Source organism: Tasmannia lanceolata, unplaced genomic scaffold (assembly GCF_043159265.1).
Source record: "Tasmannia lanceolata isolate RefF3 unplaced genomic scaffold, GAP_Taslan_0.1 ptg000044l, whole genome shotgun sequence".
Classification (NCBI taxonomy): domain Eukaryota; kingdom Viridiplantae; phylum Streptophyta; class Magnoliopsida; order Canellales; family Winteraceae; genus Tasmannia; species Tasmannia lanceolata.
In genome coordinates, this window is record NW_027518721.1 from 24,103,173 (window position 1) to 24,222,732 (window position 119,560).

The 119,560-nt window shown below is 39.1% G+C and overlaps 3 protein-coding genes across 12 annotated transcripts; 1 reads left to right on the forward strand and 2 right to left on the reverse strand.

The window, feature by feature from the left end:
- Window positions 1-18,847: 18,847 nt before the first annotated feature.
- LOC143863979 (uncharacterized) lies at window positions 18,848-25,423 on the forward strand. Of its 3 annotated transcripts, XM_077374789.1 has the most exons (5): window positions 18,848-18,943; window positions 23,934-24,065; window positions 24,204-24,533; window positions 24,727-24,747; window positions 24,863-25,423. In XM_077374789.1, exons 2-4 carry the CDS (start codon window positions 23,981-23,983, stop codon window positions 24,732-24,734), a joined length of 423 nt encoding a protein of 140 aa, XP_077230904.1. In that variant the 5' UTR covers window positions 18,848-18,943; window positions 23,934-23,980; the 3' UTR covers window positions 24,735-24,747; window positions 24,863-25,423. The 3 variants fall into 3 exon arrangements, 2 of the variants coding, with proteins under 2 accessions (XP_077230904.1, XP_077230903.1); XR_013241050.1 differs by having other exon boundaries at window positions 24,212-24,533; window positions 24,727-25,423; XM_077374788.1 differs by having other exon boundaries at window positions 24,727-25,423.
- Window positions 25,424-27,972: 2,549 nt separating this feature from the next.
- On the reverse strand, window positions 27,973-31,785 carry LOC143863527 (growth-regulating factor 6-like). 2 transcript variants are annotated; one of them, XM_077374218.1, is made up of 4 exons: window positions 31,546-31,785; window positions 28,907-29,261; window positions 28,385-28,821; window positions 27,973-28,154 (listed from the first exon to the last, which is right to left on the reverse strand). In XM_077374218.1, the coding sequence occupies exons 1-4, from the start codon at window positions 31,712-31,714 to the stop codon at window positions 28,057-28,059; spliced, it is 1,059 nt and encodes a 352-aa protein (XP_077230333.1). In that variant the 5' UTR covers window positions 31,715-31,785; the 3' UTR covers window positions 27,973-28,056. The 2 variants fall into 2 exon arrangements, with proteins under 2 accessions (XP_077230333.1, XP_077230334.1); XM_077374219.1 differs by having other exon boundaries at window positions 27,973-28,189.
- An 18,318-nt stretch (window positions 31,786-50,103) lies between these two features.
- On the reverse strand, window positions 50,104-104,050 carry LOC143863526 (uncharacterized). Of its 7 annotated transcripts, none has more exons than XM_077374213.1 (22): window positions 103,903-104,049; window positions 103,742-103,806; window positions 99,821-99,917; window positions 99,075-99,411; window positions 92,909-93,097; window positions 90,485-90,568; window positions 88,676-88,735; window positions 88,399-88,443; window positions 80,223-80,422; window positions 78,320-78,799; window positions 77,142-77,268; window positions 76,072-76,269; window positions 75,789-75,878; window positions 72,945-73,007; window positions 71,140-71,214; window positions 70,932-70,982; window positions 70,035-70,112; window positions 68,818-68,952; window positions 61,166-61,273; window positions 60,469-60,534; window positions 55,722-55,818; window positions 50,104-50,282 (listed from the first exon to the last, which is right to left on the reverse strand). In XM_077374213.1, the coding sequence occupies exons 4-21, from the start codon at window positions 99,375-99,377 to the stop codon at window positions 55,750-55,752; spliced, it is 2,421 nt and encodes an 806-aa protein (XP_077230328.1). In that variant the 5' UTR covers window positions 99,378-99,411; window positions 99,821-99,917; window positions 103,742-103,806; window positions 103,903-104,049; the 3' UTR covers window positions 50,104-50,282; window positions 55,722-55,749. The 7 variants fall into 7 exon arrangements, with proteins under 7 accessions (XP_077230328.1, XP_077230327.1, XP_077230329.1 ...); XM_077374212.1 differs by lacking the exon at window positions 50,104-50,282 and adding an exon at window positions 55,054-55,421; XM_077374214.1 differs by lacking the exon at window positions 50,104-50,282 and having other exon boundaries at window positions 55,498-55,818; window positions 99,075-99,393.
- Between the last annotated feature and the right edge of the window lie 15,510 nt (window positions 104,051-119,560).

Consider the following 119,560-nt stretch of genomic DNA (forward strand, 5'->3'; position numbering starts at 1 on the left):
GTTTATGTCGTGATGATGCCGGCAAGGTTCTTTGGACTTTTTGGGGCCCTTTAGGTGTGACTGACACTACGGAGGCGGAAGTTCAAGCGGCTTTCAATGGCATAAAAAAGGTGAGTAGGGACCATCTGAAGAGTGTAATTGTTAAAGGGGACTCGTTTAATGTTATCTGGTGGCTGAGGGGTGGGGTGGCTCCGCCTTGGAGGTTTTTGGATCTTTTTGACGAAATGGAAGATATACTGGCGGAATCAGATATTGAGTTGATCCATGTTAGAAGGTCTGCTAACAAGAAGGAGGATGTGTTGGCTAGAAGAGGGCTGGTATGCAACTCGATGAATTGGTCTGATCAATTTCCTATTTGATGTTCTATTCATTGTGTAATTAGTTTTTTATTTTTTGTTCTGTAACTTCAGGAATTCCCTTTCGGGTGTCCCTTCTGATTCTTTTATAATATTTGCCATTTCAAAAAAAAAAAAAAAAAACCTCGGTTTCTAAAACCTGGTTCTCTTACTTAAAATCCAAGAAGCACTGCTAGTACAGCATACAACAGCCAGATCATGAACCCTCTTTTACATTGTTTTCAAACTAAAAACTTGAATTCTATAATTCGTGCTTCCGAACGGCCCCTAAAACATGTTTGTGCAGATATCATTTCCCTTTTTTTTTTTTTTTGTTTTCTTCTGTATTTTTATTTTTTTCGCTTTTTGATGCCCCAGTCACTTGAACACAACAGTTCAGGCCGGTTTCTGTGAGCATCCGAAAGTGAGTAGGGTCTTAGCATTAAACTACAAAGCCTCTTTTTGATCTGGGAACGACTAAAATAATACACTTTCTATATTATAAGAACCATGCTGGTTTTAGACATATACACTAAAACTTGGTCTATCCCAAGGAAGCAGGATTCTTCCCTGGGAGCCTTCGATTCCCGCTCTGGCAACCTTGAGCAGGATTCTTCCCTAGGAGCCTTCGATTCCCGCTTTCGATTCCCGTTTCAATTCCCGCTTTTGATTCTCGCTCTAGCAACCTTGGTCTATTCACTGTTTCATGTGTCCAATTGGTCTTTAGACCATTCAATTGATGGGCCATGAACAAAAAAACAGCAATGCTAGCTGTTGATACATCATATGATTGTCATTGTTTTCCATTGAAGACATCCTTAAAACACACATGGTGCATTTGGATTGCTAGAATCAAGAATCGGAATCAACACACCTACTCTAATTATGCTGAATCATAATACCACCTCTTGCGGACAAGATTGACTTCTAGGGGCTTATCTGGCTCCTTTGGGATCCAAATGAGCTTGAAATCTGTTACTTCACCAGCGGTTTGCTAATAGGTCACTAGTATTTTTGGATCATTCAAGTCCTTTGTTATACCCTATCTAATATATCTCAAGGATAGCGACGATGGTTATCATACTTAAATGCATCATCTTTCGTTTTGCTTAATAAACTGGTAGGGGTCCCCGCAAACCCCAGCTTACCTTCTCCCAAAAAGGTTCGATTGTAACAAAAGATACCCATTTTTGGAAAAGATTAATTGAATCACTTTGATCATGACACCTCTCAAAGATTAAAACTCTTGATCATAGGAGGAATAATGTCACCATTTTTGTTCAAAAGATTTCAAACATATCACAAATTTCGAAACTATTTGTTATCTATTAAAGACCTAAGATTCCTAATTAAGTTTGGAGTGCAAATATCAAAACACGAAGTCTTGCCTGAGGAATGCGGGACAAAGCGCTGCCAAAAATAATTTAAGAGCACCACCCTAACATTCCATAGAATTTTTTTCATGGTCACCAAACATGCCCTGAATGTGAAATGTTGACTCTGCAATTTTAGGCTGTCCATGTTAAAAAAAGAACGCAAAAAATAAATAATAAACACAAGTTATTACTTGTTGGGTCATAGAAGATTCAAAGCAAGACCCATCAGCTGGGAGGTCCAAATCATTCAAGAGTAACCACTATGTCTTGATGTCACATTTTATGACAATGAGGTTGCGCCCTACTGAAGCAATTCTCTAATTTTCCTTAGGGCTCCGTTTCTTTTGACAAAAAAATGGATGTAAAATTTGTTTTATGTTCATTTTTATGAAATAAAACAAAATTTGCGTCCATTTTTAAGTCAAAAGTGGCATGGGCTCCAAGGCAATCAAATTTGGAAATTTGCCCATGTCTTCTTTTGTGTATGAGGAAAGGAAACGTTGCTGCATCTTTAGCAAGTAAAGTTATTTTTGTTAAATATTATTTTTGTTATGTGATTGGACTTCCTATGTTGAGGAGGAATTTAAGCTTATGGCAATCAAGAGAAGGAAACCCCTCACTTGCCTTCTATTTTGGTTGGGTTTGAGTCGTGTTAGAGAGTTAGTAATAGAAGTTATGTTAAATCAATGGTCTAGATTAATTGAAGAAGAAGTTGGGTTTTCTTTTTCTTTTTTAATATAAGCCTAAGTGCAAGGGCTGTTGCACGTTCACTCTTGTTTTGGGTAAATAAAACTATTTTACAATCTCTCTTAGAGACTTGTAATATTTTCCATTCTTTGTGGATTCAATGGACAACCCTTCGTGGATTCGAAGGTTTATTCGATCCGACGGCAATCAACCCCCAACTCGTTCTTTGTGCTTCCGGCTACGCCAAAAAGGTGCTTCCGGCTACGCCAAAAAGGGACGGAGCCTACACGTAAACTTGGAAATATGCCTAAAATTTGTTTTAGAGGGAAAGATGGAGAGTTTAATGAGCAGGCAATATATATTTTGAGCAGTAGCCAACCATATTGGACCCAACCAGGTTATGATGAATATTAGGGCAGGTTACCAAATTTGGTATCCAGGGATTATCTTTTCTTTCCCTTTTTTCTTCTCTAATGAGTGACAATAGGGAAGTACGAGGTGAACAAAATTACAAAAGAAGGTGGAATTGATTGTTGTTGTGTAGCAATTATATCTTCCTACTCCAAAGGGTAGAAGGTGTTATGAGAGAAGTGTAGTTTTCCAGTGTCACTCTGTCACACACACATGCACTCACTACATGACTTTCTTCTCTACAGGCCTCCCTCCACTCATCTCTTCTTCTGCCCACATCCCTCTATTTCATTTCAAATTTTCCTATTTTTGGTTAGGTGTGTGAAGTGCATCAGCTACTTTCATGCTTAGTCTTGTTCTCTGTTGACTCATTGGGAGCGACTCGGAATGTTACCAAGTATGTAATATTATAATAGCCTCTCTACAAAGTAGGGGTAAGGCTGCGTACATCTAGCCCTCCCCAGACCCCGCAATGGTGGGAGCCTCGTGCACTGGGCCGTCCATATCGGTGATCCTAATTGTTCGTCCATATCGGTGATCCTAATTGATTATGTAGGGACTCAAAGTAGAACTCACCCTTAAAAGCTAGCGTAAAGGGGAGGATGCCCAAACCCTTAAACGCTGATCCACATCCTCTCATTTTTCCGATGTGACAGTTTCAATTGCATGGAAATGGATTATTAACAACAATAATAGGTCTATATTTTACGGAAAAAGTTGCAAGGCCGTACAAGCAAAATGTACATCGGGCCTAAATCAATGGATGATCTAAAACATTCATTTGTTGGATTGAGATCATCATATGGCCATCATTTTTTAGGAAAGGGCCAAAAAATGAACATTTACATGCACGGTAACCAATCCCAAGGGGTTATTCAAGGTAAAATTATCAAAGCAGTACATGGGTCTTTTACTAAAAATGTAAACCCTAGAGTTACAAGACAATCGATGAAATAAATCGTAGGCTCCACCTTGGGACTTGATGAAGTTGTGAGATTGAACAGTTCATAGCATGGACAAAACTTTGTACAAAAGTAGGGCACTTCATTAAGACACACTTGTAAGGAATGATGTAGTGGGCCCCATCTCCACCATAAGATAGTAATACGGGTGTATGGATACACTTCGATTGGTTACGATCTGTTCAGATCCCGTATTGGTTGGATCTTTTTTTGGGGTGATTTCGGATCCTACTTCCTGAGTCATTTGGGTCACTCTCCATTTTGAATTAGAGCATTTATCAGAGCGTCCTTGATCCTACTGACATTGTACGTGGGGAGGGGGAGAGAGAGAGAGAGACTGTGAAGGGTTTAGTGTTGGAGAAAATTGACGGTGGAGACGATGGAAATTGAAAGATGACATGCTTCAATGCTTATTGTCGCTTTCCTTAGGTGATATTTGTCCCCACCAATTATGTGCGAGGGGAACCACGAATTGACCCCCACCTCTTTTTGTTTTTGAAAATAAACATTTACATCATATGTAAAACTTTCATAAATGTATATATTGAGAGATAGTGAGGCCTATGTATGAATGGTTTAGACTTTAGATCATCATATGAAAAACTCAATTTCAGAAAAGTGAGAGACAGAGGCCTATCTAAGAACGGTTGGTTTAGATCATCATACAAAGAATTCACTTTCAGAAATGTGTGTGTGTGTGTGTGTGTGTGTGTTGGCAGGGGGGTGGGGGGGCGCGGCGCGGGGGAAGACTGCTCTTAAGTTAACTAATAGAACCCGCACTTTATAGAAGAAAAAGTCAGCCAGAGTTACCGATGACACCATTCTGCATATTTCTGCCCCTTTTTCACCGTGAAGACAGGACGGTGAAATGACATGTCTAGCAGTAACTGTTTAGGAAACGTTTAATCTTTCTGTCAAAAAAGAACGAAATCTATGGAACAACTCTTGAAAGCTGTCTAATACTCTGTACTCACTTTTTGTCAGATAACAGATGGGTTATGTCCTTTCTTTCGTTTTTACCTCTCTCTTTCCAGCCTAATTCTGCTCAATCTTTCTGTCAACCTTATGGGATACATATAGTGGCCGTATAAGATGCTTGAATGACAGTAACTGTTTGGCTCCTATCTAACAGACAATTTTTGGGGATGCTGTGAATACCTTTATCTGATGACTCTATACCATTCATCAATCAAAAATTGTTTACTAATCTTGTTTACTGTTCTTCCAAGAAAAGCTAAGCCTTTGATTTGTAGTCTATTATCTTAAGCATAACATGCCCTTTTCACATGGGCTCAAAACCAAGTGGGTTGTCTCAAGGTATTCTTCTACAAGATCAACAGTTTCAATAAAGTGAGTTATTTTGAGTTGCCATCCACCCTTTGACACCTTAGGTGGGGCCACTTGTTCGACGATCCAAACCATAAATCAGGTAGGCCCCTAGGCCTTGCTATGAATAGGCCATACCAGAAACTGTTGGATTATTGATATAAATCACTTGGGTTAACTTCCTTTTCAAAAAAAAAATAATCACTTGGGTTAAGTTCTTTAAGTGGGTGCATTCTTGGAATGTGGTTTATAAGCCCACTAAAGAGGGGTTTATCTTTAGTTGGGACTTATTCTAAAGAAGTGAGGTTAATAGCTTTTCTCTACAAGAAAGGGGTTTTTCTTTCTCAAAGGGTTTCTTCTTCTTCTTCTCTTGCAAGGGCTTTGATCCAAGGTTATTGGGGTTCCTTTTATGGTGTTTTTGGGTTTGTGAAGACATTGTAAAGAGGGAGTCGGATTTTTGCTTGAGTTGTAAGAAGAGGGTGTTGGTGGGCTTTTCAACATTGTTGAAGAGGCAAGGGTTTTAACCCTTGTTTGTAGTTTCTCATCATTGATAGTGAAGTTTACTTGCTGGATTGCCCGTGGAGTAGGCCAAAGTGCCGAACCACGTAAATCTCTTGTGTCTCTTGCTCTCTTGTGTTCTTTCTTTATTTCACTACACTTTTGATTTGTTGCACTCACTCGTTTGAGTTGGTGATACAAAATCACCAGATCTATTTCATTCTTGGAGTGGGTCCCACTCGGCCCTTTTAAGTGGGATGTATGTTCTCTCTATATGTAGGGTTATTATATGAAAGAGACGAATACAAGAAGAAGAGAAAATGTAGGGAGGAGAGGAGAAAAGGTTAGGGCATGGCAAGAGGGTTTTCTCTTGGGGGCCCTAGGAGGGCTTTTGGGGGGGGGGCGCTCTAAGAGGGTTTTTGTAGTCAAGCAAAAACAAGGTTCTTCTATTCAAGGTTGAGGAGAAACTAAGGGCAAGAAGAGAGTTTTCTCTTGCGGCTCTTGTAAGGCTTTTTGTGGTGAAGCAAAGAGGGTTTCTCTCCTCTGCTTGTTTACTCAAGGTGCATTCTTCTTCTTCTATCTTCTTCTCCATTGGATTTTGTCTTTTGTAGCACAAGTATTTTGTTGGAGGATTTTCCAACTACTTCTCGAAGAAGGGTTTTCCATGTACTTGGTGTAGAGTCTTGGAGGTTATTTTGTAGCTAGATACATGGTTGGAGAGAAGGGTTTTATCGGTGGATTTTACCGGTGGTGGTAACATTGTACTATTTTGGTTCTAAATAGTGGATTGAGTGTTGCCTAGTCCGTAGAGTAGCCCATTGTGGTGAACCACGTATATTCTTGTCTTCTTGTGGTTGCTTGTGATTTGCTCCCTTTGGTGGTTGTGGTTTGTTGGCATAATTGTCTCCATCTTGTAGTGCAAGATCTTAGGTATTTCCATGTCCGTGTGTTCACCGGTGGTAGATCGGTGGATGTTATTGGCGGTGGGGTTTTGCCGTCAACGGAAACTCTCCACATTCTATGATTCTAAGGCCTTCAATTTGTAAATGAATGGTTAGAAGTGAGAAAAGAAGTAGAAGAAGAAAAAGAACAAATAGTCAAAATTCATGAAGAAAACCTTAGGGATTCGAATAGTCTGATGGGAAGGGGATTATGGTGGATATCCAGTCTAGGGTAATTTGGGGTGCAACTTGGGTCTTCTATCCGATGCCCAACATATATACCATAGCCTCACCATCAGTCCTTTGTCGATCCGAACCATTACCCATTCCTTATATATCTTTCAAGATATTCCAGCCACAGAACCCTCTTAAGTTAAACTATTAATAGTCCCTTTAAACCCAACAAACCTCTTTGTTCCCAGACTTCCCCTTCTTTAACTGCACAAGCCACGCACTAATAACCAATCACCACAGCCCTTTCAACGACCTTGGTTTCTAGCCTCCAAGCTCTTCTCAGCCACGCCCATATACCATTAGTTTAGTAGATTAAAACGCAACCCTAAAAAACCCAACAGCAATACAACCTTCCTAATTTCACAACCTCTTGATTTAATTCTTAATACCCTTAACCCTTAAACCATTATCTTTAATTCAGCCTAACCTTCCCATATTCCTAACTTTTACATCAAATTGTTTTAAAGCTTCTGCTATCCGGCATCTCGTCACACCCCAACTCGAGACAGTAAGATCTTTCAATTACTAACAAGCACTTTTGTATCTTGTAGAATTCCACAAACAATACACTACCCACGCATTTGTCTTCTGTGATAGGCCCGTGAATGCCTGAGTGATCGTCGTTACCTTCCGTGGCACCAGCGAAAAGGCTAATTGGGGAACATACATTGAATTTTCTTGTCTCTCCATGGGAAACAAGGTAAAAATACATTTGGGTTTCTTGAAAGCTTTGGGCCTTCAAAACGAGAAGGAATTCCAAAAAGGGTGGCAAAAGGATTACGAAGGAACTAAGCCATTGGCGTATTATTCCATAAGAGAGACACTCAAGGCAGTGATAGAATAACACAAGGATGTTAGGATTATAATAGCAGGGCACAGCTTAGGTGGTGCATTAGCTTCTCTTTACCCTTTTATTCTTGCATATAATGAGCAAAATGCCATCTTAGATAGCTTGTGGGGTGTTGTTACTGTTGGAGAACCTAGAGTTGGAGATGAAGATTTTCGTAATTACATGGAGAAACTGCGGAATTCCAAGTACAAGAGATACTGTAGGGTGGTGTATAAGCATGACATAGTCCCCAGAGTTCCCTTGGATCATCCACTCGGCACTATCTGCCCATTCAAGCACTTTGGAGATTGCATCTACTTCAGCTGCTGATTTAAAGCTGAGGTAAGTGAATTTACCTACACTTCGTGCGTGTGTGTGTGTGCGCGCGTGTGTGTTGTGCGTGTGTTACAATCCTGAATATGGGCCTGCCTAACCAATATGCCAGAAGCTTCATAGCTGATGGAACGAGTTAGGCTAAGCCTTTTAAACCTGTACCATACCGGTATGGGTCCCACCTAGTCCCATACCTAAATAGGACCCCCACTCAAGACCGTAACAGTGTGTGGGGTTCTTAGGCTCTGTTTGGATGCCACAAGCAAGGCATCCTCAGGCAATTTCCAAGCAAACAAAAAAAATACCTTTCTTCAACTTTATAGTGCTTGGTTGCCAATGTAGCATTGAAAGCCCTAAAAGCTACCAAACAAGAAACAAGGAGTGTCTTCCTAACTATACTAACTAGTCAGCCCTAGACACCCCATCAGTACTTGTACTTTTTCTTTATTTTAATTTTTTTTACACACTTCCATCACCATCCAACCTATTATTTAAGTTACCTCTTGCTGCGATCATCTTTAGCGCTTTGCTAAGGTTTTGTTTTCCCCTTTTTTTAATTTCGTGGCTAATAGGCTTGTCCTTCGCTTGTGTGTCCCTATACTCAACTCAACTCAACTAAGCCTTTGTCCCGAACTAGTTGGGGTCGGCTAATGGATCCTTTAGAAAATTTTCATGAAGAAGGTGAAAGAATCTACCCGGCTCAAATTGACTAAGTCTAAGCCTGACACTAGTTGGGTTTGTCTACATTTATCATTTTCTTCTATTCTCTCCTATCCAAGGTCATGTTCTCTATTATGTTCCTATAGACACCCCATTTTGTGAGATCCCACATCGGAAAGGGAGGAAAAGTTACTGGGCTATATATGTGGATTTCTCCTCTCCCTATGTAGACGCGTTTTTAGCATCTCCAAGGGTCGGGCCCCGCATAGTGGGTCGGGCACTGTTAGTGCTGCTGGAAAACAAACCGGGGAGGGATGCGACCCAGAACCGGACAATATCTACACGGTGTGGGGCCGGGGCGTGACATAATGGTATCAGAGCGGGACCTCCCGTCCAGTACGGTGTGCCAGTGAGGACGATGGGCCCTAAGGGGGGTGGATTGTGAGATCCCACATCAGAAAGGGAGGAAAAGATACTAGGCTATATATGTGGATTTCTCCTCTCCCTATGTAGACGCGTTTTCAGCATCTCCAAGGGGAGGGCTCCGCAGAGTTGGTCGGGCACGGTTAGTGCTGCTGGAAAACAAAATCGGGGAGGGCTACGGCCCAGAACCGTACAATATATACACGGTGTGGGGCTGGGGCGTTACACATTTTGTCAAGGTCGTCCTAAAGATAGGTTGTCACGAGGACGTTTCCTATGATGAGTTCCGGAGCTTCTCTACTCTCTTTCTCTCTCTCTCTCTAGTTTTCAGAGCAAAAATAAATCATTAAAATGAATTTCTGTTTCAAAAAAGTTGTTTAAACTAAAGCCTGTCCTTGCACGGCACCCGCCTTTTACGGCATCACCAAAAAGCCCGTATTTACACAGCACTATACCAAAAACTAACTTTTGGAATAAAGAAACTACTGTTCGGAGACCGAGAATCTCTCTTGGAAACCGATAATCACTCTAGAAAACCGAGAACCCCTATCGAGAACCAAAAATCACTCCCGAGAACCAAAAACCTAGTTTTTATATTAAAATAAACCCCTGTGATTTTCCCAAGTCGCAGGTTGCGATTTGGGAATCGCAACCTAGGATTTTGATTGCCGACTTGACGTTGTGTCGGCGCAAAATCGCAGGCTGCGATACGATTTCCCCTAAGAAAATCTATATATAGGGGGGTTTTCAATTTAAAAAAGATCAGAATCAATTTGGATTATGATCAGATCTTCTAGGTTTTTGTTTTTAGTTTTCTACTTTTCTTCGAAGTTAGTTTCTTTCAAAGTTTCCAGAGAGAGAAATACCAGAGAAACTTCCCTAATTTTGCTAGAAATTGGCACTGCACCCAATTTCTCCTGAAATTCCTTATAAACCTAGGGCGTCGGCATTCTGCCGAAATTATGAGGATTCAGGGCGACACCCCTCTACTACAAGCTTAAGGACGCTGACACTCTACCGAAATCCCGAAAACTCACTCTACTACGAGCTTGACTACGCTGGACACTCTGTCGAAATCCCGGAGGCCATACTATTCCTTTGCTAGGTATATTTAGCATCTTTTTGTATTTCGTTTATGTAGACACCCCATTTTGACAAGGCCCTAAACCCGCATATTCGAATAAAATCCCGAGGTTGAATAAGGTCTCGAAGTGCGAAATAAACCCGAAAAATCTGAAAAATACTGTTGTTACCAAGCCCTTTGATCGATGTTCGTAACCCAAGAAATCCCCTTTAATTTGAAGCCCTGATCCCCACTCATGTCCCCAGGATTGGTAAAATTCCCGAAGTAACCTCCACCTCTGATATTGGTACCCCTTTATTTGAACCCTGAATTGTTGGTGTTGATATTTTGCGCTTAAGTCTATAGATTGGATCGGGTCAGGCCAAGGTTTCGCGGAAAATGAATGGAATAGATTTCAAGTTGAAAATCCCAACCCGAGCTTCATAAATCGACCCAAGCCCCCCCTATCGAAGAAAATAGTAGTTAAAATACATTAGGTGGTGGTTGCCCATGGAGGATGGGGGGGGGGGGAGAAAATTCACCATTTCCCCCTATATATCATCGAACTAGGGTTTAGAGAAGGGGAGGCCTCATTCCAAAAAAAAAAAAAAAAATAAAACAGAGAGAGGGAGAAGAAGCCACAGCCACCACCTAGCCTCTTCCCCAAAACCCATTCTGCCCGAACCCACCACAACCAGCCACCATCGAACCCTCCTCCACCGGCCATTCCATCTCCTCCACCTAGCCTCCATCAGCAAAACCAATTTTTTTTAAAAAAAAGAAGGGGGCAGCCAACACCATCTTCTCCGGCAAGCTTGCCGGAATCCGGCAAGCCTACCGTCGGCCCCCACCTTCCTCTTCTTACCCTCTTCTCAACACCTAAAAAAACAAAAAAAACCACAGCCAACACCATCTTCTCCGGTAAGCTTGCCGGAATCCGGCAAGCCTACCGTCGGCACCCACCTTCTTCTGTCTCCTCCCTACTCCGGCCACCCTCCACCTCCTCCCTACTCCGGCTCCTCTCCACCTCCAGCCGCCCACCGATTCTAGCCACCTCCACCTCTGCAAACCCGAGCCACCACCAAAACCCATTTAAACAAAAAACAAAAAAAAAACAGTAGCCCATCTTCTTCCACCTCCAGCCGAGCCTCCTCCACAGCCACCCACTTTCTTCCCTAACCCTCCACCTTCTTCTCCTTCTCCAACCCCTAACCTCCATTACATCCCTCACAAAACCCGAAACCCATTTTCGAAAAACCAACAACCCAAACCCATTTCGGAAAAAAAACCGACAACCGCCACCACCCACACCACCAATAGCCACCCAAACCCTTCGAAAATCCTCCACCATGCCCAACCTCCATTAAACCACCACCCCCACCAAGCTTCTCCACCGCCACCCCCTCTTTTACCCAAAACCCAAAAAAAAAAACCGAGAAACAGAGGAGAAAAAAAAAAAGGAAGAAGAAGAAGAAGACCCACTCCGGCCGTGCCTCCCCCCTTTGTCTCCATCAGCCACCACCGCAACCCTCCCCGTTTCTTCTCTTCCACCACCCTCGGCACCACCACCACCATTTTTATTTTCTTTATTTTTTAAAAAAAAACCCCAAACCCAAGAATCCGACCCACCGGCCCTCCTCTCCTCCCTCATCCCCATCGGCCGCCGTCACCACCGGCCACCCTCTGCCCTTTTCCCCAACCCATTTCAAAAACCCAAATTTCTTCTACCTCCCCCACAGCCGCCGCACCTCCCTCTCTGTTGTTGGCGACAAAATAAAAAAAAAAGAGAGAGAGAAAGAAAGAGAGAGAGAGAAAGAGAGAGAAAGAGAGAGAGAAAGAGAGAGAAAGAAAGAGAGAGAGAGAGGGAGCTCTCCAAACCCTTTTTTTTTCCAAGTCTTCTCCGCACCTCCCTCTCGGATTTTGCGATATCTGTCGCGAAAGGAAAAGAAAAAGAGAGAGAGAGAGAGAGAGAGAGAGAGAGAGAGGAGGGGGAGCTCGACCCCCAACTTCGTCTCCTCCAGCCGGCCTCTGCCCGTCCGCCAATCGCACCCATTTCCACCGATCATCCCGTTTTGGCATCCCGCCATCAGACCTGGGTTCGTAGCGATCTTCAGGTATGTCATTCCTCCTCCTCTAACAGCTCGGGTAACATTTCCATTTATTGCTAATATTGATCGCACTAGATGTTTATCCTTGCTTCGTTTCTTTCGATTGAATGGTGTCTATTGCATCTAGTTTGGCCCTGAGCATCGGGTAATGATTGTGATCGTCGGTCCTCTTTAGTTGTGGCTTTGATATATGTATTTGAATGCCCTGAAATTGCAGATGGAATGGGCTATGATTGGGGTTTGCAAATAAACTTCAGTTGTATTATACTTTGATTACAAACTAATTTGGGACTGCTCGGTCCTCGCAAGTTGGTCTGGGTTTTTTAATGCACTCTGCAATTCTAACTTGTTTTTTTGGATACCTCTGTGCTTACAAATCGAATTTAGTTGTATTACTTTTGATTACCCTTGCCACCTGTTAATGATATCAGGCTTGTGATTCCCAATAGATTCGGCCATCCAGTTGGCCTATGGGGTATTCTTCCCTTCAGATGCTCTTGGCCAATATTGATATATTCACTCAGGGCATCGGTAATTCTTGGTCATTTTGTCTGACTAGCCGGTTGTGTGGTGAGGCCCTAAGACCATTTTTCTTCTCCCTGCTAATTGGGCTTTCTTTGTGTACTTCTAATTGAATCGTAGGAATCTCGGAGCCTGCCCTTCCCTTTTCACTCATTCTTTTGGGGTTTGTGTTGATGCTTGGGTTTCGTCTTCTAGAGTTTTCTTTCGTTTTTAGAGTCTTCGCAGGTTAAGGGATTCCTTTCTCTATAGAGTCAGTCGTAGAGAGTTTAGAGGTCTGTCCTACCGTCCTAGGGTTTAGGAGCCTGTCCTACCCTTGTAGAGTTTAGGATTCTGTCCTATCCCTTCATAAAGTTTGGGATTCCGCCTTTCCATCTTCCAGAGTCCGTTTTCAGCGTAGGAGTCAGTCCTTCAGTCTTTCAGGAGTCTGTCCTATCATCATAGGGGTTAGGATTCTGTCCATCCTCTCATCAAGTCGCGTAAATTTTTATCCGCTCCTGCAAGGTATAGGATGATGTCCAACCCTTGCAGAGTTGTTATTCTGTTCATCCCCCCCCCGCAAAGCATAGGATGCTGTCCAACCTTTGCGGGATATCAGGAGTCTGTCCTCCCCTTGTGATGATAGGATTCCGTCCTCTTGTGTCAAAAAAACATCAAAAACATCTAAACATCAAAAATCTCAAAAATCCCGAGTCATTAGAGTGTAGTTAGGAAAATCTGTTCCGAACTACGGATGGCTTGATCCCTAGCTGAGGGGTACGTAGGCAGCTCAGGCGTGCTGCTGGCATCCTGAGTCCAGTCACCCTTTCACCTTTTTTTTTAAATCACCATCTTTGTAAATATTTCTCACAACTTTCACAATTTTCACAACTTCAAAACCTTCCAAAACTACAAAATTTCTTCAAAATGACATTGCAAATCGGTTTCAAAAGATCCTCCCATAGAGTTAGGAGTCAGTCCTAGACTTTTTGGGTGTCTTAGAGTTAGGAGTCTGTCCTGATCTTGTGGATTTGTCATGTCTGGTCGTGTGAGTGTCCCTAGAGTTAGGAGGCCTCAGGTTGTGGTCGGTTAGACACTTAGTTGAGCCGATGGCTAGACTAGAACGCGCTTAGAGAGCCCATAGTTTTCCTTAGGACGCACAACCTAGTCACACATAGGGTGTAGGGTTCACTGGCATTAGTTAGGGCATACAGGGAGTCCTAAAAATCACCATTCACTTGAACTTAAGTAATGTCGCAAGAAGCTTTAAAAACTAGTCGGGTCTAGTTAATCGAGTCTAGGATAGCGGTTCTAGAGGGTTAGGCATTGTAGTTTAGCATAGGTCGCCGAACTACGTTGGCTCTGATTCTTCCCGAGGCCGGGATACGTAGTGCAGCTAAGATGGATGGCCATCTTGGTCCGAGTCAATTATCACCTTAGAGTTTAGGGTGTGTCGTGTCGAGTCATTGGTTGTGCTGTATGTTTTGCTGTATTTTCTTACTTTCATGTACAGATCCTATACCTTTAGATGTAGCATGCGTGTGTGTGCCCACCAGAACTTAGACACCAATTAGGCATGGCACTCATAATCTAGCTATTCTTAGGTGACATCTTTCATTTCTTTTTTGTGCTTCTTATTCATCTCCGAGACATGCATGATTAGATAGACGTTATCTCGGAGATCTTCGTTCCCATTTCGCGTGATTTTCGCCCAAAATTCTTCAAAATTAATAATAAATGGCATAAGAGACCAGGTGCTCGCACTTTGGCGAATTGGGGGCGCCTAACCCCTTCCCCATTCGTCATCAGGCACGGACCTTTTATATATCTCTGGTTATCTGTTGCGACAGAGCACAGCATGGGATCCAGGGCCTACTTCCTTGGATGGCGACTCTTTCTTCGTTTAAGGTGCGTCTCGAATCCGGGCTAGTCCCCGAATCGAGAGGTATCTCACTTCACATCGCCGCTCATGCTGTGAGGGGCACTCTTTCGAGAGTTCCTTGGCGGAGCTCTCCTTCACGTGGATGATCCTGAGACTCGCGTGGGGGCACGTCCCCCCGCCCCGTCTCGGATCGGGGTCCACAGTTTATAAAATTCAGGAATGGGTAGTTATAGGGTTTGGGGATCCTCTGGCCCCAAACCCTTAACATAAATCCCCTTCTTTTCTCTTTCTTTATAAAAAGGATGCCATTTCCATAAATCTAGTTATTTATACGCAACCAACAACATGATTAAAGATGGGCCATTCTTCTCGGCATTTGTAAGCAACAACGAGGAAATATGGGCCTCGACCCCCCTCCCCATGTCTGGAATCCGTGGGGAAGTCTATTTCAATCATTTTAGCATTGTTGTTCAAAGAGGGCTTACGCCTAAGAAGTAGATCTAGGGGTACTTTCAATCTTGTGAGCATTATCCTTCGCCGAAGATATAATCAAAGAATGCCCTTTACTTTGTTTTATGTGTTCAATAAACAACCGAAAGACCTAAATTCTTTATTTTCACCCTTTCCTTCCGTTTAAAATCCAATTAGAGAATAAGCTAAATCATGATAAAGGTTTGAAACTAATTTATAGTAAGTTTTCCCAAAACCGCCAAGTCAGGTCAAGAGACTTGGTTTACCTGGGCATGAGGGTTGCCTAATACCTTCCCCGAATGTAACTATATCTCTTACCAAGATTTCTGTCCAGACCATTTCTAAAAACAGAGTTAATTACATGTTCTAGGCCCTGACCTAGACGGTAACTTTTGTCACTGCCCTTCTTATGAAATTCGGATCATTATCCCTAGTTCATAAGAAAGGCAGTCACGGGTCCTAGGCCCTAACCTACGTGGCGACTCTGAGAATTTCTTTTCTGTGAAATTCGGATCTTTATCCCAAGTTCGTAAGAAACGCGGACATTTACAAACACTCCCTGACCAAAGAAAACAAAAAAGGGACAACCAAAACAACATAGCGAGTAAAATACACACCACCGAGTGTGGGGAGGTAGCGGGGAGAGCACGCTGCACTCGGTGCCCCCCCCCCCCTAACTATCCAGGATCCACAGTTCCTAGCCATTAAGTCTTTCTTCACTGTTTCTACCCAATTTGTTTTTGGTCTACTCCTACCTCTTTTTACTCCATCAACTTGGCGCGAGTCACTTCTTCTCACTGGAGCATCCTAGGCCTGCGTTGGATATGCCCAAACCATCTTAAGAGATGCTCTCTCATCTTCTCCTCAATTGATGCCAGCCCCACCTTGTATGTCCCTATAAAAAATAAAATTGAGGTTCACTCTGGGCCACATTCCTTTCAAGGTTAGTTAAAAACCTATTAATAAACAACCATTAGCTTTTATTGTACTATCGTATGTTCACTATTTGACTTCCTTGGATTTACATTTGTTTCTATGCAACAGGTACTGAAAGACATGCCCAATAAGAACTACTTTGGTCTTCTGTACATTCCTGACAAGTTTTTCAATGCTTGGTTAGACCTGATCACAGACCCATTCCTATGGATTCGCAACGGGAAAGACTTCACAGAGACTTGGCCTTCTTGGCTTTATAGAATCTCAGGGCTTTTCATTCCAGGCATTGCCTTCCATAGCGTCAGGGACTATCTCAATTCTTCGAGCCTAGCGAAATTAGCCACAAAAGTGGAGAAAATGGAATGAGGACTGAGGAAGATTTTTCAATGGTAGTAGGTCTTGGAAGCCAGGATTAGAGCCGGGTAGATTCCTCTTCATGAATTTTTTCTAAAGGATTCATTTAGCCGACCCCAACTAGTTTGGGACAAAGGCTTTGTTGAGTTGAGTTGAGTTGAGTAGGTCTTGGAAGCCACTTGTTGTTTACTTTTTCATGTTTCCTTGTTCCTTAGAAATGAGAGAAGTTTTGTAGTAAATTTTCTTTAGTAATGTTAGAAGTATCCTTATTTAGATGTGCTATGTTTGCTATTTTTATTGGGTTGTTCTCAATGGGGATAGCAAGCCCAAGTGTATTTTATCTTTGGATAGGCTATCAGTATTCAATTCACATCTAGAACAGCCCCAATGGGTAGGATGTGAAATATTTTTCCTTTCCAAACTTTTGGTGAAAATGCTTGCAATAGGAAAAAATTTCATAGTTTCCAAACACATCCTGAGTGTCAAATCGAAAATCTAGGACCTTAAGGCCACAGACGTGAAGCTTGGTGATCCAAAATTACATTTTTGGATTTTAAAATTGTTTTGCAAAATTTATATGTCCGATTTTGCCGACAAGACTTTCAATCACACCTTATATGCATGCATGTACTATCTAAATAGGGAGGAATCAACACCAAATATATTAGAGTGTGCAAATAACCCCTACTCACAAATCTATCATTCGATTCCTAAAAATATAAAATAAAAGAATTACTTCCTCTGTTTATCATTTATAGAAGAGAAAAAGAAACAAAACTGAAAACGAATGGTACTTACAATTCTATAACCCTATAAATGATTTCTCTTTTTCAAACAAATGAGATCTTCTTCTTCTTCTACTTCTTCTTCAAATCCTCAAGATATGTGTTTCCGAGTGCCTTCTTCAATTCTTTCTTCTTCTTTTTTCATTTTTTTCCTTTGATTGATATGCATGCTCCCTATATATAATAGTACAGGTTTCATTCAATTCCACACTTACTATACATAGTAGGTTTCATACTTATTGAAAATTGCAAATTGTGTACTCACTATATATATATATATATATATATATATATATATATATATATATATATATATATATAATTGCGGAATTGCAAAAAGAATAAGTTTACTACTAATTCTCTCTCCTTTCGTAGAGGTATTTTCTCTTGGAGATATTTTTCTTCAAAGGGAAACTCTTTCCAATAAAATAGAAGAGAGACATATCACCTTATCATTCTTTTCATGCTTACTTCATTCATGTGAAATATTATCTTACATGTAAGACGCCATGATATGGGTCCACATATCTCTGAGATGACCTGGATCGTGGCTCCCCTTGTTGGGAATTTTAGCACATGTGAAATCAGACTGGGTTGGGAATATATCGTCTATACTCTACCCGCTGCCCCAATAGATCTAACATAGGTCATCATCCACAATGCTCTCGCTGGTAGGCTAGGTCCTTCTTCTCAATCTCAAATGGCTTATCTGCAATGGTCCTGAGAGGTAGATGGTTTCTAAGTTTGATACTATAGCTACGTTACCATGCATTTGTCTCCACGGTCTGATGCTTCATCGAGTTAGTCTGCCTTCAAAAACCTTAGCTCTCTATTTGTCTAGGCTCTTCTGATTGTCGATGTTGCATGGGCATTGAATCCATACCACGGTTATCAAAGGTGTTGTCACATCATGACGCTAATACTATATGATCAAAAATTATATTTCTGGATTTTGAAATTGTTTGCGAATTTTATATGGCCAATAATCCGGTCTAGTTGATGAAGCTTTCAATCACACCTTCTATGCATGCACATAATTTCTAAACAGAGGAATCGATGCACTATAGGTCCTGTCCTTTCTTTCTACCCTATTGGATGTCTAGGAGAGGTGCTAGAATGACGGTAGTTGTTTGGCTCCAATCTAACATACACTTTTTGGGACTGCCTATAAATCACATATGTGATCTGATCCATTGATCATACAAACAATCACAAGTCTAGCCAAATATTGTTAAGAATACATTTATCTAATTATGTATACTCTTCATCAATCAAACCTTGTGTGTTTGGTTGCACAAAAGCCAGGATGTTTAGGGGTTTTGCTTGGCATTTAGGAACCACATTAGAGAAATCCCTTGTTTGGTTGCCAATAGAGCAGTCTCTTGGCTAATTGCATGTCTGGTGATGTGTCACCTTTGTCCCCTCCCTATGATATCCAAGCCAAACAAGGGAAGGGAAGTTCCATGTTAAATTCCTGTTGTTGCTCTTCGACACGATCATGTTTTTATAATGGGACAATTTCACCTTCTTTTACAGTGTTTAAGCTACTGTTAAATGCTTTTACAATTTCCAAGATTGAAACACCCAACTCCTAGGGGTGTTTTCGTCCATTAGCCCTATTTGGGCAAAATTGGAAAATTAGAATATTTTAGGGGTAAGTTTGTAAAAATCACTAAAAACTAGATTTTTAAGTATAAATACACTTTAGGGCACCGAATCCATCACTTCTTCTCCAGAGAAAACCGTAGAGAGATATATGTAGAAAAAACCCTAAAGGGAGGAGAGAAGGCTGTGGAAGCAGATTTCTAGCAAAGAAAGTCTAGTTTTTAAGGTAAGATTTTCATTTTGATAATTAATAACAACTTTTGTTGGTAGATTTATTAAAGATCTATAAAAGTCTGCAACATCAAGATGATTGATCCTTCTTTCATGGTTAGATTCGATTAGGATGGATTTTCAACGATTTTCTTGATTTGTGGGGATCTTTGATTACAAAGATTTTCATGAAAGATCGTCCAAGGGTCATCTCGATTAAAGAATATCATTAGTATTAGATATAGGGGTTATAAGATGGTTTATCATGAAAGAAAATTAAAGTTTGGGGAAGAAAATTAAGGTTTTCCAAATCAACCGTGAGAGCTTCTAGTCGTTTTGGGGGATTCGATTCCTCGGGCGATTTTTAGGGTTATTTTTTATTTTGATTGACCCTATAAGGCATATTAAATATTGATTTAATATTAATAAGTTTGATAGATGTTGGATCGGCATAGTTTTGTGGATCTCGCGTATTAGAGAAGATTAATCGAATTTTTTTTGTAAGTACCTTATTTCTATACCAGGGTTTATGAAATCGGTTAATCGTGAGAGCTTCTGGCCGTTTTGGGGGATTCGATTCCCGGGGCGATTTTAAGGGTTATTTTTTGTACTTATTGACCCTATAAGGCATATTAAATACTGATTTAATATTAATAACTTTGATAGGTGTTGGATCGATACAGTTTTGTGGATCTCGCGTAGTATAGAAGGATAATTGAAATTTTTTTGCTAAGTACCTTATCTCTATACCAGGGTTTTTGAAATAATGATGTTTTATATCTCATGTTGTTGTGTTTTCATGATTACATTCATTGTTGTTTTTTATATGTATTCATGAGAACATGTTTTAAAAAGGAATCATATTTCTTGGCATATTGTTTTATGAAAATTGAATCAAGCATGTGTTCATGTTTCTATGTGGGAAAGTTGTTGCTTTGGTTATACTTGAATATACCATTGGTTCTATAGAATTGATTTGGCCTTTGGGTCGTGGTTGACCATGCATATTATTAGGCTAGCTAAGTGTTTGAGAAAGTTGTCGTGGTATCTTTGGTATCATTACCTACCAGTGGGACTGGACACTGGTACGTGGTCATGTAGAAGCGGTCGAATTGTGCAATCTTGGGATAGTTCTTGTGGTTCCTTGAGCCTCATTACAAGCCAATTGGGGATGTGGCACTTCCCGTGACCATGTTAGACCTATCAACAATTGTTTAGTGGTGTTGTGGCACTGGTCGTAGTGAAGCCTTGAGTGATACAATTGGTTGACATATGTTTTGGTGCCTATTAACTTGCCCTTTAGAAAACTAGTTCTATTTATCTTTCCATGATAAATATTTTGGGATTTGTTTATACTGGAAATGTCTAGTTTTATATCATGTTATAATCATGTTTTACTTGCATGCTTTGATCCACCTATTATAGAGAATTGGTTACATGCTGGGTGTTCACTCAATCCAATAAATATATATATGTGTGTGTGTGTGTGTGTGTGTGTGTTTTTCAGATAACAAGGAATAGATCAAGGTAAATAACACGGTATTGGGGCGAGCATGGCACAGATAGAGGATTAAATTAGATTCATTGCTTGGAATTTTTAGCTTGAACAATTTATTAATAGAGATTTCAACTTGAACAAGTTATTAGTTATTTCATTTATAGTTGGAACTAGATAATTAGAATTATTTATTAATCCAAAACAATGTTTGGATGTTGTAAAGTCTAGTGACTTCGATGTCACTTGATCTGTAAATTTCTACGGACTAGATTCACGTCAACAATCACAGTACGTTAAGTACAAAATAAGCAACACCAAAACTATAGAAGGAAAAAGAATAGTGGTAATTCTTTTGGGAAGTAGCAGGTCATCTCCTTCTATCTCTTTTTTATTAACTTTTTTTGAACTGAAGTCCCCCTTTTACTTATTTACTTAGATATTCTTTTAACAGTAGAAAAAGCTAACTCCTAATTCTACTCTATCAGTAACTATTATTCTCTTCTTAACACTTGAGATAAGATAAAGCCTAAAAGCTATACGTGTCTTCTTTGGAGTCTCTACTATTGGAGACCTTTTTCCTTGCTTCCTTCTTTGCTACGCCTTCCATGTGAGATAATGTTTATCTCCCATTAATGCTTTGCATCTCATCCCAACCGAACTGGTCGGAGAGTCCATCCAAATTAAAATACTACTTGCTAACTTGCCATGTCATCTCTCCATCATGACAAAACATGCCACATCCTCCAATGGCCAAAAGGACACGTGGGACCCATGTTGCACTTTTTCCTTTGCATGTGGTACCTCCTATTGGGCCCACTCATGGCCACGACCCCTTTGGGGAATTTTGCTCCTGCAAAATCAACAATCAAGATGGGGGAGGGATTTTGCACCCCACCTTTACATGTCCACTCAGGCTGGTTTGGCCTGAGTCTGCCCCTTCTAATTGAATAATGCTCAATCCGGCCCATCTTGGAATTTTTCACGGCTAGTTCACGGATTTTGCCTCGTCTTGACTGACGAGCCTTCCGAGTGCGTCTCTACCTTTTCTGCTTAGGACCCCCTTTTGGTCGGATGGGTCCAATCTTTGGCGTGTCCGTCATTTATGAATTGTTCTTTGTCCCTATCATGAGCATCACAAATTTACCGCTGGCATTCACCAATTGTTTGGCCTGAGTGGCAGAGATGATAGATTTGGCACCTTCTATCAGTTGATTCGCCTTAATGGTATAGTCCTTCCCATCTTTCATGAATCGGTACTTTTTCTCCCTTCTGTAGAAAACCACATCTCTATCCCACAAATACGGGCTACCAAGGATCACTTGGCAGACATCCAATGATACAACCTCGCATGTGACCTCGTCCACGTTTCGCTCACTGATAGCGAACTTGAACGTACATTGATGTGTGATCTTCCTTTCCACATCTTTTTGAATCCATCCAAGTGGATAGGTCCGTGGATGTGGAGTGTTCGTCAAACCCATCTTGGTGATTAGTCCTTCTATGATCAGATTCTTTTGGATTCCTGGATCGATGATAACCCCCGCCAAGTTTTGCTTTACTTGGATCCGAACATTGAAAAGCTCCTCACGTTCGTCTTGAACTGAAGGTGCTTCATCAAATTTGGTCATGAGTGTCAGTTTCTCACCAACGGCAGTCATGTCTTGGAGTTCCTTGGCTTGGACGGGATGAAGGGTAGCCTTAGATTCTTCCTCCGTGTTTGTGTTTTGGGATCTCATCGGGCATAGCTCAGGGTGTAATATCCAACACTCCTCGTTTGTGTGTACTAGCCATTTGTTATGATTACACCACGCCTTACGAACTGGGTTGATATACTTGCTCGGTTTTGGATCATACTTGGATTTGTCTCTTGCCTGATCATCTTTCTTCTTGGGTCTCCGATCTCGTTTCTCGATCGCCATGGCTTTGATGCTTGCCTCCTCAACATTGGCGATGTGAAAGAGATTTAACTCTTCCATAATGTACTCATGCAATCCTCCTTCATATTTCATAAAGATTTCTCACTCCTTTAGGGAGGTCCCAAGCATTATGGCTTGTTTGTGAAACTTTGTGGTGTACTCTTGCACTGTTTGCTCGAACCGTTGTCTTAGGTATTGCCATCATACCCATCGCTCTTTCTTGTATCTGAGTGGGTAAAACTGCTTTCAAATCATTGTCTAGAACTACTGCCAGATCACTATCTCTAATCCCTTACTCCTCGTATAAGAATTCCACAATATGAGAGCGTGACTAGTGAGCTTCAGGTTAGCAAAATTTACCTTTTGAGTATCTGAATACTGGTCGATAAAGAAATACGTCTCGAGCCGGTCGATCCAATCGTCGAGTGTCTCTGCATCGACTTTGCCATCGTACATCGATAAGTAAATTCTTGCCTCTAGCTTGAAGGGCTAAACCGGAATGCTCTCTCTGGAGTCGGATGCATACTACACTATGTCTCCTTTTACCCCCTCATGGCCACTATCACCCTCCACCTATTTTACATGGTTGGCGGGTTAGGATTCGGCTGCGAGGTCCATGTCTCCTTGGCAGACATTAGTTGTGCCATCATCGAGATGATGGTATCCATTTGACTCTTGATCTGTAAAATTATCTGATCGACTCCATGATCTTCCACCGTACCTCTTTGCTCAATGGTTACAGATACTAAGCTTCCTTCTTCGTGTGCTTGTTGGCATGAAACATGATTTTTACAATTGTTTGCAGTCCCAAGACGATGGCGGAACCGGAGCCCTGATACCACTTGATCCAAAACTATGTTTGGGTGTTGTAAAGTCTAATGACTTTGATGCCACTTGATCCATAAATTTCTACGGACTAGATTCACATCAAAACAATCACAGTACAAAATGAGCAACAGCAAAACAATAGAAGGAAAAAGAATATTAGTAATTCTTTTGGGAAGTAGCAGGTCGACTCCTTCTGTCTCTTTTTTATTAACTTTTTTTGACCTGGAGTCCCCCTTTTTACATATGTACTTAGATATTCTTTTAAAAGTAGGAAAGCTAACTCCTAATTTTACTCTATCAATAACTATTCTCTTCTTATCACTTGAGATAAGATAAAGCTTAAAAGCTATACATGTCTCTTTTGGAGTCTCTACTATAGGAAACGTTCTCTTTGCTTCCTTTTGCTTCCTTCTTTGCTAAGCCTTCCATGTGAGATATTGTTTATCTCACATTAATGTTTTGCATCTCATCCCGGCCAACCGAACTGGTTGGAGAGTCCATCCAAGCTGAATTGAATTACTACTTGCCATGTCACTTGCCATGTCACCTCTCCATCATGCCAAAACATGCCACATCCTCCAATGGGCAAAAAGACATGTGGGACCCATGTTGCACTTTTCGCGTTGAATGTAGTACATCCGATTGGGCCACTCTTGGCCACAATCCACCTGGATCATTTATGATGGATGGGAAAAGACTTTTGGCCGGTATAAATTTGAATAAAGTACTTTTAGTTTATTTTGTGTATCTGTTTTATAATACAGGTGATGATGTGGAACTATATAGCCTTGCATACCCTTGTGGGTAGGTCATGGGTGCACGACGCTCTCATAGGGACTCTGGTCCGTGGGGTGACAAAGATGCTATCAACAACAAATTGAAAAATGAAAAACAAGGTAAGATTGCCCCATTAGCAAAACAGATATAGTTGCCTTTTCTTTCATATATATATATATATATATATATATATCTCTCTCTCTCAATGGTTACTTTCATATCTCCTTCTACATCTTATTGGGGTTTTGTTGGTGGAGATTTTAAGATGATGAATGGAAGAAATAGGCTTCCTCATTTTACTGCATCACAATGGGAGGAATTGGGACATCAAGCTCTCATCTTCAAATACATGATGTGTGAAATGACTGTTCCTCCTGTACTTGTGTACCAAATCAAGAGTAGCTTGGAACCTCAACAGCCACTTTGCTATTTCTTTGACGAATGCCCGCTGAACAGAGAGCCAACGATGCATTTGGAGGAAGAACCATCAAACGGTGCCTTATTCTCGAGGACCCAGCACTCCATTTCCACTCCAAAGGCTCGTTTGGATTCCTCTGTATTCAATTACCAAACAAGCAATCGCAAGGGTAATTCAACTATCTTTGATCATCATCTATTCTGTGAAACAACCAATTACTCCAAAAGCTTAAGCTATTAGAGTTGGTGTTATTTAATCCTTTATACTTCAACATATTCTAAACAATTTCAGTTATGTTGTTTTGTTATTGGCTCTCACTTATATTTTCTCCTCTCCTTACTGTATTTAATTTAATTGTGCAGATGATTGAATTGTCAAGATGGGTATTTTGGATCAGACGACAGAACCCAATCCACTTTCACCTCTTTTCTGATTGGATTCACTTCATTTCTCTTTCTTGGGTCTATTTAATTTAGTGTCTAGGAACTGCTTTTGAAGGTAGCTTTGGAGTGGAAATGGAGAGCTGGTTCCTGGAGAATAAGGTGTCATTTGATGGTTCTTCCTCCAAAGGCATCGTTGGCTCTCTGTTCGGCGGGCATTCGTCAAAGAAATGGTGAAGTGGCTGTTGAGGTTCCAAGTTACTCCTAATTTGGTACACAAGTTCAGGAGGAACAGTCATTTCACACATCATGTATTAGAAGATGAGAGCTTGATGTCCCAACTCCTCCCATTGTGATGCAGTAAAATGAGGAAGCCTATTTCTTCCATTCATCATCTTAAAATCTCCACCAACTAAACCCCAATAAGATGTAGAAGGAGATATGAAAGTAACCATTCCGAGAGAGAGAGAGAGAGGGAGGGAGAGAGAGAGAGATGTAATTATGCTATGAAAGAGGGTTTTTTGGCTGTGGAATCTTCTTTGCATGAAAAAACTAACTAAGGGCTGCGACATGAGCCTGCTCTCATTCTGACTCTGTACCAGAGCTGATGTTCTATTGCTCTTTATGACACTTGTCTCTTTTTTGTTTACGAAACCTGTTAAAGTACAAAATATAAATAACGCCTTTCTCCAAAAGCGCTTTTGGAGAAGTTAGTAAGTTAACATGGTATCAGAGCAAATGCCTGGGTTCAAACCTCCTTAGTAGCAAAATCCACATGCAATGGCAAAACTCAAAAGAGGAGCCACATGTGACACGTGTAGGCCAACCCTAAAAAAGGGGGGCCACAGGTGAGGAGTGTTAAAGTATAAAAGATTAAATACTGCCTTCTCCAACAGCTTAAACTTTTGAAGAACTTGGTAAGTTAACAAAACCCATAAACTGAAAAGAACTGAAAAAATTAAGAGGAATTAAATAGAGTCCTAAAGGTGTACGGTTTGTTTCTGCATTTTCTTAGCTGTTTTTTCTTTTCCATTTTCTCTTCTTGATTTGATTTTTTTTGTTGTTTTCTTCTGTTTTGTTTTTTTATGACCCACTCACTTGAACACAACGGTCAGCGACTAAAATGATACCTTTTCTATATTAGAAAACCCTGCTGGTTTTAGAAATATACCCTAAAACTGGGTGTATTACTGTTTCTTATGTTTAATTGGCCTTTGACCATTCAATTGATGGGCCATGAACAAAAAAACAGCAATGCTAGCTGTTGATACATCATATGATTGTCATTGTTTTCCATTGAAGAAATCCTTAAAACACACTTGGTGCATTTGGATTGCTGGAATCGGGAATCAGAATCGACACCCGTAATCTAATTATGCTAAATTCCAATACCACCTCTTGGGCAGGAAACAGATAGCGCCATAAACCCTCCTATCTATTCCGCTCTAAGTTCAATTCTGCCCATTTATTCTGTTCATTTATTTGAACCAAATGTCAGAATCATGCAGAATCGGATTAGGTCGTTGGTATCGATTCTTTATTCCGGTAATCCAAGCCATAGTTGCTAGAAACTTCTTAGTTGGATGGGAAACTGGCTTCCCTGAAAACTCGCTTTGGAAGCTGAGTTCTTCTTGAGAAATTCATTTTCTAAAATTAGCAAGATACCCTATACTACTCAATTTAAGACAAAATTCATGTCGATCTTCTTTCAATATCTTATCGGGCTTCTTGTCTGTTAAAGTGTAAAAAGATTAAAGAACGCCTTCTCCAACAGCTTAAGCTTTAGAGTAACTGGTAGTTTCACATGGTATCAGAGAATATGCCTGGATTCAAACCTCCTTGATAGCAACAAAATCCACATGCAATGGTCGAACCCAAAAAGTGGGGGTCACTTGTGCCACGTGTAGGCTAACCCAAAGAAAGAGCGGCCACACATGAGGGAGAGTGTTAAAGTGTAAAAAGATTAAAGAACGCCTTCTCCAACAACTTAAACTTTTAGAGTAACTCGTAGTTTCACATTGTCCAACAACAACAATAATTATTATTTAAAATCATTTTAGCATGCATGCTAGTATTATTGTTATAAGAAATAATACTAGCATATATCAGGTAGGCACGTAGGCCTTGCTTTGAATAGGGTTGTTCGTTCAGTTATAACCGAACCGAATAGACAGAAATTTGTTAACCGAAATAATTTTGGTTATCAAATTTCGATAACGGAATCCGAACCGAAATTTCTAAAAACCAAACCGAAACCGAACTGATTAAAAATTCGGTTATAACCGAATAACCGAATAGTGGGAGAAAAAGAGGGAAAAAGCAAAATCTCAGTTTGGATCGGAGGGCTAGGATCATCCTATCGATATGATTTTTTGAACACAACCTAATTAAGTTGTGATCAATCAAATGGACAGTTTTGATCATCCTACGAAGTGCCCATATAGCACTTGTTTTTGAAAAAATAATGGTTTTTATCATAATTTCGGTTATTCGGTTAACAGAATTTATTTTTTTTGAGATAACCGAAACCGAATAACCAAATTTCCAAAAAAAAAAAAAAAAAAAAAAAAAAAAACACTGAAACCGAATCGAACAGACCAAACCAATTCAGTTCAGTTCAGTTCGGTTACCAGAAACTCTCCCTATTCTATGATTCTAAGGCCTTCAATTTGTAAATGAATGGTTAGAAGTGAGAGAAGTAGAAGAAGAAAGAGAACAAATAGTCAAAATTATTAAAAAGGGAGTGAAGATATCAATTCCATATTTTATTCTCCCCAGAGATTTTCTAGGGATATCAAAAATTGTACAGCCTAAAACCAATTTTATCAAACGAGGTGGGCCCTTTTTTATGGCATGCAAAATAATAAATGATACGAGCAGGCTAAATGGCTTAATATAGTCATAAATATGCGTTACAGATCTTTGATAACGTAGGCGTGCTTTGAAAATCTTCCACCCACTATTTGCAAAAAGAGGGTGCAAAGATTCCTCTTCGAGCAAGTGAGAGAAGACAATGGAGCCAGACTCTCTGCTGTTGCTGCTGAGTCCAATAACTCAGCGGGTCCCTTGGGTTTTGATTCGTTTGTGTCAGACATAGACACTCATGGTGGTTGCAAAAAGATGCTTGAAGAAATGCTCAGTTAAAGTAGAAAGAACGAAAGATGTGAAGGTATATATCAGTAAAAGACACCCTCCAAATTCCAAAAAGATTGTTATTTGGGAAAGAATAAAATCAAACAAAGAAAAGATAGGAATCCTTCTATAAGACAACATTATTCAAGCTGCCTTCAAATGCAGTTCTTAGACACTAAATTAAATAAACCAAAGAAAGAGAAATGAAGTGAATCCAATAAGAAAAGAGCAGCATTGTTTGGTGATAGACCACAGCCTTGAAGATTGGGTTCTGTCATCTGATCCAAAAAACCCATCTTGATAATTCAATCATCTACACAATTAAATTAAAATACAATAAAGAGAGGAGAAAATATAAGTGAGAGCCGATAAGAAAACAACATAACTGAAATTTGTTTAGAATATGTTAAAGTATAAATGATTAAATAACACCAACTCTAATAGCATAAGCTTTTGGAGTAATTGGTTGTTTCACAGATTAGATGATGATCAAAGATAGTTGAATTACCCTTGCGATTGCCTGTTTGGTAATTGAACGCAGAGGAATCCAAAAGAGCCATTGGAGTTGAAATGGAGAGCTGGGTCCTTGAGAATGAGGCGTCGTTTGATGGGTCTTCCTTCAAATGCATCCATGGCTTTCTGTTCGATGGGCATTCGTCAAAGAAATGGAGAAGTGGCTGTTGAGGTTCCTCTTCAATCTCCATTTTCACAGGCCTTTCCATATTAAAATCAGTCCCCATAACAAAACAATGCTGCTTTTGCTGAGAGTAATTGCTTGGTACAGCAGGGCAATTCTCATGTTTCATTTCATCCAAAGAGTTCATTGCCATTGGCATAAATGACCATGAATTATCCAAAGGCATATCAGAGTTATTCCTCATTGTCCCTGAGGCTTCTGAGAAGAAAGCATGCTCATCAACACACTCCTTTATTCCATGTAAATACCTATTTTTTTTAATTGAATAAGGTATCATCAGTACCACAGAAAGACATAACATGAATAGTATAATAGGAGGTTTTCTTTTTCTACCTGCAATCCTCATCATCTGAATGGGGACGCTTTTTTTGGGATGAAAACCCAATACTAGTATGTGTTGAAAAGGAGGCGTGGGGATGAAAGAAGTTGTCGTTTTGAGGTGGAACAAAACAGTTGGAAGAATTGGAAGAATTTAGTGGGGTGGGTGGTGAGATTGGTGAGGGGTTATTTGTCTCTTCCAAAGGCTTTCTTGAACGATTTTTGCCTCTATGCATGTGTCTCTCACAGTACTTGGATTCTGGAATTGCTTCTTTAGCGCACCTCCATTTCTTCCCATCTGTTCTTCTGCATCTACCTGGCTCTAGGTCTTCTTTCCTGCCAAAACCCATCTGAAAAGAAGGGCAGGGGACTGAAATAGGCAGAACCCAGAGCACATATAAATCAGATAAGAATGAAATAAAAAATAAATAAAATCAAATAGATTTCAGGACCAGTCAAAGCCCAAGATGCTTCAGAAGACAAATTATTGACAGACCACAAAGAAGAAATACCCCCACACTCTACTAAAGACACTCCCAAAGATCCAATATGCACACATCAAGCTAGCCCATTATGTAACTCAGCACTCATCATTGACTATCGAGCTACATATTGAATAATTGGGAATCCAATGTTTTCCCTCTTTCCCCTAGTTATTGTCTCAAGGGTTAGTTTGAAGAATTTGGATTCCTTGAGATCCTTCAACCCCCCCCCCCCCCCCCCCCCCCCCCCCCCGCCTCATCAAATCTAATCTCACAAATCTAACCTACAACAGTCAACGACTAAAATGATACCTTTTCTACATTAGAAAACCCTGCTGGTTTTAGAAATATACCCTAAAACTGGGTATATTCACTGTTTCTTATGTTTAATTGGCCTTTGACCATTCAATTGATGGGCCATGCACAAGAAAACAGAAATGCTAGCTGTAGATACATCATATGATTGTCATTGTTTTCCATTGAAGACATCCCTAAAACACACATGGTGCATTTGGATTGCTGGAATCAGAAATCGGAATCGGCACCCCTACTCTAATTATGGTCGATTATAATACCACCTCTTGGGTGGGAAACAGATAGAGCCATAAATCCTCCCATCTATTCCGCTCTGAGTTCAATTCTGCCCATTTATTCTGTTCATTTATTGGAACCAAATGTCAGAATGATGCAGATTCGGATTAGGTCGTTGGTATCGATCCTTTATTGCGGTAATCCAAGCCATAGTTGCTAGAAACTTCTTAGTTGGATGGGAAACTAGCTTCCCCGAAAACTCGCTTTGGAAGCTGATTTCTTCTTGAGAAATTCATTTTCTAAATTAGCAAGATACCCTATACTAAATATAAGACAAAATTCATGTCGATCTTCTTCCGATATCTTATCGGACTTCTTGTCCAACAACAACAATAATTATTATTTAAAATTATTTTAGCATGCATGTTATTATTATTTTTATAAGAAATAATAATTTAATTATGATTCTTACAGGACTTGATTTTTCTAATTTCTCTTATTTTAGAAAACAATTATGACCAGCTTTAGTAAAAAAAAATCAATTTTTTCAGATGGATTTATTTTGATAGTATTTTGTAATATTTCACAGTTTTCTTTTAGGCCTTATTAAAATGTCCTTTGAAACCCAAAGTTGCGGGTGCACTTCCCCCACACTGTTTCCACGGTACCGTTCCCAATATCTTTCATTGGATTTGCTAGGGACATCGCAGAAGGCATTTTTCGGGTGGGCTGTTGCATGGGACAGCAGCCACCTAAGATTAATTAAATGAATAAGACAAAATCTGAGCATGCATGGCTGCTCTCACATGCAACAGCCCAGCCGTAAATTGTCCCTAGCAAATCCCGTATCTCTAATTCATTTGTGAAGGTATTACTAACGGGTTGAAGACTATATCAATCGGTGTTCCATCTTGCAAATGAGACATATCTTGTGTAGGCAGAAGCACATAATAATAAAGGTAATCAAGTCATAAAGGAAGAGATCAGAAGCCTTGAGAACAAATTAAGAAGCCTTTCTTGCTTGCGGACAAGATTGACTTCTAGGGGTGTATCTGGCTCCTTTGGGATCCAAATGAGTTTGAAATCTGTTACTTCACCGTCGGTTTGCTCATAGGTCACTAGTATTTTTTGATCATTTGAGTCCTTTTTAATACCCTATCTAACATGTCTCAAGGCCAAGAATGATGGTTATCATACCTAAATGTATCATCTTTCTTTTTCAGATAATAAACAGGTAGGGGTCCCCGCAAACCCAGCTTACCTACCATAAAACCATATTAATCACCTAATAAGAATGAATTAAAGAAAAAGCGAATAGATTCTTAGCAAGACAAGGAAAGCCCAAGATGCCTCATAAGACGAAAGCCATGGCATAAGGTTTCAAAGAAGAAATACCCACACAGTCCTGATGGAAGAAGGTCCCAAAGATCCTAATATGTACCCATCTAGCTAGCCCATTATTTAACTCAGTACTCATCTATTGAGGTTTGAGCTACATCAACAGATATATTAGATCATTGAGAATCCATTGTTTCCCCCTTTCCACATAAGGAAGATAGGGATGGTGGTTCTTGATTATAATGAAAAAATAGAAAGCTCAAAAGCACAAGTAAATGAAATGAGAAAACATTCATAACTTACTAGGTTTGTGCCTTGGAGTGATGGATTCCCGGCTTCTCCAGATTTTATACACAAGATCAGGTGGAACATCCATTTCACACTGCATGTATTTGTAGACGAGACATTGATTTCCCAGTTCCTCCCATTGTGATGCAGTAAAAAGAGGAAGCCCATTTCTACCGATCGTCATCTTAAAATGAAAAACAAAAACAAACCCAATAAGATGGAGAAGGAGATATCAGAGGTACCATTCCAAGAGAAAGAAGGGGGTATTTATGCTTTGAAAGAGGAAGGTTTTATGGCTATGAAATCTTTTTTGCATGGATAAAATAATGGCTCTGACCATACTAGTGCTGCCACCTAAGCCTTTTCTATTATGACTCCTGCTGCTCTGCTGCTCTGCTGCTCTGCTGTTCTGCTGTTCTGCTGCTCTTTCTGCCACTTGTCTATACTTTCTTTTCTTAGCTTAAACTTAAAAGAAGTAAAAACATTAAATGTGTACCGTTTTCTTCTTCCTTTTCTTAGCTGTTTTTTCTGTATTTTTCAAAATGCACTGTACAGCCATCACCATAGGATGATCCAAACCGTCCATTTGATGGGCCACAACCTAAGTAGGTTGTGTCCCAAAAATCATTGTCATAGGATGATTCTAACGCTCCGATCTAATGAGTGACTCACATTGTGGAAAGTTCTATAGATCTAACGGCTGGGATCATCCTATGGTAATGATTGGAAGTTAGAATCTGGCGGGACGCACATTGATGGACACTCCCTTTTCAGCAAGAGACTCTCCTCTATACTTTTTTGGCCCTGTCCGCCCTTACCCGCTCTGAGCCCGAATAGGGTCAGGACTGGATTTTCTAACCCTGAGGGCGCGTCAGGGTTCTTTTTTTTTTACTCTGACTCAGGTCGGGCGGGTTTTGGGTTAATGCCTCGAGTACCTGACCAGGCCCGACCCTGAGTTTTCTATTATAGAATTGTCTCTGTTGCCCGCATGTTGTTGAATTCATATTGTCTTATTTTGTTCCCTTTCTCTATTTATTGATCATTTTGTTCCATATAATAAGTGGTTGCTTTATTTTTTGCACTCTTAACAGGTATTTGCACTAGGGTCAATTAAGGCCGGCCCGGCCCGGCCCTGCCCAATCAAGGCGGGCCAGGGCCAGCACAATACCTTATAGGGCGGGTAATGGGTTGAGGTTTTCCGGCCTTGACTCAGGGTCAGGGCGGGTCAGGGCCGAGATAATGGGATCCAAGGTTGGGCTAGGGTTTTGAAAAACCCGACCCTGTTGCAGCCCTACTTTATATCGTTCCTAATTTCTTTTATGGGATTTGCTAGGGATATGGCAGAAGGCATTTTGGGGGTGGGCTGTTGCATGTGAGAGCAGCCACCGCTAGGGCTGCAAACAAGCCGAGCCGAACCGAACTTTGGGGTGTTCATGCTCCGCTCGCTTAATTTGAACGTCGGCTTGTGTTCGGCTCGTGTTCGGCTCGCTAAAATTTAACAAAGCTCAAGCGCTCATCTCGACTCTGCTGGGCTCGTTTAGTAAATGAACGAGCCAAGCTTTTAGTGAGCCGAACCGAGCCGAGCTTGTTGGAAATTAATCTTGACCACTAGATCTTGAACATCTATCAACTTGACTTTCTTGGGACTTAAGTTACTTACTTTCTTGGAAGCTTGGAAGACAAGTCTTGACCACTTTAGAATTATGTAATGCATTTATTTTTCATGTGATAGTGTGTTATTAGTGCTTAGGAAAGCTAATAGTAATTAAGAAAAGTTAATCCCGGATTTGGAATGTAGGCCATATTTTAGACCATGTATCTTCTTCATATGTAAGTGTTTTTACTGAAACTTAAAGGGTTTTGAGTAGTCCAACAACTTGGGTTACTTTCTTTGTATGTTGGGCATCAAGAGAACAATCTTCTTCTCTTGAAACTCATCTTCTCCCTCCAACCTCATTGGTTTCATTCCAACAAGCTCGAGCTTGGTTGGGTTCGGATTCAACTCGTTTAGTAAACACATCAAATAAAACCATTAAGTAATATATATATATATATATATATATATAGAGAGAGAGAGAGAGAAAACGGTTCTTACACATATGTGTAGAGAGTTCTCTACACACTAGCTTAAAAATACAGTGGGGCCCACATTGTTTGGGTGATCCAAGCCATCCATTTTAAAGGCCCTCACATAGATAGGGTGTCTACAAAAAATCAAGTCTATAGAATCATCCCAACCCTACGATTTGTGGAGGTAAAATGGATGTCTTTAAACCTTCACAAATTAGTCCATTTTTTGTCTCCACAGTTCGAATGGTTAGGATGATCCTATAGATCTTATTTTTTGTGGACACCCTATCTATGTGAGGGCCTTAAAAATGAATGGTTTGGATCACCCAAATAATGTGGCCCCCACTGTATTTTAAGCTAGTATGTAGATAACTTATCTACACATATGTGTAGGAACCGTTTTCTCATATATATATATATATATATATATATATATATATATATATATATATATGAGAAAAGTGTTGGTGCGCTTAAGTGGTTATAACGCCTCCCATTGGTTCCTGTATGTGGGACCCAAACAATTAAACGAATGGGAGGCGTTATAACCACTTAAGCGCACCAAAAAAATGGTGCGCTTAAGCACACCAACAGTTCTCTCTCTCTCTCTCTCTCTCTCTCTCTCTCTCTCTCCATTTTTTTGGTGTGCTTAAGCACACCAAAAAAAATGGTGCACTTAAGCGCACCAAGACTTTTCTCATATATATATATATATATATATATATATATATATATATATATATATATATATGAGGAAAGTGTTCCTAAGCTATAGCTTAGATAAATTTATGTGGCCCCTGCCATCTGTTGAGGGAAAAAATTGGCAGAAACATGGACACACAGTGTGTCCATTTTCCACTCCACATTTGATTGGGTTAGGATGATCCTATAGGGCTAATTTTTGGTACACACCCTATCCATGGAAGGGCCTTCCAAATGAATGCTTTGGATCCCCCAAAAAATGTGGGGCCACATGTGTTTTTGAGCTATAGCTTAGATAAGCTATAACTTAGGAACACTTTCCTCTCTCTCTCTCTCTCTCTCTCAATATATATATATATATATATATATATATATATATATATATATATATATATATATACTTAGGAACACTTTCCTCTCTCTCTCTCTCTCTCTCTCTCTCTCTCTCTCTCTCTCTCTCTCTCTCTCAATATATATATATATATATATATATATAAGGGAAAAGGTTGGATGAATCAAACTACATGGAGATGGTGTATTTATAGTGGCTTGCTCAGGCTGTGCGATACCTCAGAAACCTCGCCCTCATATATATATATATATATATATATATATAACGAACATAATCCGAGCTTTAAAGCTTGGCTCGGCTTTATGAACCGAGCCTAAAAAGTTCACGAGCTTGTCCAAGCCGAACTATACAAAGCTCGAGTTCGACTTGTTTATTTGACGAGCTTAATTTTTGGGCTCGGGTTCAGCTCGTTTACTAAACGAACGAGCCTGAGCCGAGCTTTTAATTAGCCGAACCCGAACATGTTCGTGATCCGGCTCGGCTCATTAGCAGCCCTAGCCACCGATGAATTAAACAAAATCAGAGCCTGTGTGGCTACTTTCATTTGCAACAGCCCAGTTGTAAAATGCCTTCTGGAATGGTCCCTAGCAAATCCCATATCTCTTATTCATCTGGGAAAGTATTACTAACGGGTTCAAGACTATATCAATCGGTGCTCCATCTTGCAAATGTGGCATATGCAAAAATTTTGAAACTATGTACATATAAACCCAAATCATTTCTTCATAACGGCTTATCTTCATAAAGGCGGTACCACGCCAAAAGCTCATATTAATAAGGGTGATCAAGTCAGAAAGAAAGAGATCAGAACTGTTGAGAACAAAGTAGACTTTCTTCAGGACAAGATTGACTTCTAGGGGCGTATCTGGCTCCTTTGGGATCCAAAGACAATCTGATGAACTTGAAATCTGTTACTTTGCTATTGGTTTGCTCATGGGTATTTAGTATTTTTGGATCATTTGAGTCCTTTGTTTTCCCTATCTAGCATGTCTCAAGGATAGGGATGATGGTTATCATACTTAAATGTATAATCTGTCTTTTTACTTAATAAACTGGTAGGGGTCCCAGCAAACCCCAGCTTACCTACGCAATAAAAAAAAAGATTGAGTAAGTTCGATTGTGACTAAAGATTCCTTTTTTTGGAAAAAATTAATTGAAACACTTTGATCGTGAAACTTCTAAAAGATTAAAACTCTTGATCATAGGAGGATCAATGTCATCATATTTATTCAAAAGATTTCAAGCATATCACAAATTTTGAAATTACTTGTTATCTAATAAAGACCTAAGATTCCTAATTGTGCAGTGCAAATATCAAAACACTAAGTCTTGCCTGAGGAATGTGCGACAAAGCACTGCCAAAAATAATTTAAGAGCACAACCCTAACATTTCATTGAATTTTTTTATTGTTGTAAAACATGCCCAGAATGTGAATTGTTGACTGCAATTTTAGGCCGTCCATGTTTAATAAAAAAAAAGTAAAAAAAAAAAAAACACAAGTAATTACTTTTTGGGTCAGAGAAGATTCAAAGCAAGACCCATCGGCTGGCCGGTCCAAGTCATTCAAGAGTAACTACTATGTCTTGGTGGGCATGTCACATTTTATGACAATGAGGTCTACCCCAATCCTCTAATTTTCCTTAGGGCTCCGTTTCTTTTGACAAAAAAATGGATGTAAAATTTGTTTTATGATCATTTTTACGACATAAAACAATTTTTGCATCCATTTTTACGTCAAAAGGAACAAGCCTACTCGTAAACTTGGCGTGGAACCAAATTTTACGCCCATTTGAAGTGAAAATATGCCTAAAATTTGTTTTAGAGGGAAAGACAGGGAGTTTAATGCTTGGTCTCGGATCATGGTGACTCAGTCCTGTTCAACTCGCTGAGTTGTTCATTGTTGACTCATTGGGAGCGACTCAAAATGTTGCCAAGTATGTCATATTATAAAACTCACATCGATTATCTTAATTGTTTCTGTAGGGACTCAGTAGAATTCACACTTAAAAGCTAGCCGTTAAGGGGAAGATGCCCCAACCCTTAAACACCCATCCACATCGTCTCTTTTTTCCGATGTGGGATCTTTGCTTTTGCGTGGAAACCCCAAGAGTTGGGGTTTCGATTGCATGGAAATGGATTATTAACAACAAAATTAATAATAGGTCTACAGAGGAATGATAGATACAAGGGAGCCCTTGCATAAAGAGCCAAAAAAGGGCTTTTGATTGGATCTACCTCATCTAACTGATTTTACTTTTTCAACCAATTTTAAAATGTAACTGAAAATGACGTAAATCCAATTAAGAGACCTTTTGTGGCTCTTTATGCAAGCTCCCTTGTATCTATCATTAATTTACGGAAAAAGGTGCAAGGCCATACAGGCAAAATGTACATCAGACCTAAACCAATGAATGATCTAAACCATTAATTTGTTGGATTGAGATCATCATATGGCCATCATTTTTTAGGAAAGGACCGACAAATGAACATATACATGCACGGTAGCCAATCCCAAGGGTTTTTTCAAGGTAAAATTATTAAAGCAGTACATGGGTCCTTTACTAAAAATGTAAACCCTACAGTTACAAGACAATCGACGTAATGAATCGCTCCACCTTGATCCATGATGACGTTGTGAGATTGAACAATTCATAGCATGGACAAAACTTTGCTACAAAAATAGGGCACTTCATTAAGACACACTTGCAGGGAATGAGGTAGTGGGCCCCCATCTCCACCATAAGATAGTAATACGGGTGTCAATAGATACACTTCAACTGGTTACGATCTGTTCAAACCCCTTATTGGTTGGATCTTTTTCGGGGTGATTTCGGATCCTCCTTTCTGATTCATTTGGGTTATTCTCCATTCTGAATTAGAGCATTTATCAGAGCGTCTCTGATCCTACTTACATTGTACCTAGTTAGAGAGAGAGGAGGCCTATCTGTGAAGGGTTTAGTGTGTGTGTGTGTGTGGGGGGGGGGGGGGTGGGGGGGGAATTGACGGTGAAGATGATGGAATTTGAAAGATGAGATGACTCAATACGCGTTGTCGCTTTCCTCAAGACGATATTAGATAGGGACGCCTATGTATGAATGGTTTAGATCAAGCATACGAAAAACTCAGTTTCAGAAAAAAGTGAGACACAGAGGGCTATCTAAGAATGGTTGGTTTATATCAGCCAAGGAAAAACATGCTTTCAGAAAAGTGGAGAGAGTCTGCTCTTAACTGACAGAACCCTCACTTTTTAGAAAAAACAGTCAGTCAGAGTTACCGATGACACCACTCTCTGCATATTTCTACCCCTTCTTTCACCGTTAAGACTTGAGAGATGCTTTTTGGACAGGACGGTGAAATGACATCTCTAGCAGAAACAGTTTAGATAGGAAGCGTTTAATCTTTCTTTCAAAAAGGAACGAAATCCATGGAACAACTCTATAAAGCTGTCTAATACTCTCTACACACTTTTCTCCATTATTGAATCATTCACAGTCCATATCATTAATCTTACACTTACAAAGTCTTCTTTTTGAAGATCCAAGAATTTTAGTCAGATAACATATGTGGGTTCTGTCTTTTCTTTCGTTTTTGCCTCTCTTTGTTGCCTTATTCCGTTCAATCCTTGTGTCTTTCTTATCGGATATATATAGTGGCAGTATACATGAAAGATGCTTGCTGTGAGGAAGGTTTTTCGATGGTAGTATGTCTTGGGATGTTGGAATTCTAATCTTGACCACTTGACCACCTATTTACTTGGCTCTTGGATTTGCTATGGTTTGGAACTCTACTATTTTGGAAGCTTGCAAGTTACAACTTTGATTTGACTTACGACATTGGAAATCTCCTTTATGGGAGTTAATGGCCTAGGGACTTAGTTTCTTTGTTTTGGAATTATGTAATACAGTTACTTTTCCTATAGTATGTTAGTGGTACTTAGAGAAGCTAAGATTAGTTAAGTCTTGTTAATCTCGGATTTGGAATGTAGGCTATATTTTGCGTCATGTGTCTTCTTCGTATGTAAGCCATTTTAGTGAAATTTGAAGGGTTTTGAGTAGTATAACAACTTGGGCTACTTTGTTTGTGCGTTTGGCAACATGAGAACAATATTCTTCTCTTGAAACTCATCTTCTTCCTCCAACGTAGTTGGTTTCATTCCAACAAGGAAGCCACTTGTTGTTTACTTTTTCGTGTTTCCTTATTCCTTTGAAATGAGAGGTTATGTAGTAAATTTACTCCAATAATGTTAGAAGTATCCTCGTTTAGCTGTCTATGTTTGCTATTTGTATTGGGTTGTTCTCAATGGGAATACCAAGCCGAAGTGTATTTTATCTTTGGATAGGCTATCCATTCTCTATTCACATCGATCTAGAACAGCCTCAATGGGTAGGGTGTGGAATATTTTTCCTTTCCAAACTTTTGTTGAAAATTCTTGCGATTGGAAAAAAAAATTTGTGCTTTCCAAACATGGCCTAAGTGTAAAATCCAAAATCTAAGATCTTAGGGCCTTAGGTGGTGGAGCTTGGTGATCCAAAATTATATTTCTGGATCTTAAAATTGTTTTGCAAAATTTATGTGGCCTATAATCCGATCTACCGAGAAGGCTTTTAATCACACATTCTATGCATACATGTAATATCTAAAAAGAGAGGAATCAACACCAAATATATTAGAGTGGGCAAATAACCCTACTCACAAATCTATCCTTTGATTCTTAGAAATATAAAATAAAAGAATTACTTCCTCTATTTATCATCTATAGGGAAGGAACAATGATCTATGAAGAAGAGAAAAAGAAACAAAAGTGAAAACGAGTGGGACTTTTGGCACATGTGAAATCAGATTGGGTAGGGAATACATCTTCCCGTTTATACTCTACCCGTTGCCCCAGTAGATCTAACCTAGCTCATCATACTCAATCCTCTAGATGCTAGGCTAGGACTTCCTTCTCAATCTCAAATGGCTGATATGTAATGGCCCTGAGAGGTAGATGGTTTCTAAGTTTGATTATAGCTAGGATACCAAGCATTTATCTCCACGTTCTGATGCTTCATCGGGTTAGTCTTCCTTCAGAAATCTTACATCTCTAATTGTCTGGGCTCTTCTGATTGTCGATGTTGCATGGGCATTGAATCCATAGCACGGTTGTCCAAGGTGTTGTCTCATCACGACGCTAATACTACATGGTCCAAAACTATATTTTTGGTTTTTAAAATTGTTTGTGAAATTTATATGGCCAATAATCTGGTCCGGTTTGATGAAGCTTTCAATCACACCTTCTATGCATGCATATGATTTCTAAATGGTGGATTCAACACAATACACATATATTATAGAGGGGTTTCCAAGGGAGGGGATAGTAATTGGAAGAAATCTTGAAAGCTCTGTAACACTCTGCACACTTTTAGATAGCATATGGGTTTTGTCCTTTCGTGCCTAATTATGTTCGATCTTTCTTTCTACCCTATAGGATATATGTAAGAAAGGAGCTAGAATGACAGTAGTTGTTTGGTCCAATCTAACATACACTTTTTGGGACTGCATCTAAATCACATAAGTGATCTAATCCATTGATCGGACAAGCAATAAGAAGTCTGGCCAAATATTTTTATGAATACCTTTATCTAATGACTTTATACCCTTCATCAATCAGACCTAGTGTGTTTGGTTTCACAAAATCCGGGATGGGTTAGGGGTTTTGCTTGGCATTTAGGAACCACATTAGAAAAATCCCTTGTTTGGTTGTCAATATAGCAGTTTCCTTGCTAATAATTGCATGTCTGGTGTTGTGTCACCTTTATCCCCTCCCTTTGTCCCTTCCCTATGATATCCAAGCCAAACAAGGAAGGGGAAGTTCCATGTTAAATTCCTATTGTTTCGCTTCGGCATGACCATGTTTTGATAATGGGACAAACTCAACTTCTTTTACCATGTTTAACCCAAAGTCAAATGCTTTTACAATTCCCAAGATTGACACAGCCAACTCCAAGGAGCGTTTTCGTCTGCTAGCCTTATTTGGGAAAAATTGAAAAATTAGAATATTTTAGGGGTAAATTAGTAAAATCACAAAAAACCCTAAATTTTTAAGTATAAATACACTTTAGGTCTCCTAATCAATCACTTTTTCTCTAGAGAAAATCCTAAAGAGAGATATTTGAAGAACAAACCCTAAAGGCAGGAGAGAAGGCCGTGGAAGGAGATTTCTAGCAAAGAAACTCTAGTTTTTAAGGTAAGATGTTTATTTTGATAATTAATAACAAGTATTGTTGGTAGATTTATTAAACATCTGTAAAAGTCCGAAACATCAAGATGAGATCTTGGATGTGTGATCCTTCTTTCATCGTTGGATTCGATTAGGATGGATCTTCGACGATTTTCTTGATTTGTGGGGATCTTTGATTACAAAGATTTTCATGAACGATCGTCTAAGGGTCATCTCGATTAAAGAATATGATTAGTATTAGATATATGGGTTGTAAGATGGTTTACAATGAAAGAAAATTAAGGTTTTGGGAAGAAAATTAAGGTTTTTAGATCGACCATGAGAGCTTCTGGTCATTTTTGGGGATTCGATTCCCACGGCGATTTTGAGGGTTATTTTTTGTTATGATTTACCCTATAAGGCATATTAAATATTGTTTTAAGATTAACAACTTTGATAGGTGTTGGATCGACACGGTTTTGTGGATCTTGTGTAGTAGAGAAGATTAATTGATTTTTTTTGTAAGTACATTATCTCTGCACCAGGGTTTTTTAAATTGGTCGATCGTGAGAGCTTTTGCCGTTTTTGGGATTCGATTCTCGTGGCAATTTTGAGGGTTATTTTTTGTTCTGATTGACCCTATAAGGGATATTAAATACTGACTTAATATTAACAACTTTGATAGGTGTTCGATCGACATAGTTTTGTGGATCTCACGTAGTAGAGAGGATTAATTGAAATTTTCTTAGTAAGTACCTTATATCAATACTAGGGTTTTTGAAATCGTGATGTTTTATATCTCTGCTGTGTTTTTATGATTACATTCATTGTTGTATTTGATATGTATTCATGAAAGCATGTTTTAAAAAGGAATCGTATTTCTTGGCATATTATTTTATGAAAATTTGATCAACCATGTGTTCATGTTTCTATGATGGAAAGTTGTTGCCTTGGTTATATTTGAATATGCCGTTGGTTCTGTGGGATTGATTTAGCCTTTGGGTCATGGTTGACCATGCATATTATTAGGCTAGCTAAGTGCTTGAGAAAGTTCCCGTGGTACATTTAGTATCTTTATCTGCCAGTGAGGCTGGACACTGGTACGTGGTCATGTAGAAGCCGTCGAACTGCTCAATCTTGGGATAATTCTTGTGGTGCCTTGAGCATCATTACATGCCAGTTGGGGCTATGGCACTGGCCATGACCATGTTAGACCTATCAACAATTGTTTAGTGGTGTTGTGGCACTGGTCGTAGTGAAGCCTAAGTGGTACAATTAGTTGACATATGTTTTGGTGCCTGTTGCATTGTGGTCTAACTTGCCGTTTAGAAAAGTTGTTCTGTTAATATTTCCATGATAAATATTTTGGGATTTTTTTATGGTGAAAATGTCCGGTTTTATATCATGTTATAATCATGTTTTATTTGCATGCTTTGATCTACCTATTATAGCGAATTGGTTACTTGCTAGGTGTTCACTCAATCCAATGTGTGTGTGTGTGTGTGTTTCAAATAACAAGGAATAGATCATGGCGAATAACGAGAGATTTGGGCGAGCGTCACACAGAGAGAGGATTAGCTTAGATTCATTACTTAGAGATTTTAGCTTGAACAATTTATTAGTTATTTCAATTATATTTGGAGCTAGATAATTAGAATTATTTATTCATTTAAAACTATGTTTGGATGTTGTAAAGTCCAGTGACTTCGATGCCACTTGATCCGTAAATTTCTAAGGACTAGATTCACGTCAAAACAATCATAAGTACAAAATGAGCAACACCAAAACAATAGAAGAAAAAAAAATAGCAGTAATTCTTTTGGAAAGTAGCAGCTCGCCTCCTTCTATCTAGGGGCGGAGGCACATAGAGCATGAGGGGGGCCATGCCCCCCCCCCCCCCCCAATGACTTGGAAAACCTCTTTTGTGATTTTTGGCAGTACAAGCATTATAAGCTAGTTTAGTGGCCATGGCCCCCCCAAATGACCAATGCAGGCAAGTATAAATTAGTTTGGCCCCCCAAGTGTAAATTCCTGGCTCCGCCCCTGCTTCTATCTCTTTTTTATTAACTTTTTTTGAACTGAAGTCCCCCTTTTTACATATGTACTTGGATATTCTTTTAAAAGCAGACAAAGTTAATTAACTCATAATTCTACTCTATCAGTAACTATTCTCTTCTTAACACTTGAGTTAAGATAAATCTTAAAAGATATACGTGTCTTCCTTGGAGTCTCTACTATTGGAGACCTTTCTCTTTGTGTCCTTCTTTGCTAAGCCTCCCATGTGAGATAATGTTTATCTCACATTAATGCTTTGCATCTCATCCCAACCGAACTGGTTGGAGAGTCCATCCAAATTGGAATAGTACTTGCTGCTGTGCTATGTCATGTCTCCGTCATGCTAAACCACACCACATCCTCCAATGGCCAAAAGAAACGTGGTACCCATGTTGCACTTTTTCCGTTGCATGTAGTACGTCTGATTGGGCCCACTCTTGGCCACGATATATCCACCTGGATCATCGCTCCCCCCACCCACTCTGGGAATTTTGCTCCTACAAAATCAACAATCAAGATAGGGGAAGGCTTTGCCCCCTGCCCCCCCCCCCCCCCCCCCCCCCCCCCTCCACCTTTACATGTCCACTCGGGTTGGGTTGGCCTGGGTCTGCCCCTTCCAATTGAATACTGCTCAATCTGCCCCTTCCAATTGAATACTGCTCAATCCAGCCCATCTTAGATTTTGTCAAGCATAGTTCACAGCTTTTGCCTCGTCTTGACCAACGAGCCTTCCGAGTGCGTCTCCGTTTTTTCTGCTTAGGACCTCCTTTTGGTCGGATGGGTTCGATCTTTAGCATTTCTGTCGTTTCTGAACAACTGTTCTTTGTCCCTATCATGAGCATCATGAATTTACCGCTTGCATTCACCAATCGTTTGGCCTGAGTGGAAGAGATGAGTGATTTGGAACCTTCTGTCGGTTCATTAGCCTTGATGATGTAGCTCTTAACATATTTCATGAAACAATACCTTTTCTCTCTTCTGTTGAAGACCACATCTCTATCCCACAAATACTGGCTACCGAGGATCACTTGGAAAACATCCAAAGGTGCCACCTCGGATGTGATCTCATCCACGTATCGTTCAGTGATGGCGAACTTGAACATACATTAACGGGTGATCTTCCTTTCCACGCCTTTTTGAATCCATCCAAGTATATACGTCCGTGGATATGGAATGGTCGGCAATCCCAACTTAGTGATTAGTCCTTCAGAGATCAGATTCTCTTGTCTTCCTTGATCGATGATAGCCCCCTCCAAGTTTTGCTTGACTTGGATCCAAACATGAAAAAGCTCCTCACATTCATCTTGAACTGAAGGTGCTTCATTAGATCTGGTCATAAGTGTCAGTTTCTCATCTACGATAGTCATCTCCTGCAATTTCACAGCTTCTAAGGGATGAAGGGTAGCCTTAGATTCTTCCTCCCTGTTTGTGTTGTGGGATCTCGTCGGGCGTAGTTCAAGGTGTAGTATTCAACCCTCCTTGTTTGTGTACCCTAGCCGGTTGCAATGATCACACCACGCCTTACGAACTGTGTTGGTATACTTGCTTGGTATTGGATCGGACTTGGATTTGTCTCTTGTCCGATCATCTTTCCTCTTGTGCCTCTGATCTCGTTCTCGATCGTCGTGGCTTTGATGCTTGCTTCCTCAATATTGGCGATGTGGAAGAGATTTAACTCTTTCCGGATGTAGTCATGCAGTCCGTCTTGGTATTTCATAAAGGTTTCTCGCTCCTTTAGGGAGATCCCAAGCACTATGGCTTGTTTGTGGAACTCTGTGGTGTACTCTTGCACCGTTTGCTCGAACCGTTGTCGTAGGTATTGCCATCGTACCCATCGGTCTTTCTTGTATCCGAGTGGGTAAAACTGATTTTGAATCATTGTCTGGAACTACTATAAAGTCACAGCCGCTAATTCCTTACTCCTCGTGTAAGAATTCCACCATGTGAGAGCGTGACTAGTGAGCTTCAGTCTAGAAAAATTTACCTTTCGAGTATCTGAATACTGGTATATCGAGAAATACGTCTCGAGTCGTTCGATCCAATCGTCAAGTGTGTCTGCATCGACTTTGCTTAGAAATTAAATCCTTCTTTTGCGAGTGGAAGGCTAGTTCGGTAAGGTAAAACAGAGGGGACATCGTACACCGGCATGTCAATTTTTGCCTCCACCTTGAAGGACTGAACCAAAATGGGCTCTCCGAAGTCGGATGCATGCTGCACTGGTTCTCCTTCCTCCCCCTCATGGCCACTATCAACCTCCACCTTTTGCGCGTTCGAAAAGTTCAAGATTCGGCTGCGAGGTCGATGTCTCCTTCGAAGACATTAGTTGCGACATCATCGACATGATGGTCGCCATCTAACTCTAGATTTGTAAAAGTCTCTGATCTACTCCATGATCTTCCACCATACCTCTTTGCTCAATGGGTAGAGATACTAGGCTTCCTTCCTCATGTGCTTGTTGGCATGAAACACGATTGTTCAACATTGTTTGCAGTCCCAAGATGATGGCAGAATTGGAGTCTTGATACCACTTGATCCAAAACAATGTCTGGATGTTGTATAGTCCAGTGAATTTGATTATACTTGATTCGTAAATTTCTACGGACTGGATTCACGTCAAAACAATCACAGTACGTTAAGTACAAAATGAGCAGCAACAAAACAATAGAAGGAAAAAGAATAGTAGTATCTTTTGGGAAGTAGCAGGTCGACTCCTTCTGTCTCTTTTGTATTAACTTTTTTTGAACTAAAGTCCCCCTTTTTACATATGTACTTAGAAATTCTTTTAAAAGTGGAAAAAGCTTACTCCTAATTTTACTCTATCAGTTACTATTCTCTTCTTATCACTTGAGATAAGATAAATCTTAAAAGCTATATGTGTCTTCTTTGGAGTCTCTACTATTGGAAACCTTCTCTTTGCTTCCTTCTTTGCTAAGCCTTCCATCTCACATTAATGCTTTGCATCCCATCCCATCCGAACTGGTTGGAGAGTCCATCCAAATTGGATTACTACTTTCTAACTTGCCATGTCACTTGCCATGTCATCTCTCCATCATGCCAAATTATGCCACATCCTCCAATGGCCCAAAAAGACACATGGGGCCGATGTTGCACTTTTCCCACTACATGTGGTACCTCCGATTGGCCCCACTCTTGGCCATGATCCACCTGGATCATTTATGATGGACGGTGAAAGACTTTTGGTATAAATTTGAATAAAGTACTTTTAGTTTGTTCTGTGTGTCTGTTTTATAATACATGTGATGATGTGGAACTACTTAGCCTTGTGAACAAGTGTGTGTGTGTGGGGCGGGGGGGGGGGGGGGGGCGGGTCGGGGGTGCACAACGCAATCATAAGACCCCCGCCCGTGGCGTGACAAAGATGCTCTCAACGACCAATTAAAACGTGTAAAACAAGGGAAAGTGGTAAACTGATATAGTAGCCTTTTCTTTCATATCTCTCTCTCTCTCTCGTTGTTATCTCTCTCTCTCTCTCGTTGTTTTTTCTTAAGCTCCATTTCTTTCGACGTAAAATTGGACGTGAACATAAAACAAATTTTACGTCCAAGTTTACGTCAAAAGAAACAGAGTCCAAGTGTAAAACACAAATTTTATGCCCATTTTTTTAACTTTAAAATGAGCTATAGCTTCTATGTATCTATTTATTAGACCATCGAGTTCAGTCCCTGATATCTACTATGGTGTTATTATGGGGATTATATCAACACTCTCTCGTTTTAAACTTTTAATAATGACATTCCTCATTTTATTAAACACTTTTTTCGTACTTTTGAAGGGAATAGTGCTATTATTAAAAAAAGGGAGTCAAGATATCAATTCCATATTTTATTCTCCCTAGAAAATCTCCAGAGATTTTTTTAGTGATGTCACAAATACAAGAGCCTAAACCCAATTTTATCCAACGAGGTGGGCCCTTTTTTATGGCATGCAAAATGATAAATGATACAAGCAGGCTAAATGGCTTTATATAGTCATAAATGTGGGTTTTACAGATATTTTATAATGTAGGCGTGCTTTGAAAATCTTCCAGCAAAAAGTGGGTGAAAAGATTCCTCTTCGAGCAAGTGAGAGACAATGGAGCTAGACACTCTAGTGTTGCTACTGAGTCCAATGACTCAGCGGGTCCCTTGGGTTTTGACTCATTTGAGTCAGACATAGACACTCATGCTGTCTGCAAAAAGATGCTTGAAGAAATGCTCAGTTAAGTTAGAAAGAGCCAAAGATGTCAAGGTATCAGTCAAAAACACCCTCCAAATCCCAAAAAGATTGCTTTCCACACAAAACAGATACTATTATTCAAGATAGGGATCCTTCTGTAAGACAACATTATTCAAGATACCTTCAAAAGCAGTTCTTAGACACGATAAATTAAATAAACCCAAGAAAGATAAATGAATTGAATCCAATCAGAAAAGAGCAGCATTGTTTGGTGATAGACCACAGCGTTGAAGATTGGGTTCTGTCGTCTGATCCAAAATACCCATCTTGACAATTCAATCATCTGCACAATTAAATTAACATACACTAAGGAGAGGAGAACATATAAGTGAGAGCCGACAACAAAACAACATAACTGAAATTTGTTTAGAATATCTTGAAGTATAAAGGATTAAAGAACACCAACTCTAATAGCTTAAGCTTTTGGAGTAATTGGTTGTTTCACAGAATAGATGATGATCAAAGATAGTTGAATTACCCTTGCGATTGCCTGTTTGGTAATTGAACGCAGAGGAATCCAAAAGAGCCATTGGAGTGGAAATGGAGAGCTGGGCCATCGAGAATAAGGCTTTGTTTGATGGTTCTTCCTCCAAATGCATCGATGGCTCTCTGTTCGGCGGGCATTCGTCAAACAAATGGCGAAGTGGCTGTTGAGTCTCCCAGCTACTCCTGATTTGGTGCACAAGTTCAGGAGGAACTGGCATTTTACACATGATGTATTTGAAGATGAGAGCTTGATGTTCAAATTCCTCCCATTGTGATGCAGTAAAATGAGGAAGCCAATTTCTTCCATTCATCATCTTAAAATCTACACCAACAAAACCCCAATAAGATGGAGAAGGAGAAATGAAAGTAACCATTCCGAGAGAGAGGAGGAGGGGGGGGGGGAAGGGGGGAATGTTATTTATGCTATGAAATAGGAGGATTTTTTTGGCTGTGGAATCTTCTTTGCATGGAAAAACTAACTAGTGCTGCCACATGAGCCTGTTCTCATTATGACTCTGTACCAGAGCTGATCTTCTATTGCACTTTCTGACACTTGTCTCTGCGTTCTTTACGGAAACCCATAAACTTAAAAGTGAAAAATTTAAGAGGAATTAAATAGTCCTAAATGTGTACGGTTTGCTTCTGCCTTTTCTTAGCTGTTTTTCCTTTTCCATTTTCTCTACTTGATTTTATTTTTTTGTTGTTTTCTTCTGTTTTTTTTTCTTTTTGATGACCCACTCACTCGAACACAACAGTCAACGACTGAAATTATACCTTTTCTTTTATTAGAAAACCCTGCTGGTTTTAGAAATATACCCTAAAACAGGGTGTATTCACTGTTTCTTATGTTTAATTGGCCTTTGACCATTCAATTGATGGGCCATGAACAAAAAAACAGCAATGCTAGCTGTTGATACATCATATGATTGTCATTGTTTTCCATTGAAGACATCCTTAAAACACACTTGGTGCATTTGGATTGCTGGAATCGGGAATCAGAATCGACACCCGTAATCTAATTATGCTGAATTCCAATACCACCTCTTGGGCAGGAACAGATAGCGCCATAAACCCTCCTATCTATTCCGCTCTAAGTTCAATTCTGCCCATTTATTCTGTTCATTTATTTGAACCAAATGTCAGAATCATGAAGAATCGGATTAGGTCGTTGGTATCGATTCTTTATTGCGGTAATCCAAGCCACAGTTACAACTAACTTCTTAGTTCGATGGGAAACTGGCTTCCCCGAAAACTGGCTTCGGAAGCTGAGTTCTTCTTGAGAAATTAATTTTCTAAAATTAGCAAGATACCCTATACTACTCAATATAAGACATTCTTCCCGATATCTTATCCGGCCTCTTGTCCAACATCAACAATAATTATTATTTAAAATCATTTTAGCATGCATGTTAGTATTATTGTTATAAGAAATAATAATTTAATTATAATTCTTACAGGACTTGATTTTTCTCATTTCTCTTATTTTAGAAAACAATTATGACCAGCTTTAGTTAAAAAAGAAAAAACATAGTTTTTCAGATGGAATTATTTGGATGGTATTTTGTAATATTTCACAGTTTCCTTTTTAGGCCTTGTTAAAATGTCCTTAGAAACCCAAAGTTGCGAGCCCACCTCCCCCACACCATTTCCACCGTACACATGGCACATATATTTTGATCGGAAGGCTGAATCCGGCGGGACCCACATTGATGGGCCACTGTACCAAGCATGTAAAATGAAGGAAATTAATAAAGGCACTCCCTAGATTCAACAAGGACACTCTCCTCTTTACTTTATATCGTTCCCTATTACTTTAATGGGATTTGCTAGGAACATCGCAGAAGGCATTTTGCGGGTGGGCACCTCAGATGAATTGAATGAATAAGACAAAATCTGAGCATGCGTGGCTACGATAAAACCATATTAATCAGAATGAAATTTTTTTTTTTAAAAAGCAAATAGATTCTTAGTAAGACAGGGAAAATGTGATGGGACCCCATCCTGGCAAAGCCCAAGATGCCTCATAAGACGAATTATTGACGGACCACAATGACTCCGAAATTAAGCCATGGCATAATGTTTCAAAGAAGAAATACAGACACAGTCCTTATGGAAGAAGGTCCCAAAGATCCCAATATGTACCCATCTATGTAGCCGGCCCATTATTTAACTCAGTACTCATCCATTGAGGTTTGAGCTACATCCACAAATATATTAGATCATTGAGAATCCATTGTTTCCCCTTTCCACCTAGGGAAGATAGGGATGGTGGTTCTTTGCGCTCTTGATTCAAATATTTATTTTTATATTAATACATTGGTAGGGGCCCTGCCTAACCCCAGCTTACCTATCAAAAACAATAATAATAATAATAATAATAAAGGAAAAAAAAAAGAAATAAAGAAATAGAAAGCTCAAAACCACAAGTACATGAAAATTACAAAAAGTTATAGCTTACTAGGTTTGTGCCATGATAACTTACTAAGTTTGTGCCTTGGAGTGATGGATTCCTGGCTTCTCCTGATTGTATGGACAAGATCAGGTGGAACATCCATTTCACACTGTATGTATTTGTAGACGAGACATTGATTTCTCAGTTCCTCCCATTGTGATGCAGTAAAAAGAGGAAGCCCATCTCTTCCAATCATCATCTTAAAATGACAAAAAACACAGTAAGATGGAGAAGGAGATATCAGAGGTACCATTCCAAGAGAGAAAGAAGGGGGTATTTATGCTTTGAAAGAGGAGGATTTTTCGGCTGTGAAATCTTCTTTGCATGGAAAAAATAATGGTGCTTTGAAAGAGGGGGATTTTTCTATTATGAGTTCTGCTGTTCTGCTCTGACACTAGTCTGCTTTGTTTACTGAAACCCATAAACTTAAAAGAAGTAAAAACATTTAAGAGGAATTAAATAGAGGGCAGTGATAAATTCACCCCCTTCTATTACAATATTCACTGCATATTTTTCAAAATAGACTGTACATCCAACACCATAGGATGATCCAAACCGTCCATTTGTTGTAGATTGTGCCCCAAAAAGCATTTACATAGGATGATCCTAGCCATCCAATCTATAGAGGGATTTTGAAAAGTTGGGGGTGAATATTGTAATAGAAAGGGGTGAATTTATCACCTGTCTAAATAGAGAGTCCTCAATGTGTAACGTTTGCTTCGAGGCCTTTTCTCATCTGTTTATTCCTTCCCATTTTGCTTTTTTCTTTGTTATTTTTATTTTCAAAGAAATTACATGATGCCCGACCGTCAAGTCACGTGAAGGTGGTACTTCAAAAGTACCACCCTTGATATTTGATCAGTAGCCTCTTAAAAAGTGGGCAGCTGTTGGATCAAATATCAAGAGGTGTACCGTTTTGACAGTACTTGAAGGTGGGTCGCAATATAAAAACTCTTATTTTTAAGTTCACGTGAAATGAGAAATTATATGGTGGCCGCCCTCTACATATAGAGGGTTTAAATATAAAGGGCGGAGAGAGAAAATATCAACCTCCTTGATTTTTTATCTAGGGGGAAAGTAAAAAATGAGTGTTTGACCTCGATTAAAAATAAGGGGGAGAGTTTTTTTTCTCTCTCAGCACTTGTTGACGACCATATAAATTCTCGAAATGAAACTATGTTTACATTTTGAGAAAACGGTTCCTACACATATGTGTAGAGAATTCTCTACACACTAGCTTAAAATACAGTGGAGGCCCACATTGTTTGGGTGATCCAAGCCATCCATTTTAAAGGCCCTCACATAGATAGGTTGTCTACAAAAAATCAGATCCATAAGATCATCCCAACCCTACGATTTGTAGAGGTAAAATGGATGTCTTTAAACCTTCACAAATTAGTCTATTTTTTGCATCCACAGTTCAAATGGTTAGGATGATCCTATGGATCTGATTTTTTGTGGACACCCTATCTATGTGAGGGCCTTAAAAATGAATGGTTTGGATCACCCAAATAATGTGGCCCCCACTGTATTTTAAGCTAGTGTGTAGATAACTTATCTACACATATGTGTAGGAACCGTTTTCTCTTACGTTTTTGACTTTTTAAAATGGCGCTCATAAATTCACCCCATGCGAAAATGTATTCACCTTTTTTCCAGGGTTGTAAGCCGACAACGGGCAGTTAGTATTTCTCCTCATACACGCTGTTGACGTTGACATCTCTCTCCCCCAAAATGATCAGCACGTGTGTAGATTTTCTCAAATATGAGAAATTACATGATGGGTGGTTATACTAACCCACATATTTTTTAAAAGTAGGCAATGGCCCGCTACATAGGATGATCCAAACCGTCCATCTGTTGGGCCACAATGGAATAGGTTGTGCCCCAAAAATCATTTCAGTTGGATGATCTTAACCATCCAATCTATAGATGGACTTCACATTATGAAAACTTCAATAGATCGGAGGGTTTGGATTATAATATGTAAATGACTTTTGGGGCACAACCTATTTATGTTGTGGCCCAACAAATGGACGGTTTAGATCATCCGATGGAGTGGGCGGTACCGTACATTTTGAAAAATACGGGTTTGTACAGCCACCCATTGTATAATTTCTCTATAAAACATAACATGTGCAGACTCCACATAAAGTGTATTTAAAATAATAATAAAAACCATGGTTTAGATAATCCTCCAAGGGATGGAAGGGCAGAGGCATTTGGTGTCCCTTCCAGTCAAGAATTGGGGTCTCACAATCACTAACCAATATGCTTTTCTCTCATGCCTTTCTTTATTCATGATTCGATGTTTTGGTGTCCTATGCGTAGAGGAACCACACCAATCCATCCCGAACTTGGGAGTGCGCCACCCATCATTTAAGTCGTCCCATGATGCATATTTATTATAAAATTCTCTGGGACGCAACTTGTTCGAATATCCAAACGTTCATCTCTTGGGCCAGGTGCAAGTAGGCCTTTCCGATAAAATCATCTCCATAGGATGATACTAGTAGAGGTTTATATATGGTGCCATCCTTCAATAGATTAATTGGAGGGTTAGGATCGTCAACGTTATTTGGGCAAGGCCTAGTTACATTGGGCCCAACTAATGAATGGTTTGGATTCCGAATAAAGTAGGCCCAAGAATATGATCTCGGCATGTAGATACAAGTATTTTTTTTTTAAACTACAATGGGCCACCTTTTCAAATATCTAAAAATGGAAGTGATATATTCACCCCTGTTTTACTTGGGAGAGCCCCTCTAGCGTATTTATGACTCCTTTTTACTCTAGAGGGGGTTGTGCTAAGCAGAAAAGGAGACATCTATATATATACATGCACGGTAGCCAATCCCAAGGGTTTATTCAAGGTAAAATTATCAAAGCAGTACATGGGTATTTCACTAAAAATGTCAACCCTAGAGTTACAAGACAATCGACGTAATGAATCGTAGGTTCCACCTTGGTCCTTGATGAAGTTGTGAGATTGAACAATTCATAGCATGGACAGAACTTTGCTACAAAAATAGGGCGCTTCATTAAGACACACTTGTAGGGACTGATGTAGTGGGCCCACATCTCCACCATAAGAGAGTAATACGGGTGTCAGTGTATACACTTCGATTGGTTATGATCTGTTCAGATCCCTTATTGGTTGGATCTTTTTCGGGTTGATTTTGGATCCGACAGTCTGAGTCATTTAGGTAATTACATTGGGGAGTGATAAATCCACTCCCCAAATTGATCAATCGACTCCCAATGTGTCTTTCTCTCTCCTCTTGGTTAGAGAGAGAAAGATGAGAGAGATAGACACATGGGGAGTCGATTTATCCAATTTGGGGAGTCGATTTATTCCAGCCCAATTACATTTTGAAATAGAGCATTTATCAGAGCGTCCTTGATCCTACTTTCATCGTACACAGAGAGAGAGAGAGAGAGAGAGAGAGAGAGAGAGGGCCTATCTGTGAAGGGTTTAGTGTTGGGGAAATTGACGGCGGAGATGAAGGAAATTGAAAATTGACGGTTTAGCAAGGGGTACCCCACCTCTTCAAAATACTTATTTTGAAAATAAACATTTACATCATATGTAAAACTCAACTTTCAGAAATGTAGAGAGAGAGAGAGAGAGAGAGAGATAGGGAGGCGTATGTATGAATGGTTTAGATCATCATACAAACTGTAATAACCTGTTGACAGCCTTTTAAATACTTAAAAGACATCCTGGTAGAGCGTGTGTTGATATCATTTCCCTATCTCAAGCATAACATTTTCCTTTTCACATGGGCTCAAAACCAAGTGGGTTGTCTCACGGTATTCTACAAGATCAACAGTCTCAATCAACGTGAGTTATTTTAAGTTGACATCCACCTTTGACACCTTAAGTGGGGCAATTTGTTCGATGATCCAAACCATATATCAGGTAGGCGCCTAGGCCTTGCTATGAATGGGCCAAACCAGAAACTATCCCCATACTATGATTCTAAGGCCAACTGGAAAAAAATATTATACAGAAAGAGGCTGGAGGAAAGAGAAAGAAAGAATTTGTTTATACGGAAATTATAGGTGAATTTCACAGAGATCCAAAACCAAAATCCCAAGAAAACAAAAAGAAAGGAGAATCCTACAATTGCACATTTGACTCAACATTCTTTCATTGTATTTGTCTGTATGGTCTACCTCTTTGGCCCAGTTTGTTATGGAATTCGGTTCTCAATATCCAAACAAACAAGGCGTTAGTCTGGATGCAATACAAAAAGAGTTTAACAATGCAATGACATTGTAAACACCTCTATCGTAAACTGATGTTGCCAAACCAGATACCCCATTTCTACATAGAAATACTCATCCCTTGTCTCCATTACAATCCATGGATGTTGCTCTTAGAAAAACTAGTCCCTTGTCTCCATTGCCATGGGGTGTAAACGAGCCGAGCCGAGCTTGGCCAGACTCGGCTCAGCTCGTTAAGCTCAAAAGCTCGGCTCGGGCTCGAACTAGGCTCGGGCTCGAGCTCGGCTCGGTCAGGATCGCGAGCCTTGCCGAGCTCGGGTTATATTAAGTTCACACCCCTCATCTTCCCTGGACAGCCCTACTAGTGTAATTTGACTACTTTTTTTACACTAAGGGGGGTGGTCCAAGTAACAAATGGGGTTCCAAAAATGAAGTGACATATTTTGCCTCCCCCTTTCACTCCCTGGACAACCCTTTTAGTGTATATATTAATATATAATATATATATTTAAATATATTAAATTCTTAACGAGCCGAGCCGAGCCTAAATCGGGCTCGGCTCGTTAAGCTTAACGAGCCTGGCGAGCCGGCTCGGCTCAGCTCGTTAAGGATTCGAGCCGAGCTCGAGCGAGCTTCCCAGCCCGAGCCAAAATTGACACCCTTACTTCCAGGAGATTCAACACCCCACAGCAACCAAACTTGGTGATTTGTAAATAAGTTGTTCAAAAGAAAAAATTCGATTTCATACAACAGTAAAAAATTATTGATCAAATGGCTAAGATTGTCCAATCACAGATTTTTTGGCTCCTACTGCAGTGCGGACTAGCTGTGAAATTGTAACAACAATCTTACAAAAACCTTGCATACAGTGAAAATGAGGTCACGCAACCCCCTGTGCTTTATTCTGTAGCATCTGGAAATTACATGGAAAAGGCTCACTTTCTTTGTAAACAAAGAAATTCACCCAAGCACCCACAGGCAGTAACAACTTCTACTATCGAATACTAATCAAGGGTCTGTTGGCTCGGCAGATTTAAGTGAATCACCTATGAAGATACACTTGTCTAAAGGTCGTAATGTTGCTACATGTACCAAGATAGTGGTATGCCTGTCATTTTATAAAAAAGACAAAGGTTTTCATGTCATGAAAACTAGGTTATTAATGTATGATTGAACATGTGGAGTAGCAGGGAGGGCTATCAGGAACATCCCTGACATGGGTGTGTCTTCTTAGTAGCTCTCCAAAACAAAAGAGATAGATTATCAAAATTACCCAACCATGGGGATGAAGAAAAAAGGAGCTGATTTCTATTGCACTTACTGGAAACATGAAATTTATAAATAGAAACAAGAAATAAATCACATTATAAATTACAGAGCTTGGTCTTGAGGTTCTAGCCGAGTGTACCTTGGCCAGCGAACCTTGCATGATAGCACTAGTCTTTCTGGTAGAAGGAGAGTACGAGATCTGTATGTACAGAGAACAGCTGGGTATCCACAAAAAGCTGCTCCAGAGGTAAAAAAAAAGTGGGAAAGAAAAAAAACAAATAGATCAGTACCCATCTCAGATTTCTTTTTTGTACAGTGATAGTAGTGGATTAGTCTACACTAGATTGTAATTGTTATCTTTATTAATATATATGATAAGCAGGGCTGCAACTCGGATCGATTTTTGGGAATTCAGGTTGAGCTTTTACCATAAAATCGGGTTGGGTTTGGGTGGATTCCAAATCATTTTTTAGCAAAAGCTCTACCTGACCCAACCCAAATTGCACCCCTACTGATGGGGGGGGGGGCTGCCTAACCCCAGCTTATCCAGCAAATAAATCTCAGATTTCTACTGCTCTACAGTGGAAAGTACAAGACTAATGAATGAAATCCTTTCCCTGATACTAGAAGGATATAAGCAAAGAAAAATTCGGACAGTAGGAATAGAAGTAAAGTTAAAAAATAATAGCTAGTTGTTGTAATTTCAAGATGCATACATTACAGGGATCACATTACAACCTTCGCATAAAAGGAAAACGAATGCTCACCCACATGTACATGCAGACATACCACATGCAATATGCACTCACAAGTGTGCATTTGCCACTATCATAGAAGTTTAAAAAACATTTCTGAAAGCAGTATAAGTTAAGGCAATGTGATTATGGACCATCACTGGTATTTGCATAATGTTGTGGAAATAAATTTCAGTAAGCCAATTTCCTAGATCATCTGCAAATGCAAGTGGCTGACAGGATCACCAATCTAATACAAAGGTTTTTCCAGAAAGAAAAGTCTGAGTGCCAAAAACATAATGTTACGTACCTTTTAGGGGCCGTTTGGATACGCGGATTTTAGAATCTTGGATTTCCTCAAAATCCTGAATAAGAGACCAAAAGAAAGAGACCGTCTGTTTCACTTCTCTTTAGAATCTTGGATTTTAAGTAAGAAATCCAGGTTTCAGAAATCTCTCCCCCATCCTGAGATTTCTAAAACCTAGAAACATGGGATGATCCCCTACTCTCTTGCTGATGGATAGAAAGGCGAGAAATCAGAAAACGACGGCTGGTCTCCTCTCGTCTCCCATCTACGATTCTGAGGAAATCCAAGATTCTAAAATCCGCGTATCCAAACGGCCCCTTAGCGTTAAGGGAAGCACTTTTTCTTTTTTTGGTTTTTTGCCATGCCTATATTTATAGGACAGTTTAACAGCTCAAGGCAATCTCGACCGTCCTTTTTTTTTTTTTTTGGAAATATGACAATTGTATTCATACCATGAAAATTACATTGGGGACCAAGACTCCCCTCGTGTTTTTACATAGTATGATAGGTTAGGGAGTACCCTAAACCAAAAGAACAAAATCAAAGTACCCACTGAATCACTTTTAGCTATAGATACTATAGATTGACTTTTTCTTTATACCGTACAAAAATTCTACCCCAAAAACTCTGGTAGCACCATGAATCTGTGAATAAAAAAGAAATGCATCTACTGCTATAGACCTAAAATACCTTTCCGCCTCCTACTGATTCCAAAAGGCAATAACCATTTCTAATCTTTGCGATCTTCTCACGGAGATCTTGAAAGTACTATGCTGAGCATTTCTCCAACTCCTCCATAATATGCCGGATTTGGAAATCCGGCATTTCAATGCGTAATTCCTCCAGAATCCGATCCAGGTATCCAGGGTTTTTTCTGCTAGCGATCCTTTCTTCCAACAGCCGGATGCCTACTATCTTGTTAGCTTCCCAATTCAGCCTCCTCTCGGCCCTTTCCTCATTCAACATGGGTGTTTGTATAGCGGCGAATGGGTATCTTTGACCAAGCCAGTCCCACAGAGCCTATACAAGGTGAAGGGGCAGTCTTGAGCCTCTTAACTTGAATGATTTCCACTATTTCCGGAGAAGATCTCCTGACATCTCCTTGTGAGTCGGGTCACTGATGAGAGCCCTCTCTCCATTATAGGTCATCATCTTCATCCTTTTGAGAATATTTTCTAAAACAAGAATCTCCATGAATAGACGTCTGCTCCTACCACCAGCGCAAGAAGAAGAATCGTTATCCATACATGTTTGATTGAGTGAAAAAATTGCCCAGATCACCAAGTATATCGAAAAAGCTCTCCTTTGCGCGACTGACTTCTTATCAAGAAACTGAAATAATGAACCCCTAAATATCCAGTCCCAAAACCTTATAACTTCCCGCTACTAAAAATAGCTCAAAACGCGGGAACGCGCCAAGACAGGTGGCTTAGACCTAACGGAACATTTTCTTAGCATTAAAAATAGATAATTATGGAGTAAGGCCCGATCCCCAGTGTCAAAAAATAATAGAAAAAGGAAACTTCCACAACACGATATAGCCTTTATAACCTCACTTCTATAGGAGGGATCCCCAAACCCAAAAGACTACTATCTTCTAGAGATTGGGGGAGGCTACTGAAGACTTATCCGTAGGCAAAGCCTACCCTGGGTGAGTGGGCAAGCAGTTTGATAAATTTTGGAAACCGGCTGCTGCTTTTGTCTTTTACCCCTTCTAGAAAAGGTCCTGAAGATTTCTCCAAAATTCTCGTAACAAATTTTTCTTTTGGTCTTGACACCCTGGCCTTGAGTCCAAGAAAGCTCTCGCCAGGAGAAATGTTCCTAACCCTTGAATAATGACCAACTTTTTTGCTCATCTTGGAAGGCAGATCCAGCCACCTAACTTTCCGCCTAGGGGCAGGTGGGTCATTTGACTCAGGCCCCACCAGAGACAGGCTAGTCTGACCAAAATCCCTGTTTTCAGGTCCCATCACACCTTTCTCGACCATCTTAATTGTGCCGATCTAGCTCCCACTGAGCATATAGCCAAGGATCAGCCCACCATAGCCTAGTTGAACTCTACTCTTACTCCAGAAGTCCTTGACATCACAGGTTCAATAGAACTTCAAGAGACCACTTGATTCGTACTCCCATCCTTTTTTTGGAGGCATGCTGCTCAGATTTACAGATTCGAAGGGGCTTGTTCCATGTACTTCAAAACATGATTTTAAATTTCCCCAAAATATTCCCGAAACAACCGAATGTTTCCATTTCCATCCCCGCCGAAATGAAATCTACATGAATTCCTTTCACGTCATTATTTCCCCCAAATTCGACCGAAATTCCATAAATGCGACCGAAATGGTAGGAACGACAAAAATTTGAAAGATGTTATGATTTCATTTCATTTCATTAATGTAGAGAATTATATTTGGTAGGTAACATCATTGACCCATATAGGAAAGTAACCATATCTTATGCATGGGATGTCAGATCGGCATCAATAACACCTCGTAACTCTAGGTGGAATTGACATAGAGTTGGGGTCCTTAGAGGGGAGACCGGTCATTGTATTTCTCTACCGACTTAACTATTCAAGACATGTGCGACAACGCATGTCACTAGGTGTTCGATGTGATTAAGCCATTATGAATGGCTTCCTTGTTTATGTGATGATTTCTAAGTATGTATGTGCTTATTCTAGCCTTTTCTGAAGTTTCATCTTAAAATTTCATCATTTGCATATGTTTCCATATGTTTCCATGATTTTACAAGATTTGCACCGAAATTTCCACCAAAACCAAAAATGTTTCCGTTTCCGTGCCAACGAAAACCGAAATTTAAAACCTTGCTCCAGAAATCCTTGACATCACAGCGTCAATAGAACTTCAGAAGACTACTTGATTCGTATTCCCATCCGTTTTTGGAGGTATGCTTCTCAGATTTACAGATTCGTAGGGGCTTGTTCGTTGTGCTTAGAAAATTTGAGGCATACATCATAAAGTTGTGGATAAAGCTTTAGAATTGTAACAAAAGAAATCTCAATATCTCTAAGTTTCTGAATAAACTCAAAGGGATATTTGATCAGTTTGCTTTTTTTTTTGGAAGATTTATTTGATCAGTTTGCTGTCATCGTGCATCCATCGAATAAAAAATAAAAAGTCTAGTATACTCTCACAGGGCTCGGTTTTGATATTTTTGCTGTCATCATGCATCTATCAAATAAAATATAAAAAGTCTAGTATACTCTCACAGGGCTCGGTGATGAATATCTCATGCTCAACACATCGATTCTCGCCTATTCAGAGTTTGATACATAATTTGAACCATAATTTGTGATCTCAGATTCAGCCTCTGGTAGGACCGTTGGCTTTGTTACAGAAATTCTCTTCTCCTTCGATATTTTTGTTGATTCCAAGGAAAAGATAAAGTATACTGCTTTCTTTCCAATACATGTCCAATCCAAGCAGCTAAGTGTAAGTTCTGACTCATGAGTTTGAAGGTATGAATCCATAAGAGAAACAAGAATGTAAATGCATGCTACCATTCAAAAAAAAACAATGTGTATGCATGCATGTATATGCATGCTGAAATATACAAGACATAAAACATAGAAAGTCCAATCAATGTGTGTGTTGCTTCAAAATAAGAAAGCAATTGCTTACAAACAAAGAATGAATGATAGACAACATATTTCAATTGATGAGCGGGCCTCCACATATTTAACAGTGTAACCTAAAATCTATGAAAAGAAAGCTGGTGTATTCTGAATATATCATACTGCACAATAATTAACCAATCAAATGGGCTATTAGAGCAGAAATTAAATAAAAAAAGTGAGGATGTTAAATGTGCAATAAGCATACCTTCATAAAGGGCCTGTCACGGCTTGCGAATGAGTCAATGAAACTTTCTTTTAGAAGTAGAGAGACCTAATGATGGCAGGAAAAGAATAGAAAGAGAAGGGTCAGCGCCTGCTAAAAATATAGGGAAGAATTTTAGCTCCATTGATGCAATCAAAGCAAGCTAGGTGACATTGGTAAACTTGCTCTTTGCACGGGTTCCCATTAAAGTAATCAGGAATGATATTTTATTAAGAAAATTGCAATTTATTATCAAGAGATTAATATAAACTCCCACTGTGCTAAAAACAAAAGAACAGGGTCAAAACAGATGAATAAATTGGCTTGGCATACAGAAGTATAGTGTGGCCACCGGGCACACTGGATGACCACATAATGTTATCATAACACTTTGTTCCACAATATGCATAGAAATGACATATAGGTTCAATTGTTACGAACAAGTCAGTGGTCAAAAGGAAAAGAAATAGCAATACTTTTATAAGAAATATTTGTAACATGGGATTCATACAATAACATAGTGCCAATCCAGAGCCATGGTTTTAAATTACCAACAAACCAACATGAAATGACCAAAATGTTTCCTTTTTCATACCTGTCAACTTTTATAAGAACGCCATACATAAGAATCACATCAACTTTGAAAGGACCGGCATTGAGCAAACTGAAAACTAACATTCTATCTTAACAGAACACAAACCTTGTCATCATTAGACTGTACATTGGTGATTGTGTGAGAACGTAGGTTCGAGCAGAGAGAATCCAGGTAAGATCTTAACACTGTTAAGAAGCCTTTAGCAGCTTCAACCTATAAAGAAGAACGAAAAACGTTGAGGCAAATAACAATTTACAAGAAATTTTGAATATCAATGTAACATCATAAGAAATTTTAAAAAGGTAGTGTCAGACTGTCAGCTACATCACATCATATCAAAGCAATATCAGAATGTTAAGAAAAACCATTGCTAGGATTAGGAATACTAAAACATATGCCTTGTCGCCAAGTGGCTCAAACCCAAGACCAGAATACAGAAACCACAGCCTCACTCTTTAGGCCCTGTTAGGATCGCAGGAAAACCATTTCTGTGAGAATTTTTTTTCTTTACACGATTTCGAGAAAAAACAATACGCTTATGGTTTATTTAGATGGCTATCATAATAAAATGAACATCCCTCTGAATAAAACTTGAACCATGCTAGTTCAAGTTATCTTTTTCATGTGTAACCAAACAGTTTTAAAAAAAAGAAATTTGGAAAGTTTTTCCTTTCCCAACTTTTCCAGAAAATTCTGCAATCCAAACAAGGCCATAGAAGAAAGGGTACAGAAATCTAGCATCATACGTAACTGACAATAAATAATTGACACAAAACAATTGACAAGAACGGAGTTTTTAGTTCAGAACCAAAGGAATCAGAAGCAAGGCAAGGTGCAAACACGCTTCGGTCCCCAAGGAATTGGCCAGTGAAGCATATGCCGCGTATTTAGGCCAGCAAAAGATTACGAAAAAATGTAGTGGGAAATATCATAAGTAATCTACTGAACTTAATCCATCCAAAATAATCAAGCAAAATCATTGTCGATACTACCCTGTTACGAGTATCCTATTCGCCCCTTTTTCTACTTGGGATAGCCGCCTCTAGTCTATTTATATATGGGACTTCTCTTTTACACTAGAGGGGGGCTGTCCCATGTAAAAAAAAATGGTGAATAGGACTTCTCTTTCATCAAATAAACAAACAAAAACAGAACCTATCTCTTTGCTGCCTTCATTTAGATATATGATATTTACTCATGTGAACTCATTATTGCATGCTCTATTTGGGTGGAATTGGTTTATTTGATGAATTGTATCATACGTCTAACATAAGGTGGAAACTCTAGCTAAGATTTGATTCACTTTTCTGTTTGGGTATTGATAGTACTAAATTTAACTGGGCATTAGACACTACTCCACAGTTCTCCATAAAGGACCCCAAACCTTAGGTTCGCATCAAGTTGGTACCAGAGCTGGATTTGCATTAATTTGGTATCAGAGCTCAGAGATTAGATCCATTTTAGGGTTCTGTCACTTTCAGCCCTCCAAAATATTTGGTAAAAGTCGAGTTAGAGTCTCCCTTACTTATATGCCTTAGGTAGCTCGTCTAGAGCACATCAAGTGTTTGGTTAAATTACCCTTAGAGTCTAGGTCCATTTATTCTTGTCTATTTTTCTTTTGAAAGATGACAAATTTTCATTGATTTTCATCGATACTAAGGTTACATTGGGGGTAGGGGTCCCATCCTGTATTACAAAGCATCAGAAAGCCTGGTCAAGGCATACCCAGGGCCAGGGGACTTAAAAACAGACGTCACTTTATTCTTGTCTATTAGCAATAGCACATCTTTAGATAGTAGATGAGTTTCTTAGCACTATCCTAGGTCTTAAAAAATACCTCAGGTTATTTAGATGCAGGTTTTTTAGATGCCAGAGACTCAGTCCTGTGCAATTATATTTGTGTTGAGGAGTCATTAGTATTTTTTCAGAGTTCATAGGGTTGTCCTGGATGTTGACTTATCCATTTGCAACAGTAGCTAATAGGGCCAACGCTCCACATCAGGGGCAAGGTCGTGTCCAACCTCGAGGGGAATGGCAACGAAGCACTCAGGCTATATATTGGATAAGCACCCAGACATGATAGCTGAAATTAAAGTAACCTAAAAACCCATTAAGAAACATCTTGGGCTATAAGGATCCCAGCAATGTCATGACTCCTACGAATGCACGCCCGGCCTATCCACTTGAGCAAGACAGTGCAAGGTGAGGCGGAAGGACACTGACAGTTTCTCTTCTATCTCAACCAACAGAGCGTCTATTCGCTCGAACACCACTCTTCCTCATATGAGTACGACCAAAATGCATAGGCTTCTTGGATATGAACTACAAAGATACCACCTTTAAATACTTCACATGTGGTGAACAGTGTCACAGGTTACATTCAATCCTCAGACCAATCTAGCAGAACCCGTAGATGATGAGGGTAAAACTGACTGCGGAGGAGAAAATAACCCCCATGATGATGTTGCTCTACACAACCCCATCAAATGATATTAGAATGAAATTTGTTTGGGTGATCTAGGATGTTAACAGAAGTTTGAGTGATCTCTTACATAGTCTAGTTGGAAAGAATCTGAAGTAATAGGCGACCATAACAGCTTAGGCTGAATTTTCTTACAAATAGTCAAGGAATCGTACTACGGGTAAAACACCTTTCAACATAGTTTATGGAAGTAACTAAACAATTTTGTTGACCTTGTTCCATTATCACAATCCGGCAAGGTGAATGTGAAAAGGAAAAAATGGTTGACGGATAAAGCTGCTACATGAGGAAATCCGATTGAGGCGGCTTCAAACTTTCAATAAAGGTGACATGGTGATTGTATATGTTAGAAATGGAGCTAGGGTTAGAGAGAGGAAGAAGAGGAGTGAAGAGGATTGAGAGTCTCAACTAGGGAGCTCCTCATGTAAATGATGTATATATAAGCCTAAATAGGGCATCCAATGTACAAAGACTACAATACCCCTAACACTACAACTAATACTTAAACTACCCTTACATGTTATTCAACACTCCCCCTCGAGCTGGAGTGTATATACTATGAAACTCCAACTTGCTACAAAGAACTACGACAAACAACTAAAAATAAAACAAAATGGACCATACATCAAAAAGTACAATAAGCTCATACACATCCAGCTTGGTATAACACTTATCCTCAAGCTGGTGTGGTAAATACATAAAGAAAACATAACAAAAAGACAGCAACGGCCAAGTGTACAGCCGTGAGATCGACGGCCATAAAAAACGGAGCAGGGGACCCCTGAATCAGCATGACGGTGGGAGCGATCAAAAGCAGGGCCTCCCCCTGAATGAGAGCCCGGCAAATACATCTGCAAACCACGAAAGATCGAACGGTGACACCTCGGCAAGGAAATAGTAGCGATCCATCGAGCAAAATAGGCACACCAAAGGTGCGCACATGAGCAACAGTGAAGCACCACGAGCAGGAACACCAGCTAAGTAGCACTACGCCAATAGAAGATAACCAACGATGGGGAAACCATCGGAGACAAGGTCGACGGGGAAATCGTGACCTGAAGAGAAGACAGGAAGGAGAAAGATAACCAACCAACGATGAGGAAACCATCATCAGATGACAAGGTTAACGACATCAACATCGTCGCCCGAAGAGAGGCCAACGGCGGGGACACCATCGCTCGGAAAAGAGAGGTCGATGGGAAAACAAAGTCGTCGCCTGTAAGAAAGCCGACCAATTATGGGGACACCATCCCCCAGAAAAGAGAGGTCGACGGAAAAACGAAGCTGTCACCTGTAAGAGAGCTGACCAACGATTGGGTCACCATCGTCGAAAAAGAGAGATTGACGGGAAAACAATGCCGTCGCCTATAAGAGAGCCAACCAACGATGGGGGCACCATTGCTGGGAAGAGAGGTCGACGGGAAAACGAAGCCGACAGCTGTAAGAGAGCCGACCAACGATGGGGACACCATCGCCTGGAAAAGAAGGTCGGCGGGAAAACCATAACTGTCGCATGTAAGAGATAAGGCATAAAGCCGGACAACACGAAGATATAAGGCATAAAGCAGGAAACTGATGCGTAAAATTACGCCAAGAGAAGACACATGACGAAGAACATAAATAGAACACAGCAACACTCCCCCTCAGGCGAGACTACATGAGCCCGGACAAGACAAGAAAAGACAACAAGGAAGATGATAACAACCACCAAGGGGATGAAGATCAGAAAGAGAAGACGATAACAACCTCCCTGAAGAAAAAAACAACATAACAAGATAATAACACTCCCCCAAGAAGGCAATACGAAGAAAAAGACAACATCGAGAGAAAAGAATAACTCGAAGAAAAACATGACAACACTCCCCCTCAAGTTGAAGGTCGAATACCTTCAACTTGCAACAAAAAACTAAGACAAACAAGGCACTACACCTCTCTCGGACATTTCATCAAACAGTTGGTGTGCGCATTGAAGAACACAAAGAAAGAAAGACAAAAAAGGCACTACACCGCTCTTAGACATTTGAAAAAACACTTGGTGTGCGCTTTTAAGAACTACATAAAAGACATAGAAAACAATACAGAGAGGACAATATGAAGAAAAAGATGATAATGTAAAGAAAGAGATGTAAAGAAAAAGATGACATCAACACAAAAAATAAAAAGAGAACCACAAGAAACAATACAAGACAAAATTTTCAAAAATAAAAAAAACAAACAATACAAGATAACACTGCCCCTCAAGTTGAGACCAAATGCCTTCAACTTGAAACGAAAAGAAGACTTTCAAGGCACAAAACCCCTTTAAGACATTTCATACAAAACTTGGGGTGCACCTTGAAGATGAGAAGAGAAAGACAAAGGCCATAGGCCAAAAAGCTATAGAAAAGAGAAATTAACGAGAGATTTGGAGTGGAGGAGAACACAAAATGGGTTTACGTGAGTAACACAGACATGATTTTATTCTTTTTTTTTTTTTTTTTTTTTTTTTTTTTTTTTTTTTTTGGGATAACAAAAAACTAGATTGACGAGAGAGAGAGAAAAAGAGATTTTAAGGGGTCTGATGAGGAGAAGATAAAGGGAGGAGTGAGATTATAGTGTGTGTGTGTGTGTGTGAGAGAGAGAGAGAGAGAAGATGAGAGGTTTTAGGGTGGAGATTTTCTGGAAAAATCCAAAAAATGATTTCCGCAAGATAGAGATGACGAGGAAAAAAAAAAGAAACAATACAGGGAACGAATGGCGTGTGAGAGAAAGGAAATTGTGTGGACGATGGATATACTCTTCTTCTTTCCTTGGATCAGCCATTTGGCTCTGATACCATGTTAGAAATGGAGCTAGGGTTAGAGAGAGGATTCGATTGGAGCAAGGAAGCAGGATTTGTTCCCTGGACTGGGGAATCTCGATTCTCCAGTACGCGGATCCGATTCGGGAATCAGTTCGAATCCTCGAAAATTGGGAATCGGGGTTCAAATTCGTCGGAACCCCGATTCCCAATTTTGGGAACCCTGATTCCCAATTTTTAGAACCGTGATTCCCAAGAGATTCCCCGGCGAATCCCCGACGAATCTCAACTCCCCAGCAACTCCCGGCGATTCCCCGGCGAATCCCTGGCGATCCCCGCTCCCAACTATCTCCGGAGCCTTCGATTCCTGCTTTCGAATCCCGAATCGAATCCTGCTTTCGATTCTCGCCCTGGCAACCTTGGGATAGAGTCTCCACTAGGGAGCTCTTCATGTAAATGATGTATAGCCCAAATAGGTCATCCAATGCACAAAGACTACAAAAACCCCTAACACTACGAGTAATACGTAAACTACCCTTACATGTTATTCAACAGTATATTTGAGGAACGAGATTTTCAGTGTTTAAAGCTAAGCAAGAGGAGGATTGATCCCTACAAAGTTCACAAGAAAGTCAATGATAATACCTACGAGATCAATTTGACAGATCACTTGAGAATAGATTCAAGCTTTAATGTTGCAGATCTTTATTGTCATAAATTATAATGGCGGTGATGATGATGTGATAGAGAATTTTCCTTCTGGGAGGATGGTTGATGTGGGAAATCGTTCTACTAGGGAATACCCGATCCATTGGAAGGCTGACAAAAAAAAAAGGGCGGCCCGGTGCACGAGGCTGACAAAGAAAATAAAATATGGGTTGATTATGAAGAATTGCACAATGTCATTAACTCAAGGGCGGGTTCTTTCCAAGGACGACTGATGCAAATCAAAATCAGAAGATTATTATCAACTCTAAGAAAAAGAACAAGAAGAAGGAAACACATTCAAAGAATGGTATCAGAACATGGGCGTGTTTGTGGGCATCAAGAGTCAAATTCTTTCGATATGTTGTAGTCAGGAGAGTCTTCAACAAGGGTCCATAAATTTGTGAAGATTGGAGAAGTGGAAGGCAGTCAAATCAGAGTCGTATGGTTTCTGGAAGTTAAAGATTGAAATTTCTGGTCAGACTATGGTCAGAGTCAAAGTTTGAATTTTGAACCAGTGGACCCAATAGTAGGTGTAGCCCAAGCCTAAAGAAACCAACATAGAAGCAGGTTTTTATTTGAGTTGGTTTTAGTTAGTTTTCTAGCTTGGTCGGAGTTCACATTCTTGAGTCCTTTTTTAGAAGATATTACTTTAGTTTCTAATATTGAATGTAACCAAAGTTAGTAAGTAATTTTTGGTCATCAATTGGAGATAGAAAACAGTCATACAGTTTCTACTTAGAGTACCATAGGGTTTTGAGGTTTACAACAACTATTTAAGAGTATATAAGGGACATTTTGGTGGTATTTTGAATAACACAATTTTCCAGATTTAATTTTTTTTTTTTGAAAATTGACATTATATTAATTCCAAAAGAGTCAGTTAGGGACAAGATGTCCCCCAGCTGAAGTTACATAGTATGCTTGCACGGGACTATATCAGGGCTAGGTGGGGACAATACAATAATAACAGAATCCCGTAGGACCCCTTCTTTGGCCAAAGAGTCTGCTGCTACATTTGTTGACCTCCTTCTATGTTCTATCCTCGGATTCAACAACACCACTAAGTCAACTATTTCCGCGATTAAACCTTGAATCCGCCATGGCCCTTTTGATTTACTTGATGCACAGCTTACTACATTGGCTGAATCTCCTTCCACTATTAAATGATGCACAGCATGCTCGTGGGCCCATCGAAGACCAAAAAGGAGAGCTCTCACTTCGGCTTCATTTGCGTCGCATTTCCCTCCCGGCCCTGAGTAAGACATAATTAATGTTCCCCTATCATCCCTTATAAGCCCTCCGATTCCCGCCTTACCTGGGTTTCCAATCGAACTCCCATTGATATTTAGCTTGAGCCAGCCCGAAGGTGGTGGTTTCCATTACAGATCAGGGCTAGGTGGGGACGATATTTTCTAGCAGATATTGCTTGCTTGTTTGCTCTTATTGGCCTGGCCCTATGGGTTCAATAACTCTCTTTTCTTGCTTCCATTGTAATTATTCATCACTCCAGCTTATTTCAATTGATCTACAACTGTGGACACCAGAAAATTTGGAGTTGACAATGTTGTCAAGGCACACCCCAACACATGAGGCATACACCTCGTGTGGATCTCAATAGTACATCCCAATAGGTTACCTTAATAACTTACATGTACTATCACCACCATAATTAAGGAATTAAACCAAGGAATCAATATATATGACCTGAAATGTAAGAATAAATGAGAATCCAACTTCAGTTCACACTATAAAATAAAGTATTTGCATCACTCCAAAGTAAGAGCATACCTGGACATCTGTGCATTCATATACTGGCCGTTTTCTTGCCAAGTAGCTTTCGCCTACAAGCTTTGCATGATATGGACTTAGAGACGAGAACAACTCTTTGTGTTGAGGCAATTGTGGTATTGTTGGGGATCTCACCTACTTGCTCCATGTGATGAGGAACAATCAGATTACTTGGATTTAAAGTGTCCCATTGTAAAAATTGTGATATGTAATAACAGGAGGCATTTTAAATAACCTTTCTTTTTTATCACATATTAGAATCACAAAAAAAAACAGTGAATAAAGCGACAACATAAAAAAGCACCAAAAAAAATTCTTACATAATGAACAAAAGAGGAAAAAGCCTATTCTAAGATAGATGGTATTTTCAATTAAACGAGTACAGAAGAAAGAATATTCTTGACTTAACCATCAAGAGATATTACGCAATGTCCAGCAAACAGAAAACAAATGAGCACATAATTTACAATCCTTGACTGTTATTTTACAGTGTTAAAGGTGCAATGCTATGTCAGGATAAAGTGTTCCTGCTTTTCATTGAGACATTTACTAAATCCTAAATGTAATATATAACAGTCCCAAGCTCTGAAGTTTCCATTTTTTTCAAATCTCAGTTTGGTGGGTAACCGGAATCAAATACACGGACCTTAATGCTACATTGTTTACATCACAACCTATAAGCTCCAGGCTCTACCCCCTAAATATTGAACTAGAGAAACAACAAATTACAGGAAAATTCATGAATAATTGAGAACTTTTCTAGAAACTAATTTTCAAGACTATTCCAATAATATATAGAAACTTCACCAATATAGCTGGTCTCTTGTTAACACTTGAGGTGGTCTGTCTATATCTTCCTTGCAAAGATAATAAATAAGACTACTTGACGTGTAATATAAAAGTAATCTGATTTAGTCAACATGATGAGTTATTAAGTAGCCAAAAGGTTTTAGGGATGAAGATTTTCATACGATGGCTAATGATGTGGCAAGCACCCTAGTTAGAAAATGTCATTCTTCTTTTGCAATCTCTGCCCTAAGTTTTTTCCTTGTATTTTTGCTTCTGTATTTAAAATACAGTTGGTTATTTTCTCAAAAGAAGAAGGTTGAAATGCAAGTATTTGATGGATAGGTGATAATATGATAGAAAACCTTAAAAGCTAATTGATCATGTTCGGCTAAGAGAAACATCTAGTTGCAGAAGCAGATAAAGCAAACCTGGTTCTTGTTGGCATCAACCAAAATGACACTTGCTAACTTTGATTGTACCTCAGCCGATTTGTTCTTTACCCCAACCTACAATAAGTGAAGAATTTTTTTTTTCATAAATCAAAAGCAGAGATAAAAGGAAAGTAAACAGGTTTGCATAATTAAAATATTTTACTTGAATTGCATTATTAAAAAATTTATTTGATTCAAAACACAACCTCAAAAATAAGACGACAAAAGGCCAGCTTCAATAGAAGAGTAATATTAATATTATATCAATGAAATGAAAGATATGATTCTCTAAGGAGCCACTTTGATCTATGGAAATAGAAAAAATCCAAGGAAAAGGAGGTCACAAAAGGAGGTCAATTTGAGCCCGGGTAGATCCTTTCACCTTCTTCATGAAAATTTTCTAAAGTATTCATTAGCTGACCCCAACTAGTTTGGGACAAAGGCTTAGTTGAGTTGAGTTGAGAAAAATCCAACGAAAAAAGAAATGCCAGGGTTTAGGCTTTGAAATTTTCCTAGAAAGAAGGGAAATTTTCAATTTGGAAAAAAATTCCATGGAAAAGGTCAAAAAATGCTGGATAATTCACTTTTCATGGAAAAAAAGTTTCCAATAAAATTTACCCTGTATCGAAAGAGCGCCCAAGGAAGTTACATTCATCAATTAGAAGGATTTTAGTAAGTTTTACAGATACAATTTATGATAATAGACACATAATATCAGTAATCTAACCAAGTTCCAAAAGCATGCTTGGAAGTCTATGATCACCTATAAGCATCCTATTCAAGACCATCCAAATCTATACACGGAGATACATGATCCACTGAAACGAAGTGTCTTTCAATAGATAGCCAAGGTCAGAAGAAATTACAAACGGATAACCAGCTCAGAAAACTCACTATATATGGGACAGGTGCATCCAAAAAGTCCAGCATGTCATTTGGCAAAACCTGGAAATGCATATATAAAGCTATTGAGTGGAAAGATCTAGCACTTCGGAAAGCTTAAAATACAAAGATTACTAGTCAAAAGGGATACAAATTACACCCAAATTGAAGAAAAATTACTAAAGAAAACCTCAACAACAAAACCAAGGAGGATGCATACTGGCATTAATAGGCTCTGCCACTGATACGGCCGAATAAGTGGGACAATTGATAAAACCAAAGCAGACAAGATTCCCTGAAACCACCAGTACAAATTAAGAACATGTAATAATGTATATTATACAAATTACTTTGCAATGGACAACAAGTAGCACATGCACATAGTCTGAATTGAACTGAATAGTTGTACTGTAGGGAAGTATATCCCAGAAAAAAATCTTAAAACATTTATTTTACTGAAGCTATGTTTTGTTGGATGAAACAAAACATTTATTAAGGGAATATTCAGAGCTGCACCAATTACCGGGGAATTAAGCTAATGAGTCATACAATGAAGCTTTGTGAGAGGGTAATTAAGCATAGACTAAGAAAAGAGACTAAGGTGTCAGAGAATCAGTTTGGCTTCATGCCCGGACGATCGACTATGGAAGCTATCTTCTTGATTAGGCGGTTGATGGAGAGATTTAGAGAAAACGAAAAGGACCTTCATATGGTTTTCATTGATTTGGAGAAAGCATATGATAGGGTTCCCAAGAGTGCTATGTGGTGGCTCCTTGAAAGGAAAAAATTGCCTGCTAAATATGTTGATGTGATTAAGGATATGTACATTGGAGCAGTAACTAGTGTCAGAAGCACGGATGGCACATCTAGTGAGTTTCCAATTACAATAGGACTGCACCAAGGATCAGTTCTAAGCCCTAATCTTTTTACACTAGTTATGGATGAGCTTTCGGAGGGTATCCAGGATGAGGTGCCGTGGTGTATGTTATTTGCAGACGACATAGTATTAATCGACGAAACTAAAGGAAGAGTAAATGCTAAGTTAGAGTTATGGAGAACTACTTTGGAATCCATAGGTTTTTGACTGAGTAGGACTAAGGCAGAGTATATGGAGTGCAACTTTAGTAATGTAAGGAGGCGGGATGAGGATGTAGTAAATATGACTGGACAGGAGGTACCTAGGAGGGATATCTTTCGCTATCTAGGTTCAATTCTACATAAGGAAGGAGAGATTGAAGAGAATGTTAACCATAGAATAAGAGCAGGTTGGTTGAAGTGGAAGCTTGCTCAGGAGTTCTGTGCGACCGTAAAATCCCTACCAAGTTGAAGGGAAAATTTTATAAGACAACTGTGAGGCCAGCCATGCTGTACGGCTCAGAATGTTAGGCCATCAAGAAGTAGCATGTGCATAAGATGAGTGTAGCGGAGATGCGAATGCTTAGATGGATGTGCGGCCACACAAGGTTACATAGAATTAAAAATGAAGACATTCATAAAAAGGTGGGGGTGGCACCAATTGAGGAGAAGATGAGAGAGCACTGCTTAAGATGGTTTGGGCATATCCAACATAGGCCTTTGGATGCCCAGTGAGAATAGGCGACTCGTGCCATGTTGATGGAGTAAAAAGAGGCAGGGGCAGACCGAAAACAACTTGGGTAGAAACAGTGAAGAAAGACTTTATAGCTAGGAACCTGATAGAGAACATGACCTTGGATAGGATAGAATGGAAGAAAATGATCAACATAGAAGAACCCAACTAGAGCCAGGATTAGAGCCGGGTAGATTCCTTTCACCTTCTTCATGAAATTTTCTAAAGGATTCATTTAGCCGACCCCCAACTAGTTTGGGACAAAGGCTTTGTTGAGTTGAGTTGAGTTGAGTATGTTTTGTTGGATGAAACCACACAGGGCCTAGCTAGAGCAATAGATCATATTATTACAGAGCATGCATTGAATTCCCACAAAATCGTCAACTTCATTTGAAAAATAAAAATATAATAAATAGATACAATGCAGTGTTGGGTACCAAATTAGAGCAGACAACCACAATTTGCTTCTCCAAAAGTGCCCCTGCAAACATTGTTAACACCTGAAAAGTGAAAAGAGAATTGCTGCATCATAGTTAGTGGCACACGCGCGCGCACACACACACACACACACACACACACACACACACACACACACACACACACACACACACACACACATATATATATATAATATGCCTGTGTAACTAATTAAATGTACAATAATTTGGAAAAATCATAACAAAATTCAGCATAGCCCATTTTAGTTTCAACACAAGGTACTACTGCAAAAAATTGCCCACCTGATAAGCACGAAATATTGCATGAAGGTCAATTGACATTGTTTTAACTTAATCATTTTTTGCTTCATTTCATCAGCACATTTAGAAACGAAAACCATAAATTTGATGGTTTTGAAAATCATGTAAACTAGCTGACAGGTCTGAAGTTTTCTGTCTCATAGAAAAGCATGACAGAATGCCCACATGCCTCGAAAATTTTTCCTTCTATAAAAATGACAAAAAGGTGGCTACATGGACATGAAATAATATGGATTGCATCTAATTAAATGTTTAGAACACGCCTTCCCAAATAAACCACTTAGTCGCGTCAACAATGAGGGACCAGCATTGCAGAAAAACTTTCTAATGACAGTGTTCCGCACATCCGTGAATGTAAGTAGGATTCTTATCTCCGATGGGTGTTCATTCTTATACTCTTAGGTGATGTATTTACTTTACCAGTCAAAAGAAAATTGTGCGGAGAAGATATAAGTGGAGACTAATATCTTATATAATTGTATTACATTGAGAAATCCATTTGGGATTAATCCAAAGTACAAACAAATAAAGATGAAATGACAGGTTAACCCATCCTAAAGATATGTCTAAAATGTATCTACTTCAACATACAAAAGACAATACTGATCGTATTTGTACATTCTGTAATACACTACCATCTAAAACCTCCCCTCAAACTGATGAGAATGGATTGAGGAGCATCAGTTTGTCACTAAGGCCCTGTTTGGATTGCAAGAAAAACCTTTCTGATGGAAAAGTTTTTCACTAGATTTTTTTTCTTTCCATGATTTAGAGGGAAATTATATGACTATGGTTAATTTGGAGGGATATTATCATAAATTGAAGGTTTCTCCAAGTCAAAATTGAATATGGCTGGTTCAAGTTTCCCCCATTCATTTGTAAAAAAAAAGGTAGGAAATTTTGGGAATATTTTCCTTTTCAAACTTTTCCAGAAAATTTCTGGAATCCAAACAGAGATAATGCAAGCAATGGTGAGTGCCTTGACCCTCAGAGCCTGATTGAGTGCCCAACACCGTAGGCTTATCCAAACCGTCCATTTTAAAAAATAGGGGGTGAATTCATCATAGATGGGGCTGTACGGTCCAGTTTACGGGCACCCGCGGGTCCACCCATCCCGGCCCAGTTTTAACGGGCTGTGTGGACCCGCGGGTTAATTTACACACACGCGCGCACACACATATTGCATGAAAACTATCACATGACCCAATATATTTTGAATGTTTGCAATGAGAAAATATTTCCTTGAAAAATATGATCTCTGTTGCAATATATTATGTATTGCATGAGTGCAATAACAGAAAATATATCATAATAAAAAGTAACCTGAATGTGGTGTTTTTGGGTTTCTTGGATGCATGGTTTCTAAACTTCCCCGAAACAACCGAAATGGTTTCGTTTCCATCCCACCGAAACCAAATCTCAACGAATTCCTTCCACGTCAATATTTCACTCGAAATTTTGAAATTTCAAGCGAAATGGTCGGAACGACAAAAAATTGGAATGATGTTATGATTTACATCGTATAAAACTATTTTTTCTCAACAAAAAAAAAATCCTTCCCTAATGTACTATAAATAAAAAAAACACAATGCAAATAAAAACAACACATTTTGCCTCGTAACTCTCTGGTATTGACATAGAGCTAGGTTCGTTGGAGGGGAGATTGGTCATTGTACTTTCTTATGATACATTACATTGTACTTATCGGCTTTAGTGTCCATTCATGTGTGACAGTTGACAACACATATGACTAGGTGTTCAATGTGATTAAGCCATTATGGATGTCTTTCTTGCTTATGTGATGGTTTCTAAGTATGTTTTTTTTTTTTTGAATGGTTTTTAATTATGTATCTGTGCTTATTCTAGAATTTCCCAACGTTTCGTCTCAAAATTTCATCATTTGCATATGTTTCCATACATTTCCGTGATTTTACAAGATTTCTACCGAAACATAAATGTTTCTGTTTCTGTGCCGATCAAAACGGAAATTTAAAACCTTGCTTGGATGTTTTGTAGTGGATTTTGGCTGGGTTCCAGTATTTTGCCCAAATATCCAAGGTTTGGAAACTACAAAAGCCGTCAACCCATGGATTCGGGAGTAGTTCATCATTGGAGTCGTCGCATAGAACTATCATCAGTTGAGCCTAGGCAAAATGGGGTGTCTACATTCACATGCCCTACTTTGATTGCAAGTGCCACACAAGTTATTTGATTAAGCATGGGATAATTTTGACATCCCAACAATAAATATAATTAGAAAAGTTCGACATCACACAGCCTACAAGCATACACAGCCATAAAATAGATTTAAATCAGCTCATGGCCTCATACTGCACAGCTAAAGGCAGACCAATAGGATAATGAAAATCAATCCATTAATTCATTTCAAGTCAATCAACAGAATACCAGAGTGAAAAAAATTGTGATTTATAGTAGATAATCTACGCACCCTCCCCCAACCCCCCTCTCTCCCTCTTTGGAGCATGATACAAAAAAACTCATTACAACCATGGTGCAACTTACATTTTCAAGCCGCAGGCAACCACATATGCATGCAACAGTCCATACAGACAGTGCAGTTGCCTCCTCCTCTGTCAGTAGTGCATTGTGTGCCTGAAAAAAACCATGAGCTATAACATATAAAGCACCTTTCACCAACATTCTATAGTTTACAATTATGGAAAATGGACTAATATGCCAGAACGAAGTTTCATTGGACTAATGTGTCAGAAAAAAGTTAAATGACTGGGAAAAGCAAGAGGTGAAAATGAAGGTTAAATCCTAAATATGCAAAAACACAATATACCTCAGACACCTCCAAACTTGTAGTGCAAGATCTCAGATCAATGGTCGAGCCAGCGATATGCAGAACTGTTTCACCAGGTCTATGAAATTCCAAAGGATGTAGGTGTTCGAGAGGGTGAAAAGTGAGCATAGAACCTCTGGCAGGGTAACGTAACCGGTAATATTCACCAATTATTTGTAAGGAACCATGATTGTTTGCCTGAAAAATCAATTAAAATACTTAGTAACTAAGAAAAGAAGACAACAAGAGTGCAACAGAGAAGTGGCAATTCAGACACCATAGTGAAGGTTTTAAATATCGGTTTCGGTAATTTTTACTTTTAATTCCGGCCTATCAAATCAGATCACGTGTTCTATGATATGTCGTTCCGTCATGTACATGTATTCGGTCTGCGATTTGGATGTTCCTGCTCATGCCCGGAGAGAGAATGGGCACGACCTCCCCTCTCCCTGTTCCACCGCCCAAAACAGGGCGGCCGTTCTAAGTTCCGGGGTTGGGTGGAGAGGACCAAACCAAATCGGCTGAATCTGTGGAATCTGAACGGATCAGATCCAATCGGATCCAATCGTAGCTTCGGGTTCAGATGCCGTACCGCGGCCAGTGAGCAACTAAACTATCTCCTGAATCGTCTGAATCCGGGGAAGCTTCGGGTTCAGGTACCGTACTGCGGCCAGACAGGAAAGGAGGGGGACAGCGAACCTCCTGCCAAGAGGCCAAGGTAGCTTTCTTACTCTCAGCCACTTGTTAGAAGGAAGTGCAGCTTGATTGGCGGGGGGAATCAACGGGAAGGAAAGATTGTAGATTATTCGATTCTATTTCTTCCTTTGGTAAGGATTGGTTGGTGATGTGATTGGAATTCGTCTTTTCTTTGTTTGTATCACCGAGACACCCGAAGGGCCGGCCATATGTACCGTTTTCGGGAGACCCGGCCCATTTAAAAATTTTAAAATTTCGGCCAAAATGATCAAATTCCGGCCGAAATCTGAAACTGAAATTTCGAATTTCGGCCAAAATTTAAAACCATGACCATAGTACATGTCAAAAAAAGTCTAAACACGTAATCTTCAGACCTTGGCCCATTCAAGAATGTCACTGTGATCACTGAAATGTTCCTGGCCAGAGGAAGAGGCATAATTCATCTCTGCTTCATACATGTCACTCCTACTAGTTCTGTCTTCACTTGGGGAACCCTGGAAACTGCATAAAAACAAATGCAATAGCCAAAATTGGAATTTCTATTGAAAGATTAGCCATCTCTTCAATAAATTCATATGATGAAATCACTCTACCTCACAAGCATGCTGACACAATCATTGCTTACAAAAAACTGTTTTGACTTTATCACTTAACTACTTTGTAAGTAAAAGATATTAAACACCCTTACCATAACAGATAACATTATATGAATGATGCAAGTAAAGCACATGTTTTAGGATTAGTAGCATGTTACGTGCCTGAATGGGTCGCACTTAGAGTCTAAATTAGTTTGTGATACGAATGTGACAACTAGCAATATTTTTAGTAGTTATCTATATTCAGGAGATGGAAATTTGATAGGACTCTAAGCATATTGGCTACTCTTAGAATAATAAGCTATTATTCAATTAGGAAGGGGATTTGGGTAGGATTCTTATTAAATATGAATTTCCGTAGGATCTATGGGATATAAATAAGTTGTAATCTTTTATTTCAGCAATGAAGAAATTATTCTAGAAATTGTGCTTTTGCAAAAGGAGGGCCTACCCTTCCCTCGAAGCGGGTCAAGAGGTTGATCTTCCCTTCAAGAAAATCAAATCCATTGCGAATAACTTCGGGTTCGTAACTTAGCCTGCTCTGTGAATCCACTTTTTAGATTCCTTGAACTGGAGTCGGGGTGGAGAGGGGAGAGGGAAGCGTGGAGGGTGGAGAGGTGTTATTGGTTGTTTACTATGCATTCCACAGCCAAAGTTCTTATTATCTTTACACACAATGCCATCTTTTCTTTGAATAAGAAGTTGCTTTCCCTCGAACCCATTTATCAGCAAAGAATAAGGCAATACAGTAAATGTTTGTACTAATATAAATAAAATTTTGACGTATTAAACAGAGGACATGATCACGGATTCCACAACGAACTAAGTTCAATTCAAATAAAGTAATTCATTTAGGCTTGAATAAAAATGAATTCAATAATCCACTATCATATTTTCAGAACATATGTGCTACTAGTGAGGAGTTACCAAAGTATCAGAGAAGAAGAATGATATACCTGCTAGAGGATTCAGAGCTTTCGTACTGGTGATGCCTCAAAAGGGGCAAAACAGCCTCTGGTAAGTGACTTTCAATTGTTTGTTTGCTTCTCGTAACTTCATCAACAGAGACGTCGTGACCATTAGAAACATGTGTTGCAACTCCAGAATCCCTTTTAGCCGTCAACGCTTCAGTTTCTGAATTCACTTGAATTATTATATGATCATTGATGGCTTCTCTTGACAAATCCATCTCACTAGCAAGCATTTGATGTTCCGGGTCATTCCCATTAACTATGATACTTGTAGGAGAAGAAACTTCTGAATGTATTTCGGGCCTTTCCATGGACACTACTGTTATGTCCTCTGCATGGTTATGCTTCAGTGACATATTATCAGAATTTTCAAGCGTATCTTCATTGTTGTATCCTTCTGATGAAACCAAATTTAATATATCAATGCCCTTTGTTAACCGTTCCAACCTTTCTTCAGTGAAGATGCTAGAGAACAATGAGAACTTTGTCAAGATGTGCAACACAATGGAAAAATAAAGAAACAAATAAATGTGGATTTAGTTAAACAATCAGAATACAAGTCAATTCATAATTTGTAACCCAATATAGATATACTCAACAGCACATCAAGATGTCGAGCAGTTAAAACTTTTAGGCAATCAATGAGCAGAAGAATTCACAGATAGCGATTAAAATAACAAAGATCAATCCAAACCAAATGCACAAAGAGACAAACCCATCCTATGTTGCATCATTACAGGTACAAGTGTCGGAAACTCAGAATCCAACACAGGTATCGGTTTCGGATTCGGCAAACCCCAAAAAGAAAGATCATGGATTTGCCAAAATATTTTAATTAATTCTGAAATTTTAATTATAATAAATAATATATTAAAAATTTTAGTAGGTTCAGTAAATATATTGTTTTATTTTCATATAAAAATATAAAAAACTTACTAATAGGATAGAAACTTAAAACATGCAGTAATGGTAAGGTTGTGGTAGAAGTATTCAGAAAAAAAAAAAACAATTAAAAGAGACCTAGAAAAGTCTATGTGAATCCTAAAGTCTTGGAATCTGAGACATGTCCAACATGTATTCTTCACCCATTTAGAAGAATCCATGTAACAAAGAACCCATCATTACGAAAGAGGAATAGGTACATAATAGGGAACAGAAAAAGGAACCCCATGGGTTTCCCTCACACAACTAAGAGAGAAACCTCTAGTGCTTGCTCAGCACAAGTAATTCAAGGAACAAAGATAAAAGAAAAAGAGAAGGTGAATCTAGGATTTCAAGGAGAAAAGAAAAATCAAACCAAGACAAGAATGAATCATGACATATAAAAAGGAAAGAAAAGAAACATTGGAGAAGACCACTCAAATTGTGGGAAGGAGACAAGGAAGGGAGAAAGAGAGAATAGAGTTTCTGAAGGTTGAACCGGTGTGTTTCTGAGAGTTTCTGAGGGTAGGAGACAAGGAATGGAAGAAAGAAAGAATAGAGTTTCTGTGGGTTGAACCGCAATCCCAACGAACCACGTGTGTGTATACATACATACATATATTATAGGATTTCCATTGGAGCCATCTATGATGGATCCCATCTTACTGATGTAAAAGAAATAAAAAGATTTACAATAAAGACATAATGTAAATACCACCTAACTATCTACTTCTTAACAAATATGTCAGATACCCATGCAGTTTTGCAGTATACCTCAGGTTTTACCAGAACATTATTGCTTCATTTATTTTCTCTAAGCCACACCTTCATAACAGTTCATCCTAGGAATTGATATTTTTTATTAATAATCCTATATTTCGTATCATCAGAAACTTGAAGCACTTTTACAAAGAACCTCAAAAAATTAGAACAAGAAAGCAAATAAAATAATTTAAATAGCAAGTACCTTTTCAGTATACCAAAATGCAAATCAAAGAAGGGAAGCCTTGAAAGAATGCAATAACACCGGGGCGTGGTTATGATAAGACGACTCAAAGACGAGCAGGAAGGCTCTTCCTCCGAAATCATTGAAATCAATCCTGATGGTTTTTGTACAATTTCTTCAACTAACATACAGCATCCATACAATGTTGAATCATCAGCCACCTGAGATAGACACAGAACCTTTCTTAAGAACCCTATGTAGGAATACCACAAAGCGAAAGAAATATTGGGCCCATTGACAGATAACCAAGATTTGTACACTGAACATGAGATGGCAGTTAAATAAGAATATATAATATAAACAAAACCAAGAAAAAGAAAAAGAAAAAGATATAACAAAAAACCTTTTCTTCTCATGAAATTTTGTATTTTTTCTTTTGCATGTTGAATTACTTAGCCATTAGTATTAATAACTATGTTAACACTAGCATCTGTTTTCTTTTTTTCTTGTTGTTGTCTTGATTGTAGTCGTGTTGTTGTCTTGTTGTTGTCTTAGTGTTATCTTGTTGTCGTCTTGTTGTTGTCTTCTTGTTGTTTCCACGTCATCTAATTTTGTCTTCTTTGTTGGTAGTTCATTGGTTAGTTGGTTTCCTTTCATGTTCTTCGTTGGTTCTGTCCACGCTTGGTGTTTCTTCGTGTGATTCCTTTTATGTTGTTCACCCTCTTTGTTTGTGATTTGTTGGTCGGTTGGTGGCTTCTTTGCGCATTGATGTGTGGGTTGATTGGTGATTTGTGAGTGGCTGGTCGGTGTTTGGTTGGTTGTTGGTTTGTGATCATCATTGGTCGGATTGGTTATGGTTGTGGTTGTTTTGTAGGTTGGGTTGATTGTGGTTGTGATCCTCGTTGCTGTGGTTGGTTGTTGGTTGGTCGATTGATTAGGTTGTTGGTTGGTTGGTTGTTTGGTTGGGTTGTTGGTTGGTTGGTTGGTTGGATTGTTTGTTGGTTGGTTGTAGTTGGTTCTTGGTTGGTTCCTTCTGCTTGATGTGAGTGTAGTTTCTTGGTGTAGTTTTACACCTTTATTGTTGTTGTAGTGGTTTGCATTACAATACACCTTGTTGGTGCTTCTACACATGTGTGTAGTTGCCTTGTGTAGTTTTACGCATTCGTTGTCGTTGCAGTGGTTTGCGTTGCAATCCACTTTGTTGGTGGCTATATGCTCAGTCGTTTGCGTTGCATTCGGCCTTGTTGTCAGTGGCTATATGCCCGGTTGTTAGCGTTGCTTTCGGCCTTGTTGTTATCGGTGGTTATATGTCCGGTCGTTAGCATTGCTTTCGACCTTGCTGTTGTTGGTGGCTATATGCTTGGTCATTTGCGATGCATTTGACCTTAATGGCGGTGGCTATATGCACAGCCGTTAGCATTTCTTTCGACCTTGTTGTTTCTCCTGGCGACGTGCTCTGTGACCGTCGTTGGTTGGTTATTGGTGTGGGCTGATTTTCTATCGCCCTTTTGTTGGTTGGTTGTTGGTTCCTCTCACTTTCTGCTAATTGGACTTCCTCTTCTACTGGCGATGTGCCGTTCACCTTATCTCTACTCTTGCTTCGTCGTTGTTCGCTATGCGTGCCTTTGGTGTGCATATTTTGTTCGTGGTTTGTTGCTATTTCTCTGTTGTGGCGCTAATGTTCGATCGTTGATTTCTCTGTTAGCCATTGCTCATTGGTATGCGGATTACTTCGACATTACTCTGCTTCAGAGGGAGACCCTGTTGTGATCGCTCTCGCCATAGTATTGATTCAGGGGGAGTTGTTCATTTTTATGGCCGTTGATCTCAATGTTGTGTTCACTGTGGTCGTTACTACTTTTTGTTATGCTTTTCATTATGCATTCACCACACCAGCTTGAGGGGGAGTGTTGTACCAAGCTGGCAGTGTGTATTGGATGATTATATATTTTTGTTGTATGGGTTTTATAGTTGTATGGTTATTGTGGTTTTCTTTGTACAAAGCTGGAGTTCCATAGTATATACACTCCAGCTTGATGGGGAGTGTTGACGAGTATGTAAGGGTTTTTTTTTTTTTTTGAATGGTAGTATGTAAAGGTAGTTTAGTCATTACTTGTAATATGAGGGGTATTGTAGTCTTTGTACGAGGTTTCCCTACTTTGAGCCTATATATGCATCATTTATATGGGAGGACTCCTTAGTGGAGAATCTCACCATCTTCTCCATCACTCTTCTCCTCCCTCTCTTCTCTTATCTCATTCTAACAGCATCAAGTTTTTCAGTGATTGTGGAGCTTGTGGAGCTGGCCAACAATTTAGAAGGATGGCCCATTTTATTGTTACTCTCATCTTTGTGTAGGTAAAAACAAAGGGATTTGTGATTTTTTGGACATTTCCATACTTGTAGATAACTCATCGCAAGGCTCAGAATCAATGAACCATGCTTTATGATAATGAACTTGAAAACGGACCTGGAGAGAAGCAATCCATCTAAATGTGCCTTACAAAAGTTCAGTGGAACTCAAAACACTCGCTAGCCACACTCTCAAAAAAAAAATCCTAATAGGACAATTAAGCGGGCTTCAACTTCAAGTTTGAAGATCTCATTAAACAAGTTCCAACTATGTGCAGTCCTAGGATATAACTTGGTTTCATGCTATGGTATTCCCTAAGTACGATGCACTTGATGAATAGTCCAAATCATATTAGCATCGTGCAATTGGCCCAATCGTATGGTGTCGCATAAGTGTGTAATCATGGTTTTAAATTCCACCGAAACTGACATGAAAAGACCAAAATGTTTCAATAAAAAGTGTAAGAAGAATAAGAGAGGAGAAAAGTTAGTGAGTTAGGGAATACTCCCCCTCAATTATGTATAAGGGGAGAAAAGTACAATGACAACTATGCCCTTAGGCAAATACACTATATCCAACACTCCCCCTCAAGCTGGAATGTAGATATTATACATTCCCAGCTTGCTACAAATATCATTTAACTTCGACTTAGGCAAGGATTTCGTAAAAATATCTGCTAACTGGTCCACAGAACGAGTGAAGGAAACATGTATCTCGCCCCTATGGATTCTCTGGCAAATAAAATGGCAATCAACCTCTATATGCTTGGTTCTCTCATGAAAGACAGGACTGGTAGCTATGTGAATCGCAGCCTTATCACAATAAAGCTGAGCTGGATAGGATGAAGAAAAACCAATCTCTGACATGAGGGAACGTAACTAATTAAGCTCCCCACTCGTATGGGACATAGCTCGGTAGTCTGCCTTAGCGTTGGACTTCGAAACTATCTCTTGTTTCTTACTTTTCCACGACACTAGATTGCCACCAACAAAACTGCAGTAACCCGTGGTAGATCTCCTATCTGCTGGAGATCCTGCCTGTTAAAGTATAAAAGATAAATAACGCCTTTCTCCACAAGCTTAAGCTATTGGAGAAGTTGGTAAGTTAACATGGTATCAGAGCCAAAGGTCTCGAGTTCAAACCTCCCGGATAGCAAAAATCCACATGTGATGGTCAGCCCAAAGTGGGACCACATGTGCCACGTGTTTGCCAAGTGGGCCACACGTGCGGGGGAGTGTTAAAGTATAAAAGATAAATAACGCTTTTCTCCACAAGCTTAAGCTATTGGAGAAGTTGGTAAGTTAACACTGCCCAATCTGCATCACAAAATCCTTCGGCATGCCCATGTTTCTTGAATAGCAAGCCTTTTCCTAGTGCCCCTTTCAAATAGCGGAGAATCTGAATCACTGCTGCCCAGTGGGAGGTACGTGGAGCACTCATAAACTGGCTACCTACCCCAACTACATAGGAGATATCTGGGCGAGTAACAGTGAGATAAATAAGGTTCCCAACCAGACGACGGTACCTGCCAAGCTCATCCATCAAGTCTCCCTCTTCTGAAAGCAACTTAGTGTTTGTATCCATGGGAACATCAACAAGCTTCGTCCCCACAAATCCAGTCTCCTCTAACAGATCTAGCACATATTTAAGCTGAGAAAAGGAGAAACTGCTGCCAGAATAGGCTACCTCAATCTCTAGAAAATATCGTAGGCGACCAAGTTCCTAAGTGGAGAATTCTACCTGCAGGAAGGTCTTCAATCTATGTATGCCAACTGTATCACTGCCTCTAATAATAATGTCATCCACATCAGAATGACAACTAAAAACAGAATGATCAACTAAAAACAGAATGATCAACTAAAAACAGAACATGTCCAGCATCAGAATGACAACTAAAAACAGAATGATCAACGGCACATTGCCTTATGCAAATCGCATGACAGCATCACTGAATCACCCAAACCATGCTCTAGTAGACTGTTTGAGCCCATACAAAGACTTTCGCAGTCTGCAAGCTAAGGAGGACATCTCCCCCTAAGCAATATATCCGAGAGGTTGCTCCATGTAAGCCTCCTCAGTCAAGTCACCATGAAGGAAGGCATTCTTTACATCAAGCTAATAGAAGGGCCAACCACGATTGACAGCAAGAGAGAAAGATCTTGACAGAAAGAATTTTGGCAACGGGGGAGAAATTCTCCATGTAATCAACGGCAAGGCTTTGTGTGTAACCTTTGTCGACAAGATGCGCCTTAAGGCACTCAACGGTGTCTTCTGATAAATGCTTGATGGTAAAGACCCATCTGCAGCTAACAAGCTGGGCCCCAGAAGGAAGGGGAACTAAATCCCAAGTATGATTGGAGCGAAGAGTAGCCATCTGGGCGTCCATAGCGGCCCGCCAGCCCGAATGAGCAAGGGCATCGGGAACCGACCTAGGTAAAGAAACAGAAGACAGAAGAAACAAAACCACTAAACATAGGAGTGAGATGATCATAGGAAACGACAGAAGAAATGGGGTGAGCGGTCGTACGAGATCGGGTACGTGATGCAATCGGTGAATCCACTGACCCACCAGAAGGAGGTAAAAGAGATACCTGAGAGGAAGGAGGGATCGGCGGCTGTGAGGGCGCTAGCTTGGGCGGTTGTGGATGAACATCGCGTCGCTGATATGTCCGTGTAACGTGGAGAGGAGGAGGACAAGGAGGAGGGAAAGGAGACTCAACAGGAGCAGGAGCGACAGGAATAGGAGGAGAAGGATGAGGCAAGGAAGTAGACTCAACAGGAGCAAGAGCGACAGGAATAGGAGAAGGATGAGGCAAGGAAGGAGACTCAACAGGAGCAGGAATAACAGGAGAAAGGAGAGGAAAGGGAGGAGGAGGATCATGAAGAAGAGGGTCAATTGCAGCAGGAACCGAAAAGAAGGAAGCCGACTCAAAGAAGGTGACATCGGCCGAGGTGAATAACCTGCGCAGCCGAGGGCTATAGCATCGATAGCCCTTCTGGGTATGGGAGTGGCCCAGAAAGACACACCTTTCCACCCGAGGATCAAGCTTATCCGGGCCGGGAGAGAGGCTGTGGACAAAACAGACAAAACCAAAAACCCGGGGATAAGAGGGAAGGGATCACACTCAGGATGGAGAATCGAGAACAGAGAGGAGTCATCCAGCACAGAGGATGGAAAGCGATTGGCAAGGAAGCAGGCTGTAAGAACCGCATCAATCCAATTGGACTTAGGAACTTGCATCTGAAAGAAGAGAGAGCGGGTAATGTCAAGAAGATAACAGAGCTTCCTCTCAGCTACATCATTTTGATGGGAGGTGTAGGCACAGGAGGACTAATGAATGATGTCGTGGGAGGAGAAAAAGGTGTTAAACTCAGTCGAAAAGTACTCACGTGCGTTATCACTGCGTAAACATTTAAGGATGCAGTTATATTGAGTAGTGATTTCAACATGAAAGGTGCGAAATGCATGAAAAACTTGAGAGCGGTCTTTTAATAAATATAACCAAGTCACACGAGAGTAATCATTCACAAATATGATAATATCTGTATCCAAAAAGAGACAGTCCTCGAGGGACCCCACACATCAGAATGTACTAAAGCAAAAGGACACGAGACTCGACTAAGGACCCTAGAGGGAAAAGACACACGATGGTGTTTCCCGAGTTGACAAGATTCGCAATCAAAAGTCTGAAGAGGAGATGACAAAACAGGTGTCTGCCGAAGCTTTTGGATAGGGGGTGGCCAAGATGACAATGCCACAAGTACGAGTCAACGGAGCTGTGCAAAGCAACACGGGGCGAAGCACCATCGAGGTGATAGAGTCCATCCACCTCACGGCCCGAGCCAATCGTCCTCTCAGACGTGAGATCCTAAAAAACACAGTAGGAAGGAAAGAATTAGACAGAGTAGTTTAAGATTCTTAGCAATTTGACTAACAGAAATTAGGTTGAAAGGAGACTTAGGGACACAAAGGAGAAAAGATAAGGTAAAACAATAGTGTGGAGACAGAGTACCAATACCAGAAATGGGTGTAAAGGTCCCATCAGCTAAAGTGACAGAGTGAGAAGCAGAAGGAAATGGGCAAAAAGAACTAAGGGAAGATGCATTACCAGTCAGATGGTTCGAGGCCTCTGAATCAATAATCCAGGAGCTAGAGCGAGTAAGGAGAGAGGCCGGTAAACTACTTGGCTGAGCAAAACCTGCAGTAGGGGGCGGTTGCTGAGATGGAGATGCTGCAACTCGTCATAATCCGCCCTGAAAATAGTAAAAGTATCACTCGGAGGGGCGGAAGGAGCACTGCCAAGAATGGACGGTGCTGGCGGGGCATCAAGAGGATCAGCAGCAGTAAGGTGGGCCGTGCGAGAGGGACGGAGCTCCGAGTGAAGAGTATAGCAAATATCAACATGATGGCCCTCGCGCCAACAATGAGTACAATAGGAACGGACATGGCCACCAGCACCGCGACCACCACTAGGGGAGGAGTCGAGAGGGGGGCTCGAGAAGGGGCGGGGGGTTCTGGTTGGGGGGGAAGGGGGGGGCAGAACAGAGGAAGGGGCGGGCGTTTCTGGGTGGGAGGGAGAAGGGGTGGGGGCTCTGAAGAAGAGGGAGAAGGGGCAGGGACCTCTGGTTCATGCGAGGGAAGGAGGGGAGGTTGGTGGTGGTGGTGGTGGTGGTGGTGGTGGAGGGGGTTAGGGTTAGGTTAGGAAAGAAGATGATAGTGGTGGTTTAGGTTGAGATTAGGGTTAGGGTTTTAGATGGTGACGAAAAGAAGATGAGGGAAAGCAATGGTGGTACCTAGGGAGCCAAACCCTAGGGCTCTGATACTATGTAAGAAGAATTAGAGAGGAGAAAAGTTGGTGAGTTAGGGAAGACTCCCCTCACTTACGTATTTATAAAAAGGGAAGAAAACCACAATGACAACTATGCCCTTAGGCAAATACACTATATCCAACAAAAAACAAGAGGCTAGGGTCTACCATTCTTGATTTATGAGGTGACTATTGAGGATGAAAGGTTTAACATTGTTCTCCAAGCACATGAAGATCACATAAGAGTTATGGCTTGGAAGGTATTTCGGAAACATTGCTGCAGTTGTCATTATTTAGTTTGAGGTACAGGTGTAATTGCATAGTTGTCACCTTCACTGTTACTACGCTGAATTGTGCGGCTTGCCATGTTATCTTTGTCTATTTTCACCAACCTATTCAAAAACTATACTGATTAAAGAAAAATTCAATCATGTTGCTTCTTTGAGTTTTTTGCTGCAGCTTAAAGCAAGTTGCCGACAAATCAATTTGGAATTTATTTGAAAAGCTCTATAAATTATAGCCCAAAGTCCAAAGACATAATCCCATAATTTTACCAAATATCCACCACTATTTCTTCAAAAAAAATCCAGAACTATCTTCTTGTATACATTAAGAATTTTTTATTTTTATTTTTTGAAATTTCTTTGTGAAGAATCATGACAGACCAGCTTATCACCAGATCGCTATATGGACAAGGACTTCTACAAACAATAAAAGTGACAAAAAATAATTTCAGAAAATTAAAATAGCAAAATGATCCGCCCTTATGAAGTATGCAGAACCATTCATATGCAAATGATGAAGCATTGGGTATCATTGTTACATTATCCTGGAATGACATTCCATTCAAAGAGTAATTCAAATATCAATACATAAGATCAAGTGCACATAATTGTGTGTAATTAAACTGCCTGTTTAGGAAAAAACCCACAGAAAGAATAACCACAGGAAAAAAAACAGAAAGAATAACCACAGAAAAAATATCATAGCGATTAGCAAGAATAACCACAGAATAAAATGATAACATACAAATCACCTGTAAACGAAAGACAAATGATAGATCACTTTGTTTAAGATGATCCTGTAACAAAAGCCACACATAAATTGCTGTAAGCATTTAAAAGCAATGTAACAGAAAAAATTCATTAACTAAGAGGAAAAACCATAATCTCAAGATGGTGAAACTTTTGGACTGAGAGAAGCAAATTCATTACATTGGCAAGAAAGAATACTGTCGCAAAACCAACACGTTTCGGCATATTAATACAGGATATATTACAAGACAACAGTATCAGTTCTGAAAACAATTATACCTGCCCAAGAAGTATTTCATTGAACTCACTCATTGAAGGAGTTCTTTCCACAGCATGAACCTGGCAGTGAATTTAAAACAGTTAGAAGATCATGCATAAGCAGATACACCTCTCACAGGTAAAGTGATAACAAGCTATAGGAGAAAACAAACAAATATACAGTGCCCACTCAACTGCATAACCATGCAAGATTATAGATGTATGATGTTATGTCAAAAGAGAAAATCTGCATCAGTCAGATTACACTAGGAGAAATCAACAAAAACATAATCAAGGAGACAGAGAAGCTAGTAGAAATGACAGACCAAATCTTTTTCTAGACCTATGATTCTTCAAGGAGAACATATAACGTTATTAGTTAGTTAACTGAATACTGTATTTATATTGTTGCAAATTATGACAGTAATCAGTAATTCTATATGTATGTACGTGCATGGGCATGTCAGCATTTCCAGATTTTTAGGGGTTGCCATGTCAGACGCCTCGTATCATTGTCAAAACTCGACACATGAATCCGTGTCCACAAATCATGATTATATATGCTCTCTGTTTTCGTCACGTCCTTTCTAAATTTCGGGGGTTGTCGTGTCCAGCACTTCCGTGTCCGTATCAACATTCGACACTCGTGTCTGTGTCCACAAATCATAGGTTAGATATAGATCACCTTCAGCATCAAAGGGAACTATCATGTGGATATGTCCCATGACAACTAAAATCAAATCCATAAAATAAAATCCATAAAACCTCCCATCATCTTATCCATAGAGATCCAATCACACACAAGGTTTTTGAACGAGGAACAGAATGTTTTGTTGAAGCTAATAAAGTCGTTGGAAAGGAGATCGTCACTACATATTCATGAAATTTGAAAATCAACTTGTAGATTTCTTTGCTAAGACTCTGAAAATCAACTTGTAATCAGTAATTCTATATGTATGTACGTGCATGGGCATGTCAGCATTTCCAGATTTTTAGGGGTTGCCATGTCAGACGCCTCGTATCAGTGTCAAAACTCGACACATGAATCCATGTCCACAAATCATGATTATATATGCTCTCTGTTTTCGTCACGTCCTTTCTAAATTTCGGGCGTTGTCGTGTCCGGCACTTCCGTGTCCGTATCAACATTCAACACTCGTGTCTGTGTCCACAAATCATAGGTTAGATATAAATCACCTTCAGCATCAAAGGGAACTATCATGTGGATATGTCCCTTGACAACTAAAATCGAATCCATAAAACCTCCCATCATCTTATCCATAGAGATCCAATCACACACAAGGTTTTTGAACGAGGAACAGAATGTTGGGATGAAGCTAATAAAGTAGTTAAAAAGGAGATCGTCACTACGTATTCATGAAATTTGAAAATCAACTTGTAGTTATCTTTGCTAACACTATGGAAATTATTTGCTTTGTTGTGGAGGGATTCATTCATATCTTTTTTTATTCCCCACCCCGCCCCCACCCTCTCTCTCTCTCTCTCTCTCTCTCTCTCTCTCTCTCTCTCTCTCTCTCTCTCTCTCCAAGATAATTTCATGCAATCATCCCATATATCAGAAAATTAATGCAATTTAGGATGATTACTGATTAAATCACTAACAGTCCTCTTTCGCAGAAGTACGAGTTTTCTAGGATTTGAAATAATAAGTTTAGCCATGCCACCCAATACTTCCCTTAGTCGCAGATTAGACATATCAAAAATTGAACCACCTAAGATTCAGAAGATTCGATATTATAAATGATAAAAAATACAACAAAGACAGGCAATAAAATTTATTTAGTACAGAAATCAAATTTTGGTACAAACCTCCAGGCCTCCTGGGAAGCAAAATGAAAGTAGATCTTTGTATTTGAGAGGTAGCTGCTTGTGCGGAGGATATACAAATAAAACCTGAATGTAGAAAATGGATGGTCATCTTCAAATGTCCAAATTTTCTCAAATATTAAAGAGTTAACCTGCACGTGAATAAGCGTAATATGTTGATCATGCACAGTTGTGCTTGACATAAGCACCGTAAACACAAATCTCATTAGAAAAAAGAAAGTATTAAAAGACTACCACTACAAAGAAAGTCATCAGCAGCACTGCCTAACATCATAGATACTATTTCACCACAATTTCCATAACATATATAAGGAGCAACATGTTTCCCCGCCGCCTTTTTTTTTGTTTGAAAGGTATGTTTGCTCACCGCATTATTCCAAAGAATAATACTTTTTTTTTTTGGAATGATTTATTCCAAAGAATAGTACTAGCAGAAAAAAATAAAACTGGAACCACCCATTTAATTATCCAAACTGATCATCTATTGTGTTCCACAAGGATGGACAATGCCCAACATATCCTACTTCAAATTATCATACCCTCCATTGGTGGACTGCAAGTGAACAATTAGAGAGATAGAGAAAGAGAGACCAATGGCTCAAATTCAGCAGGAAAATATCCACTGATCAGAGGGTTGGGGTCACCAAAAGGGTGAAATTTTTTAGCCATATACAACCCAAAGTGGGATCAATAGATGAAAGATTAATCCCCACCTATACTTCTGCCTGCTCATACAAAAATGTCATCGTGCTGAGCACCATATGATACCACAAAATATATACATGTCTTGAAAGATTCCATGCATAACCTTTTCTATGATCTGTTCTTAATTAAAAAATGCTAAGAAAACATGACTAGGTACATGTCCTTTAATGCATATCAACCAAAAGAATTGAATACAGGGGTAAAGCATATCATAAGGGAAGAACACAAATCGTACTCATAAAACAAGAAGGCATACCAGTCTTCTTATTTTCTACCTATGATATCCTTGCATAGCGTAGGTGAAGAAAACTGATAGCCTCAGAATAAACCATCAGAAGAATACTCATTTTGCAGAACTGCTATAAAAACAACAGATTTTCTACTAGCCTTTTAATATTAAAGTCATGAAAGCGGTTAAAGGAAACAGGTAACTGAAAATAACTAGTATTTTTTTTATTTTTTTTTTGTGGGGGAGAGAGAGAGAGAGAGAGAGAGAGAGAGAGGGCACATCTAGGAAAAGGCTCGGATAGGTCTATGTGTGAGTATAGGCCATTGTATGACCTATGGGTGACGTTTAAACCGGGGAGGGGAGAGGGGACACGGTTTTTGTGTAGATCTTTGGATAGGAAAGTCCTTGTTATGTCAGGCATTTTCGAGCCTTTACCTTTTAGTAACCAATAGGGAGGCTAGGGTGTGTGACTACATGGATAGGGGAGGGGATGTGATAGTGGTTTGGTCTCTTAAGCTTAGACGTAACCTCAAAGCAAGTGAGATAGCCAACCTTTCTACCATCCTAACCCGTCTTTATTCTTGTTATTGTTCCCTTGACAAATTTAACTGTAAAGTATGGATTCCTGACCCTAATGTATCCTTCTCGGTTCACTCTCTCGTTTTCAGGTTGGCATCATTGACTACAGAAGCATCTCATTGTGCAAGGGTGTGAAAGTCACCGGCAGCTCCCAGAGTGGTGGCTTTTGCATGGACAGCGGTAAAGAGGAAAATCAATACTTGTGATCGCCTAATAAGAAGGAATGTTCAATTGGCCTCTTGGTGTATATCATGTAAGAAGAATGAGAAATATTTGTAACACCTTCTTGCTCATTGCACTTTCTCTCATCAGTTGTGGACGAATATTATAAAAAGCTTTGGATTATCTTGGTCACTTCAAAGATCCATCAAAAAGTGTTGGAATGGAGTGGCGGACCTTTTGGTGAAGTGGGTCAATCCCTTTGGCGATTGGTGTACAATATGCAATAATTAGCACATTTGGACGGAGCAGAACAACCACATCTTTCAAGGATCCTCGAGAGGATGGGACACAACATTGCTTGACATCAAATCCGATCTTATACCGAGGAGCAAAACCGATAAGGAGACACCCTCTTATAGTGTTGGAGAAATCTTAAGGAATCGGAGGGCGATTATCTTCGAAAGTGGGGCTTCCTATTAGCATCTGTTTGCTTGATATTGTCCATGATTTAAATCATCACCAATGCAGATACTGCATGTAATTTTTCCATTAGTGACTAATATGCAAGGCCTGCAAGTATTGCAGCCATTAGAGTACATCTCTGTAAGTTCAGTGTGGGACATCTTGTCCCCTCCTATGAACTTGGGTTTTTCCTTAATAAAGTTACCTTTCAAAAAAATAACTAGCATGCATTTTGCTGATCTAGAAAAAGATAATAAATGACTCAGCACCTGAGGTTCAAGATTAGGTTCTTTGTGGGATTGACGACGGAAACTCAGTGTTGTTCGTAATTTCTTTGGACCTTCTAAGTTTTTCTCTAATATCCGCTTTTGAAGTGCTTGAATGTCAGAGTTAGGATGAAGTCCAACAACTACCATGCTCTCAAAAATCCTGGAGGGCTCTTTCACTGACCTTTGGTCCTGCACAATTTGAACTTGTATAGTTAATGCATTAACAATGAACTGCATCTGGCTTAAATTTGAATTGCCAACTATTTATAAAATAAAAAACAGGCAGGTAACTAATTGGGTATTAACTGAGAATATGTAATGGAGGAGGATATCAGAAAACTTAAAAACAGAAAACGGAAAAACAAAGATAAAAGATCATCACCTCATGTGGGACATATAAAATGCTTTTTACAAATAGTTAGTAAAAACTTTCTACACCAATAAGATCTCCACCTGATACAGAAATGTTAATGTGTGAACACCAACTTTAATAAGGATGTCATTTTTCTTACACCCAACAGCGACCTATTATAAGCTTAAAAAAGGTCTTCAAGCAATGTTTTTGATAAATTGTCATCATAACCTGAACCAATCCTCAACCTAGTTTATTAGGTACTAAAATCACCGCCATAGTTCAGAAAAAGATTAACAATAGAGTAACCAAGTTACATTCCCTGTTGCTTCTTTGTCTTCTTCCCGATAGCAATCTTCTTACAAAGTAATCTCTAGAAATTACTTACAGCTTCGTCTCTTCTAAAGTGCTAACTCAAACATACTTATATCCAACCATCCTCTGTAACCAGTCTACAAGAAACCCTTAAATTCATACTCACTATCCTCAAAAAAAAAAAAAAAGGATTTTGGATACTAAATACATTCTGGGATTAAGAAATAAAACAAGCTGAATGAGGGAGGTAGTGGAGTTGTATTTCCCATCCTCAAAGATCTCCAATATCGGCTTATATTGTCTTTGTTTTTATTAAATGAAATAAATGCATTGTCCTCAACCAGACAATCAACTCACAAATGTAACCATATCCTTAAAAAAACAAAGGATTTTGGGGGATACTAAATACATTCGGGGATTAAGAAATAAAACAAGTTGAATGTGGGGGCTAGTGGAGTTGTATTTCCATCCTCAAAGATCTCCAATATCGGCTTATATTGTCTTTGTTTTTTATTAAAAGAAATAAATGTGTAGTCCTCAACCAGACCATCAACTCACGAATATAACCATTGAAATCCTCTTATCACTACTAAACATTGTCAAGACCTGAAAGAGTGGTCAGATGGCACTACGTGCATAGCTCTCCAAAAAGGTAGTGCTAATAGTACAGTTGACTACCTCCCCAATGGCTTTCTCACCCATTTGTTGTTGTTCTAACCCTCCATTATTATTCTTGTATAAGCCACAAGAGTGAAGTTCCTCATGATATAGTTAGAAGGCTCATATCCTAGACCGAATTACCCAATGTCACCTAATATTGCCTCAAACATCTTCAAACTAACTCCATTAAAAGAAAATTAAATTAGTGACATCAATGGACGGCATAAGAATCAATTCACTTCCTATGCTCCTTATAGCAATTTTCAATAGTTGCCTACCAATTTCATCGTCCTTGTCAAGCCTAGTAATTCACCAAGATTCTTCCTGCAAAAGGAATTCACAGGTCTTTTCCTTACATTTTCCCCCTTATCCAAGTGAAATTGTCAACTTTAGGGCATAAATCTCACCCTTGTACCCCTAGGCAAGAGCCACTAGGCAGTAGGCAGTAGGCAGTTGATGAGCCCTTAGGCAGCAGTGAATGGCCTCAAGCCCACACCCTCCTTGTGGCAATCGCACGTAAGCACATAGATGGCCACCTCTGATTACCATAAAGAAAAACATCCTAGAATTCATCGCATGACATAGGACCATCATAGGGCCCATATTCTAATTTTTAAATGTCCTATAGGTGTCTTTTAATTCCCTTAAGTTATAGGATGAGTAGTATTGTTGGACTATAAGCCTTTTGTGTGCCTTATTCCTCTCTATAAAAGGTTTATTGAATGCCTACTTTATATAAGCTAATTAAAGAAGTTCTCTTTTCAATTGACTTTAATGCCTTTCTTCATTAACAATGTTTAAGAGTAGCCTTTATTATAATATTTAATATTTATATTCTTCAAACAAAAGAAGAAGAATGGCCCTGACGTTCCAATAAAGTTGATGGCATTGCATTTTGTTTTAGCCAATATAGAAGTGGATTATTAGATTTCATCAAATACCTCATCTAAGTTGCTCTTTCTTTCTCCTCCTAATAATTTTACCTTGGGAACTTTTGTTCCCTCTTTATGGTTATTTGTAAATATTTCCACCTTTCGGTATTTTTAATAAGGGGAAAAACTAAAGATGTTTAAGGATAGACTTCTTAAAGAAGGACCTTGGAGTCTTGATGAGGGGACTAATATTATGTGGAATGGGATGTCTAGTTATATCAGGAAAGTGGCTAGAGAGGTACTTGGAGAATCTAGAGGAAGTGGGCTGCCATCTAAAGACACGTGGTGGTGGAATGAGGAGATCAGGGCGATTAGGTCTAAAAGAAAGTGTTATAAATGTTTGCATAAGTGTAGAAATGAGGAGAACATTGAGAAGTATAAATTGCCTAGAAAAGAAGCTCAGAAGGCAGTAAGAGAAGCTCTGCAAGGCATATGAGGATTTGTACCACAGGGTAGGGACGAACGAGGGTGAAAAAGATGTCTACTAGCTTGCTATGATGAGAGAAAGGTAGAGAAGGGACTTGAATCATATAATGCATCAAAGAAGAGAATCAAAGATTGTTAGTAAAAAAATCGAGGTTAAAGAGAGGTGGAGAAGTTACTTCGATAAGTTATTTAATGGAGAACCTGTAGCGAGTTTGGGAGAACTTGATAACGCTATTGATGATACAAACCAAAGGTTTGTTCGTAGAATCCGAACATCAGAGGTAAGAGTAGCTATGAAAAATATGAAATTAGGTAAGGCTAGGGGGCTTGACGATATTCCTATTGATACTTGGAGAGTGATGTGGGTTTGGTTTGGTTAACTAGATTATTTAACAATATTTTGAAGACTAAGTTGCCTGATGAGTGGAGGAAGAGTACATTAGTACCGATTTATAAGAATAAAGGGGATATTCAGAGTTGCACCTAATGAGCCACACCATGAAACTTTGGGAGAAGATAATTGAGCATAGACTAAGAAAAAAGACTAAGGTAGCAAAGAATCAGTTTGGCTTCATGCCTGGACGATCGACTATGGAAGCTATCTTCTTGATTGGGCGGTTAATGGAGAGATTTAAAGAAAATGAAAAGGACCTTCATATGGTTTTTATTGATTTGGAGAAAGCGTATGATAGGGTTCCCAGGATTGTTTTGTGATGGGTTCTTGAAAGGAAAAAAGTGCCAACTAAATATGTTGATGTGATTAAGGATATGTACGATGGAGCAGTAACTAGTGTCAGGACCACGGATGGCACGTCTAGCGAGTTTCCAATTACAATAGGATTGCACCAAGGATCAGCTCTAAGCCCTTATCATTTTACACTAGCTATGAATGAGCTTACGAAGGCTATCCTGGATGAGGTGTTGTGGTGTATGTTATTTGCAGATGACATAGTATTAATCGACGGAACCAAAGCAGGAGCAAATGCTAAATTAGAGTTATGGGGAACTACTTTGGAATCCAAAGGTTTTAGACTGAGTAGGACTAAGACAGAATATATGGAATGCAACTTTAGTAATGTAAGGAGGCGGGATGAGGGTGTAGTAAATATGAGTGGATAGGAGGTACCTAAGAGGTATATCTTTCGCTATCTTGGTTCAATTCTACATAAGGAAGGAGAGATTGAAGAGGCTGTTAACCATAAAATAAGAGCAGGTTGGTTGAAGTGGAAGCTTGCCTCAGGAGTTCTGTGCGACCATATATCCCTACCAAGTTGAAGGGAAAGTTTTATAAAACATCTGTGAGGCCAGCCATGTTGTACGGCTCAAAATGTTGGGCCACCAAGAAGCAACATGTGCATAAGATGAGTGTAGCGGAGATGTGAATGCTTAGATGGATGTGCGGCCACACAAGGTTAGATAGAATTAAAAATGAAGACATTCGTAAAAAGGTGGTGGTGGCACCAATTAAGGAGAAGATGGGAGAGCACCGCTTAAGATGGTTTGGTCATATCCAATGTAGGCCTTTGGATGCTCCGGTGAGAAGAGGTGACTCATGCCAAATTGATGGAGTAAAAAGAGGTAGGGGCAGACCGAAAACAACTTGGGTAAAAACAGTGAGGAAATAGTTGATAGCTAGGAACATAACAGAGAACATGACCTTGGATAGGATAGAATGGAAGAAAATGATCCACATAGAAGAACCCAACTAGAGCCAGGATTAGAGCCGGGTAGATTCCTTTCACCTTCTTCATGGAATTTTTCTAAAGGATTCATTTAGTCGACCCCAACTAGTTTGGGACAAAGGCTTTGTTGAGTTGAGTCGAGTTGGTATTTTTAATAAGACCTGAACTTTATTAGAGAAACTTCATAAAATAGAGTGACCAAAGACGGTTTTATGAGGGTGTTAATACTTATATGTAGATGATTCTAGTGACGATGAGGTGGGAATTGATATTTATTGATTGAGAAGTAGGTTTCTAGGCCCTTCATTGCCTATGCCTCGGTTGGTATGTTGCTGGTAGTCCATGGTTGCAACAAGTGAGACAAATATTTCTTGATACAAGTTAGGATACATGCAATGTATTTGTATATTTTATTTTTAATTATAGAGAAGGACAGAAACTTATTGTTTCAAACTTTATGGTGCATTTCTTGGGCAATGGACATATATAAGCTGGTGGCACATAATTAAAATAAAATTTGGCACTTGTTGAATTTCAAACTCCATTAAATACTATGCTTGAAGTGGATTAGAAAATTGATATGACTTGCCAGGTAGACAGTTAAAGTAAAAGATAGCATGTCCAAAATAACAATTTCCTAGCTATAGAACAAAATAAATGACAATCGATACCCATTTCTAACACACTACTCAAAAAAATCCTGTTCACAGCTAAAGCAATGTCATAATTGATTAGTGCAAGTCAATATGGAGATCAAGTCACCAGACCGGGAGGCATGTCATAGTGTGGGGTCTACAAAGAAATATGAATTCAAATTGCCTTTTAGAGATTTAACTAAATCAAAGAGAGTTAAATCCCAGTAAGTAAACAAACAAACAAGAGTAAATAAGGTGGACAAGAGGATGACTCCTCTTTCAATTGTTGTGATAATTATGTTTGTTATAGGAAAATTAATTCTAAAATCTAAGGGTCAAAATACAACAATAAGAACCAAATAAATGATAGAACTGCAAAAGCTCAGTTGGTCAAAATCAATTCCTAAAAACAAAGAAAAAGACTTACACATCATTTCATTTCCATTGTACAGCAAACTACGTCAAGAACCTTCATACTTACAAGATAAGGATATCTACTACCCTACAATATTCAGAGAAATAAATGTACATGGGCATGATAACCATGGCTTGAAATTTCAGCCAAATTTCAAGGCCGACACTGAAAGCACATGAATTCGGTGTCGGCCCAGATTTCGAGCGAAATTTCAAAATTTCGACCAAAATTTCGGCTATTTCTACTTTTTTATTTTTTTGTGAAATTTTGGTACATGGCCAAAAAAATAAAATTATTACCGAATTTCGACCAAAATTTCGAAACCGAAATTTTAATCCTTGATGATAACCTTTGAAATATCACAAGCGGATGAGAATTTCTTTAAAGCAAAGTGGAGAAATAAGGGCGTGTTCGGCAACGCTTCTCATTCTCACCCAATTAAACGGGCGAGAAACAGATTGATGAGAATCTTAGAAACGACTATTAGTAGCTCCAAAGAATTCTTGCTTTTAGCCTAAAAAGAAGGCAAAAGTTTAGAAATGGGCTTAGTGGGCCGGATTGCCGAACACGACTTTTTGAGATACTTTTGCGCTTTCACATTCTTAATGCCTAAAAAAGTGGAGAATGCGGTTATTTAATGGTTGCCGAACACACCCTAAATGTACATGGGCATGATAACCTTGGAAATATCAGAAGTAAATGAGAGTTTCTTTAAAGCAAAGTAGACCACATAATTGGGAAAACCGTACCAAGGACTGCAACTGAAAGTTTGCCCATTGTCGCTTTTGGCTGGTAAGAACTTCTGGATTATAGGATCTTCTTTTCACTTGAGGTGGAGATGAGAATCCTTTTAATACTTTTGTAACCTGCCGCTGTAGTTTCTGAAGTTGGCTGTTACTGCTATCATCTTTAGATGAAAAGACTACAGATGGGCGTGGTGATCGAACGGTGGAAGTTGCAGCTGCGACCGCTCTTGCAACAACATCCTCAGTTGTCTGCACAAAATATGAAGTAGTCCATCCGGGGCTATCGGAACCTTCCTTTGTAGTCATTTTTACATTATTATCCCTATTAAGATGTCTATCCCTGTCAGTAAATGAATTGTTTCCAGCTTAGTAACACGGTCCAAATGCTTGAACATGTAATAGATAATAATAGTAGAATTACATCTCAATTAATCATGATTATCATCTTTCAAAAATATTAATCATAACTGGCTGCCTGGAAGGGAAATAAGATAGAGAAGAACCAGAGATCTTAATGCCTAGCGATTCAAAAGGGCAAGCAACCAAAAAAGGAAGAGGATGGTCAAGATGTAATTTGTGAGCTAGCAATATCCAATAAACATTAAAATGAAACTTCCCTTTATACTTAACAGTGCTAAGCCCAAGAGGGTTCGAGAAGAGAAAGAGTTGAAAAACAAGAAAACAGCAAAGAAAGAAAACAAGATAAAAATATAACCAATACCTTAGGGAATAAAAGAATAAGACAATACCTTAAGAAAAGAATTTCTAACAATCTTCAAAATAACAATAGGACCAAACTTTGCTGATTGTTGAGAAGTCATTGCACGAGAAAATCACCAAAAAGTGCTGCATAAAATTCATCTAAATGATTAGTGGAGGAATTCAAAAGGTTTAACTAATTGCACAAAACTCAAGAAATCTGAAATAAAGCCATCGCAAGAAAAAAAAAATGAGGTCTTCAAAAGATGGATAAATAAAATATTAAATTTGGAGAGAAATAAAATTGGAAAATTCAGTATAGATAAAAAGTTTATGCTTTCAACACCACCTGTCCTTTGTGATTCCTTATTAAAATGCTTACTCACTCACGTAATTCATGCACCTATTCAAACTACACCAAATTTCATTCCAACATGGCCTTCAATTTTAAACCCAAAAACATACACCATTCACCAACCATCATTATCCCCACACACTCCCTCAAAATTATTTAGCGTTGTTGCTGCTCATCATTTTCGCACAACAACGTGCCGTGTATATGGGATTACAATGCACTCAGCTGGTAATCCAAACCATAACTTTTACAAAGACCTTTCCACCCCACCTTATAATCCCTGCTAAAAAAATCAAAGATAATCTTTGGTTTCCCATTTCATGTTCCATCCCCCACCTTAACCTGAATTAGCCATGGATCCCATGAATGACAAACACTCATGTTCACAGTAGGATCTCCAAACTTCAAGTTCGGAGTGTTAAATTGCCAATTGGCTTCCTTGCTTCTCCTCGTTTTAATTTCTTTTTATTTGAGTGTGTCATCCCTATTTCCGTTATAATATCTTGTGTACTCCCCAACCACTACCCTTTTTTAATTGTAGCCAATTTATTGCAATCAGAGGGGACCGAGATAGTCGATACACAAGACAAAAATATAAAAGAAAAAGGCTATTCACAACAAAAAGAAAAAAAATCAAGGAGGAGGAGAATCAACCCAAACTACTATCTTCTTGCACTAACATTGAGCATTGGCTTTTGTCTCTTAAATCATTTACCATAACCATGGTTTTAAATTTCCACTGAAACCGACACAAAACTACCAAAATGTTTTTGTTTCCATCCCCACCGAAGCGACACTGAAATCAAAACGCTTACCAAAACCAAAATCTTAAGTGCATTCATGGTAAACTATATATATATATATATATATATATATATATATATATATCAGTATAGTTTATATAGTCTACTGATGTTGGCACTACCATGTTTTAATAGTTGCACAAACTCATCTTGTCTTTTATGTTTTAATTGGCTTCCCATAGATTTTAGGGAACCGTAATAACTTTAGAAAGCTGCTTAAAACAGCAAGGACAAGCTGAGTTAATGCAATTATTAAAACATGGTAATGCCAATTTCAGTAGCCTTTATATAATTAGATTTGTAAGAATTGCATGTGAAATGTCGTGTATGGATTATGTATAAATTTTTACATGAATTTCATGTAAAATTTAGTATGTACTGAATTATTAGACATGTGTGACAGGCAGCACATGCCACTAAGCGTTCGATGTTATTAAACCATTATGAACGGTTATCTTGCTTATATGATGGTTTCTAAGCATGTATTTTTTCTTATTCTCATGTTTTCTGAAGTTCCATATTAAAATTCTATTATTTGCATATGTTTCCTTACGTTTTTGTGATTTTATAGGATTTCCACCGAAATTTCAAATGGAAACTGGAATACTTCTATTTCCGTGGTGATTGAAACAGAAACCAAAATTTAAAACCTTGACCATAACATGGAAAAGTAACTCAACAAATTACTCAAATTGAGCATTGTCTGTGAAGCCATTGCACCGTATGCGCCTTACATTGACAAATCATGCAGCTTCATGATCTAGTTGTCATCTTGTAGATCATGTTTCCAGGCCTAAAACACATTATTAAAGAGAAGTTCAGGGTGGTAGCATTTGACCAAATGTGTCCCTTACAGCCAGTAGCTCATACGTCTCCAATAACTCAAGGGCTAGAACTGTTGGATATAACTCAAGGGCATAGTTGTCATTAATATACAGAGACTGAAGACCTTCCTACAGGCAGAATTCTCCACTGAGGACCTTGGTCGCCTACGGTATTTTCTAGAGATTGAGGTAGCTTATTCTGGCAGCAGTTTATCTCTTTCTCAACGAAAATATGTGCTAGATTTGTTAGAGGAGACTCGATTTGTGGGGGCAAAGCCTGCTGGTGTTCCCATAGATCCAAACACCAAGTTGCTTGCAGAAGAGGGAGACTTGATGGATGACCCTAGCAGGTACCGTCGTCTAGTTGAGAATCTTATTTATCTCACTGTTACTCGCCCAAATATCTCTTATGCAGTTGGGGTAGTTAGCCAGTTTATGAGTGCTCCATGTACCTCTCACTGGGCAACGGTAGTTCAAATTCTCCGCTATTTGAAAGGGGCACTAGGGAAAGGCTTGCAATTCAAGAAAAATGGGCATGTCAAGGTAGAAGGATTTTGTGATGCAGATTGGGCATGATCTTCAGCAGATAAGAGATCAACCATGGGTTACTGCACCTTTGTTGGCAGCAATCTAGTATCGTGGAAAAGTAAGAAATAAGAGATAGTTTCGAAGTCTAGCGCCGAGGCAGAGTACCGAGCTATGTCCCATACGAGTGGGGAGCTTCTTTGGTTACAGTCCCTCATGTCAGAGATTAGTTTTTCTGCTGCTTCTTCAGCTCAGCTTTACTGTGATAATAAGGTTGCGATTCACATATCCACCGATCTCGTCTTCCATAAGAGAACCAAGTATATAGAGATTGATTGCCATTTTATTCGCCAGAGAATCTATAGGGGGGAGTTACATGTTTCCTTTACTCGATATGTGGACCAGTTAGCAAACATTTTCACCAAATCCTTGCCTAAGTCTAAGTTAAATGATATTTGTAGCAAGCTGGGAATGTATAATATCTACATTCCAGCTTGATGGGGAGTGTTGGATATAGTGTATTTGCCTAAGGGCACAGTTGTCATTGTACTTCTCTTGGCTTTATATAAATACATTAGTGAGGGGGGAGTTTTTCCCTAACTCACTATTTTCTCTTTTTCTCTCACGTAACAAGAACAAACATTCTACTTGTGCCATTCAAAAAAATAAAATAAAATAATCATTCTACTTATTGGCATCCTCTGCTTTATCAAACTTTAACTCTTTATGTACACAAACAGGCATTCATTTTCTTTTCTAATTGCATGTAAGAGATGCCTCCAATCACTATTCCCATTTGAATAAGATTCACCGGCTTTTTAAATCAGCATAGAGTTAGAAGTTAATTCATTGGCTAACAATTATATTACATACAGTCAAATTTCTTTACCAAGAATCTATATATTATAAACTTCATATTTGATTCTGACTTTCCCAAAATTTATACTCTCTTTCCAATTTTGCCACTCATCTTCAGTACACCTCTCTTACTTCGTACGAGTATATTACTTGAAATTTACCTGAACTAAGATTTCAAAATTCTATAGCAGTATCACTTCGCTGAATTAATCAGGCCAAAAAAAACACTATTTTTTCTTTCTAACTCATCGTTCTAAACGCCTATCAAGGCACTTCTAGAATAAAATTTATAGAAAAATCAACACAAAAACCTTCATTAAAGAATTCATATATTCCTAAAAAGCATATCAATCCATGAAAAACTCATAACCTAGAAATTCAAAAAGAATACAAATGAAAATTTCTCCGTAAACCTTCTTTGATTGAGCAAATTAAAAAAGCAGAAAATCGCAGACTCACTTTTCAACTTAACCTAACCTAGTTCCAAAAAAAAAAAAAAAAAAAAACATCATCAAACCACAGAAAAAAAATCAAAAAATTAACTAACTTCAGATGAAAACTAAGTAAAAAAAATTAAATAAAAAAAAAAAACTAAAAAACACTTACCTAGAAGATTGAATCGAGGGGAAGAGAGTGTTAGAAAGCATAGAAGATTGATTCTCTGCAACGTTCTGAAAACCGAATGAGATTAGTAAACAAGGGAAAGAAAATAATATATAAATAATACATTAAAAAAGAGGGGTAAAAAAGGGATTTTAATTTTATACGAATACAATAATAAGGGGGGAGGGGAAAAGGGCCTCGTGAGCGTCGAACGTTAAACGGCATGCGGTCGGCACTGTACGTAGCCAAGGTGATTGTATTAGGGAAGAATCCAAGGAACTGCTTCTTTTTTTTTTGAAAGGGCTTATTTCTAGAATGCGCGGGGTGCGTAATGGGCATCTTTTACGGTCAAAGCGCAGGAAAGTGGGATCGTGGGTGTGTTTGGCGCCACGCGTAGGTTAGAAGCTCCCGTCGACTTTCTTGGTTTCAAATTTCGGTTTCCGGATGCATTTCGGTCCTCACCGATTTCAAAATTTCGGCCGTTTCGGAATTCATTTCGGTCCTCACCGAATTTCGGCTTCGAAATTTCAACCAAAATCCGGTACACCATTAAAAATATTATTTTATTTTATACCAAATTTCGGTCGAAATTTTGGAAAAATATTAAATAATTAAAAAATCAAGATTTTTCGTTGAATTTTCTTAAATTTTGGAAAATACGAAATTTCGGCTGAGATCCTATAACATTTCGAGTATTGTACATTTCGATTTTGGGGTTGACAGAAATCAAATTTCGGTCGAAATTTAAAACCATGCTTGGGTATGTTGTTGATGATATCTTGTTCTGGATTAGTTTTATCTTTGGTTATGTTAGAAGCTCCCTCTTTCAACTTAGGTTTGTTATTAAGGATAGCTTGTTCTGTATTAGTTTTATTTTTGGTTTGTTAACATGGTTTTTTTTTAAGGCAATGATAAATTCGCACTCCCTGTAGTGTAGGATAATTCACACCACTTTAATGTGAATTGACATTAAAAATCATTAAAGTTTGCCACATACCCTCATTTCAAGGGGTGCGGATAATCCTACAGGGGGGAGGGATTTATAATTACCCTTGCACCAAAAAAGAGCTCTTGATTGGATCCACGTCATCAAATGTAACTGATTTTACTTTTTCAACCAATTTTAAATTGTAACTGAAAATGACATGGATCGAATGAAGAGCCATTTTCTTGCTCTTTATGCAAGGGCTCCCTTGTATCTATCATTGCTCATTTAGTAATTACATTTGTGTTGTTTTTGTTGTAAAAATTAAGACAGAACATAATGTATAAAATAGAACAGAAGAATTAATTAGCCAAGGCACTTCCAGGAAGCTATCTTTATTATGTAGTTGTGCAAAGTTCCCTCCATCTTTTTCATTTGGAATCTTTTCAAAAAAAAAAAAAATATATATATATATAGAAGTTCCTCGGATTCTTCCCTAAAACAATCACCCTGGCTACATTATTAATAATTATTATGACTTGAAGTTCTTTCATGGTGCTCTCTTAAAGAGAAAGAGCTCCAAAGAACTTGAATGAGATGAGTGAAACTATCTCCTATTTATAGATGAAGGAGTGAAGGAGTTTGAATCCTAAATCTCCATGTGGGATTCACCAAATTTCAAATAATTCCCACCAAAGCATTTGAAAAGATTCTAAATGAAAAAGATGGAGGGAACTTTGCACAACTTTCAAGACTTTGATTTTTCCCTTCAAATTAATGGAGGGAACTTGCACAAGTCCCAAAAATTTGATTCCTCCCTTCAAAATATATTATTATTATATAATATAATTCATAATACCAAATACATTATTAGTAATATACTATATTTTATAATATATAACAGTTTTATTAACAGCTTACCATCTTGGACTAACCCATGTATACTAGGGACTAGGGAGACATGTACCCCCTTACGTATAGACCTGGCAAAAAGTGACCCCGACCCGCGGGTCCACCCGCCCCACCCGTAATTTACGGGGTCCGGGTCACTAACCCGCGGGTCCACCCGCCCCACCCGTAATTTACGGGGTCCGGGTCACTAGTTAGTGACCCGTTTGCAATTTGACCCGGCCCGTACGGGTTACGTCAAAATTGGGCCGGGCCGGGTGGACCTGCGGGTGCCCGTAAAAACCCACATTATTTAGATTTTATATTGTGTAAGCCCTTATAATCCCGTATTTTTCAGATTGTACTGTATGGACCACATCTTAGGATTATCTAAACCGTTCATGTGATGGAACACAATTTAAATAGGCTGTGTCCCAAAAATCATTTCCTTAGGATGATCTAGCCCTCTGATCTATAGAGGTTTCCATAAATAATAATGTGATTCCTACATAGAGCAGAGGGCTAGGATCATCCTATGGAAATGATATTTTGGGCTCAACCTATTTACGTTATTACCCATCACATGGACGGTTTGGATCATCCTATCATAGTGTGGGAAAAAACAGCAAAGAAAAAAGGAAAAAAAGGGTGATCCACAGGTCGATCCACGATTAGTGACGAGTAAATTTTACAGGTCATTTTTTACCCGGACCCGTACGGGTCAGGTCAAACCCTGCTCAGCCCACGCGTTTGCCAGGTCTACTTACATATAATGCAATGATTGGTGAAAGAACTGGCCCACCAATCATGTTAGACATGTGACCATTGAGCTTACCAAACATGTAATCCTGGTGATAGGGTTTCTCTTTGAGTCCCTGTTTGGATTCCATGAAAAATATTCCAGTGGAAATTTTTTTTCCGTAAAAAAGTTTTTCTTTCTACTATTTAGAGGGGAATGACATCAAAGCAGGAAATTCTTTCCAAAGTTCTCCAGAGAATTCTTCCAATCCAAAGAGGATCTTAACTTGATTGTATTCCTCGTTTATCATCAAATATTTCTAAACATTACCTTAAGAACAAAGTGTTCTAGAACAAAGTGTTCTAGATTTTTTATTATTATTACATGCTTGACCCTATAAGCTTAAATAAAAATATTTATTTTCTATTCAAATAATAGTTTTAATAAGACCAGTCCAATTCACGATTTTCTCATCCTATAATTATTTTGAAGGATTCCAAATGTGAGAATTCTAGAACTCCCTTGTCTCACCCGAGCAACGAAAACGTGATGAGTTTGATAAGGGATCCAAATCACATGCAATGTCAAACAATGCTTGAATAGGAGGTTTCCAACAAATTGGAGGATCCAATTTAAGAAGTGTAGGTCTTGATTTTCATTAGAACAATAAAGATTTTAGGTTTGGAAAATTACTTTGACTATTGGTACAATAATTGTAAAAATCACCCATGGCCCATTGTGCGTGCAGCATATCTGCACCACCTAGGGGTGCAATTCAGGTTGGGTTCAACACGAGCCTGACGGGTTGAACTCGAAAAAAGTCGGGTTGGGTTCGGGTTTGGATTGAGGGTTTAGGCAACCCAACCCGAGTAAATCCCGACATTTTTTATGAATTTTTTTTTTAAGCTTAAAAACTCGGGTCAGGTCGGATTCAAGTTCGGGTTGGAAAATAGGGTTCCTTGGGTTGGGTCGGATTGAGGGTTTAGGCAACCCAACCCGACCCGAATTGCACTCCTAGCACCACCACGTGACAAGGAAAACAAGTTCTCATCTTCTTATCATCCCTCCATAACAATAATGTACATAGGTATCCATATATAATGTTTTAAATAATGTGGGGCACGTCCATGACTCCCAACTTTTATGATTTTATCATATTGTATTTTTTAAAGTTTTCCCATTATATATATAGGGAATAGGGAAATGATATCAGCACAACCATGTTTAAAAAGTCTTTTGGGGGAGTTGCTACGGACCATCGCATAGGCATTTCTCCGACCAGCTGTTGCATGAGATAGCAGCCACAGATTTGGATTATTTATTTAATTCATCTAAGGTGGCTGCTCTCCCATGCAACAGCCGTTTTGAGAAATGCCTTCTCCGATGGTCCCTAGCAAATCCCATCTTTTAGTATTCAAAGAGCTGTCAAGAGATTATTACAGTTCCCAAAAAACTCTCAAAAGGCAATTAAAAAAGAAAATGCAAAGTTCTGTGCAATTATTAAAGGGAAATGATATTGCCCCCCCCCCCCCCCCCCCCCGGGGTTTCCCGTGAGAATGGTTGAATGGTTCACTCATCGAGGATAAATTCACCCCGCTTAACATTTTTCTTTGCCTTTAAAACTTAACGAATTACGTTAAGGGGGGGGATTTTATCCGTTAGAGGGGAGAAATATCATTTCCCTTATTAAAACATGGTTGTGCTGATATCATTTCCCTATATATATATATATATATATATATATATATATATATATATATATATATAGTCTTCCCATTATAACTAATTTAGTATAAATAGACAAAGTGATTTAACTTGCATGATGGCACTAACGTCCCCATATTTGTCCGCTTTACAACACAATGTCTCGTCAACACAACAATATGATAAAGCTCCATGTTCCCTAACATAGGCACTTTTGTCACATATCTTTACAAATTTTTTACTTCCTCTTCCCTAGTTTCATTTTTTATCTGAAGTTCTAGTGGAAGTCATTGAGTCCTTGTCCCCACATGTGGTAAAAGCGACTCAATGATCACTACTCATAATGACCAACCTACACTTTCTTGTCCCCAAAATGCCTAATTGACAAAGCCCCAGAAGAAATATAAATACTCAATACAAATACCAAACTACTTGGACACTACTTATAAGAATACTAGGGTACTGTTATATAATTTATTCTAGGGATTTATTAGCGTCCATCGCAGAAGGCATTTCGCGCGGATGGTCTGTTGCATGTGAGAGCAGCCACATAGGCTCACTTTTCAGCAGATTTTGTCTTCATTCACGATGTGGCTGCTCTCACATGCAACAGGCCATCCGTGAAATGCCTTATGCGATGGACGCTAGCAAATCCCAAGAATAAGTTATATAACAGTACCCTAGTAATCAGTCATCAATAGAACACAAGACATTTATCTCAACAAAGAAAAATATAAATACATCACAAATAAAAGTACAGGCCCATGTGAGGTCCATGATCCTACACTTAAACTAGAGACCTCGGCCGCATGAAGTAAATCATCACATCTATGATCTTACCTTTTGAATTCTTGCTAAATCCATTGGTAGGCAAGATATATCCTGGTGAACTGAAACATTTTAGTAGTCGAAGGATACCGAGTGGTGAGTGGAATAAGAGCTGATGAATTTTTACATCCCATATTTTCGGCAGATCTCTTAGCCCCATTCATCTTTTAGCACAAGTGTACTCGATTGGTGAGCTATTAAGCGCTCATTTAAGGGTGGTTGTTTCTAGGCAAACTTCATAGCTCTATGTTTTGGTAAAAGGGGTGAGCTCACATTGGAGGGCCCCAACAACTTCTTCTTTGGAATTCTAATTATAGAGCAAGGCGGAGATACGAAGCCTCGACCAATTGATCGAACTACAGGACTAAGCCTTATCGATTTTTGCTTCTAATCAGGTGGTTAGGATTGTTTGATCGAACAATTTTTAGGCCGTAGATGATCCAATTTTAGTGCAATCAAATCAATGATTAGGCCATTTAAAATCCAGGGTGGCCGGGGCCCACTAAGAGATTGTCCGGACTTGTCAAGTTGAAGCCCATGTGGACTGTAATGCACATGAGCTGCATTGGGTAAATTTCTCATATTAATTTCTGCATGAAGATTTCAAGAAATTTGAAAAGGAAAGGACATAGATATAGTGTGGAAATACAAAACAGGAAAAGCTCGTTTAAGAGATATTTATTGCCTTCTTATCAAGATCAGATGGTGATTAAAAAAAGTGGGCCCAACAAATCCCCACTTGCACGAGAACAATCTGACCATAAACTAACCTATTTGATCACTGATTTAGACAGTGATAAGAAATTGGATAATTACTCGTGATAAGCAATGTTCTAACGTCTATTGTTTGCACGGGACTAAGTCAAATCAACAATAAGTGGGCCACGCAATGGAAAAACCACATTGCAAAAGTCGTACGATGGGTCCGTTAAGGAAAATCTTAATCGTCCAATAGTGGTCTGCGGATGGATAGCCATCGTTTATTGTTAGGATGTATGCGTTTGTTGCTGGCTATTGCGCTAGAGCAGGGCGTAAAATCAGTTTTCGACTCACAATCAGTTATCAAATTCCAAAACAACGAGGGCGTACAAGGGTGTTTTTGTTTTGTTTTTCTGTCCATTGTAATTTGGGGGTAGTCCATGTCTGTTGGCTTCCTTCTTTAATGATATCATCTTGCCATTTTAAAAAAAACAAAAACAACACAGGGCATATAAGGATCATGACAAAGTTGAAATTGATCCGAAGGATCCCTTTGACTCCCCTAATGGAAAACCCATTATAAGGGGAAGAACTAGTAGGAGTGCAACTTGACTCGGGTTGAGCTTTTGCGAAAAATGAATTGGAATCAACACGAACCCAACCCGATTTTAAGGTAAAAGATCAACCTGAATTCCCAAAAATCGATCCGAGTTGCACCCCTAGGAAGAAGCACACATACCCTTGACAAAAGTTTTGACATTAGTAGCGATTTATTGTTTAGGGCACGTTTGACTACCATGAATTTTTATTTTTGTCAAGTAGACATGAGGGTGAAGTGGAGGAGGGTTGGCGTGTTTTTCACAGCCATCCCAAGCCACGATAAAGGAGGAGGGTTGGCGTCAGGACAAAGTACCACTCATTGGCATAAAAATGAGGGTCATCAGAATTCTTAAGTAGCTAAAAATAAGGGTCACACTCGTTGAGATGCTTAGGATATGGCATAAGGTGTACTGAGTTGCGCATGGGAGCAAGTGTTTAATAAGTTTTTGCTGTGTTGATTAAAAAAAAGAGAGATGAAAGGCAAGAAAGAAAGCAGAACCAGAAGATGAGATAATAAACACAAGGTGTTACAATTTAAGAGCTGCAATTGCTTCGGGTTTAAAATCAATTCCAAGACCCAAAATCCTCCTCACCTCAGCAGGAGTGAGTCTCCATGTCATGGGCCCTGAATTCTCTCCCTAGATGTCCAATATCTTAGAGACCTTCTCCAAGTTCAGTCCCTTTTCGGTTGAGATTATGACAAACGATGGTGATCCTCCAAACCGATTATTGGACACAAATTACATTAATTTCGAGTCCAATAATCGGTTCAGGGTGTTACTGTTTCATTGGATTGTCCTTTAAGATAGCTATTAAGTGTCCATATCTTATCTTATATATATATCTTATTTAATACAATAAGTTGGGATGAAAAGAGGAGAGTTTTTTCGATTTTTTTGAAAATTACGTGAGAATTACACTTCACATTTTTTGACTTTTTTGAACAAATGCACCCATTCAACTCATATAATTTCAATCCTACCCCCCCTCCTTTATGCTTTTAACAAAGGCACCCATTGAATCATATAATTGCAATCCTACCCCTCCTTTATGCTTTTAACAAAGGCACCCATTAAAGCCGTATAATTTCGATCTTACCCCCCTCCTTTATGGTTTTTTAATTAAAAAACTATATTGTGATCTTAACCATCCGATTTAAGATAAGAGGAATTATGGGAACATCTATATATTGGAGGGCTAGGATCAGCCTATGGAAATGATTTTAGGGGCACAACCTATGTATGTTGTGTTCCATCACATGGACGGTTTGGATCAACCTATGACGTGGTCCGTACCGTTCTTTGTCGGCCCGTGCATTGCACTGGTTTTTTTACTAGTATATATAAAGCGGAATCCTCTAAGCTGTGGTGCTGCCACGTGGCAGCCCCCTCTATCCCATATATTATAAATTGAATATTTTGGCTATTAATTTGCGTTTGCATCCTACTAAATTGAATTGAATTTGCAGATTTTATTGCCATTATTAATTTCATTCCATTTGCAGCTTTTATTGCCTGCAGTTAGTACACATACATCCAATATACTGGGTGTCATCCGAAATCCCAAAGGCCTCATGATTCCTCTCCGAAACGCATTGGAGTTGATTCCCAAAAAATGCTTCGACTCCTCTTCATTCCTTGATTTATGGCTTATTTATTGTCGCCTAAACGTAACAGTCTCTTTTGGTTTTATGATCATTACTATCGATTTATATATATTTGCCATATAATGCCTCAGCCCGTATGCGAGAATTTCTATTCCTTCTCCTCTCTTCTCTCTCTCTCTCTCTCTCTCTCTCTCTCTCTCTCTCTCTCTCTCTCTCTCTCTCTCTCCAGCCGATTACCTATCTGATTTGAAAGCCTACTCTAAGAGGTTTCCTCCACGGATGACTATCAAAATGTGATTTTCATTATCATCAATTTTTTTTATCTGTATGCCTGTTCCATACTCTGTTTCCTAACATGCATTTTGTTTCTCAGGCAATATAGGTTCATTATAAGAGTTGGCAGTTGTAGCTTCCCCATAGAGAATCACAGTCGAGAGTTTTCACTGCGACGCCGACTGGAATACAGCGAGTGGCACAGATAGTTTGTGCATAGTAAATGCCTTCAAAGAAAATCATTTTTTAAAAAACTTCCTTTACAACAATGTCTCTTAGCATCTCTCTTTTTCCTGCTGTATCTATCCTCTTGGCCTTTCATGCTCAAGATTATGATATTTGTTAGAATATGTGTGTGAGATCCAACGGTTGGATTGGGTTAAGATCTCACCATTGGATCATCTTAGAGGTAGATTGGGTAAGTTGGCTAAATAAAGCAACTAGATAAATTAGCCAAGTGGATTAGAAGAGGCAAGCAAGAGAGATTAGGAAAGTAAATTTGATTAGGATTATTTCCTTCTATAATTATCTTAATTCCATTCTATGTTTATCATGTAAGTGCTCTATATAAGCACACCTTGAGATTATTGTAAAGCATCCAAGAAATTCAAGAATAATAGAAATTCTCTAAAACTCTTCATGGTTCATTATAAGAGTTGGCAGTTGTAGCTTCCCCATAGAGAATCACAGTCTAGTGTTTTCACTGCGATGCCGACTGGAATACAGCGAGTGGCACAGATAGTTTGTGCATAGTAAATGCCTTCAAAGAAAATCATTTTTTAAAAAACTTCCTTGACAACAATGTCTCTTAGCATCTCTCTATTTCCTGCTGTATCTATCCTCTTGGCCTTTCATGCTCAAGATTATGATATTGGTAATAAACGGCTCTTCATTCTACCCCTATGAAAAGAAAGTTAGGAATAACTTTAGACTAAACTATAAGGCCCTGTTTGCTTTAGATTTGGAGAACCGATTGTGAGTCCAACAACTGCATATTGGACACAAGCCTAAGAGTGGGCCTTCTATGTTAAGGATTTCAGGTAAAGATCGTAACATTAGAGACTATAAAGTCTATAAAAGTGCTAAATTAGTTCAGACATGCTGCTAGATTTAGGATAAGAAAAAAGGATACGAAAAAATTTCAAGCATCAAACATTGTTTGGATTATAGTTTTGTTAACAGCTACTAAGCAATGACCAAAATTGTTTCAAGCTTGGGGACTTCTTGGCGTCTTCTTAAGGTGGACTCCTTAAGAGTAGGTGTTTTTGGTCTTAGAATAATAAGAATTCCAGAGATCTGCATTATGACATGCTCATTGACACTTGGATGTACATTGCTTGATTGTATTTGGTGAAGGGTATGACAAACTCAAGGGCTTGCCCTGTTAACCATGGATACACTATTAAAAGTGTGTCAAGTTGAAAGTAATAATAAAAGTCATACATAATAAACTTGGGCTGTAAAATGTAGGAGGGAGAGAGAGAGAGGTTATTGGTAAAGGAAAATGAGCATGATTGCTTTTGAGAGAGAGAGAGAGATAAGTTCCGGGGCTGTAAAATTCATGTATTCTCAGTGTATTTTGTTAAAACATTGAATCAAATAAGACAAACTCATGGTCTACACTCAAGAATGGAATTTCAAACGTCACTTTACTTTAATTACTTTCTGGCTATCTGCGTCCCCGGGCATTCCAAAATTTTAAAACGCTTGAAGGGGATGTTGCACACCTTTTTACACTTTTGGAATTCCAAAAGTTCATCTATTAAAGAGAAAATACATGCTAAAATCTCTTATAAATATCTATAAACGGAATTCTACACTAATGTTTCACATTCTACACCTATAAAAATTCTACACCTTAACGTGTGGTATTCTATTTTAAGTTAGATAAAAAATATTTCAAGAACATAATTTTTGGTTGCCCCGTGCATCGCATGGGACTGCAACTAGTCTTCTTAAAGATTACACTCATAGCCATAAGAGTCCAATAAATGTAGGCTGATATGTATGGAAGGAAAACACATGGAGTTAATGAATTATTATTAGAGGAAAGTTTTCCCTTAAAGCAAAACCACACTCTACGTCTTCCCCATCTTCTTTGTTTGTTTTACCTTCTTCAAGCAAAATAGCTCCAAGAAGGAACCATGGAAGAGGGAGGGGGCAGATTATTCCAGGATTCGTAGAGGGCCCTAACAATTTGGTATCAAAGCCGAACATGGAGGATGCACACGTCAGTAATAGGGCTGGCAACGAGGAGGGTCGGGCCTGATGTTTTCCCCTCCCCACTACGGGATGGTGGGGAATCCCACTCCCCTCCCCTCCCCGTGGGGAATATCTAATCCCCAGCCCCTCCCCTCCCAGCCCCGCATCCTTTGGGGACAAAATCCCCGCCCCGCCCCGACCCGACCCGACCCAACATCAGCTCCCTCTTTAGTTACTGATACACTACTGTTGGGTGTCCCTAATCAAAAGGGGCGGATATATCACTTCCCTTAGACACTGCTGCTGGGTGTCCCTAATCTATTGATGTTTCTCTTCCTAATCCAACAGATGAAATTTAAGTGAACACATAACCATGAGATGCATGAACATCAATGATACAAAAGGAGAGTTTCCAATACAGCAAAAAAGTTCAGAAAATAATGCAATGTCGCATATTAAGCAAGTGACCAAGCTAACATTCTATAGCACAAAGTATTGACTCTCAAGAGCTAAAATATAAAAACCCAATCCCTTGTTATTTGTTAGCTATAAAACTTGAAAAGGTAAAGTTAAAAAGCCCTCAGATGATATTGGACTCCCATATTTTGATATCTTCCCCTAACTCATCTTGTCTTATTGTCTGTCAAGTTTTAATTTTTAATTAGACTTTGTTTGTGCAATTATCAAAATATGGTGGTTCCAAAATCACTTACCTAAAAGAAAGAAATGCAAATGTGAAAATGAAATGTTTAATATTATATTCCCAAGAAAGCTCTCACAAAAAAAAACCAAAAAAAAAAATACTAAAATAAATAATATTGATTAATGGGGCCGGCAAGGGGCGATGCTAGATATTTTGCACAAGGGGGGCAAAAATTATAGTAATTTTTTTCTATCTTAGGGATGATTAGAAAGGGGGGCATATTTTTTTAAAAAGGGGGTAAGTATAAACAAAATATTAAAAAATAAAGGTATCTTTTTTTTTTCCCAAAAATTTAAGGGGGTACTGCCCCCCTTCCCTTTCAAGTGCCATCGCCCCTGGGGGCCCGGGCGGATCAGGGATAACTACATCCCCTTCCCCTACCCGTCCCCGCACCAGGGAATTTTTTAAACACCTGTCCCCTTCCCCATCCCCGCTCAAAGCCGGGGCGGGGCAGGGCAGATCCCCGCTTTCTTGGGTGAAATTGCCAACCCTAGTCAGTAAGCTTAAAGCTCAAGTTGGATCCCTGGAAGCCGAGCAAGAACAAATGCTGAAGCAGATGCACGAGATGTTCTCTGCCTTGCTTTGACCAAATTGGTAGTCGTGAGCGTGGTGAAAGCTCTATTAACAGTAATGGAGGTAGACGATTCAATGGTAATTCGGGTGGGGGCCAAGCCGAGTCATTTGGATCAACCTTGCCTAAGTTTGCCAAACCTGATTTTCTCCATTATAATGGAAACGGTTGGATTTGTCGGGCAGATCAATTTTTTGAGTTCCAACATACTCTGGTGGAAGAACAGGTGCTGTTGGCTGCCTACCATTTGGAAGGCGAGGCCCAATTATGGTACCATTTGTTGAAAGAAGAAGAGGAACAAATTACTTGGAATGTGCTTACGGCGGGCTTGCATGCAAGGTATGGGCCTACACACTACGAAGATTTCTTTGGGGACCTCACCAAGCTTAAGCAAAACGGTTCAGTCCGTGAATGTCAAAGCCAATTTGAAAGATGGACCAATTACCAATGGGGGACAAACATTAGGCAGAATTATCAACAGGACCCATGCTTTTCAAAAATTATCAATGGGGGACAAAAGAGGTCTTGTCAGTAAAAGCTGGACGAAAATGCCCTTTGGCATTTACAATACGTTTTGACCTTGGTTTTTCCTTCTTCCCTCTTCTTTTACTTTTCCATTATCACCTTTTTTATTTTTTACCCTACCAGTCATCTTCCTCCTTGTTCAGCCACCATTGTTGTTAGCAAATCTTGAAAACTTGAATGTCGAGTTCTTACCATATATCTCTTTGTATTTAGGTTTTTTTTTTTTTTAGGTTTTACACTATTTTTCATTCCTCTATTTCTGATTTATCTTGTTTAGGGTTTAAGCTATTTTTTTTGGGGTGAGTTCTGGAGATAATGCATGGATGGCTTCACTCACTTTTCCTGAAGACAAGTGGTTGTATAAGAAAAAGTTGATGTAATACATGAATGGATGATGGCTACACATTTTTTGATTTACTTAAATTTTTTTTTTTGTAATACACAAATTGGGATGTAATACTTGAAGCACATTTAATGAAAACAACATCCATTTCTTTTATTATTTCTATCATGAGTAGAATTGTAATGTCATTAGAAGAGTTGCTATAAGCAGAGGGTTTTGTAGCAGAAGGGGTTTATCAACTCTCGGAAGGAGGTTAGTAACTCTCAAAAGTATAGTTACCAATTTCCGAATGGGCTTATCAAGTGCTTGAAAATTGGCAGAGAGTACTGGAGTTTTGGAAGAGGGTTTTCAAGTCTCTAGGAATGGGGTTATCTAGTATAAAGAATGGGGTTACTAATTTTCGAATGGGGTGATCAAGTCCCTGAAAATTGGCCAAGGGTACTAGAGTTTTGGAAGGGGGTTTTCAAGTCTCTGGGATTGGGGTTATCTAGTATAAAAAATGGGGTTACCAATTTCTGAATGGGCTTATCAAGTCCTTGAAAATTGGCCGAGGGTACTGGAGTTTTGGAATGAGGTTTTCAAGTCTCTAGGATTGGGGTTATCAAGTATCAAAATGGGGTTACCAATATCCGAATGGGCTCATCAAGTCCCTGAAAATTGGCCGAGGGCACTAGAGTTTTGGAAAGGGGTTTTCAAGTATTTGGGATTGGGGTTATCTAGTATCAAAATGAGGTTACCAATTTACGAATGGGCTTATCAAGTCCCTTAAAATTGCCCAAGGGTACTGGAATTTTGAAATGGGGTTTTCAACTCTCTGGAGTTGGGGTTATCCAGTATCAAAATGGGGTTACCAAATTCCGATTGGGCTTATCAAGTCCCTTAAAATTGCCCAAGGATACTGGAGTTTTGGAAGGGGGTTTTCAAGTCTCTGGAGTTGGGGTTATCCAGTATCAAAATGGGGTTACCAAATTCCGAATGGGCTTATCAAGTCCCTTATGAACACGTTTTTACTTCATGTTTTTTTTCACTCGTTCATTTTCACGTTTTTTTCTTTCTACCGTACGATTCATCTTCCTCATCCTCCATTGAAAGGGAGAAGGAGAAATGCAAAACCCTAAAACAAATGAAAAACAAAACCTAGATATTGAGAGATAGATGGGAATGAACTCACGTTTCAAATTTTCAAGTTTTCCCACCTCCAATGGTGGCTAAATGATGAAGAAGATGACTGGTAAGGTAAAAAAAACAAAGTTAAAAATGAAAAAGTAAAAAAAAAAGAGAGGGAAAGATGAGAGAAGAGGGAAAAGTCGAAAAGCAAAACATGTTGCTTAAGAAAAGGGCATTTTTGTCCAGCTTTTAATGACAAGACCTCTTTTGTCCCTCATTGATAATTTCTAAAAAGCATGGGTCTTGTTGATAATTCCACCTAATTTTTGTCCCCCGTTGGTAATTGATCCTTGAAAGATTGCTTAGCCGTTCGGGTAGGATGTCTCAACCTCACCAAGTGGGCTGTTTTGTCATTGGGCTCAAGAAAGCATCCGTATTAATGTTCAGGCCTTGCGGCCCACATCTCTTTGAGCCACTGTTGTGTTGGCCCGTCTCTACGAAGCTAAGTTCCAGTCCCAACAGCCAATTCAAACATAAACAAACACAACAACCTCGGTTCAAGCTACACCATCGATTAAAAAGTTATCATCAGCAGAGATTCAAGAAAGATGGGACAAGGGACCATATATGTTTTAACTATGATGAACGGTTTGGGCCGGGCCATAGATGCAAGAGGCTTTTTTTTCACGGACTCGAAAATGTGGAAATTTTGCATGAAATCGAAAGGAATGTCCACAGATTCTAGAGAAGGTTGCAGAGATTCAAGATAGATCTGTGGAATTATATGTTGTCTCACATATTCCCGTAGACATGGAAATTTTGCACGGACTCAAAAAAGCACCAAATAAAACCTCAATATGTGACATTTATTGTTGTCGGTACGTATTTTCAAAAAAAAATAGTGGGACCCTTCGTAGGATGATCTAAACCGTTTATTTGATGGGCCACAACTTAATTAGGTTGTACATCAAAAATCGTCTCTATAGGATTGTCCCAACCCTCCGATCAATGGATGGACTACTCATTATAGACACCCCAACAAATTGGAGGGTTAGGATCGTCCTATTTATGTTGTGGCAGAGCAAATGAACGGTTAGATATCCATGGAAGTGGGCCTCACCGTATTTTTTTGAAAAATACATGAATGTGCATGCCCACACCATATTAAATAACATTTTAAACAACCCTCGTAGTTATGTTCCCCTCGTAGTGCCAATGATTGGGGCATTAAGGAACTCAGTTTACTCTGAGTCCTCTCTCCACATTGATGTGAATCTGTAATCCCTCTCTATTTTTTCTTTTTCTTTTTTGCTTTGAATATGGTTATCTTTCTTCAAAAAAACAAAAATAAATCATAGTTACTGTTAAAGTATAAAAGAATGAATAACAGCATCTCCAATGCCTTAAGCTTTTGGAGTAATTGGTTGTTTCACATGGCATCAGAGCAAAAGTCCTTGGTTCTAAGCTTCTTGATATTAAAAATCCACATATAATGGCCAACCCAAAAGAAGGGCCATAGGTGCCACGTGTAGGGCAACCCTAAAAAGAGGGGCAACATGTGAGGGCCCCTCTTTTGGGTTGGCCATTAGAAGTGGATTTTTAACATCAAAGAGTTTTGAACCTTGGAACAGTTGCTCTGATACCGTGTGAAAAGACCAACTGGCGTTAATTAATGTTTTATACTTTAAAAGTTATGTCACGGAATTGAAGCAGGCCCCATCATATCCCTCTCTCTCTCTCTCCTCATTGTACAGTTCATATGATTTTAGAGAGCGTATACCACTATAATAACACAGCTTTCACTTATTGGAACTTAATAATATATAGGAATGCCAACTACATCAGAGAAGAAACTATTAACACTTATCACCAATATTCTACTAGCCACAAATAAATGATCTATGCCATCTTCCTTGTTGTCTGCACAACAATAACACTTAGATGCCATACTGACATTTTATCCTTAACCCTATGGAACATGCACTAACTATATGGAACACCATCTTTTAGTTATTTGAATTGAACATGCACTAATGGAAGTCACATAGACAATCACATCTAATAATTCATTTCAACATTTTAGATTGCAGGCAATATGTATCTACTTGG

What these genes read in the sequence shown, in the direction of transcription:
- LOC143863527 (XM_077374218.1), bottom strand. Translation starts at nt 31,714, where the DNA reads ATGACGATCGGTAGAAATGGGCTTCCTCTTTTTACTGCATCACAATGG. An exon ending in CACTCCAAGGCACAAACCTA is followed by an intron (nt 29,262 to 31,545) that starts GTAAGTTATGAA and finishes TGCCTATTTCAG; the next exon opens with TCCCCTGCCCTTCTTTTCAG. An exon ending in TCAGATGATGAGGATTGCAG is followed by an intron (nt 28,822 to 28,906) that starts GTAGAAAAAGAA and finishes TAAAAAAAATAG; the next exon opens with GTATTTACATGGAATAAAGG.
- LOC143863979 (XM_077374788.1), top strand. Translation starts at nt 23,981, where the DNA reads ATGGGTGCACGACGCTCTCATAGGGACTCTGGTCCGTGGGGTGACAAA. An exon ending in ATTGAAAAATGAAAAACAAG is followed by an intron (nt 24,066 to 24,203) that starts GTAAGATTGCCC and finishes TTGTTGGTGGAG; the next exon opens with ATTTTAAGATGATGAATGGA.
- LOC143863526 (XM_077374213.1), bottom strand. Translation starts at nt 99,377, where the DNA reads ATGACTACAAAGGAAGGTTCCGATAGCCCCGGATGGACTACTTCATAT. An exon ending in AGCTCTGAATCCTCTAGCAG is followed by an intron (nt 77,269 to 78,319) that starts GTATATCATTCT and finishes GTTTTTATGCAG; the next exon opens with TTTCCAGGGTTCCCCAAGTG. An exon ending in GGCAGAGCCTATTAATGCCA is followed by an intron (nt 70,983 to 71,139) that starts GTATGCATCCTC and finishes ATGCATTTCCAG; the next exon opens with GTTTTGCCAAATGACATGCT.